We start from the raw sequence: 144,179 nt of genomic DNA on the forward strand, positions 1-144,179 counted from the left end.
AACTCATCTCCGGCTCACATTCTCCAAGTGATTTTAATCCTTGAAGGTTAGGTTTCTTTTCCTTTTTATTTTTATTGTTGATGCGTTCTTTTGGATGAATGCGTCAATATATGTTGTAGATACACACTTCTGATTATATGCATCTTCGCATGGCTAACATCTTTGTACTTTTAACTTTAAAAACCATCCTATTTTTTACATATAGACTTAAGTCACTTAATTGCAAATGTCCACACCACATAACTTTGTGCTTTCCTTTTCGGAGTAAATAGCAAATGCCCGAGTTTACCAGCAAATCATGTATAAATAACTTAACAAGTCGGACGGGTTGGATTGTGTTGTGTCAACCCGTTAATTTCACGTGTCATGTTCGGGTTGACATGTCTGACCCGTTTAATTAAACAGTTAGTGTCATGATGTGTCAACTCTAAGTTTATGATCGATGATACATGATTATGCCTTGTGGATTTACTAATAAAAGTCTCAGATCATGATTTCCATTTCCGCATGTCTTTTTATTCTGATAAGTGCAAGGGTAATTCCTCCAGTCAATTACAAGTTAATTGAACTGAGGGAATCGCCAATAACTCCCCAAGTTAAGTAAATATAATAACTTAATTTTGAGACCGTTACACATAAACTATAACAAGAAGTCGATCCTAACTTACATTGACCTTTCTCATTTTCTTAAAGAAATTTTATTCTTAAAAATAGGCATAGGCATGGAGCTTAACCCTAGGGTTTTTTTTTTATTATTATTTATTACTTTAGTTTGAAAATAGGGTTCTATTTTTTATAAATAACTTTACTTCAGTTTAATTTATTCCATCATAAACTTTCACGAATTTTTTTTAAAACAATGCAAGTAAAGTTGAACTTGAAATTTTACTTATGACTTAGCTTTCCTTTTTAAAAATCTAAAAGTATTTGTATGGGACTAAGGTTAGAAATAACTCATTTGGACCTCCTTCTAACCGTGTTTACCATCCAAGCCTCATAACTTACTAAATAGGCCAAAACTAGCTTGGTACACATAAGCAACTTAGGCTAGTATCCTTAGAAAATGTCTTGGACTCATCACTTAGTAAAATATGGATCAAATACATCTTTAACATGTTTTCTATAACAAGTTCCAGAATTGAAATGGTGCTTGTGTTTGATGCAACTTAATTGCATTAAATAACATGATTTTCAATACTAGGTTTAATTCCATTTAAAGGGCTATAGTTTAAACTAACTTTGGCAACTAGTTGGACCATCTAACATGAAGATTTAGGCCATGAAATTTTATGATATGACCTAAAATTTATGTGCACAATCAATTTTAAAAATCTTCACATCATTTAACAATCTATGAACTTTTGGTATAAAACCCTAAATCAATTTCATGAACAATCATCACTAAATGGACTATTATGATTTGGCTTGGGGGTGTTCCTCCCTTGGCCAAATCATACGTACATTCCATATCAATGATGCTCTTAAAGATTTTTTCTACAAAAACACATTATGCAAACTTAGGTCTACATGAAATTCTAATATATAAAACCATCACCTTATGAAATCAAGCATTCGACTACTATATGACATTATAATTTTTCATTAAAACATAGTGATGCTCATATACACATGCATTCAGCTACTTAACATAACACATAATCATGTAGGATAAAAATGGTCTAAGAAGATGATTCATATACTACATAGGTTTGGCTATCTCAACACATGTTTTCCTGCAATTGATTGGCACACGATCTCATGGATATGAAAATGAGTAGCACTATATGGTTTCAAATATTCAATGAAAGCAATATAATCACTCTTCCATTTGTTCAAAAGGGTTTTTCAATATTCAGGCAAGGCTATCATCAATCAGTTTAAGCAGAAACATAAAATCATAAGATTTGAAAGAGGAAGAATAGCTAGGCTATTTATACAATGGTGCGATTTTTAATCAAAATGAAGACTTGATGAAACTTTTCCCTTGCCAAACCGTGTGGTATAATATGGAAGAACGGAGTATCGAAGATGTTTTGGCTCTTATAAACTTGAGTGTATGAAAGGGTTGAGAGAGAGCATGAGAAGAGTTGATAAGAAGTGAGAAAATGGGAAAATTTGAGAATGGGAGGAGGGAGTGATCGGCCAAATGGTGGGGGTGTGTTTAGCTTTAGGTGTTTTGAATAAGTTTAAAAGTAAGAGAGAAAGGGTTGTCTCTATAGGATATAAAAGAAAAGTAGGAGTTTCAACTTTCGAGTATGTCTTGCAACCATGGGATAAAACAAATGAGAGAAATGAGTGTCATCATGTACTAAGGGTTAATATCATGTAACAAGAGTTAACTTCATCTACCAAGAGTTAAAGACATGTAACAAGGGTTAACCCAATTATACCAAAGGCTAAGGGAAAAATACAATTTAACCCCCCAAACTACCAAAGCTTGCACTCTGGCTGCCCAAACTACCAAAACCTTTAAAAAATGTCAATTTTGACTAAATATCCCATAATACCCCTGCCAAGTGTCATTTTTCGATTAAATTTTTTTATGAATGTTTAAATTTTTTTAAAAAAAAATTAAAAACTAAAATTTTATTTTAAAAACAATATTGCAAACGACAAGCAAGTCTATCATCGTTGTGGAAGACCTCGATCAATTTCTAACGGAGAAATCAACGACCGTGAGCTTGTTCGTTGATGTTTATATCCATTTTTCTCTCTGTGATTTTTTTGCATTCAAAACATTTGCCAATAGTTACCTGGGATACAAGGATAACAAGTTTTTCTCTCAGGTGGAAGATATTTTTCAGAGTGGGGCGAGCTTGAGCTCGGCCGAGATCAGCGAGTTGATTGCGAATCGAAACTCACCAATCCAGGCTATAAATCGGTCACCACGGCGTTGCAAACGGACGGTGACCGGAGGGGTGTCGGGAAGATCGGGTCGCAGTTGAAAAATAACGCCACCCCAAACACACATCTTTTTTTAAGAAATAAAAATAAAATAAAATTTTAGTTTTTTTTTAAAAAAAAATAATAATGATTTTTTTGATTTTTTTTTTTAATTGAAATGACACGTGGCATTGGTATGATGGGGATATTTCGTCAAAATTGACATTTTTCAAAGGTTTTGGTAGTTTGGGAATATAGAGTGCAAGCCTTGGTAGTTTAGGGGACCATCTGAAAAAATGGTGGTAATTTGAGAGGCCAAATTATACTTTTCCCAAAGGCTAATGTCATGGATCAAGGGTTAGCACAATGTACCAAAGGTTAATGAAACGTATCAAGGGTGGACTTCATTTACCAAGAGTCAATGCCATGAATTAAGGGTTTTCTTCATCCACCTAAGGTTAATGCCATGTATCAAAGGTTGACTTCCTTTACCAAGGATTAATGCCATGAGTGGACACGTGAAGACATTTTTAACGATTCTTGAAGATCTATAAATTCTTGTAAATAGAACAGCGATTTAACTTTTAAAGTCATCTCTCGTATTCTCTGTGAGAGAAGCCTAAGGTTGAGGTGTGCGTTTACTTGTGGGTAAGGCTAATTTCATGGTCGCATGACTGAGGAGAAGGGAAGCTTGATCGAGAGAGTCTAGGTGGTTGGCGGAGGAATTGACTAGAATGTGGGATAGTCTCTCCTTAACTGATAAAGAGAGGAAAAGGGTTTACAGTTCAAGAGGAAGATTTTGAGGCGGGGTGAACAAGGGAGACCTATGTCTTGTTGGCTGTATTATTGTAGAAACAGATCAACAAAGAGGCTTTCTGTTTGACTATGGTGAAGGTGTGGAGGCTGAGGAATTTGGTTATCTTTAATGTGGTTAGATTTCAAGATGAGCAAGACTCGTCCAAAGTTAGGGAAGGACGGCTATGGCTTTTTGACAGACATCATCTAACAAAACCATTAGCAAAAGGAAGGCTGTTGAATGTTAAAGGAAGACAGATATGGGTTTCTTTTCAATTATGAACGGTTTCCCAGACTATGTTTCTCTTGTGGAGTGACTAAGCATGGTAGTGGGGGCTATAGTATGGACTATGGAGTGTGGTTAAGGGTGACTTTGACGAAGCACAGTGATGGACAAGCCAGGGTGGTTCACGGCGGGAAGGAGATCTGAGGGAAATTGAAGTCCGGCCCAAGGAGGTGATGCAACGGGGCTCAGTGACGACTGGTAGCTCCAATCATGGTGAGAGATTTTTCGGAATCTCAAGGAGGGCTGAGGAGGAAGGAAATATGTATGAGGGGACCTCTAATCTTGTGTATATGGAGGAGAACGATATCTCCATAAATATGGAAAGGAGTGGACGATGGATGACTATGAAAATTTGTTGGCTTCAATAGATTTTGTTAAGGTTGGTCTAATGGGGAGTGATGCGCAAGGGGAGGAGATGTGCCCAGCAATGCCCAGCAATGGAAAGTCATGACTTAGTTGATTAAGTTAGCTTCTTCTTTTTTCAAGGGAAATTATCAAAGATCTAGCCAATGTTTTGACATGTTTTCAATTTCATTACTTAAAATGTTTTTGTGCAGGCAACAATCGAAAAAATGGTGGCATTGAGAGAAGGGTTAGGCGTCTTTGTGGGGCTAGAGATCGATGTAGAGGAGGAAGGTTCAGACGTGGTAGGGGGATGGAGGCGAGAGGCACAAAGGTGGCATTGAGGGGAGGAGTAACTAGGTTTCTCTACTGTTTGGGGAGAGGGTGATAGAAGAAAGAGGGAGAGACAAACTTCGGAAAAATGACTTATGCCTCCCTTTATGGAGGCAAATTTGCTATGGACTTGAGAATCATTTTTCATTGATCAGTATATTTTGTCTGCACCAACTTCCACTTTCAAAACTATCAGGAGCTCATTGTTGTGCTGCCTGTAAGGGTGGCTGGGTCACATAGAAGAAGCATGCGAGGCTTAGCAAGTATAGCAAAATGTAGGTTACCATGTTGAGAAATGCTACACGTACTCCCAACTGCACACTCTTTAAGTATTCACTCTCTGATAATTCAATAGTAATTTTCACAGCCACGCAAGGGAGTGAACACTTTAGACTATGTGTAGCATTCCTCAACCAAGTTCTATCCAAGTTTGCTGCCTCAAACATGTTTTCTCTTTTCCTTTTTTGTTTTTAAGAAAACAAATACAAAGATACTGGAAGAAACTTCTGCAACTTTATTAAGATTATCTAAACAATCCCAGTGGCATCAGTTCCAAAGAGTGGGAATAACAACTCAAGGCATTATTGCCAGTTTATTAAAAGGCATCAAACACCAAATGTCTCCAGCATTTTTTTCTCTCTTTTGGGACCAATGATGTGATAGAACAGACAACATGATCATAGAATACACATACAACAATAAAGGTAACCAGTTGCCCCCCTTCCCTTCCCTCCAGACACCAAAAGTGACTGAGAACTACAAAATCAAAGTTTTGACCAAAAAGAATACAAAATAAAGTGGACATAAGAAATCCTAAAGCCTGCTGCAATATATGAGCCTACAGTTCTGGAATGTGAATATAATTACAATGTTGCCAGGCATGCCTCGTTTTTGATGTCATTAGGTTATTCTGTTCAATGGGATCCTCTCATTCTGTCGAGAAACCCTTTCCAAAGGAGAAATAGTTTGCGGCATTGTCATACCCCCAGAAACAATGATCTCTGTAGTATTGCCCAAAAATGTAAGGAAAAAACAGATAAAGGTCTAGATTGAAAGCTTAAGAGCTAAAAGAAAATATTCATGTATCCCCTTTTGTCACCATTTACATTATTGATGATTAAGCAAGGTCAACTTTTAACTGAGCCACCTCCATTAGATTTGAACGCCCCATCTGTTAGTTCTGGGCTGACAACCTACTTAACCACTCTCTGAACAGAATTTCAGAAGGACAGGTAGAGTGGTAATATAACTAAAAGGGTTTCTTATATGTTTAATAAATGCTAATGATTACAGACATGCCCAAATTGGTGGTTTGCGCAAAAGATTGAAGCAGATACTACTATAAGCAAGACTTAAAGTTAAACCAAACAGTTTAACCACTCATGACCCACAAGCACAAAAACGGGGAAAGAAAAATCTTGCCAAATATAATAAAATCCAGTGTGGGATTTGTTCCAGAAAATTAATTTGTTTTCTTCTTCTTTTTTTATTTTTTTTATTTTCCAACAAGTGAGTGGACACAAGGGGAGGGCAGAGAAAGAGTAAAACAAGTGACATCGGCTTCTTGAGGCGTGCCTCCAGCCAGGTGTGCTATCCCTTGGACTTCTAGAATATTGATTTGCACCCAACCCAACCACAAGTACTTATAAAATTTTATATAGTTATATATGTAATAAAATGTGATTAATATAAAAATCATCCTTCAAGAATAAAGAGGAAAAGGACCAAGACATACTATCACAAATTAGAAGCTGTAAAAAGTACATTGATTCCTTAAAATATACAGTGATTAAAGCAAAAAAGTAGACATAGCTATAGTAAAAATAGAAGGCGTACCTATGCCTTCTCGGATAGAAAGATTTGGTCTAATGATCTCTGTGGAGTTAACTAGAAGTATATCGCCAATGTATAGATGGTTTGTTGGGACAAAAACACTACATAACTCTTCATCTTCGTTCTCTCTCTGGGGTAAAACAAACCAACGAAAGAAAAGATATGTAATTTGTAAAATACAATAAGCAGGCTAATACCACAAAAATCCCATGTCAATCAATTACCTTCACATATAGAAAAAGAGACGAACATTAGAAACCTTAGATCAGAATCTATTTCCATTCAAAATGAGAAAAATCTTAAATCAGAGTGACCTGTCATGTAGACTTCTTCAACTATATTTTTCAGTCTGGTCAAATAAACTTTATGGAAAACAGCTTACAAGATAATAATAGTAAACAAAGAACAAAAACTTCTCTGAAAGTGACTCGAGCATTAAGGTTCAACACTTTCTAGAAAATTTTGATTTCCTGGACAAGTTTTGCTAGATAAAAAGGAACAGAACAAGGAGTACCTGAAGAGTGACAGTCGATGTGATAAAACCAAAGGCATATTCACCAACACGTGGGTGACGGATAATTGCTACCTCTTTAAATGCCGTGGTATTTTGGTCTGCAGAGAAGGTAATGGCATCATGCCAGGTTAAAGCATGTTTTATAGAGTTGCCATAATCTGGCTAATAAAATTGATCAAAATATCAAAATTTAGGGCCAAAATAAAACTAGCTTCCATACTACCATTCAAGTACCAGGTGAAAGGTAACACACATTATGCATTTACATCACCAGCCATACTATTAAGAGGAAAGTAATTTCAGGCATGACATATTAGCAAAAAATTTATGCAAGATTCAATCACATCATCGAAGAAGTTTAAGAAACATATATCCTTTCAACATCTGAAATTTTCTTTAGGTTAGTAAATGTCAAGGATAGGAATGATACGAATCCAAATCACAACCAACTGCAGCCTCAAGCTTCAACAAATGATACGATAAAGGAGCTAGAAGAAAGTATTCAAGATAACAACCAGCAACAAGAATTATCAACAGATAAGATAGGAATAGCTAGAGTTAAATCTAGAAGATAATTCTGTTTTCCATTGCATATCAAATGTACAATCTGTGTCAATGTTTATCTGTACAATCTGCAGCTTCTCGGCTGTAAGAAACTGTTTCATAGACAGAAAAGCCTGCAATTTATGAAGGTAAGGCAACACATTATTCAAAATATTTGAAAGTTCTCACATGGTATCAGAGCCATAGTGACAAACGTCATACACAGATGGCCAGCTATTCCTCTGCCTCAACCAACACCTCAGGTTCAACCAACCCTCTTACCCTCACCACTCTCCACCATCTTTTAACCATTAAGCTCACAAGAGACAACTATCTCTTATGGAAAGCTCAGGTGGTCCCTTACTTGAAGGGCCTTCCCCTCTATGGCTATATGGATGGTTCCATAACATCCCCACCACAAGTCATCACCAACAATCCAATGATGGTTAAATTACTGTTGTCTCCAATCCTAAGTTTATGTCATGGCATCTACAGGATCAATTGATTCTTAGTGTCATCATCTCCTCCCTCTCAGAAACTATCCTCACCCATGTCATAAAATTCCCTGCATCAAGGGATGTTTTGTTAGCCCTGGAACGTATGTAAGTATGTTCACCTCTCAATCAAGAGCTCGAACCATGCAAATCAACTATCAGCTTACTACTTTGAAAAGGGGGAACTCTTTCATTGCTGATTACTTCCATAAATTTACTAGTCTTGCTAACACCCTAGCAGCCATAGACCAACCCTTAGGCCTCGTTTGGTTCGCGGAATAAACCCCTGTAATGGAATGACTATTCATTGGAATAGTTATTTGGTAGGGGTCAATTTCTTCGAATAGTTATTCCCATTGGAATAACTATTCCCTAATAAAAAGGAATACATATTCCTTTGAAAAAAAAATGAATAGCTATTTCTAAAGGAATAGACTACATTTTTCAAAAAAACCACACATTATTTTATATTTTCTCTCAAACTTAAAACTTCAAAAAAAAAATAATAATAAAATAAAAAAGCATAATACCCATCGGTGGTCGGCCAGCCACCAGTTTCACGTTTTATTTTTTCTTTTCTTTTCTTTTTAATGAGCTTTTAAAAAATAAAAATAAATAAAATAAATAATGTGGGGTTTTTTTTTTAATAATTTTGATTCAATTCCAATTAAAGTTTGTGTTGTTACCAAACTAAATAGTAGGAATAACTATTCCATTCCTCTCTTTCATTTCCAATAATAACCATTCCCTTTTCCAATGGAGTACTCATTCCACAAACCATACGAGGCCTTAAATGATTTCGAATAAACCTCGTCCCTCTTGGTTGGTCTTGGATCTGAGTATGACTCCTTTGTGACCTCAGTCAAAATGAGAGTAGATCCTCTTTCTATTAAAGACTTACATGGGCACTTAAGACTTGAGCAAAATCAACCATATATTGATTTGTCTCCTGCCATAGCCAATCTAGCTGCTAAATGAAGCTCCAATCGTGGTGGACGCAGTGGTCATCCCCAAACTTTCTCCTCCTCAGGTAGAGGCAACTCATCAAACACCAACATTAGCAAAAACTCATGAGGAAGGGGGCGTGGCCGTGGCTCCTCATCCTTCAACAACACTCCTTGTCCTGTCTATTAGGTACGCAATAAGACTGGACAAAATGCTCTTGATTGCTATCATAGGTTTGATAATTCCTATCAGCAAGACAACACCAACAACATGCAAGCATTCTTTGCCACTCCTCAAGCCCAAGCAGATTAGACCTAGTATCCCAACTTAGGTACTACTCATCACCTCACCTTTGAACTTGCCAACCTAAATGTTTCGGCTAAGGAATACAATGCTCAAATCAGATTCACATGGGTAACGATACTGGTTTAACCGTCAAACACATCGGCACAACCAAACTCACAACACATGCATCTTCTTTTCTATTAAATAATGTTTTGCCAATTCCATTCTTTTTTGATAAGTAAATCAATTTCATTAAAAGTGCAGAGGGGAGCAATCCTGGAACAAAATAAATATAAAAGAAAAACCCTTAATCATAAGAAAAAGTTCAAACAAAATTCAAAACCAGAAAACAACAAGCTCTAGTGTGCGGATATCCATGTATATAAAGTGTTGAACATAATCATTCACAGCCGACCACACAATAAAGCCACCCTCAAAGGAGTCTTAACTCGCCATTTACTATAACACCAACCCCCTCCCCCCCTCTCCCCGAATTTAATTAACTGGTAGCTAACTTGGTGCACCTCTCCGAACCTAAGGGATACCTCTACTCCTCAAAATCAGAATACTAAGCAGCGGAAATACATGACTTTTCTTTTATTCTATCACATTAATCATTACAACCATAGCATTTACTAAGAATCATCATATTAACTTAAATCATTACACCATACACATCATAGCGATAAAGAATATCCATGCTAAACCTTAATACACAAACGCATCTCAAAACACTAAGTCTACTACGTTACCCAAAAGTACTAATTACCATAAGCAGCCTGCGAAATCCTGCAATGAGCCCTCAAGCAATAACCAAAATCAATATCATTACGTCAAACAACCGCATCTTCCTTAAGGTCTTTCTTACCCAAAACCTAGTTGGTTGCCCTTGAAAACATAGATGTTTTACAGGAGGAAAATGTAAAGCGTAAGTCCATGACTTAGTAAGCAAGCTGGTGCTAATGCGTAACTGTGAACATTTCATTATGCAGATAAAAGTATTTTTAATGCAATGTTCTTTTCTAAAATTAACTTTTAGAATTATTTCTCTTAAAACGTTTTACTGAAGACATTACCAGTATCATAGAGTATCCATACAAATATCACTAACTCTGCATCACCCCCAGAGCAAAGGTGTGCTTGTCTTGCATATTACTTTTCGGCAAGTACTAGTCCATCAACCGCTCTCGGCAAATACCCCATCAGCCTAGCCCCCTTAACTTAGAGCTAACGGCCAGTGAGGCCACACCACAACAAATGGTGTGTTGCACTGCCCCCTTTACTTAAAACATTTCATGCATAATTTGAGACAACATTTTTAAAAGTAATCCAAGTCACACATTTCATGCATACAATATTTTCATAATTTTCATAATGCTTAAAAGGTAACCCATGCTTTTCTTTGAAAACTTTGCATAACATTGAACATAAAATCCACCATGTCAATATTTATAAAAATACTAGCACAAGAGTAGCTTGCTTACCTCGGTCGCTTAAACTCCCCTTTCGGTTCTCACCGTTGCATATCGTCCTATTATTGCGATCGATCCCTTGGAAATCCTCTTGAAGTCTTCACACAAAACCCTACAATTGTGTCACATAATTTCCTTAATTAGAAATGTCCCATCTAAAAACCCTATCTTAGTGCCTAAACCCCAAAAACTGCACTCTGCCCTACCACCGTTCGATCACTAGTGGGACCGATCGATCGTTCTGACCGTTCAATTGTTCACTAGGTAGAAACTCTAACACTCCAAAAGATCCTACCTTTAACCCATCGAACATGTTCTAAGGCCTAAAGATGCTTTCTTACACTATTCTAAGCACAAATCAGTTCTCAAAGTAGCATTCAAACATCAAAGTCCACATCTTTTTACCAAAGGTCCAACCTTTCTTTCAAAAGACAAGGCTTTCCTTTACCACACTTTAAAGATACAATAGATCTACACATTAACACCTTAAAAAGTAGTAGATGTACTCTCGAACAATGTGGAAAACGAAATAGCTCAAGGCATCGATAAAACTCCAACTCTCTAACCCTTAAAATCATCATTAATCCACAATAAATCACATACACACTCTAATCTCGTTTTCCATCCCCCTACAACCCATCCTTACTCCCAAACTCTCAACTTGGGTCTTTTCATGGAGGAGACATTTTCCTCTAACCAAATACCTACAGACACCATATAAATCTCGAAATAGTAGATACATGTATCATAAATCATTTGAAATTTCAAGAAACTTAAAAGAGAAGAGTGCTATGATCTTACCCTTGAAGCTTGCTCTATGTCTTCTTGCTCCAAGCACACTCCCTTCTATTCTTCCCTCTCAAATCTCTCAACTTCCCTTCCATTTCTCTCTTTCTCTCTCTATTTTTTCTCTCCTAGGGTTGCTGGGTCATGTTCAAAGTTTGGGGAGCACATAATGGAACCCTAGCCCCAAAAGTCAAAACCCCCTTTTATAGCTCAAAAAGTGACATTTCAGCGTTCCAAGTCACATCAATCGATCGTTGCTTCTGACCGTTAGATCGTTTTCCCCGACAACATTGTGCAGTGTTTAGTAAAACGGGCATAAGTTTTGCTACGGGTCTCATAATTGCGCCGTGTGACCCCATTCTGGAAAGATCTTTTAGATACGCACGTCGTGGTCACATTTCCAAGCTTGGTGAGTCACTAAGTGTTGTCTTAGGATTCAAAAATACAAAATTTCCCTCACAAGACAATTTCCAATGCTTTCCTGCCTTTTAGAAAACCTACCTTAAATTTCGCACCATAATTGCTCCCATAATCTTTATCCTAATCATTCTCTTTTAGTTACCATGTATTTCTATCAGGTTTATTAACATTACACTTGGTTTTTCATTTTAATCTATGATTTTGAAGCGGGGTGTTACATATACTCTTCCACGGAAAAAGGGATTCATTAGTACCAGTTAGCAATTGATAATACTTCACTTCAAACCTGCTCCTTTGGGAAGTACTCCAACATATTTTATCAACATCTCCATGTTTTACTCTGAATGAATACAACATCTCAAAAAACAAGAAGACCGCATCCCTCCCAATCTTGTACTGGTCTAGTAAAAATAACATTCCAACGAATATTCCCCTCTTGTACTTGCATATTATTCGCCAGCCACGCATCCTTGCTACATGTAATATTGAACAAATCCGGATAAGATATCCTCAAAAGTACATCCACACACCACACATCATGCCAAAAAACTCACATTTGACCCATCACCCACCTCATATTTAACAAATTTCGAAAATGTTTCCCACTCCCTTCTTATAACTTTCCAAACTCCCACTCCAAATGTCCCAATTAACTCCTTAGAGCACCAACCTCCCCGTAGGCTCCTGTACTTAGTCTCTATCACCAATCTCCATAAAGCATCTCTTTCCGTAGGATACTGCCACAACCATTTTTCCATAAGAGCTCAATTAAATTGAACCAGATTTCTAACCCCAAACCACCTGATTTCATTGGTGTACAAATTGTCGACCAGTTCACTAAATGAAATTTAAACTCATCCACAATTTACACAACACTCTAGTTGCAAAAAGTGGGAAAAAAAAATTGAATCTTCTGGAAATGGCAGAAGCAGGAATGAGAAACTCAATGACGCTGCTCCACCGGTGAGGCCAGGCCAAGCAGACGTACGCAGAGGCTCTGGTGGGGAAAGGGTATGACACGGAAATAGTAATTTTGGGTAGGGATAGTATGGGTAATGAGGAGAATCGAACGTTGAGGAAGGTTGATGATTTTGGGAAGACAGATACGCTGATGTTACCTGAAAATCAAGCTGGCGAGGAGGCTGGAACATTTCCTTCGATCGACAAGGAAATTTTTCTGAATTTCAGCAGCGTAAAGGAGATGTTGCTTTATATAAAAAGAAAAGAAAAAAAAAAAAAGAAGTGGACAGGTGTCTAAGTGAATCAAGTTGGGCCTGAGAACGAAGCGGTAAAGTCACATGATATGCATCCTGTTGGAGGGGGCAAAAGGAGGTGGACCCGGGCGTGGTAAGTAAAGACAAGGGCTGCAACCTTAAGAAGTCATTTGGGGTGGAAGGTAAAATAATCAAGGGAAAGGAGTTCTTAATATTGGGGTGATCAAAGACTTGGTTAGTGCAGAAGCCACGAACCCGTCAAAGCATAGTGAAGGACTGGCGAAGAAGGAGACTGTTTATCAAAGGCAGGTCAAACAAACAGAAAATGCTCTTTGGAAAGTGAATGAGAACAGGGCAGTTTTGGGTGTTGGGTCAAGCAAGTCTGGGTCAGGTAAATTTATAAACTAAAATCAAGTTCTTTTGCATGTTCCATTCATTCAAAAGAACTTGATTTTAGTTCAGAAATTTACCCAGGACACCAATACTTGGCATTGAATTTCACCCTTCCTATTTCTTTGTGAGGATTTTGCCCAAGTAATCATGGGTTATACTTCTTTCCTTCCTCCTTGCCTTGCCGTCTTCCTCTATTGCATAAGAGCCATCGTCCTCTGTTGAATAAGAGTCATGCTGCCTCTGCTCTACTTGGCGAAAGAACCACTCTTGCACAATGGCATTCTCGCTTAAGGCACCCAGCATTTTGTGTTGCTCCTAGAGTCGTGTCTAAGTTTGGTCTCCCAGTGTGGGCAAATAAAACAGCACTGTCATGCCAAACGTATCTTATAGCTCTAAGAGTAAACAATTAGCATTTTCTTTGTCTTCCACATGTGTAACAACTCCTTTAGAGTTAATTTACCCAGATGCTTGGGGTCCTTCCCCTATTTGCTCTCTAACTGGTCATAAATATTATGCGTCATTTTTTTATGCTTTTAGCAAATACACATGACTATTTCCTATGACTTGCAAAAGTGATGTTTCTACCATTTTTCTTCAGTTCCAAAAGTATGTTGACATATTTTAATCACAAAATTAAAACTAAGCAAGCCTGTTGGGGTGGGGAGTACTACTCTCTTCACAAAATTCTTCAATCCATTGGCATTTCCCATCGTCTTTCATGCCCCCATACTCACTAATAAAATGGTTCCATTGAATGCAAGCACCGCCACATCGTAGAAACGGGTCTTACCTTATTTTCCCATGCCAATGTTCCACTTCGGTTTTGGGACGAAGCTTTCCAAACCGCTTGCTACCTTATCAATCGCCTTACCACACCATTACTTAAAAATTCCTCTCCATATGAAAAGCTTTTTCACACCACCCCTGATTATTCACTTTTGAGTCTTTGGGTGTGCTTGTTGGCCAAACTTACGAGCTTAAACTCCCACAAACTCCAACCTCACTCTCTTCGGTGTGTCTTTCTTGGCAATAGCCCTTCACAAGGGTTACAAGTGTTTCACATTTCCTCTGGTTGAACTTTCATTTCCCGTGATGTTGTCTTTGAGGAATCCAGTTTTCATTTTAAATCAAAGCCCACAACTGACTCTTCTCAGTCTGTCTTGTTTGTCCCTTCTATTCGTTCAGCCCAAGGTGTCATTGTATGGGCCCCGCGCAACAGACCCTCCTCAAGCCCACTCACTTGCATCTCCTAACCCAATATCACTTGCGATCCATACCCTCTCCTTCTTCCCCCAATTCTTGGACCAACCCTATGCTTGATGCTTCCCCCATTTTGGCTTCAGAATCACAGTAGCAGAACAATCTGTCCTTGCTTCCCAATGCCCCCAACACCAAATGGTTACCCGTTCACAAAACATCTCCAAATCCAAACTTTCTCAGACAGTAACATCCATTACCCAATCCCTCGTGAGTCATGCCCTGTTAGCTAAAGGAGAAGCATTTACATCTGACCCCACATGTTATACGTCGGCTATCAAATTCCCCGAATGGTTTGAAGCAATGAACAAGGAATTTGATGCCTTACTCAAAAATAAAGCATGGATCCCTGTTAGGATTGATAGTTTTTGACACGACCCACGAACACAACACGAAGTTATAAGGTTTGAGTTTACGTTAAACGAGTTTGGGTCATATTTATGACACGTTTATAAAGGGTCAAACGAGTCAACCCGCAACTCAACCCGTTTATGACCCTTATAAACATGTCGTATTCGGGTTTCGTATCTCAACCATCCCGTTTAGCTAATCGTGTTTGGTTTGAGTTGGCTAGTCGACCCGAACCCGACACGGTAACCCATTTTGCCAACCCTAGTCCTTGTTCATCCGACTTCTACTCAAAACATTATTTGTTGCAAATGGGTGTTTCGTATCAAATGGAAGGTTGATGGCTCAATTGAAAGTTACAAAGCAAGGTTAGTAGCAAAAGGCTTCCATCAACAACTTGGTGTGGATTATAGTGAAACATTCAACCCAAAAATCAAACCCACTGGAATACGTATTGTTCTCTCCATTGCCATCTCCTCAAGCTGACCAATTAGACAAATTAACATACAAAATGCATTCCTGGATAGGACCTTATCTGAGGAAGTATTTATGACCCAGCCACCGGGAAATACTCATCTCCCCAATTCCCACACCATATCTGTAAGCTCCAGAAAGCAATTTATGGCTTAAAACAAGCTCCAAGAACTTATTTCTCACGCTTAAGTTCCAAACTGCTAGACATTGGATTCCATGGTTCTCGTTCTGATTCCTCTCTCTCTTCATTTACAAGAATGAACTCCATACAAGTGTACATAATGATTTATGTGGATGACATTAATCACATGCTCAAAACCATCGGCAATTGATGAATTACTCTACCTACTACATTCTGATTTTGCCATTAAAGATTTGGGTAGTCTCAACTTTTATTTTTATTTTTTCCTGGGCATTGAAGTTGTTCCCAACAATCACGGTGTTGTATTGTCTCCTCAAACGAACAAATGTTGGAGGCTAAACCTGTCAGCTCTCTAATGGCTACATCAACTAGCCTTTCTGCCTTTGAGGGCAAATTATTTGAAGACCAAGCTTTGTTCAGAAGCACCATTGGGGGGGCCTCCAGTATTTATATATCATGGCTAGATATAGCCTTTGCAGAAAACAAATTGTCTCAATTCATGCATGAGCCTACTCTCCTTCACTAGCAATTTGCTAAGTGTCTCATACGCTATCTCAAACACACTACACACTTTGGTCTTCAACTACAACGATCCAGTCACACTTTGCTTCAAGCTTACTCAAATGTGGAATGGGCAAGTTGTCAAGATGACATGAGATTGCCAGGTTCAGCACTGAGGCTGAATACAAAGCCCTGGCAAACACTGCTGCAGAAATTCCATGGCTTAAATCCCTGCTGCATGAACTTGGCATTCATCTCTCCAAACCCACTATTCTTTGGTGTGACAACATAGGGGCAACTTATCTCTCTTCCAATCTCCTTTTTCATCCACGCACCAAGCACGTGGAAACTGATTTCCACTTTGTGCGTGATATGGTGGCAAACAAGTCTCTTGACATTCATTTTCTATCAAGTCATGATCAAGTGGTTGATGTCTTCACCAAGCCACTTTCATCTTCAAGATTTGCTTCTCTTCGGTCCAAACTCAAAGTTGTTCCACTTCCTTTTGAGCTTGAGGGGACATGTTAAGGATAAGAATGGTACTAATCCAAATCACAACCAACTGCAGCCTCAAGCATCAACAAATGATAAGATAAAGGAGCTAGAAGAAAGCATTCAAGATAACAACCAGCAACAAGAATTGTCAACAGATAAGATAGGAATAGCTAGAGTCAAATCTAGAAGATAATTCTGTTTTCCATTGCTTATCAAATGTACAATCTGTGTCAATGTTTATCTGTACAATCTGCAGTTTATCGGATGTATACAATCTCTGTAAGAAAATGTTTTATAAATACAAGAGCCTTCACCTTATGAAGGTCAGGCAGCACATCATTCAAAATATTTGTAAGTTCTCACAGTAAAAAACTGATTACCAGAATTTTTTTTTATTTTTTTCTTATTTCTAATATTTTTCTTTTTTTAAGAACTCCAAATATTTCAGCAATTCAGAATTTAACCAATTCATCCTAATTAAAAATAAAATAAATAAAAAAATAAAAAAAGAATTTAACCAATTTAGGTTTTATAATCATATGCAAACAGTCATAGCAAAAGCTGAATAAACTCCTAGATACTGTGAAATGTGAATCTAATGTTTACATATTAAGTGTAATAGTTCCTGTAGTATGATCACCTAACCAAGTTACACATTGTGATTGCATGCCAATGTATAACAAAGAAAGTAATCTATTTTTTTATAACAAATCATCAACAACAAATTAATACAATGGCCTGATCTGACATCCCTAGCCAAAGCATGAGTGTTCCAGTGACTCTCCCAAAGAATTATGTCTGAGCATTTCAATTCCCCTTATCCAAATAGATATATTTAGTAAGCGAGCAAATAAGAATACAAATAAAATTATGTATTACCTGGAGAAATTGCAGCACTAATTTGTTTGGAGGCTGAGTAAATATGTCTAATAAATGGCATTCGCTTTATAAACCATTCTCCGAGTGAGAAAAGAGTGCCACCAATCCATGAAGAAACAAAAACACCAACAAAGAATACAAAAAGTAAAGATGTGATAAAGCCAAGTCCTGCATCACAAACCAAGTGTCTTGAGACACATAATCAAAGATGTTGAATACAAAGGCAGTTTGAAGAATAATCGCCAATAGATGATAACAAGTAGTTAAATAAAAACCGGGTGAAGCAGAAAAATGCCATCATATGATGCAGCAGATTTTTACATCTACAAGACAAAAATGACTTCATAGTAAATACGCTATCATAAGAGTAAATATCTTTTGAGACATGGTCAAGGAATTATAGTCCAGTCAAGCCATGCTAAGCAACCAGCAAAATGGGGATCAATGGAACCCACATCATTATTAAATTCACTAATGTTCACAGCTACCAAGGTTCCTTAACAACTTCGAATTCCAACCAAACCTTTGTCACATTCTAGACAAGTTCAAGTTGCCACCACACTGAACACCTGGTTTTCATAATCCAAAAGGTTGCTCATAAAACTGGGAGACCAAAACTACAAAGGTAAGGGAAATTCAAAACTTCCTTGTGCGACAGATAAACAAATGTTGAGTAACCTAGATTTCTTCCTTACATTTTCTAAACCAATTTTGAATTATTTTCAGCTGAGCTTCCACAATCATGTACAAACAGAATATCCCTAATTTAGCATACATTTACAAAGTCAACATTTATTTAAATAATGCTGAAGTTTAGCAATATATGTTCCCATACTTCTTAAAAGGCAGCATTCATCAGTTCACTAATTGTGCATCCAAAACTTACCAAATATGTCAATGCCAAGCTGGGCATATATTGGACTGAAGAAACCATCAACAAATTGAATAAACCACCATGTAACGAAAAATGTAAATGCAACCGGGAACAGAACTACACTGCAATGTCACAGTTCAAAGCAACATTAGGCTCGGAGATAAGAAATTGATAACCAATAAGAGCATCAAGAGCAAACAACTGCTGAGCTTCTTACCATCCAGTCATAAACTTCTTTGAGACCCAACTCTGAAGAACAAAACAGCAAGCCTGAACAAGTGAATGGAACAAGCAATCAGAAGTGAAAACATGGTATGTCCATTTTTTACATCAACAAAACAAAAAAATATCCAAATATGACAACATAAATTCAAAAAAATTCCTGCACAAACAGCGCCAATATGCTTAAGGAAGACAACAAGGGACATGTTTTACATGCAAATATCCTAATTGATACACGACTAGATTTGATCTAGGTTATTTTTTACTCAATAGTGGAAATAGGGTGATCCAGGTAATATTCTTAAACCATACTGCAGAACTCTGAGTTTGAGATAGATTTTGAGGCTAACTGGGGGGAGAGACAAACAAATGTCAAAGGCATCCTTAAGCAATAGCTTTTTTTTTTCCAGTTATTGGAATACGCATTTGATCCCTCATTTGTAGTTGCCACTTGCTATTATTGAGTGGAAGGAATCGATCCTTGCATGCTGCTGCATGATGATACATACTTTACATAATCACTCTAGAAGATCAAGAGAACATCCAAAATTCTATATAACCAAGTGGGATTCACTTAGATAGTGGCTTTGCAACAAGAGAAGAGGATACCATTTTATGTGAAATAATAATCCATGAGGACCCAAAAGCCAGAAGATCATTAAGAATTTGGAAGAAGGTCCCCTGCTCATTCATATGTGATATGCATGTGTTGTTGGTGAAAACCTTTCTTGTCTAAATTATGTGATGTCCTCTAGTTCTTTAGTATATTTCTCTATCAACACCACCTATTGAAAAGCTATAAATGGTGTTCCTATCTTAAGGAGTCCATTAAAAACCTATTTGATGTTTCAACCGTGATGAGTTCATATGTTAGTGGTCAGATGAAACCTGTTTTCCTTAAATTACGTGATGTCCTCTAGTTCCACCTAGTGTATCTTTTTATTAACAGCAGCTCTTAAAAAACTTGAGATTACACTCCTATCTAGAGGAGTCATTACCACGGATCAATGTACTGCTCACAATTATACTTGCAAGCTGGCGAAACAATTGACAATCATAATTCATAGATCTACCACATAGTCATATCGCCTTCAGTTGGTCTGCCACTTAATACAGTAACTCTTACAAAAAATGGGAGAAAAGAAAAAGACTCCATAATAGCAACAACAATAATATTTACAATGACAGAAAAAAAGACCCTTCAATTGAAACTTCTCTCTTTGAAATTCTCCTCCACTTGTGGATACCATCCATCTACTAAATATTTCTTTCAAATTTAAAGTTTTATAACTTTAACCACTCTAAGACACCTCACTTTCCCCCTTCTTTATCTGTTTCTACTTGATGTATCATACTTCTCGAATATTTAAAGCTACAATATGTAGAATGGCAACAGGTTAGCTGCTTTAGAATGGCAGGCCTAAATTATGAGTGACATGTGTTCTTTCCATGATCTTTTGAATGATTAAGAAAGGATGAATTGGAGGGCATGGACATTAGTGCCAACACTATGCCTTACCTGGTAGCATGCTTTGTATTTATTCACAGGATTTTATTTTTTTCAAAATCCACGGCAGTAATTGTTTTTGCAAGCCTCTCAAGTTGTCTTTTTATTTTTATTTTTTTCGTGCTCTTTCTATACCTTTTTTTATTGATTTTTTGGGAAGGTAAACTAAATGCACAAATACAATATCAGTCTTTCTACTTGGCAATGCTTCATTGACATTCCAAACCCTATATCACTCTTTATACCTGGTAATGCTTCATTGACATTCCAAAGTCCAGCATATCAAGTACACAACGGTTTAGGAGTGCAAATCTTATTTATTACTTAAAGAAAACCTCTTCTAAAATTTATGAACATATGTGGCATCTAGATGGATCCCAAAAGATTACCCTGTTTGGTTGCATTTAAGCAAAGGGAATCCAGCTGCTCGTGGGTATCTCGATTCACCACCCCCCTCCCCCCAAATTGCCTTTTGCTGGGAATGTGGATTCCCTCCTAGTACACTAAACATCCTCAAGAGGTGGGAATCCACATTCCCTTCGCCTTGGGAATGTTTATTTTCATCTAAAGGACAAATATGCCCAATGCTCTTTTATTAGTAAGGCACGTTAAACATCCCCGTGCACACTAGATATCCTCACTTTTTCAAGACCCAAACCTTAACAAAACTCTCCCTAGGCAGGCTAAAGAACAATCTCTCAAATCTGTAGGAGCGTCCGTTTGGTTCTTCGCAAATTCGTAAGTTTCCTTTTTCCTTTTTTCTTTGTTTTTGTTCCCACTATTTTCTCTCTATGGTTACTATTATTTCCCTTTCTTTCTTTTTTTCTATTGGATATTGTTATGGTTATACAAGAGTTAGACTATGTGAGAATTTTGTTATGGTGTTTTTTTTTTCTAATGCTACTTTTTTGGTTTGATTGTCACTATTTGTATATAAAAGTGAAGAACCATTTTATTTCACAAAAAACGGAAATGATCAGGTTTTATTATAAATGAAATATAAGGAAAATAAATCAAATAGTATATACAGTTTATAAATTGGGAAATGAAAGAAAAACCATGGTTTATATATAGTTTATCTTCCTCGTCATTTTTTTATTTAATTTCCAATTAGTTTTGTATCTAACAGCCTTATGCACTTCAAGAGAGAAACATAAGGATATTTTGAAAAGCATAAATAATTCCTACGAAATGCCTAGGAATAAACCAAACATGAGAATCTCATATTCTTGGGAACCCTTTTAGATTCCTAATCATTCCCAAAAGCGAGTTTAGTCACATTCTTGAGAATCTAGATTCCTAGACATCACATTCCTAGAAATGTGGATCTTGGGGGAATGTTATACTCGCAGAACCAAACACCACGGCATAATATTCTTTTGAGTATTTTCTGAAGATAATAATACGTAATACAAAGACATCTTCTAAACAGTATGGCTATAACAAATGTGGATTTTCTTTCTCCCAATAATTTTGATCAGAACCTCCATAAAGAAAAAGCCTCGATTCTTTTATTGGCATGCAACTCTTACTACATGTGCTCCAGAAAAATAGTAATTTGCATTAAAAATGTTAAACAGTATGCTTTTCTGCGCCAAGCAAAGGCCAACCAAATTTCAAAAAAGAGGAACAACGATAAAATGACTGTAAACACAATTCTGCAGCATTCTCCCAACGGCCAACACTCCATGAAAATTCGGTTTCTCTCACTAACAACCTTAATTCAACCCTTGTATAATTTATATAACTTTGTTGCAAGAAGTACCCCCCTCTTCCATACTTTAGTTTTTATAGCAATCATACCAATTCTACCCGTATTCTTGAACAACCCTCAAAATTACTATATTTGCCTCAGCCATTTTGTCGTGTATACAAAAACCCATATCTGTTCTAAGCTGCTCATCAAAGAAAAAACCACTAGTCCTTCAATAACTCATCATTAACACCCAATCTCCTAAATACCATGTTTAAACAGTAACCTTAAACTTTAGTCTATTTTCTTTCTTTCTTTTTTGTTTACTGTGAATCCAATCTTTACGAAGTTACAAAGTAAGTAAAAATTGTTTAGAGAGGCAGGATCCAGTAGATCCGTGTAAAGCTGGAAGCGAAACAAAGTATTTGGACGGTGGAGATTGAAGAAAAGGCGGACCTTACGAGTGGAGGAGTTGGGGGAGACAGGTGGAGATTTGGCTGGATCTTCGCCTCCATTTTCAGCTTGACTCAGCGGTATCGACGTCGATTCCTTCTCTTCCGCCATTTGAGGGACTCGTTGACCTCACCTGCTTCTTCGCTGATATTTCGACCTTTATGAGTGAGTGTGTGTGGAAGACTGAAAATGATAATACATCATCTAATGCTAATGCATGCTTGGACAATAAGCAAGAAACTTTTATTTGATGATGGTTTGGTTGCAACGGTAAATTGCACCGTAAGCAATGCCATGTGGAATGTGGAGTTTGGTATCGACTCTTTCTCACATTATCATCTTCTCTAAGTTATTTGTATGAATTTTTTCAAATTTGAAAAAATTCAAGTAAATAATTATGAGAAATTACTTATGAGATTCATCTGCAAGTAGATAATCATGAAAAATTACTTATGAGATTCATCTGATCAAATAAAAATAGTTTGTCCAACCACTTATCTTATCAGGTAAATCTTATAAGTGATCTCTCACAATTAACTGCTCAAATTCAAACAAATAATTTGAGAGGATATTAATCTTTCTTTCTCTCAATAGTTTTCGAATAGTGTTGAAATTATGTTGTATGATGAATAATTTTCATTTTCACAAGTACCACACACACTAGTGGTTGAGCCCACTATGGCTGAGGCATGGACGACTCTACAAGCATTGATATTTTGCCAGGATCTGGGCTTCTTTGACATTTGCTTCAAGGGAGATGCCTTGCAAATTGTTAGAGACTGTGTGACAAATGTGTCCAACATGAGCAGATATGGACATCTAGTGAAGGGCATAAAGTATGGCATAAGGTATTTTCGGACAGCAAGTATAGTCCACGTTAAGCGGAAGGCTAATTCGGCTGCTCACGGTCTTGCACATGAGGCTGTCACCCATATTATAGACAAAATCTAGATGGAATAAATTCCCCACAAATCTATGATATTGTAATAAGGAGTTTGTTGTTTCTATGTTTGGATCCAAGCTATTGCTATAGTTTTATTAATATGAATGGAATTAAAAAAAAAATTAAAAAAAAAAAAAGGCAATTTGCAATGCTTTTCAAAATATCAATTGAAATAATTTTTTTCTGAAATTATCAAAAAATTGTAATGTATCCCCTCTATTATTAAAATATCAAAAATATTTTTCATAAAAAATAAAATTGGTGACACATGGCGCAGAAGTGGATTGCTTTTTCTTTTTTCTTTATCAATTTATAAGGGTATGTTTGTTTTTTGAAAAATATTTATGGGCATTTTTATCTTTTTTGCGAGACAAAATGGTACATTGCAATTTCCTGATAATTTGGAAGAGATATTGCTTCAATTGAAAGTTTGAAAGCATTACAAATTATACGATAGTTGATGGGGTTTGTATACTTTTCCCATTACCATTAGTTTGTTACTCAATAAAGTATAGTATAAGAAATTGAAGGTAAGATACACCACACCATTCATTTTGCCATGTTGTAAATTTTTTGTTTCATTGCATCTTTTTTTTTTTTTTTTTTTGAAGGACAAATCATTGATCATTCATTAGGAACCTTACTCGGCAAGTACAAAAGGGCAAACTACTGAAGGGTAATCCTCTAACCAAACATGATCCATAGAAGACGAAATTGCCAACTTAGTCAAATTGTGAGCCACTAAGTTAGCTTCTCAATAGATATGGTGGACCTCATCAAAATGCAATCCAGAAAGTCGGGTGCGGATATCATCAAGCAGGTGACCAAAGGGGCTCAAACAAGGAGAAGCCTGCCGTAAAGCCTGCACCACCCTCAAGGAGTCGACTTCGAAGATAACCTGTTGATAACCCAACTCGAGACACAAGTTGACTCCATGCCATAACACAGTAGCCTCCGCTCTAGTCGGATAAAAAATGTGAGGGATGATCTGGGCCATGGTAGCCCGAACACTCCCAGTGACATCCTGATAACCACCCCCACTCCCATGTTCTTGGAGGTCTTGCAAATTGCCGCATCCCAATTTAGCTTTATGACCCTTTTTGTTGGACGACTCCATGGCACCCCTGGTCCCCTGAGTTGGAACTCACCTGTCAGGCAGGCTACAACCTCTCTTGAAATTCTCCATGTCCATGCTACAAACTCTATTGCATCTAATGGCATGCTTTATATCACGTATTTAAAAATTTTAAATAATGTAATAATACATTATTATGTGTATATGTTATTAAATCTCATAAAATTTAATTTAGATCATAAAATAATTTTTCTCCTTACTTAAAATGAAAAGGATCATGATCCATTGATTTTGATAAGATTCGATATTTAATTCACACAAAATGGTGACAACTAAACCTCTGCAAACAATGTGAGAAATATATACCCTTGTTAATTGATTGAGGTCTTAGGTGATTATTGAAGGAATTTACTAACTTCTTTTTCTTTGTAAGTTTATGATGTAAAGTTTTACCTTCGTTCTATTTTGTCTTATTACTTAACCATATCATTGGCCTAAGTGGAGAACTTTGATTGGTGGTTTACCTACGTGCTATTTGTCTTATTACATAAAATATTTTAGGTGCTCGATAAGGGAGAAGTTTATTTTCTTTTCTTTTCTTTCTATATTTCTTTCTTTCTTTTTTTTTTAATTTATTTAAAGTAAAAGGGAGAGGTTTGATGGATGGTTTTCAAGCAATAAACAACTTTTAGGGTTAGCGCCCCCCCCCCCCCCCCCCCCAAAAAAAAAAACAAAACAAAAACAACAACCATTGGTCTCCTATTCTCTCATCCCATATGGAATTCTCTGATAATTTATCTTTAAGGACAATGTACAACCCCGCTTCCGATGTCCATAATCCAAGATGTGGTGCGCTTGTCCAACAATTCACATTAATCGGTATGAATTGAGATCGTATGCAATATTTAAGGTATTGCATGTGGGCAATTATTTAAATTTAGGTGGTTCATTTTCGTATGGATTGAGATCCTGTGCAACGTTTAGAATATTGCACGAGATGCAATAAATTTAATATGGACCGTTCATTTTAAATGAATAGCCCATAACACGAAAACACATAAAAGAGAGAATGAGTGGCCAAACCACCCCCCTTTTGCCACTGCAATGGTTATGCCACATTAGGTTTTTTATTAGGCTATTTGATGTTCAAAACAAGTTCCTTTATATTTTCATGGGTTAGATAGATTTGTGCATAAGATTTGGGTTAAATAATGCTCAAGAATATCAAGCACAAAAGGCTTTGTTTGTAAGCTCGTATGCGGATGTCCAAACAAAATGCTTAGACAATGAATTTCATCTACTAGGTCATCTGCTGATGTCTGAACAGTTCCCAGACAGATAATTTCGTCTACTGGCCCGTTCGCTCATGTCCGAACAACTTGAAGAAACATAGAGTTTCATTCATTGGAACATTTGCATGGTCCAGGTAGATTTGAGAAACAAAAACTCTTGTCCGATGATGTCTGGACAAGATGTTGTTATGAGGCGTGAAACCTTAATAGATGTCCAGACTTGGACGCCGCCACCAAAAACCTAAATCGACTTTAAGTTTTAAGCTTGATTTTGTAACTCCCTGCCACAGAAAAGGTGTAAATGATGATATCTGATCAACCACGTGACATTATTACATCAGAAACAATAAAAAATCGTAGTGATTTTTTTATTATTATTCTTTAAAGCAATAGGTAACCCTCACATAACACTTCAGAGCTACTGTATAAACCTCAATTAAATAAATATAAACAATGTGTTCTTACATAATAAAACCACACTAGAGCATTAATTACACGTAAGTGCCACAAGCGACACAATAGCAAATACAAATAAAGCGTTCACACACAATATAACAAACAAATATCTAATAAGAAAATGTAGATACATAGAAAAGGACAAACTAGATATAGTAGTCTTTCATAATATATATATATATATATATATATATATCCTTATCCACAAATATCAAGGTTAGCATATGAATCCTGGCCAACCTGATCTTCCTCCTTCATAGCTGCACGTCCATCTATGCGATTGTGGTCATTACCATAATACCATATGTATTTAAGTGAGTCAATTGTTTCAATAATATTAGGGTTACTAATTTCATTATGTATCTTGTTAAGAAAATATCATCTTCATGTAATTATAATGTCAGTTAAAGAGATTTCCAATCGCAAACCATTAACACAATTGTTAAAATAAATATATGAAGAGTTATTAAATAATATAACTTTAGCCATACACGTATATATGAATTCCATAACCCATAACAATGAAACACATACATGCATACATGTCTTAAGCAACAAAACAATAATGAGATAAAATGACATTTTTTGAATGCAAAGTCTTATTATTTTCTTTCATCACTCACTCGTATTATGACCATTAAATCCCTATTCGTCTTAACGGCTATTTATTGGAGCCACAACCCCCACAACATGTTTTATTAGCATTTCAATACTTGTAATGACCAACTTCAACGATAAAATATTGTTCATTTTTTACTAATTCGAACTAGAATTTTCAGGAGATCACCCATCATAGTACTACTATCGCATAAGCACGCTTAACTGCGCGAAGTTCTAATAAATTCATAGCCATTACAGCTTTAAAGCGCGTTGTGTCAAAAATAGTGCAAATATAAATATAAGCACATCATCATTCTCATACCCAAGTAATGTGGAACATCACAGTACTCGTAGCCACAACTTACCTAGTACATTGACAACAACAACTTATCAACTCTTACTTATTATTGTTTTTGGCACAGGCATCAACAACTTACCCAGTCCAATGCCAATAACAACTTACCAAATTTTACTTATTATTGTTTTTGGCACAGCTATATGCATCATTCATACATAGGCATTTAAAGAAGTGGATAAAAAAATCTGCAATCATTATACTATAGAAATCAAAATCATTTCTCAATAAGTAATTTATACTTATTCTTCTCAGCTTTCAGAGAATATCCACACAAGTGATTACTGCAACATAGTTTTGTACATGTGATAGTGAATTAGTATAAAATCGCTAAAAAGATTATTTTATCAATTACCATAGCTTCCTAATGTCATTTAGACATTATCGTGGTATATAAAAATTAGTAGTAACATTACCACATATTTTCATATGAGCAATACTACGACATTTATATAGTCTATGCCTACATTACTTTTAAAGTAAAATGGACATATAACAATATTTGTATGCTAAAAGCTTAATACTTTTGTATGAAGACAGACATAGTAACCCCATTGGTATAGATAATAGGTACAATACTTAAAAAAACATATGGATGGCATAATGACATAGATATGAATAATTCATATTATACCCTTTATAAAATTCGGCAGAACAATGACGCTTTTATAACTAATTCTTAAAAACCTTTTAAAACCTCAGACAATGTAATGACACGTTTATGGAATACTTATTCAAATTTGGGCATCATAAGGATGTTTAGGTAAATGAGTGAGCAACTTTTAAAACACTTTTAAAGCATATAATGCAAGGCGATGGGTTTACGTAATATTGTTGTTGAACTTGACTCATCCCTGATTGTGACTTGGTTCGAGAAAGGTAGTTGTCGGGTTTGGTACTTGGAGGATTTTTGGGAGGAAATTTTCCTTCTCATCAGTGGCCTGAATATTCGGTTTAACCGTGTTTTTAGAGAGGGTAATCAAACTGCGGACTAGCTTAGTAAACGTGGTAGTGCGGGGATTACGTATGAATATAATTCAAATAATATTCCTAAGGAACTCAAAGGGATATTACGGGTAGATAACTGTGGTTTACCTTGTTTAAGAATGAAGTAAGTTGTGGTCTGTCTTTCATGGGATGGTGGTTCTTTGTAAATCCTGTGAATTTTGAATGTCATCATGGTATTCCTCCGCCAAAAGTGAGGCTTTTATCTAATAAATTTAGGCCGGGATCACTATTGGACATGTGATCTCGACTTTTCTAAAAAAAAAAAAAAGAAAAAAGAAGAAGAAGTAAGTAATCAAGCTAAAAGCAACCTAAACAACTTCTAAAACACAAAAATCATGAAATGAATCATTGGAAACCCACTAAGACACTTCCAAATGATGTGGAACTACTTGGAAAGGACTCCAAACACATCAAACCAGGTCTGGCTATGGGGTAGGGAGAGAGTTTGAGTGAGACTTTTATTGATAATGAAGTGAAAATGGCTTAACCTTGCCTTCTAATTATAAAGCTAATGGATGGTCAAGATTCAAGATTCAAGCTTCAACTTTGTAATCCGAGGGTGGAGAAGAGATCTAATGGCTGACCATACAACGGGAGAGGAACCTAATGATTACTTAACATATATCTTATCCATTTGAACTTGAGTTTCATCGGCATTTGAGTTCTAACTTGAATTTCATTTGTATTTGCATTTGCATTATGATTAAATGAATAAATATATGTTTAATTAACTCCTAATATATGTATATTAATGTCCTAATCATTTTTTAATATGGGGAATAACGTGGCAACAGTGTACATATTGGCATTTGTTTTGACTACAACGGAGTTCGTTTGTCTTAGTTTTGACCTGCTCAAAGTTTTAGGTATTTTAAAATTATTTAATCAAATTGACTATCTAAACGTGATCTAATTGATTCCAAATTTTTATCACATGTTCCCTACACATGAAAGATCATATGGTCATATTATTATAGCAAATCGCCTCCGAGTAGTCTTCAATTTCTGAGTCACACCCTTATTATGTATAATGAGTAATAAAATAGATAATATTCTATATTATTCTTTTATTCATGTTTTAATATTCATTTAATTCAATAAATATTCATATAGTCCTTATATTCTTTCTGAATTTACTATTTTATTATTATTTGGTCTTAAAATTCTAATTTAAGACTACCATATTCTAGGATTTAAAATATGGGCTCCTATAGATTTTCAAAAGTCTATAAAAATACTTTGAAGGAACAATTTGTAGTTGGCTAAGCAATGATATTCACTATTGATATTGAGTTATCCCATACACAAAGAATTTAGCTATTCATTGTATGCCAAGAGATACCATTGGTATGAGCTTATAAGTCTCAATCTCTTGGAATGATCAAACCAAAGTTGGTTTTACATCAACAAACTGTTTTGAAGTCTACTGGTGGATCGGTAAGGAGATCAAGAAAGAAGATTAGCTAGTGAAGAGCTGGAGTTGTTGTAAGGCTCGGCCCTAGATTACAAGGGCGAAAGTGAAAATAATTAAATTTTCACGTGACGCTATTATTAAAACCTTGAAAAAACACAACGGAACTCATTTTTATTTTTAAAATAACATTAAAAACCATCAATAAAATAAACCAGAACTTCTATGACAAAATAAAACTTTACCGTTGAACATAATAGTATACTACATGCGGCATAAAAATAAAACTGACAAGACTGACTTGCCCCAAGTCAGCACTCCATAAATTAACTTTGTGTGACGTTCCCATTTTGACTGCCATCCAACGGGGAAGGTAGTAGCTTCACGTTACATTTTCGTCTTGATGTGCCATCCAACGGGACCTCCAAAGAACACTTAAAACATACTCATTACTTGCCCATCTTAACGAAACATCCAACGGGACTTCATTTTTCCCATTTCACCTGCAATAAAACACCAAGACATGTGGAAACTAAAACCAAAACACATAAAATATTTTGTACATTGAATAAGGCCAAAATAAAACCTAACAATATGCATGTGAAAGCCTAACGGTTATGGGAAATTGTACGCCTAATACCTCAATGTTAGGAAGGGGAAATAAAGTTGCCTAACAACATGGCAGTTAAGTGGAATTATACACTTGGCATCTCAAAACTATAAGAGATATAAATTTTAGTAATCCAACAGTTAAGTGGGGGTATCCACTTAGCAAACTGTAGCAATCAAGTAGGAGTATCAAAGTATGGATACACTTATCTATGTGAAAAGGAAAAGGATTTGAAAGCATGAGAAAGTGAAAGATGATGCTTGACCATTGTTAGATTATGTTAAATTATATTATATTATGCATACGTATGTATTGTCCCACATGGGTTATTGATGTGTATCTCTGTGATTACTAGCCTATATATATAGGCCCCTTTTGTACAGCATTATGTGTGATTCAATATTCAACTTTTTTCTTAACATGGTATTAGAGCATAGGTTCTGAATCACTTTTATTTTTTTATTTATTTTTTGGCCTCTTCCCAGCAATTTGTTGTCTCCGCCTTTGCTTCCGCCATACCTCATCGCTCTATATTCCTCAGTTCTTATTTTTTCAGTCCTTGTTTTGAGCTAGTGCATATACCCCTCGAAACCTTGGGAGACGACCGTGCCAGAGCCGCCGAGAACAGCCTGATTGGAGTCTTCACGCTTCGCCACGCGCCGTTTGAAGATTCTGTCGCCTAACTCTTCTGCCGTCCCACTGCCAGCCATTACAGTCGGGCGATCACTCCGATTGCCACCTAGATTGATAGATCAGCTGCATACCTGCTCAAAGCCACCAAGAACGTCCCAATCCGACAGCGGATGCCCCTTCACGTGCCTTCACGTGCCCGTAGCAGCTTTCTGCCTCTTGGTTCACCCGCCCACGCGTTTCCTCCATCCTCGCGTGTATCACACGCGCCAGTCTCCTTCAGCTGTGCCACATTAGCCCTAGTGACGTCAACCCTAGCATCACGTCAGCACACATTGATCGTTGATTTTGACCACTACATCAGTTGACCAAGTGTTTCCTACTTATGTTTTTCATTCTAATTTCATTTTCTTGGTCTATTAATGCATTTGACGTCTCTAGATGGCACAAAACGAGATTCTTACTTATATTCATGCTACATTGGATGGCACCAACTGCACTGTTTGGTCCAAATCCATGCGGAGTTTTCTCAAAGGCCGCAAGCTCTGGCTATTTGTGATTAGGGATATCCCCAAGCCAACTAAAGTCACTGTCGAAACTGATGATGCTTTCCGCACTTGTCTTATTGATTGGGACAGCAAACATCATCAGATTCTTACGTGGTTTCGTAACACCACCATTCCTTCTATTGCGGCATTATTTGGTATTTTTTATGATGCTCAGGGTGCTTGGGATATGCTTGCTTCTCGCTACTCTTCTGTCAATGGTTCTCGGGAGTACCAGCTTATTCTTGATCTCTATCGTCTAAAGCAAGAACCTGATTAGACTATTATCGACTTTCTTGCTCACATGCAATTCTTGTGGGACCAGTTGGCTCTTTTTGATCCTCCTTGAAAGGATCCTATCGATGCTCAGATGTATGTTGAACGCAGGGATCAACATCGTCTCTATCAGTTTCTAATGGCTCTAATTGATGATTTTGAGCCTATTTGTGGGCAAATTTTGCATCGTGCTCCTCTTCCCACTTTGGACCAAGCTGTCTGTGAGCTTGTTCGAGAGGAGACTAGATTGTATACTTTGCACTCTCAGCACACTCTGCATACTCATCCAGTATTAATTGCTTGCTTCCCTGGTGCTTCATCTTCTCAGACCAAGCACTTTGATAGGTTTGGTCGTGGACCTCCTTCTAAGAATCGTAACAACATTTATTGTCGCTATTATCGCCGTCGTGAGCATACTATTGACAAATGTTGGCACAAGGCCAAATCTTTTGCATCTGCTGCAGCTGTTACCATTACTGAGAGTGCTCCTTCTCCAACTGCTCCCTCTGGCGATTCTCTAGGATTTGCTCTCACCTTATCTCCAGTTGACTTTGATGTAATTATCAACCAGGTCCTCGCTCAATCTGGTAATGCATCTTCCTCTGTCCTCTTTGTTTTGCCAGGTAAATCTTTCTCTTGGCTTTTTGATTACGTCTGCTGCAATCACATGACACCTTATGCCTCCTCATTTACTACTTCTGCCCCTCCACCACATACCTCCTTAATTCACACAGTTGATGGCTCTTTTATGACTGTTCAAATCATAGGCACTGTCCATACACCTTCCCTTTCTGACCCTGATGTTTTTCATGTGCCTAAATTGTCCTTTAACCTTCTATTTGTTGGACAACTGTGTGAATTGGGTTATAGACTTGTTTTTTACTTTTCTGGTGTGTGTGTGTGTGTGAAAGATCCTCGGACAGGCTAGACATTTGGGGCCGGGCGTAGAGTTGGGCGATTGTTAGAGCTTTCATCCTTACACCTTCCCATCTCTGGTGTCTATGCTGCTGCCGCTTCATCGCCACCATCTCTTGCTCTTTGGCATTTGTGTCTTGGTCATGCATCTGTGTCTCGGGTACAAGTTTTAACATCTAAGATTTTATTAGGTTCAATGTCCAATGGTTCTTTTGATTGTATTTCCTGTCAACTTAGGAAACAACCAGCTTTGCCTTTTAATAATAGAGAGTCTATTGCATCTGCTTCTTTTGATTTAATTCATTCTGATATTTGGGGGCCTTCCCCTATTCCTAGTATGAGTGGTTCACGTTATTTTATGATTTTTGTTGATGATTTTTCATGTTACGCGTGGGTGTTTTTAATGAATCACATTATGAATTATTGGATATTTATCGCAATTTTGCAAAAATGGTTGAGACCCAGTTTTCAAAACGTATTAAAGCATTTCATTCTGATAATGCCTTAGAATATACTCAACATGCTTTTCAAAACATCTTAAAACACTATGACATTTCTCCTCACTTGTTTTGTTCGGGTACCTCTTAGCAAAACAGGAAAGCTGAACGTAAACTTAGGCACATTCTAGACACTGTTCGTGCTCTTCTCCTTTCCTTTTTTGTTCCTACTCATTTTTTGTGTGAAGCTACTCTCACAGTTGTCTACACTATCAACAGGTTCCCTACACCTGTTCTTGCAAATTGCACCCCTCACAAGCGGTTGTTTGGCTCTTCTCCCACTTACCATCAACTTCGTGTATTTGGTTCTGCCTGTTCTGTTTTACTCCAACCTCATGAACGCACCAAACTCGAGCCTTGTTCTCAGTTATGTTGCTTTCTTGGGTATGGGATGGAACAAAAGGGTTATCGGTGTTATGATCATGTGTCACACCGCCTTTGCATCTCCCGTCATGTGGTCTTCTAGGAGCATAAGTTATTTCACGAAGTAAGGAATTTTGCATGCCTTCTTTCCCTCCCTTTACCACACTTCTAGAGACGCCTCTCTCTCTTTCTACCATTGGTGATATTTTTTCAGAGTCTTTCTCCCTTGAGCCGTAATCATTAGATGCTCATGACGCCGCTCGACTCGAGTCCCCAGATTTTGTTCAATTCGAAGCTCCTGCTCATACTTCCCCACCTGAACTTTGCCAATCCACTCAGGTAAAGTCTCTTCTATCCAATCTCTAGGACTTTCATTGCCTTCATGCCTTAGCTGCTTTACATGAACCTCACTCTTATCGTGAGGCTTCCACTAACCCTCTTTGGCAGGACGCAATGAAAGAGGAACTTGATGCTTTACACAAGAATCATACATGGGATATGGTTAACTTGACTCCAGGGAAGTCTATTGTTAGGTGTAAGTAGGTCTACAAAATTAAGACTTGTTCTGATGCTACTGTTGACAGATGCAAGGTTCGACTTGTGGCCAGAGGTTTTACTCAAGAATATGGTGTGGATTATGATGAGACTTTTGCTCCTATTGCTCGCCTATCTTCTGTGCGTGCTTTATTGGCAGTTGCAGCCTCTTGACATTGGTCACTTTCTCAAATGGATGTAAAAAATGTCTTCCTTAATGGCAATCTCAGTGAGGAAGTCTATATGAAGCCACCTCCTGGCCTTTCTTCTCCTCCGAACAAGGTCTGTCGCCTCTGTCGGGCTCTTTATGGCCTAAAGCAAGCTCCTTGAGCATGGTTTACTAAATTTAGTGACATTGTCTCTAGTCTTGGCTATTCTATCAGCTCCTATGACTCTGCCTTGTTATTCGTCACATAGATCCAGGCATCATTTGTATGTTGATGACATTATTATCACTAGCAATGATTCAATTGGTATTCTGGTGCTCAAGTAGTTTCTCAGTTAACATTTTGACATGAAGGATCTTGGCACTCTCAGCTATTTTCTTGGTCTTGAGATTTCTTCTTCTTCTGATGGTTACTATTTGACACATGCCAATTATATCTCTGATATGCTTTCACAGGCCAATCTCACAAACTGTAAGACCATCGACATGCCGACTGAGCTCAATGTTCGTCTTAATCTACATGATGCCGAGCCTCTTCGTGATTTCACTCTCTATCGATATTTGGTTGGCAGCCTTGTCTATCTTACTGTTACTAGGCCTGATATCTCATATGTTGTCCATCAGGTGAGTCAGTTTATAGCTGCTCCCTGCTCTACTCACTTTTCTGCCATTCTTCTCATCCTTCGTTATCTCAAGGGGACATTATTTCAATGGCTCCACTTCTCCTCTCAGTCCCCTCTTCAATTACATGCTTATACTGATGCGGATTGGGCAGGTGATCCTACAGACCGTCGCTCCACCACTGGTTATTGTTTCCTACTTGGCACCTCTCTTATTTCTTGGCACAGTAAGAAACAGTTTGTTGCTGCTCTCTCTAACACCGATGCAGAATATCGTACTTTAGCTGACACCTCCTCGGAGCTCCTTTGGTTGCGATGGCTTCTACAAGATATAGGTGTCTCTTTCTCCTCAGCTACTCCTATCTACTATGACAACATAAGTGCTATTCAGATTGCCTATAATGATGTTTATCATGAACGGACCAAACATATTGAGATTGATTGTCACTTTGTCTGTCATCATCTCCTTCAAGGCTCTCTACAACTTCATTCTATTATGTCTCATGATCAATTCGCGGACCTCTTCACAAAGTCTCATCCTCCAGGGCGATTCCGCAATCTTGTGTCCAACCTCAAGATGGTCTTTCGCACTCCACCTTGAGTTTGAGAGGGGATGTTAGATTATGTTAGCATTATGTGTGATTCAATATACAACTTTTCTCTCAACAAACATGTTAATGTATGTAATATGTAAAGCATGAGATTGGATATGTAATCTATAAAACTATTGTTTTCATTATCATGTTATGAATTGTTTTGATACTCCATATTATGTGATGAGGTCACATGGAGTAATATGTCTGAATTAAAGATAATGTAAATGAAAATATCAGGCTTTATTTAATATAAGTGGTTATATTAATAGCTATAACATTTTGGTGATAAACTTTGTTTTGAATACTTTTGAACTAGCAGTTATTAAAAACACTAATTAGATATATTTTAACTAGAGGGCTTAAACTTGTTGAGCTACAAAATACACATCCCCCTACAAAATTGTGATAATTGTACAGATGCTGCAAAAGAAGATGAGGATGAGGACCCGTACATTTATTGGGTTTTGGGCTTAAGGCTGACTAGAAGCCTTGGTATTTTGAGAAGGGCTGACTTATATTAGTTAGTTTATTATATTTTTTTATGTGTCTCATGTGACACCTTTTGATAAAAATTATTAAATATGTATATTAATGTTTGTAAAACAATGTTAATATTTATATAAAGTTGAATTTTATCTAGAAGCTTTGATATATTTAATTTGAAATAACTTTGTGGTGTCAAAAGAAAGAAAATAAGTTTATTCATAATTATTTTTCACTGCCATAATTTTGATGTTATATCATGTAGTAGTGTCACGTGAATAATCAATATATTTTTTACTTGTGAAAAATAAAGACTCCTAAATAATCAACCGTAAAACATACAACCAAAATATAAAGCGTAAAAGTAAAAAACACATATATTTTGGTTACGAAGTGGAAACTGTTTGTACCAAAGAGAAAAACCATTACGGGATAGCCAAACCCAGGCAATCCACTATTCAGAAAAAAAAAGTTAGTTACAAGATAGTCTTATTCACATAACTCAATGCAGTAGTCGTACATTTAACTCTGACACGTACCTATACGTGAACGCATCTCAACTAGACCTCATGTCTGAAGAGTTATTCAATATATTCCTTTAACTTGGAGCTCCTCTCTAAGTTAGACTTCAAATGATAAAACAAAACAATAAAATAAAACTCGAAGAGAGTTAGCATATCTAGTGGCGGAGCCAGGATTTTGGGTGAGGGGGGTCAATAATTTTTTTTTTCAATGAATAAAAAAAAAAAGTTGAACAAAAATTAATTAAAAATTTTAACTAACGCAATAAATAATTAATTGATCAAAATTAAACTAATTTTTAAAACATATAAATGTAACTTACAATTTAATTGAGTTGTCCTCGACGAGTCTTCATTCATTGAAATCGCTGCATGATTTTTTCATTGCTAATAGTCTTGAATATATCATTCTCAATGTACGTGACCAAACAATCATTCATCCACTGATATCTCATTCTATTACGTAAACGATTTTTAACAATATTCATTGCTGAAAATGTTCTTTCAACAGTTGCTGTCACAATTGGCAGAATCAATGACAATGTCACCAATGAATAAACCAATGATTAGGTGATATCTTTTTTCATCTTCACCATCTTCTCAGCAAGTTGTCCAATCCCTCTAAGTGTTGCAAATTCTTCATTAGAATGCATGTCAATGATATATGTTTCAAGTTAGTTGTCTAAGGTCATAAGTTGAACTGCTAAAAAATCATTTGGATAAAACTGAGCAAGACGAAGTGTATTATCCTTATTAAAAGCATCAAACAAGTCATCTGGACTCAAGCACGCAACACAAAGTAAAAATTCAGAATTCGCCTTAATAAAGCAACTGTTAAGTTCAAGGAGTTGCATGTCTATAACAGTATAATAAAGCTCCACACGGTAATGATGCAAATTTGTCATGCTTTGAGCTTTTCTCCGTGATCGAGGTTGATACATATCATCCATATTGGGCACAACAATATTTTTTTTGGCACAAAACACAGAAACTTCTTCAAATAAAGAGTTCTGCCCTTCTTCTCCTAGCCTGTAAACGCTGTTTTGAAACTTCAACCAACTTCATTGCATTCAGAATATTTTGATCTTTTCATTGTAATGCTTAAGATAACTCATTTGTAATCCCCAAAACACTTTTCATTAAATGTAAATTGAAAGCAAATTCAAAAGTCTGTAGCAATCGAATCAATATATTTGCTTCTGCTCTCTGTTCAGAATATAAACCATCTTCCACAATATCTTCAACAGCCTCGATGATAGAAGAAAACATGTGAATAAGATTAATAATTGCACCATAATGAGAACTCCAACGTGTATCTCCAAGTCTCTTTATATTCATTTCTTGATTCAAGCCATGACCAGTAGGAATTTCATTATTTTGTAGTGCTTCCACAACTTCAGCAATTTGTTTTTCACGAAGTGTGTCACGACGTTTGCATGATGCTCCAACAACATTAGAAACACTATTAACCAAGCTAAAAAAAAGTTGCAATTTGGATGTGATTTTTAGCAACAACAACTAAAGTCAGTTGAAGCTGGTGTGCAAAGCTATGACCATAATAGGTAGATGAGTTTTCATTCAAAATAAGTGTTTTAAGTCCATTCAACTCACATCGCATTTTGCTAGCTCCATCGTATCCTTGCCCTCGCAATCTGCTAATATTTAAATGATGCTTGTTAAGTATTGACTCAATTGTCCTCTTCAATACTGCAGTTGTGGTATTGCTAACATGTGTAATGACTAAAAAATGTTCAATCACATTGCCCCGCTTATCTACATATCGCAAAATAATTGTCAATTGTTCTTTAACAGATATATCACGAGATTCATCAACTAGGATTGCAAATTACGAGTCTGCAAGATCTTTAAGAATAGCATCTAGAGTTTCACTTGTTGCAGTATTTGCTATATCTTTTTGAATGTCCGGTGCAGTCATTTGATGATTTTTAGGAGCATTTTCCAAGACTACTTTGTTAATTTCTTCACTATGTTTTGCAAGAAATTGCAACAATTCACAAAAATTTCCCTGATTACTTGTGCTTTTAGATTCATTATGGCCACAGAATGCTAATCCTTGTTGTTGTAAAAAGCGAATACAATCAATTGATGCATTCAAACAAGTTCTATAGTCCATTTTTTGCTGATCTGATTGCTTGTCAAAAAATGTTATGATGCTTTGTTTATGATTTAACAAAGCTTCACATTTTCATCGAGCTTGATTATGTGCACTATTGTGAGCCACCACACGACTCTGTAACTTATCTTTCTTTTTCCAATTTTTAAACCCTTTAGTAACAAATGAGTCTCATCCTGCTTGATTTCCAGTGTCCGGTCTGAAGAGATAACAAAATAAGCAATACACATCATCTTTTAAAATGTTGTATTCCAACCAGACAGAATATTCTTTAAACCATGCTGGATTAAAACGACGCCATGTTTTTCCAAATTGTGTTTATGGAAAATTATACACAAATGGTTGACAAGGTTTTTTTTTTTTGTAAATATGCTCTTCGAATTTTGTCTCTATCACTAGGATGGTAACCATAAATTTTTTTCCTTAAGCAAGGATCGGCTGTCAGATTTTCTAAATCTGCTTCAATACCAGCTCGTTTAGAATTTGATTGTAGTTCAATTGAATCATTGTTCTCCATAATTTCAAACAAATGCAATTATATATTTTATACAATTAATATATGAAACAAAAATTATATATATTCCTAAACCATTAAAAATAAAAACAATTATAAAAAAAGCAATCTATATATAAAAATAAATAAATAAATTGAAAATAACAATTAAAAAATAAAAACTTAAAATATGAAAGTTATTACATACCTGAAACTGAAATGTTGGATTTTGTTTATAAATTACTTTGAATGGTTGAATTTTGAATGAGAAAGGTATAGAAAAAGTGAAAACACAGAAAATAAGACTTGCTTGAAGTTTAACCCAGCACAGAAAATAACACCACACATGGCTGACGGTTGTACAACTCTAAATAACAATAGAGTTTTTTTTGTTCCAAGCAATCTTATCCGTTATTTTTTAAAAAATAAGAAATAAAAAAATCTGAACCGTCCAAATTTTGTTGATCTCTTCTGAGTTCTAAAGCCAGATGCTGCGCACACGGTCACACAACTCACAAATACTCCCACCGACTCACACTACCACACGCACTGATTAGTGATTTTTTTTTTTAAAAAAAAAAATGAGACTTTTTACTGTGACAAGTTAGTTGTAGCTGTAGCTAGAGTTGTAGACTTTTTATTGTATTGTTTTACAGTTGTAGTCTTGTAGGTGTGATCTTTTTTATTTTTTTAAAAAATGAAAAGAAACTGATGTCATACGAAAGTAGGTGTAGACGCGTAGTCTCAACTCTTAAGTACTTTGCAGGCTTATCATGACTCTTGACTTTTTTAGCCTTCAAACAATTAAACAGTTCGTTTTTGAGAAAATTTAAAAAAGTTGCTCAGCTTGTCATTGTCTTCAACCTTTGTCCCTGCCGCAGTTCCACCATTTCTGTAAAGAGATACAGAGTTGAGTTATCTCAGTTATGGGGGAAAAAAAAAAATCTCACGGCAAGTGGTGGGCAAGTTTGCCCATTGATGAAATCCTAGGGGGGGCATTCCAAAGGACCAGGGCATGGTTTTTTTTTTTTTAGGAGGTGGGGGGGGGGGGGGGGGGGGGGGGCATTTGACCTCTCTCAACCCCCCCTCTCTCCGCCCTTGAGCACATCTAACAATTTTTGCCTAAACACCATATCTTAACATAATGAGAATTCAGCTAAGGACTTCTTAAAGATACACAACCTATAAGCCTCTTTGTATACGCATTACAAATCCTATTTCTACTCAAACTTGGATTTCATAGGCGACGTCCGAACCTGGCCTCTGACGTTTGGATCTGCAACTAAAACTTCAGGCAAAAACTGAAGCGTGTCCGGACCTGCAACCCTAGTGTACGGACAGTTGCACAAAGTACTTCCACTGTTCGCAGTCATCGCATTTGCGTTCGGACCTTCATGCAGACATGTGCTCTCTGTGGCTCACGTCTGCTAGGCCGTCTAGGTCTTCTTGCAACTTGTGTTTGCTGCGCTGTTCGGACCTTCATAGGACTCTGAGATTTTGAGCTGGGCATTCAAACTCTGATATTTGGGCGTCCTGACAGGCTGTAGGGAAAATCAACTTTTTGAGCTGTAAAGACTCCATAATATTTCCTTCAACATTAACTTGCCTTCTTAAGAGATATTATGTACAGATACTTGTCATGATCAGTCATTTCTATAAAGGAATATATATTATGCAATATTCTTCTAGAAGACTCTAAAAATACGGTGTCCTTGTTATAAAAGTCCCTGATATAGAAGCTTTTTTGTCAATCAGAATGTAGCCAATTAAAATAAACCAACAACTTGCAACTTGTTAGTAAGTTAGGACGTTACAACCTCTATAGCCAAAGACCCACAACTAGCTTGGTCGTGGGTCTCCATGGCCATAAAAGGCTTTTTCTAAACGTTTTGTTTTATTTTATTTTATTTTTCTAAGGGGCATAATTATATATATTTTTTTATAAGTAATTGCAATTTACAAAAATAAGCACAAAGGGGCGCAACCCTTATACACAGAAAGTATACAAGAGAACCTCTAAAAGGGACGAACATAGAATAATTAGGGGCATAATTATATTTTCATATATGATAGGGTGTAATGGATAATTTAAGTTACGTGTGAGTCATGTGACTTATTTTCTATCCAAACTAACAGAAAATGATAACGCGTGCGCCATGGGGGCTTGAAAGTTTTAAGTAGTTCGAGGGAGTCAATTATCACTTTTAAAAGTTTGATATGATGATTGCAACTCGGATGTCAAGAGGGAGAAAAAATAAGAAAATTTGTTAAAATGGTCATTGTAGTTTGATCATGTGACAAATAAATCTATGGCGTTTCAAAATGAACAAATAACTTTATGCAATATGCCGATGTAACAAATAAGTCATTTCGAACAAATTTCGGTAATTTTTTCCAACAATATCATTTTATGAAAGTACAAATTCACCCATTAAAGAAAACATTATAAAAAAAGAAAAAAAAATGGTTTGGGTATTGTTGGGGTGGCCGACTACCCTTACAATTACCTAGCAGGGGATGAGAAGGTGAGCCGAATCATCGAGCAACTCATATAAAACCTCGTACGTACTAATTCATCTCGTTCCACTCACACTGTACAGAAGAAACTGATGTGGTCTTTTGTTTACCAAAATATATCAATAATAAATAACCACTCGCAACAGAATGAATCCTTGTAGGATAAGGCTATAGAGAGAGTGTCGAACCTCAAGGACTGCAGGGGTATTACTATCAAGTTTTTCGAGATTAAATATAACTTAATTAAAAAGATGTTTGATTTGGTTTTTGTTTTATAAAAAGAAATACATAAAAGTAAAGATAGTAGGGATGAGATAAAGAATAGGGGATTGATTTTACCACTCACAGCATAACAATGGTCAATCATAAATTAACAAGGGAAATTCATACTATGCATGATATAGGGCTCGTCTCACTTGAGTAGTCAAGAAATTACCTCTAAAGAATAAGTATAATCCATCTTCGGTTGGCACAGACCGTCCACTTAACCACTAAGATGCGGTACGACCCGTCTTTTCTAGGCATGGACTAGCTACGTCTTTAATAGGATATACACACAATCAATGGAATAGTATAACCCATTTTCGGTTGGCACGAACTGTCTACCTAAATTACACTAAACTAGGGCGTAGTACAATCTGTCTTCCCTAGGCATGGTCTATCTAATTCTCTTGATCATATATCAATTAAAACCGTTGTATAACAATCATTCACATAATCACAGAAAATATGAAGGATTGAGTTCAATCAATATAAAAGACTTTCTAAGACAAGATAAGAAATTCACAATGATTGAATATAAACATTAAAATTAATTCTCACAGTTATACCACCATCATGCATAAAGAAAATCTCAAACTAAAATACAATTAAACCATTGTTACTTGGAAAAGGGCTACATCAACACCCTATTAGGAATTTAACCACTCATCGTAGTGTTGGGATGACCTCCTGCCATGTTCTTCTCCTCTTCAACTTGTCAGGCCTCCAAGAAGAATTTTCTGTCTAAATCTAAGCACAAGCCCAAGCACCAAGCACACCTTCTCTTGAAACTTAGGGATCTATTTATAGGGAGCACACAAGTCTTAGAAGCCCTTGGAATTCCAGAAAAATCGCTCTTGAGTCTTATTGTCCAAGTAGGAGATTGAAACTTCAATCCAAGTAGGAAAATGATTCCAAATTCGGCCAGAATTACGGTCTTTTATTACGGGGCGATTTTAACATAGTAAACTTTCGAATTAGAGAAAAGCTATTTCTGACATATTTGTTAAATATTTTATTAGCTTTCCAACGCCATCAATTTCATTGCAATCCGATATCTGACGCAAATGTTATGATTCAAACACTGAGACATATGCAGAATCCAAATTTGAATCCAATCCGATTTTGACTCTTAGTGGAGAAATTCCGATTTAATCATTCACTTGATTTGATTAAACTTAACCACATCATATAGGTATTCTATTATGAGTGGTTAAGTTTAAACATATCTTCTAGGTCTTCTCAAAGTGTGCTTTAAGCCCAAAATTAATGGAATTGATTGCATCTTTATTTAAAACCTGAAAATATTAAAACAACATAAAATCAAACAAATAACAATGCTAAGGAATTAACATATGCAAGTTAAGGGGCTTGAATGTGCAACATTCAGCGCTTATCAGAAACAAACACAACGAGCAACTAGGAGGGATAGTCCCAACCTTTTGCCTAAAAAGCCCTAACCCTAATTCTCGAAATCACCCATCGCACCTGACATGAAACTCAGGGACGAGATGCACACATGCAGTGTCATGGGAGACAAGGATGCAAATTATAGTTTGAGTAATAGGCTTATCATAAATAGTGGCACACAATGATAATATGCCTCCTTTCACTATGAATTGTTGTAAGGGCCACTTGGCGATGTGCCTAGAGGCTCTATGAAGGGGTGGCTAAACCACTCTATATCCATGGGGTGGTCGGCCACCCTAGCGGTGCCCAAACATTTTTTTGTTCTCTTTATTTTTTTTTTCTTAGAGTATAAGTTGTATTTTCATAATACTGTACCAAAAAAATGACTAAATTTTGAATGGAATGACTTATTTATTACATAGACATACCATATTGAATTATTTGAAATCTCAAACATTTATTTACGGCAAGATCAAATAATTTGGATCAATTTCATATATATATATATATATATATATATTTTGAAGTCTTGCGATCAACTGCCAAAAAAATTGGCGCGCCAATTTGCATTTTGCATTGCCCCCCTTCCTCTCTATTTGGGGGTGTACATGTGAATGCAGGTGCGAGTGTGATTGATTATTTGCAATATACGCAATCGTATCCGTAAAATGTGGATATTATTTTTAGATATTTGCAGCTACATCCGCGTCATTTTTTTTACTAACCGCATCTACGTGGTCGTTATTTGCTATATGCATATTAGGTAATGAGCATTTTGGGCATTCTTTGGGTCTCTATTATGGCTTATTTTAAACGATTTGAAAATACTTTATACCGATTTTTAATGTTTTGGGCTTTTTTTGTTTGTTTGTTTGTTTTGTTTTGAAAAGTTATAATCTTTTGAGAAAATATTAATTTCACATTATTTTTGTCTTTTTATCCAAGTAACACAGTCAACCAACTAATAAAAACATAACATATACCTAATAAAAAACGAAGTCATTTATATATTAAACACCAAAACGATGTGTGTGTGTTTATTTTTTTATTTTATTTTTGTGAATTTGTTAAATATAATATATAAGATATATATTTTATATAAAGGGTATGAGGATGCGGTAATAACTGCATCGGCATATCATAAAAGGATAGCGGATGCGAGCAGTTAATATCCGCCCGCGTATACTCTTCTACTCTCTATTCAAGCACAATTCAAACAATTAAAATTAAGGCCCCGTTTGGCAACCTCCTCCCCTCCCCTTTTTTTTTTTTTTTTTACTTCTTAAAAAAAAAAATCAACTTCAAAGCTGTAACGACCCACCCCCAATGACACAATATTGTCCGCTTTTGGCTCCCCATACCAAACTTCCCAAGAGGTCACCCATCCTGAGATTGTTCTCGCAGCGGCTCGCTTAACTACGGAGTTCTAATAGGTTCATTGCCATCACGGCTTTAAAACGCGTTGTGTCATATATGGTGCATTTATACATATAAGCATATCCTCATTCCCAGGCGATGTGGGACGTCACAAAAGCATTCTAACTTTTTTTTTTTTTTTTTTTTTTCAACTTTTTACATCACATTAACAATTTTTTTTATTATTATTTAGATCAAAAAATTCAATGTAATACAAAATTTTTGTTACTTTATAAATTATTTATACTTTATATCATATCAATCACTAAAACAAAAAAATTCTCTTATATTTGAGGAGAATGAGTTGCCAAACGGGGTCTAAATTACTTTTTCGTTTCGTTTTCAATGCTTTATTGAAGAGTAGAAATGTTACACTTATTTAGCTTTTTTTTTTATTTTTTTTTATTTTATTTTTTTTAAAGTTAATTGTGAAATGATGTGTCAATAAAGAGACGGTGACACGTTACATGTAATTTTTTTTTGAAAAGTAGATATTTCTCTCATTAAAGAGTGTTACGAACGGAGTGGTCCCCACTGCACACGCCAACACATTGCCAGCTACACCACGCCTCACGATTACCCGCCAGTTTACACAAACACACACAGTCAACCACACTCACACCCCTAAAAGCTAAAGCATTAACGCTCCCCCAAATTCTGGCGCGAAAAGTTCAAATCCCCAAAACTCCCTCTAAGAGGGAAACCACGAAAACCAGTCTAAACCCTAATCTCTATTTTCAAACGCGGCCGACCTTTATATAACTACCCAACGTTCTCTCATTTTCTCTGTGCAGCAGACTTGTTTGACGAAATTCCTCACAGAGAGAGTGAGAGAGAGAGCGCGAGAATTGTTAGAAAATGTATGTGGTGAAGAGGGATGGGCGGCAGGAAGCGGTGCATTTTGACAAGATCACGGCGCGGCTGAAGAAGCTGAGCTATGGGTTGACCATGGAGCACTGCGACCCGGTGCTGGTGTCCCAGAAGGTCTGCGCCGGGGTCTACAAGGGAGTCACCACCAGCCAGCTCGATGAGTTGGCGGCCGAGACTGCCGCCGCCATGACCGCCAACCACCCCGACTATGCCTCCGTGAGTTTGGCCACCATCTCTTTGTTGATTTTTTTTTTTTGGCCCTGGGTTTTGTTTCTTTGATATATTTTGTGATGGGTTTGGTCTGGTTATAAAAATAATTTTGGCGGCTTTTGTCTCTGGGTCTGGTTTGATTTCTCAATTTCCGTTGATTTTTTTATGTGGGTTTTGTTCGTTGACTAAGAATGGTAAAAGAATTTACTGTTTTTGGTAGGTTTTTTTAAATGATTTTCGGTTCTGGGTTTAGTATATTTCTAAAACTCGTGTTTTGCTCTGGATTTTTTAGTTAATGCTTTGGGATGATTGTGTGTTCTGATCTGTTCTTTTTTGTGATATTGTATGATGCAGTTGGCTGCAAGAATTGTTGTTTCAAATCTGCACAAGAACACAAAAAAGTCATTCTCGGAGACGTAAGAATCACCAAAATTCAATTATATTTTTCTTTATTTTCAACTAGCATATGTGGTTGAAAAATTTAGAGAAAAAAAGAGACTACATTTTGATATTGGTGATTGTTCAATGCAGGATCAAAGACATGTACTACCATTTTAATGAGAGATCTGGGCAGAAGGCTCCTCTGATTGCTGATGATGTTTATGAAATAATCATGAAGGTAATTATACTGCCGTTCTTACTGAGTAATAGGCAGGGTTGTGGACTCTGCATTTTAAAGTTTTGCTTCTACTATGTGTTCGCTTCTGCTATCATTATTGCCATTCTTTTTTTCACGTTTAGTGTATTGATTAATCATTGAAATTAAATGTTGATATAGTTTTATACTTAGATATTTTTCTAGTGTTTAGGAAATTAGGCATAGAAGAGTAGTAGTGGACTAAGTGGAGCATGTGCATGATGCTTATAGAGCTATTACAATTGACTCATAAATGTCAATTGCTTATACAATGATATGGCTAAACTATTGTCATTACTGGGACCCTTAAGATATTTTATATATATATATATATATATATATATATATATATATATATATATATATATATGACCTTGGCACTTCAGATCTAGATGCACTAGATCTTGCAACTTCTTCTATGAGAAGATTTGACTTAGGGGTCGACTGTGAACCTCGGTCGAAACTTATCTTAACAGTACCATCCAAGTACTGCTGGATATAATCTAGATCTCCTAGATTATGCCTTACGAGATCAGGCTTAAAACTCTCATTGGTCAAACTCCATTCTTTGGGCGACAACTTTATCCACATAGGATTAGTTCAGGTCGCCATTATATATATATATATATATATATATTTTCTCCCTGAAGAAATTTTATCTTGATTTTTCCCACTCTTGTGATTGCTTGGCCTCTGAAGCTTGTACTGTTAAGTTTGGTTTGAATCAAAGAGATTTTCCGGCAATGGGTTGGCCATCTTGGGTTCTCTTTTTCTTTTGGAGTTCAACCATCTGATTCTGAAGGTGTATTCCAAGTATTGGTTTGAGTACTCAATTGGTGCTTCCTCCCCTGGTAAAGAATAAGGTGGAGGGTGAGCTTGTGGATTTAAAATTCGTTAATTGCTTGTGTAACTTACTAATAAAGGAAAAAAGTTCTGCAATATCTTTTGTGATATGGTGTTTTAGATTTTCTCAACTCAAACATCTCTAGACAGCTTGTCATCTGAAAAATTAAGAAAAGTAATGAAAGTGAAAGAAAAGGAGAAGAAAAGAAAGCCAGGGCCTGGCTTTCTGTTAGCAACTATAAAGGAAAAGTAAAAGCATATTATCTGAAAGTCTTTGCAAAGATATGTGGCGTTTATTGATTCGATTTTGCAATTTTTTGTTTTGTCTTGTTTCAGAATGCTGCTCGTTTGGACAGTGAGATCATCTATGATCGAGACTTTGACTATGATTACTTTGGTTTCAAAACCCTTGAGAGGTCTTACCTATTGAAGGTCCAAGGAAAGGTTGTAGAAAGGCCTCAACACATGTTGATGAGGGTTTCTGTTGGAATTCACAAGGATGATGTTGATTCTGCTATCAAAACATACCATATGATGTCTCAACGGTGGTTCACTCATGCTTCTCCTACTCTTTTTAATGCTGGAACTCCCAGGCCTCAAGTATGTTTGTGTATATGCTTGTGATTTTTTTTTTTTTAAAATAAAAAATAAAATTCCCTTGCTTCCAATTTTGATGTGAAGCAGTGTTATCGCTATTGAGACTATGTTTGGTTTAAAGGAGTGATTTGGTTAGTGAGACTGCTTGCTTTGGTTGATGTAACTTGGCAGTTGAGTAGCTGCTTCCTTGTGTGCATGAAAGATGATAGCATTGAAGGCATATATGACACCTTGAAGGAGTGTGCTGTTATCAGCAAATCAGCTGGAGGAATAGGTGTCTCCATTCACAACATTCGTGCCACTGGCAGTTATATTCGTGGAACAAATGGGACATCCAATGGCATTGTTCCAATGCTACGTGTATTTAATGATACTGCACGTTATGTTGATCAAGGGGGAGGCAAGAGAAAGGGTATGTTTGTGGTGTTTTCTTGTGTATACTGTTTGAAGAGTATCTTGTTCTAATTTGGTATGTATCCTGCTTATAGGTGCATTTTCTGTGTACTTGGAGCCATGGCACGCTGACATATTTGAGTTTCTAGATTTAAGAAAGAATCATGGGAAGGTATGGTCAACTGGGGTTGTTTTTAACTAGCCATGAAGGAATAGTGTTTCTCCATTACCTGCAAAGTTATCCGTATTTATCCCATTTGTATGATATTATGTTTTCTTTTAATTTGAGTTGTATTAGCTGTTATTTTCAGTGTGTAAAGTAATTGTACTGCTTAATGATAACTTTTTAAACATTTATTCTTGTAGGAGGAGCATCGTGCACGGGATCTATTTTATGCTCTTTGGGTGCCTGATCTCTTCATGGAAAGAGTCCAAAGTAATGGAGAATGGTCATTGTTTTGTCCTAGTGAGTCTCCAGGTTTGGCAGATTGTTGGGGTGAAGAGTTTGAGAAATTGTACGCTCGATATGAAAGAGAGGTATGTACAATTTTTTCCTGGCTTTATTTTGGCTTTGTTAAATGTGTTTTGTGGTTTACTGCTTGTTATTTTCTGATCATCCCCTATTGTTCTTTATAGGGCAAGGCAAAGAAGGTTGTCCAAGCGCAGAGCCTCTGGTTTGAAATATTGAAATCTCAGATAGAAACAGGAACCCCTTATATGCTTTTCAAGGTCATCCATTGAAATAAATCTGACTGTTCTTTTTTTTTTTTTTGTGTTTAATTTCTTAATTTGTGCAATATTTATTCAAATTCTTTTTCTGTATTGTTCTTTCCAGGATACTTGCAACAGGAAAAGCAACCAGCAGAATCTTGGTACCATCAAATCTTCAAACTTGTGTACAGAGATAATTGAGTATACAAGTCCAACAGAGACTGCTGTATGCAATCTGGCATCAATTGCTCTTCCACGATATGTTAGAGAGAAGGTGGGGTGTATCTGGCAAACATGTTAAGAATGTTCCCTATTTGTTGGTTTTAGAATTATTGGTTATTGATTTGACATTTGTTATTTTGCTTTTTTACTAGGGTGTTCCTATGGAGTCACATCCATCTAAGCTTGTTGGTAGCAGAGGCTCTAAGAATCGATTTTTTGACTTTGACAAACTAGCAGAGGTTTGAGTTCTTGTTACCAAATTGGTTAGCATATTAGCATCTTGTTATAAATATCTCTCTTTTTCTTGCCCCCTCTGCAGAATGTCAATTATTAAAAAATTTCTCTTAAATTTACTCTCCTTGTGCTTTTGGGACAGGTTTCTGCATTGGTTACTTATAACCTCAACAAAATAATTGATGTTAACTACTACCCTGTTGAAAATGCAAGAAGGTCAAATTTCCGACATAGACCTATTGGTATTGGAGTTCAGGGTCTTGCTGATACTTTCATCTTGCTTGGCATGTCATTTGATTCACCTGAGGTAACACTTATTTCTGGCTTTTGGTACTCATAATCTTAACTTGAATAATTTAGGTTAATAGTGATTTGACTATGCACTGCAGGCTCAACAGCTGAACAAAGACATATTTGAGACCATATACTATCATGCTCTTAAAACTTCCTCGGAGTTAGCTGCAAAAGAAGGGCCCTATGAAACATATAATGGGAGTCCTGTGAGCAAGGTATTTACTTGTGGAACTGCTTGTGTACGGCATGGGAGTGCTTTAATCCTGCAGTTTGATTGCTTTACTCTTGGTAAAAAAAATGTCCCTTTTTTTTTTCTTCCTTATAGTGGCTTCACTGGCTTATGTCAATTGTGATTCATTTTGAGACAACTGACCCTTGATAGTCCCCCCCCCCCCCCCCCCCCCCCCCCCCCCAATGTAGAGAACCTTCTTTTTTTTTTTTTTTTGAATCACATTTAATGGAATTTCTTTGAGAATTACTTCAATGTTACATCCATAATGATAAAGGTTCCATTCAAAACAATTTGATGCATGCCATTTCTTGATCTGGCATTTTAACAGTTCCATTGAATCTCTTAGCCTAAAAGATGGCATCTTTGCACATGCAAAACACACAATGTTATTTATAGCCACTTAGATGGTCGTTGTATTGTGCAGGGAATTCTTCAGCCAGACATGTGGGGTGTAATACCTTCAAATCGGTGGGACTGGAATGGTCTTAGGGAGATGATATCCAAGAATGGTGTTAGAAATTCACTTCTTGTAGCCCCTATGCCAACTGCTTCCACCAGTCAGATTCTTGGAAACAATGAGTGTTTTGAACCATATACCTCCAATATATACAGTCGCAGAGTTCTAAGGTTTGATTTGCCATCGTACACATCCTTAACTCGCTTTTTTTTTTTTTTTTTTTTTTTTTTTTGTTTTTTTTTTTTCTTTTTTTTTTGATAAAAAAAAAAACAGTTTAGCTATTTTAGTACTAAATATCCGTTGTTGCCTTATAATCTAATCTCTCCGTCTCTACAGTGGTGAATTTGTTGTGGTGAACAAACATCTTCTTCATGACTTAACTGAGATGGGTGTGTGGTCTCCTGCAATTAAGAACCAGATAATTTATGAGGATGGCTCTGTTCAGAAGATAGCAGAAATCCCTGATGACCTGAAAGACATTTACAAGTATGAATTGCATTTAGTCATTTACTTGGGTGTTTCCCCTATTTTAGTTTGGTTGTTAGCTTGGATTTGTGCTAAGACAATTTGCTGCAATCAGAACTGTTTGGGAGATCAAGCAAAAGACTTTGGTTGATATGGCTGTTGATCGTGGATGCTACATAGATCAGAGTCAGAGCCTCAATATTCATATGGACCAACCCAATTTTGGGAAACTTACCTCCTTGCACTTCTATGCGTGGTCCAAGGTATTAACTTTAATTCTGCATAAACATCTGAGGTTGGGAATTATATGAAAAAAATCCAGCCTCTTTGTTAGGATTCAGAAGATGCTATATGTGCTCCAGTTGTGATGAATGGTTTCATAATGTGGCAGTATATCATTCGCCATAGGATGCATTATGGTTGGTTTTAGCTTTTTTAGAGGATTGAACCTTGTTGGATAGTAAATTATTGCCATTCAATGACAAGAAATGAATGTATTGTGCAATTGGTCAATGATTTTCCCTTATGTGATGAGGTTGAAGGTTGTTCCTAGTTTTGACAATTTAGGAAGCAGATGTTTATTTTTTCTTGTGCATAAGTTGATTTTATAAGGTTACATATTCTTCTGTGCATTTGAAAACTTGTTAGTGTTGTTTCAACTGCTGCATCCTTGAGTATGATAGAGGCTTTTTTGAAAGATGTACCTTATGTAATTTCAAATTTCTTTTAATATCAGTAAGAGGGGGTTAACACAACTTGTAACGATTTCTTTTCTTTCCTTGTTCCTGGGTATGTGAAGGGTCTGAAGACAGGGATGTATTATCTGCGATCACGAGCGGCAGCTGATGCCATCAAGTTCACTGTTGATACTTCTATTCTCAAAGTAATGATCAATGTTGATTGCTATTGATTTCACAGGTTCAGATTTTTTTTTTTCTTTCCGCATATAATTATGTAAACTTTCTTTGATAATTTAGGAAAAACCCAAGGTGGTGGATGATGATGTTGATGCCAAGATTGCACAGATGGTATGCTCTCTAACAAACCGTGAAGAGTGCATGGCTTGTGGAAGTTAAAGGGTTCTCTATATATGGAGTGGCAAAAGATGTTCTTCTGGTTGAGATTCTTTCTCTTCATGCTCAGAGCACAGAAATTTGGCTTTGGCTTGCGGGCTCTTATGCTCTTATTAAGATGATATTTTTGAAGGTTTTAGGGGCATGGGTTTAGAAGTCTACTAATCAAACACTATAATATCAAATTTTCAAAGACTTCGAAATCTCTGTATAGCTCTAATATTGGTACTGGTTTGTTACATATGTATTTTGTATTGAGTTCATGCTCATGCATATCACAAGTTAAAGGACTGTAGCTGGGTTTGTAAATAAAGGGAAATTGGCCTTATTCCAAATGATTTATTAGATTGGAGATTTTACAAATTTAATGGATCTGTATTCTCAAGTGATTGCACAATAGGGTTTTCCTTTCCTAAAAGCCATGGATACTGGCTTGTACTAGTTTACTTTTTTCTCCTTTCCTAAAGCCCATTACAAGTTACATTTTATTGGCTTTTGGGTCTACAATTCCTCAATTGATGGTCAATATGGTGCTTAGTTTGTAAATTACTGTTAATGGGACATAAATTGGCTAGGCCTGGTTGTGTTGCTGAGTAGTATATCTACATTCTATGTTAAAGTTAATTTTTGACAAGATTTATGCATTCAACACAAATTAGTGGATTGGATTAGGGTTAAATAAGTTGGGTTAGAATTGATTTATATAATTTTATATCTATGCTTTGACACGATTGCGACATTAGAATTGACAATTTTTTACACAAATTTAACATGAATCAAACATTAAATTAGTGGATTAGGATTTTGACTTGTTTAATTAAATTGATCGAATTAAAATTGATTTATAGTCTTATATCTATATTTCAAACCGTTAAACAAACATAAATTTTCACCCTTAATCTATGCCCGAACTTTCAGCTATTCAAGAATAAAAGGATTACGAGGTTTACAAATATGCAATTTCATTTCTTTATGCACTTTTTTAGTGCAATAACCGCATTGTTAATCTATATAATCTTAACAATATATATATAAGTTTTTGGACACTCATCTTACTGGTTAGTTTTTATATGCAAGTTCTACATGAAATTTGTATTATTTAATATCAGAACTAGCCGCTATGGTATTCATAGGTTCAAGTCACGGGAATGACAACTTAAGAGATAGAGTGGATTGTTGTAAACTTTTGATTAAAAAACGTTGTGGTATGTTATAATCTTAAATGTCTTACCTGCTTAAGGCAATATTAACCGGATATATATATAAGCGCTATTAGATAAACGGGATGAATTTTGTATCATTTGAACTTAGCCAATCACATCAGATATAGCGATCCTACTCAAGTAAGGTGAATGATTAATTGATTATGCATTAAAGATTTCTTTTTTTTGACTGATTCAAATTGTCATTTCAAGGAAGAAAAATGGTGGGCAAGTGGCTAGTTTTTGTGCCGTTACAAGCAGCCTAAGAGTGGAGAGTGATGGATCGGAAAAATGTCAAAAACAGAGACTTTTAGAAAGAAGCAAAAGTTGAGCATTTGTTACAAGCTTCCTCATATTAGTATTTACATGTTTCCGGGTCAAAATCTGCCTTTCTATATCATTATACTTTGTAATGGGTGTTTAGGGAGCTGCAGATATTATTTTTTATTTTTATTTTTAATAATCATTGTACTTAGGAAAAAACAGAGAGGAGGGCAATAGTTTTCTAAGAACATTTTCGGCACGTCATAAAGCATTTTCAACTCATTTGTAGAGTACTAGCAACAGCTAGACCAGCCTGAACTATTCCACCTTTGACTGGCGATACCGCAGCGATCGGAATAGCGATGTTGGTAGCGACAACGATGCTAGGTAGTAGCAATTGATTGTATGCGTTCATCTGTCTCTTTCTCAGTGTCTCTCTCTCTCTCTCTCTACAACGTATTTGTTTTGAATTTTGAGAGAAAAATAGCAGAGAATTTGTAGAGTACTAGCAACAGCTGGACCAGCCTGAATTGTTTCACCTTTGACTGGCGGTACCGCAGCGACCGGAATAGCGATGTTGGTGGCGACAATGATGTTAGGTAGCAGCAATTGATTGTATGCGTTCATCTGTCTCTCTCTCTCTCGACAACGTATTTGTTTTGAATTTTGAGAGAAAAATAGTAGAGAGAGAGAGATTGAGATGTTATTTACTATTTCACCAAATGCATTTTATCTAGCCTCTAACTAACCTATTCAGGTGAAAAATTGATAACATTAACTAAATTTAGCTAATATGAGATTTTTATTTAATCTGTTGAAGGTGCTCTAGGGGAGCAAAACCAATTCCAATGGAGTTGCATATGTCATAGAACTATCACACGAGCCCTTGATTGAAAAAAAAAAGAAAAAAAAAAAAAAAAGAAGCACCATTCACATAAGCCTAGTAGCAGTGGGATTGGGGTAGGACAAATAGCACAATATTCATTTAATTAATTAATGAGAAATGCCGGAATATTTAGTTGAAATGTGGGAATGACGTAGATAAGATTCGAACTCAAAAAATTTGCTACGAAGCTTATAATATTATATTAAATTATCACTTATTTAAAAAATTTAAACTAATAAAAAATATAAATTTAATTATTTAATTAATATTCTTATACGGAAACCATCAACCAAATGAAAATTCTTTTCAACAAAAGAGAATTATTTTATTCCCAAAAGTCTGATTAATTCCTTAACTTCTTCCTTCTAGAAGCCTTTGAAACTGACTTTCAAACCCTTTGAACTGTAATTCTGGACAAATTGTTTGAATTGATTTGATCTTCATTCTTGCAAAGGTTTTTGAAACCTTTAAGGCTTTTGTCTGTGTCAAACAAAGAGACACGTACCTGCCCTACTCTCTTTTTTCTGTCTGGGCATGTGTTTCAAATATGCACTTCTTATGTGCTTGCACATATTAGGATTTGAATTGACCAAATTATTTGTTTTATTTATTTATTTATAAATTTTTTTAGGTGAGTCAACAATTTGGAAAGCCTTCTAGCATTTAGTGGAATTATTTATTGGATTTGAGAGTATTGTGCCTCAAGATTTGGATTAGCGTCGATTAACCGTGTAAAATGCACCGACAAAAACTTTCTACGAGATGTTATGTAGTAGACTGTTATATAGTTGAAGTAACGTGACCGTAAATATATATTTTTTTCCTTGTGTTTATGAGTGAACCCATTGTTTTCATTGTCAACCAGACTATCATATGTTTATTGGCGTAGAAAAAAGGGAAGTGGGTGATAAAGAAAGTCAAATATTCAAAATCTCATAATAATAATAATGTAGGGAATTCGGCGGGGGGATGTATTTAATGTCAAGGTCCTCATAAATCTTTATTGTCCAACACTCCTTTTTCCACTATTAATCATTCCTTATGTCTTTTGAAGTATTCCATTCTTTTTATGCATGTTTTTGCCTGTTTAACCTTTGAACTCTGTTTTATCTTATTTATTTTTTTGTGGGCTACAAGTGTTTACCTTTGAATTTTGACTTTTGACTTTCCTATACATTTTCTGCTCATAAGCTATTTCATACATATAGCGTGGCTTGGAGCCACTGTTTATTTTATTTTATTTTATTTTATTTTATTTTATTTTATTTTTAATCCTAAAGTGGAATAAATGCTTTCTACTAACATTCCACTAAAAAGAAAAATATTCAGTTAAAAAACATGCTTTCCACATTTTCGATGATTGTAAAAGTTCATAGGCTCAATTTACTTTCAAAAGACGTCTTTAGAGAGGAGGGGGCACAATGACTTATAAACAGCCCTAGTGTAGTAAACCTTGGCGATGTGAGATACTTTAACACATATTACGATGAATTTAACACAGAAAGCGTGCAAAGAGTTTAGAAGGAAAGGCTAATTTTATTTAATTATTTTGAGAAAGAAAGGCTGATTTTCTTAAGCAAATAACAAAGAGTTGAAAATATAAAATAGGAACTAAAATTACATACCCTCTTTGCTACTAACTTTTGGAGGGTAGGTGGGTGGGAATGGAACCAAAAACGTTTTGCTAAGCAGAAAGGCCCAATTTGACAAAATTATGCACTGACAGGTTTGTGATTTTGTAAACCTTTTCGGCGTTCCAAAGTTTGTAATGTTACACACACTCATACTTCTTCACACCTATTTCTACACTTTCTTACTTGGCTTTTAAAACTATAATTGGATTTAGAATGAATCTTTACATGATTTTAATTCAATGGAGGTTTTAGAAACCACCTAAAGAAGTGTAAAAATGAGTGTGGAGAAGTGAGAGTGCGTGTACCATTACTCATTTTAGACGGTATTTGAGAGTCTCTTTCTAAGGTGCAAAAGATGATTTTTTGACGACTAGACTGGTTGATGAGTCACCTGCAAGATAAGAAATTAATCAACGAAGTGGAGCCGACCGGGATCAAAGGATCGAGCGATAATCCTATGCGCCACACCTTTGATTATCTTGTGAATGGTTGGAGGGCTGACGCACATTCCTTACAGGGCTAGTAGTTATGGGCCTCGATCTTTGATTCGATGGGCCTCCGTTCTAATGGTAAACCAACAGGTGTTGGAGGAGGGGAGGAATCTGATAGGAAGGACACAAGTTTAAAACTTAAAAATTCTAGCATTCTTTTTAGGTTGCAATACAAATAATAAAAAGCAATAAAATTCTCATAATATATGGATATGTAAAAGATCCACTGCTGAATGTGTTGTTTAAATATATTCTTGCACTTGTCTTTATAAGAGTCAGTGATCAATTCATTGCAAAAAGAGACGATCACTAACGGAGTCAGTGAGGATGGTTAGGCCCTAGTAAGATAAGGTTTGACTTTGGCCCATCAAACAATAAATTTTTTCTTATTTAGAAAATTCAATTGTTTTAAACTTTATCAGTGAACACACTGCCTTACTGAGAAAGCTTTCACACACTACACATATAGCATAAGTTGAGTAAACTATTTAAAATTTCTATCTGCAGGAAAATTTGTGCTCATAAATTACTTAACTCTTAATTATATGTTTGCATATTTTTTATCTGTTATTTGACTATGTTATCAGTTTTAGACACATGCGTATTTTGAAGCTAACATTGGATAATTTTTTTACTTTGCTCTTTTTCCTAAATTTTTATTTTTTATATTTTATTTTTTTATTTTTTTAATTTTTTTCTGGATGGTTGTCTAGTTTGTTCGTTTTCCCCTTTTTCCCTTCCTTGGCTTGTTTTTATTCAATAAACAGTTTTTGTTATTGAACTTTTTTTTTCTCGCCATTTGTCCTTGCGCAACAAAAAGGAGGAGAAATTTTATTTTTTGGCCGTAATCATTTTTGTCCCAAAATAGCCAAAGGGAGAGTTTCTTGAATACTGGTTCTTGGTTTGCAATATTTAAGTTTGCATATCATGCGTTCTACTTTTATGGTATTGTATTTCATGCATTGGTCATTGATTTAATTGTTTTTATTACTAGGTTTGATCTTCCTTTGTCATTTTGTGACAAAAAAGGGGGGGAGGGGGAGGGGGATGTGTGAATTACTTTGATAGGGAGAGCAATTGCCTTGATTGATCCACAGAGTGGTAATGTGTTCAATGATCCATCTTTATGGTAATTTGAGGTTTGTTACTTCAAATCTCTATGCGTTTAATTGTTTGTTCATGTTTCAGAAAACATGTTAGACACAGAGATTGCCGGTTTATGTTGGGCCTTGGAATTTAATTGTTCTTAACTTGAGCTTCTTGTTATAATTAATTTTTTCACTGAACTGCCAAATGGGAAGTTTATTGGGTTTTTAATATTGGCAAATTTGGTGTCAAAATTTATTTGGTTAATTCAAGAAAGGAAAGAGCCAAGTAAAAAAGAATATTGCAGAGTATTCTTCAATAAAAGGAAAGAGCTAAGAAAGAAAGAATATTGTAGAATATTCTTCAAGATAAGGAAAGAGCTGAGTGGTGAAAATATTGCAGAATATTAATCAAGAATTGAAATATATGTGATGTGGAAAATATTTTGTATAATTAATTATTCCTAATTGGTTCTTATTCCGTTGACAAAAATATTCCTTATCATGACACTGCTTAATCAGGGACACCGTAATTCAGAAGACTTAGATTATTGCAAAATTAATATTCTAGCAAGGAAAGGATCGAATAAGACAAGATCTGCATTATATTGTTCAATAAAGGAAGGTTTTTGAGACAAGGAAAGTTCTGACGAATTTACAGCTCAACAAATATGGTTTTCCCTAGTGACCGTTCGGACGACCAGAGGAAGCGTCCGGACGCCCTCCAGTGTTCGATGAAGTATCCGAACGGCTCAGCAAATGCCAACCACAGAAAGTTCCTGTTTGCATAGATGTCCGGACGGTCGAGCGGATGAGACCCACAGAGAGCACTTGTTCAATGATGTGTCCGAACAACAATGTGATGGCTGCAAACAGTGGAAGGAAATTATGCAATCGTCTGGACGCTAGGCCAAGCCATTTAGACGCGCTTCAGCAAACTTATGAAGAATGCTGCTTACAGTCCAGATGCCGCCTATGAAAATCCGATTTCTTATAGAATTAGGCTTTCCAGAGCCTATTTAAAAGGGCTCATGGGCTGTGTTTTGTAAGAGTTCCATGGTAGAATTCTAAATATGCTAAGAGATGGTGTTTAGGCAGAGATTGTAATATTTGCTAGCTTTCTTAGAGTTATTGTGTGTGATTTGATTAACCGTTGAAGTCTAATTTATAGAAAAACTCTAAGTTAAATGAGTCCATTGAAGAATCCTTCAGACATGAGGTCTAGTTGAGAGGCGTTCACGTATAGGTACGTATTAGAGTTAAATATACGACTACTGCATAAGGATATGTGCGTACGACTGCTTTGTAACTAGCTATTTCTTCTTAATAATGGATTTTCTGTGTTTGGCTGCCCCAGAGTGGTTTTTCTCTTTGGTACAAAGAGTTTCCAATTTGTCACCAAAATATTTGTGTTTTTATTTTCCACGCACTTTATATTTTGGTTGCATGTTCGGTTGTGATTGCATACACACACACACACACATTAAAAGTCATATTTATTTTTCAGAACCCTTCTTTATGAGCTATTACGATGGATAGATGTTATTATCCGTCTAACAACTTATTCGAATGAGATTTAGTTAAGTGGGACCCATAATGAGATTTTATCCTAACAAAGTGCGAACTTTCACAAATATGATCCGAATTTCAAAGAATAATAATAATATTAATCTCTTTCATACTCTAATGATTGAACTTAAAATGTGTACTCAACCATCTTGATTGGGTCACTTATTTTTGTTTTTGTCAGTTAGAAGTCCATTATTTCTTTTTCGTCCTAACGTAAGACACCTAGTGTACGTAGTAATTGAGACGGTGACATGATTTGGGCCATATCAAAATCAAAATGCACTGTATTTGAATCTTTGAACTATAAATATCTATTTATATATTGAAACAATTTTTTTTTTAAATAAAAAATAAAAAATAAAAGAAGATTTGCAGATTAGATGGTTGGATTAATGGTGCATGTTCACATTTGTACGTGTAAGAAACGTTAACAGAACCCATCATTCTAATAAAATATCAATTTTATATTAGTAATGGATAAGGCTTATATGTCTTTTTTTTTTTATTGTTTCAACTCGATTCGTCGAGCCGTTAAGCACACTCTCAGCAGCTTTCTTAAAGTTTTTTTTTTCTTTAAATATATAAAGTAAAAATTCAACCTTTTTTAAAAGGTCACGTGCGGCAAACATTTTATACTTTTCTTAAACATTGAGTTTGCTTTAGTTTCGATAGCATTTTAGTTTCTATATCTATTATTTTAGGGAAAAAGTATATCTAATCCTTAAGTTTTTATATGATTTGAATTTAGTCTTTTTAACTTTTTAATTTCAATAATACAGTCCTTAAGTTTTGCTTAAATTTAAAATAAATCATTCGATCCGCCACTTTATCGTTAAAATTAATGTGTCACATCTGTCTCATTTGACACGCTAACATCCATGTTAACCCCGAATGCAATGCCATGCTAGCAAGTGCCAAATCATTCATAAAATAAAAAAATAAAAAAAATGTTATTATGCGTTGCTCTTTAGGTTTTCACATTTTGTGTTTTTAAAAGTTTCACGGTTACATTGATTAGTTTTTGTGGGGTTTTTATTTTTATAAATGACTTGATACTTGGTGATGATGTGGCATTACATTAGGGTGTTGACGTATGAACAAACCGTTAACTTTGACTGTAAAGTGATAGAGAGACCTATTTCAAACTTGAAAAAACCCTAAGGATCATATTCTTGAAATTGTAAAGTCAATGACTAAATCTAAATCAATTAAAAATTTAAGGACTAAATATAATTTTTTTCCACTATTTTAACACAAAATATTTCTTTCCTCTCTCCCTTTTTTTTTTTTTTTGCCTTTTATTGGAGACTCTAAAAATTTAATTTGTAAAAAATACGAGTGTAAATGGAAAACTTGCATTTCGTAATATATAATAAGAAAAGTTTCGTTGTCTAATTTTTGGTGAGAGTGAATATAATAAAAGTCAAATCGTTGTTGAAGTGTAGACGCATGTCCATAAAAAGGAACACTAGGGAACTAACTTCAATCCCCATCATGTTTTTATTGAAAACAGAAAGAAAGATCAGAATTCATTTACTCGGTTTCCCACCGACTGCCATGGGGATATTTGTTGCGTCGACATCTAAATTTGTTAAAACAAAGATCGGGCCCATGTGTACAGAGCGGATAAGAATTCTCTTAAATTATTTATTCGAATTTAAAAAAATTTGAATTTGAATATATAATTATGCGATATTATTTATAAAATTTATTTAACCGGATATAAAATTGAATAATTTAATTTAATTTAATCAAATTATTCTATAAATAGCCTTTCACAATCTAACAAATAGTCATCAAGGAGTAGTTGAATCGGATGGAAACGGAGGTCACTAGTTCTAATCTTTTCTTTCCTTTTTTCTTGTGTGTGAACATGTCCAAAAAAAAAAAAAAAAAAAAAAAAAAAAAGGGACTACAAATAAATAAATAATTGAAGACGATATGATCGGCCCAGTTGAGTCGAGTCTGGGCACATCTCTATTAACGCGTAATGTGCAATCCAGTGCTTTGACTCAAGTCAGCGCTGGAAACAAATTAGTCAACTTTGAATTTAAACAATTCACCGTCGTCCCGTGAACCAATCGGGCTGCTCCACATCACCGTCCCGCTTGGATACGGATATACTTGGCTCAAGAAGAAGAAGAAAAAACAAGTTGAAAAGCTTGCAGGCGAAGCTATCACTTAAAGCACTACTTTTACCATCCCATTTGCCAACTTGCCAAACCATTTCAATCCTCTTATATTATATATAATAATAATAATAAAAGGGAATGAACGGCTCCCATTGATTTCAAAAAGAAAACGATTCTGATCTTTAAAATTGTCGTGGGCATGTAATTTATGGGATTACTTATAATTATCGTATCATCAACGTGTAATTCGTGTTCGTGTGTCAGGTATGGTTTATGTTGAAGCATAAGTATAAAATTATATAGGTTAATCATAACTAACCCGACTTATTTAATTAAACAGATTAAACCTCTTAATCCTAATCCTTCTAATTTCGTGTTGTGTTCATGTCTAGTTCGCAGGCCGTATAAAAAATTATTAACCCTAACTGTCACGTGTCAGGTTTGGGTCATGTCAAGACATGAGTATAAGACTATATAAGTCAACTATAACCCCGACCCATTTAATTAAACGGATCCCACATCTCAATCCTACCAGTTAATTTCGTATTAGATTTGTGTCGAATTTGTGGGTCATGGAAAAAAGACAAAAAATTGGCCGCTTTAATTTCTATCCTATCCTAATTAATAAAATAGGATTTCAAACTTTGAAACATGACATACTTTTTTTTTTTTTTCCCTGTGACAGAAGTAATACCAAGCCGTTATCTCAACATTTAGGTCATTCACACGCCACAACCAACAAAAAAAAAGGCCTTGAGTTGAACTCTTGCTTCATAAAGCAATCTTCACACGTGGTTAATGTCTTCACCCACTCCAATTGTCAAAACTATGGAGGATCATTTCAACAATAATTAATAAAACAGTACCATCCCCTAACAAACAAATTTGATTATAACTTGCCCACATATTAAATGAGTAAATTTAAAGGTCGGCAATTTGTGTTTGAATTATGTCGAGGCATGTGTATAAGATTATATCTGTTAACTCTAATCAGACTCTTCAATCTTAATCCATTAAATATTTTATGTTGGGTTTATTTCAAGTTCATAAGTCATATAAAAAATTATTAAACTCTTCAATTTTAACGTATTAATTTGATGTTGAGTTTTTGAGTAGGATAAAAAATTGTTGGATCTAATGAAAGTCAGCTGTCAACCAAGTTCAGTTAAAAGCCATAAAACCCAGTTCTCAACTCTCAACTCTCTTTTTGGCCTGTTGTCGGCTACTCTTAATATCTCTTTCTCAACACCGACTTGCAGCTGAAAAGAGCCAAGCTCCAATCCAAAGCCCCCAACCTTTGACGTTCACAATACGCTTTGACCGGAGCAACATGCGGCTCGCGGCCCCAATTGGCAACTTGTGGGAATGTGGATAGTATCAATTTTAGTATTTCACGTATTCTACGTATTATAATTTTGACTGATCATATACTTATTATTTTTAATTTAAAATCAACCATACTAATTAAAGATAGTGCCGGCAATTTTTAACCACGACCTGCTGGCGAATTTGACACAAAATTAAAGAGTTAGAGTTGACCTATGTAATCTTATACATATATTTCGATACGATCCAAACCCGACACGCGATATAATGTCTAACAATTTTTGACATAATGACATAAAATTGCCGGTCGTTAAATGGGTTGAGAAGTTTAACACACTTAATTAAATAGGCCGAAATAATATTTACCTATATAATTTTATACCCTTACTTAAAACCCTGGGAATACAAATCACTCTCTTAATTAGAAGTCGACATTAAATATCTCAAAATGAGTCGGTTTTATATTAAAATACTATGACGGCAAGCGACCGACTTCAAAACATGGCGGTGATGGACGTTGATCACCACGATTGATTGCTTATATTAATGGTGTCTATTGGAAAACAGAGGAGGAGTAGCTTTTTGTTGTCAATTAGATTGGTCTGTATCTCTGACTCTGAGAATTGTCGCAACGTAGAATTACAATCTTGCAAGGCAAGGGAGCTTTACATGTGTATGTCAAAGGTGGCGAATCCGAGAGACGAGGGGGAGCGGACAACGAGGAGGGTTGAAGGTGATGAGATAAGGGAGGTCGATGAATGGCTCTTTTATCGGCCTTACCAGACGACACAAAGTGGAAGTAGTAGTTCAAGTGCGGCGCCGGCAATGCTCTCGGTGCTTAACAGAGAGAGGGAGATGTCAGCGATGGTGTCGGCTTTGAGACATGTCGTGTCTGGGGAGGTGGCTGATGTGTCGGATTTGACACCACCGAGCGTGCCTTCTCCTCCTTCTGGGACTTCTTATTCTTCCGGTTCGCCATTTGTTGAAGTTGGGCGGAAGAGAGAACGGGAAGATGTGGGTGGCGGTGGAGAGCTGCGTGAACCGGTTACAACGCTTTGTACAGCTTTCGGTGACTTCACACATGGAGGCTCTGGCTCATCATCTGGTGTGAGAGGTTAGCTGCTATACTTCTAAATTAACCAAAATCATCTCTCTCTCTCTCTCTCGAAGTTTCTTTTTCTTTTTCTTTTTTCTATTTTCTGGGATAAACCCCATCCACCAAAAACAGGGGAATTTTTATTTATTTATTTATTTAATTGCTGTGTTATCTGTCTATAGATACAATTTTTTTTTAAAAAAAATTCTCTGCTACTCTTTCATGTCATCATGTGCTAGTTTATTTGCAGAATTTTGTCTTCAAATTAAGTTCAAAGCATATTTTTCTCCAAAGATGGTCACTATTACGTTCTGCCTATATATATATATATATATATATATATATATATATACCTGCAACCTTCTAGGTTCTACCTAACTCTAGTGAGGAACTTGTATAAAAACACTTTTTTTTTTTTTAAACATTTTCCTTTTATTTAAGTTTTGATATTTGCATGCATGAGGGTGTTGTTAATCTTATAGAATCTAGTAGCATTATAAAAAGAAAAAGAATGTTTTTATGCTTTCATTACCACCTCCAATTCTATTCCTTCCGTAAACCACCATCCTACAACTACTTCTCTTAATATTTTAATCGATCTCCCTGCATTTTTGTATCAAATTGAGGAGTTCAAAAATATATATACTGATCCTCTATCATGCATATCTACAGCGACAGAAGGCACAAGCACAAGGACAAGCACGGCAACACCAACACAAACAACATTGTCTCCAACGTACGAATACAGCAGAGAAATCCCTACCGCAGAACCAAGAAGAAGATACAGGGGAGTGAGACAGAGACCATGGGGAAAATGGGCAGCCGAGATAAGAGACCCATTCAAAGCTGCCAGAGTCTGGTTAGGCACATTCGAAACAGCTGAAGCCGCCGCCCTAGCCTACGACGAAGCCGCCCTCCGGTTCAAAGGCAACAAGGCAAAACTCAACTTCCCCGAAAATGTCACACTCCGGCAGCCATCCGCAAGTTCTCCGATGACCCAGTTGGCCACTTCGGATTCTCGAAGTACCCTTTTTGCCATTCCAACATCCACCGCGCCGATCGTTCACTCTCAGGCACTTGACCATTTGCATGGCGCTCAGGCTTATTCAAGAAACGTCTTTGACTATTCCAATCAGTTGGTTGATTTTCAGAGGCAGCCCGTGAGCCTTTACGATCATATGTTTTTGACATCCTCAATGGCTTCTCATTTTCAGTCTTCTCCTTCATCAATATCGTCTTCCTCGCTTGCTTCTTCTGTTTCTTCATCTTCTCCTCCGCCACCCCCATCACTTCCTCTGTTTCACCCGGTTCCCCATGGGCCGGGTCCTGCCCCAGATTTTCCAGCCCTTGACTGGCCCGGTCCTGGTCACCATACTCCTCCCACTGGATAATTTTCTTCTGAAAAAAAAAAATTTAATAAATAAATAAATTCGTTCGTGTATTCTTAGTTTGATTATTATTAGTCATGGACTTTTGGCTTAGTATTGTATTGGTACGAATTTTACTTATCCAAACAAAGATCAGAGACAAGTCAAGAAAATTTGAGTTGACTACCTTTTACTCATATATATGCATTAATAAGGATTTGTTACTTACACATTAGGAGTACAACAGGGGCACAACAGCCCCTCACATGGGGCTGTTGTACTCATGATGTGTAAATAACATTTTTCGCATTAATATATCATGCTGGTCTCATTACAAAATTCACCCAAAGCCAATTCTTAATTTGTTTTGACATTTAATTATTGACTAAACTACATCGGCTTGAATAAGTCATTGAAGAACCTTAAATTAACTTAGGATAAATGGAATGAAAAAGAAAAAGAAAAGAGAGAATAGTAAAAGAAGAGAATAGGGAAGGTTATTATAAATTAAAATTTGGACCAATTAATTTCCAATCAAAACTCTAATGGAGACCACTCCGTACTTTCCGCAGAAATTGAGAAAAAGTCGTTGCTTTTCACAAATTTTAAGGAATTGGAATTGGACGCTGTTTGGCCATATCTTCTCATACAAAATTTATAATATAATTTATGATGACGTATTGTAGTTGGATTGAAATGTGCACCGGAGACAAAAAAAAAAAAAAAAAAAAAAAAAAAAAAAAAAAAAAAAAAAAAAAAAAACAGAAAGAAATGTGAACTGAAATTGGAAGAGCCGTTGTGAAGCGGTTATTCGCTTGCGTCTGAGCAAAGAGGTTGCTTTTGTGTCATGACTCATGAGGAATGGCCGGGGAGCTTCCTTCAGATTGAGGCTTCCTTTGCCTTTGCCTTTCACGTCACTGAAGACGTGGAGGAACCACACGCGATCGCTTCAGCTTTCAGTTTACGTGTTCCATTTCCAATCTCTTCCTTCTTCATTCAATAAGGGTAAAATTGTCTTTAAAAAATTAAAATGACAATTTTACCCCTCCTCCTCCTCTTCAGAAAGCGAGAAAGGTGTCTATTCCATTCCATTCCATTAAATGCATCTGTTTGCATCGCCAGCCCTCATAAATGTTATTTCTTGACTATGAAATTGATAATTTAAATTCAGTACGGACAATATCCATTTCCAATGAATAGTATTTGTTTCATTCGACATTATGAAGATTCTATTCCCACCTTAACATAAATTGTTTAACAACCAGTTTGTAGAAAATTTGTCCATTTTTTTAGGGACAAAAATTTCATACAAACTAATTTGTAAGAAATTTATACAACCCACATATAAAAATGACATCTGTCCTTTAAAAATGCGAGAAACACTTTTTTTTTTTTTAATTAATGCTATTAAAAAAGAGCATGTGAGAAACACATGCTATTAAAACATGTATTTACCACATATAAAGGGACACGTGTCAATCTTATATGTAGATTGTATAAAATTTCCTACAAACCCTTGTAGGAAATTTTTTTCCTTTTTTTTAATTTCATGTACTTCTCAAAATATTTTGTTTGTAGGAAATTTTGTACAATCCATATATAAGATTGATATGCGTCCATTCACATGTAAGAAACACATATTTTTTTAATAACATGCGCTTCTCACATGCTTTTTTAATAGTATTAATAAAAAAATATGTGTTTCTCACGTATTTAAAAGACGCATGTCACTTTTATATGTGGGTTGTATGAAATTTCATACAAACTAGATTGTAAAAAATTTGCCCATTTTTAATAGCTTAAAAGACAGTTGCTTTTAAAAGTTAGTAGGGATGAAATTTCTGTCAATTCCAACTCTACCTTCATTTATGGATCGTGGAAGAAAAATGTTTGGTATACCAAATGTTTTACTACAATTTACAATTTGTGTGAAAAAAAATAAAAAATGGATTATAGCATTTAAGGGTATATATAGTACTACACCATTTAATTATTTTAAATTTTAAATAATATACAGCAATAAAGATTAAATGATTTAATCTCATACTATATAAATCCTCTTCATTTGACTTAAAACGAAGTTAATCTGATTCCATTTTGGGTCCGTGACCACTCACTCGTCATAGATTGTGCAAACATAAAACAAATAAAGAAATAATTTCACTCCTCCCATTGTTTATTTTTTATTATAATATTTGGATTATGTTCCAAAGAATGTGACGTATTTTAGAAGTAAAAAGATTTATTTCTTAAATTACACAAAATTCGTTGGCCTTTTGAACCCAAAATCACCCTTCATCCTATTCTTTATGAGAATGAACCTAAAGTATTGACAGGCTGAAACGAGACCGTATGAAGCTAAGCCTCAAAACTAGCAGTACATTTTCTTCTTCAATATTCGAGAAGAATTTATTATGCAAATGTGTTTGATATCATTCTCTTATACATTTGTTTTACAAATTCACCATTAAATATGTAAAATCCACATGTGATTCCATAAATTCAATGATAGATTGCACATCTTGTATACAGAAATAAACAATAGAAGTGCAAAAGAATAAAACCAAACATTTCTCTTATTCAAATTTGGCGTTCTTTATACCTTTGGTTTGGCTCCCCACGTCTGTATTGCATATGAGAAATAGACACGTTTTAAATCACAGCCATATCAATGCAAAGAATCGAAACATCCAAACACACAAATGAATCAAGTACGGAAATGATGTGGAAGATGTCCAAATCTCTAAAATGGCAAAAGAATACAAGCACTCAATTTCTTTCCACCGCTATAAACAAAAGCCCATTTCAGGGACCTGCCATTAGTCAGCGGCAAGGTATTGTGCCGGTAGTATACAACAATCTTACTATCAGAGTTCCAGGAAGCATATTCAATTTCCCTATTTCTGATCTGACCGACAAAAACAAATAAGTAACGGATAAAACACCTGATAAATGCAGCCTTACCAACCCAGTCAGCAAATGTGATAATCAATATGATCTAAAGCACTTCAGTCACAGCTTAATTTGAGGCAACCTGCATTACAAGGATGAAGTAGGATTGTCATCCGAAATAAATGTTTATTTCTTTTTCTTTTTGCATTGCTACGGCGGGATAGAGGGAGAGAGAGAGAGAGATAATACCAGCGATTTGGGCGAATGTATCATTTTCAAACTTTCAGAGCAGCCTTGTGAACCATGGTTTCTTTGTGTATTTGGTGGCAACTCTTCTCAACAAGATCAAGCAGCTTTTCCAAGTTCAGCGACCACGAGTTAAGAATGTCATTGCTATCCTTTGCTGTTTGGAAACAGACTACTCCCATTGGCCTGTCTATTTTTGCCACTAGTGCCTTGGACACAACCATGTCTGAAAGATGCTTCTCAGCTTCCTAAATTGAAAAAGGACAGAAATATGTAGTTAAATTGGATTGGAAGAAATGCAAATCTTGAATTGATAAACATCAGACTGCCACGCCAACCAATCAGTAGAGAGAGGCAAAAGCCCAGAATCAGCATGGGAAATAACGTTAGCAGTCAGTATACGCAAATTTAAAACAATGTGGTTAAAGTACCTAAACTTGAGAAAGTAAATTTAAAATGGCATTTGCGAACCTGGATACTGAGGCACAACAGCTCTGCAAGTCTCTTCAAGGTGATCCTTGAATAGTACTTTGAAACAACAAGAATATTCTGAAATGGCATCAAGAAAGTTGCAAATGAACTGAATAATTTCCAACTATATTAAGGGAAATAGAAGGCACCTAACTAACTGTCTTTGCCGCTAAAGCAAAACTCACATGTTCAATTATTCTCTGTCTAAGGTCTTCTGCTGCTTTGTCACCCAAAGAGCCTCCAAGCATGCCCTTTTCATTCTCAAACTCATCCTTGTATGTATTCCAAAGAGATGTCCATTGGACGACCTCCATTGTGACCACTTGTTTCAACAGCAACCTACATCACAACACCAAAGGCAATGCCTTAGGTATCAACCAAGACTAACAGCAGATACTGACCAAGTAAACTAAAGGAAGACATGCGAACAACATACCTGAAATTTGGAATCTCAGAAAGATTCTTATCCTCCAAGGTTGAATTGAGAAGGCTCGACTGCATTGGGTCATGTGGTGCGAGAACCAAGTACCAACAGATTTTCCTCAGGACCTATATGGAGAACAATGTCAGAGGAAGTTCAAAAGTATCAAGGAAGAGATGAAATGTTAAAGATCTTTACCGGCATCCACTGTGCTGGGTTTTCTTTGACAGACGGAATGTCGTAAATTGACTTATAGCAGCGACAAATTTCAAGATAATCGTTGTTATGGGTAAAATACCTACAAAGATGATGAAACAACAGCATAAGCTATATCTGTTTACTTTTGCAATAAAGGCAAATATGTAATCGTTACGTGGAGCATCATGAATAAAGACAGTCGACAAGAACAGATTCTCGAAAAAGTGGAGTAAAATGTTTTCATCTGAATGTCTTCCCAGAATATCAGTATTGACATGGTTTCCATTAGATAAATACTTCTCTGATCAGGTAGGCCATTTAAATGAAATTGCCACATTTACTTTATAGTTGGTCCTACAACTCAAGGGAAAGTGGTGACGGCGGAGATGGTGGTCATAGGTGATGTATAAGCAACATGCTAAATCTTCACATAAAAATAGTACTGCCGACTATAAAAATTTAACCATAAGAATTCAATTATATTATTCCTCCAACCAATCCACAGGATTGCAACCAAGAAACAAATGGGATTTATGGAGCTCATATAAAAGTTCACTAGTTCATGTCCTAAATCAATCTAGCACTAATAAAAAATTATCCCCTCTCAAAGTAGCCACATAAAATAATACTCACAATGTTCACTACATCAGATGATATAAAGTAAATTAGAAACTAAGTCATGGTAGTCAATGTAGGAAGGTAGTACATAGTTCAACTAGATGCCAGGAAAAATAAGTCCAACTAATCGATCTGATATTGTGGTAGAAAAAAGGTATCAGATGTTCCAAATGAAGAAAAATTGCGGTAACAATTAGACCGTTAATTACTTAATTCCAAATAAAAGAGGAAGTACAATTGCTGGCATGTTGTACAACTAGTTACCAGAATAACAATCGGTATTTTCCATTGATCATGTCAAAGTCAAACATCTAATTGATTCTCTGGAAAGCAGTAACGAATCCCTGGGCCCTGTAATTAGTTACAATCAAACTTCCCCCAAGACATCTTTTATAAAAATATATGATTGGGTACTTGGGTATAAATTTCACAAAAATTTTGGAAAGGCTTCTCTATGTAAAACATTTTACAGTGCAAAATCCTTCCACCAAAACCAACATAGTAATATTTTTGATAAGTAATAAATTGGTCTTATTAAAAGCATAAGTCGCCCCTAAGTACACCGGAAGTATACAAGAGAAAGCACCTAACTAGAAAGCAAAAAACGAACAAGAAAATCGCCAAAACTAAGCGACAAATGGGACACAAAAGTCACCGTCCAAAGATACAAAGTATAAAAAAACGAAGCTAAAATATCTTCTTTTTGATAAGTAACGAAGCTAAAATATCTTCCAAAAACCTAAAGTAGTAATATTAAATAGAGCAACCAACGATTATGGTACACAACGAAGTAAGAATCTGATTGACCATATGCGAACCTTCAAGAAAACTTGGCGAGAATCAAAATCTGATCATGAATATGACAACTACAGCAATCATAAAACAGAATTACAAGGAAGGAAAGAGGGTAGGAACCAATGTACCTTATCATTAATTCATAGTAGATCCGCTTCAACTCCAACAAAGATGGTATATCAGCAGGAGGTTCTTCAATCATGTTGTCACCTTCTTTAGGCTTTTTCTTTTCTTTCGAAGTATCAGCATCAAAAACCCTTGGACTAATCTTCCTCGACAATATTTGAGCACGTACAAAATCCTGGCGATCTAAGCACAAACGTACCTTCACCAACCAAGTAACATGCAATTAGGATCAGTCTTATAGCCAACAAAGAAAAAAAGAAAAAGTGTTCTTTTATTAATCAACAAGTACTGAGAGTAACAAAAACAACAACAAAAAGAGGCACGTACTTGTTCAAGAATGAATGCAATTTTCTCAGTTTTTGCCATGGCACCAAAAGTTTCCACCTGCAAAGCATGATAATCAAAATGATGGTACTAGAAAAAAGGACGCAGATCCAATAACTCCAACTATATATTGATTTCTTATATCAGACTAGGACATCTAAGAATGCTACCAGCAAATGAGGCAACCCAAACTTACTGCAACTTCTTGCATCAAATCTGCAGCTTCAGCTATAAGCCCCTGTTCTTCCTTAATCTTTGCAAGTTTCTTGATCAACCGGGCTCTTTCGATCTCAACATATATCTACGAATCAGAGGATCTTATTAGACAAAGTACAAGAAGACATATGGTGTTAGACTAGATGCTTGGTAACAGAACATGAAACGTATCAGCATATATTTACCTTCCCGGCAGATACACTATTTAATGTTTTAATGAGCTCTATACGAGTTTCAACATCTGGTGTCTCATCTATATATTGCATTGCTTGCTGGACCATCGCAGTTACAGCCTGTGAAAAAAAGAAATCCCCATGAACAAAAGAAAAGAAAGAAGGAAGAAAGAAAAAGGAAAAAGCCAAAGAACTTTTAGATATTATGTAAATAAGATTGGCAAGGGGTTCACAACTCAAGTATCATTAGACTCAACATTTAAAATGATGCATAAACTATTGAAAACCTAAGAGAAACCATGATAAAATTAATGTAGTCCAAAGCAGTCCATACCAAGCACATACAAATTCTCTTGGACTAATGTCCATTCATAAGCACAAAATCCACACAAATGCATATGAGATAATATGAGTGCATACAAAAGGATGCCTAGATATACTACAATTTCTTAATTCGTTCCCCAATTCCAACAAATAAATCTAATAATTCCAACGAACAGCCTGCATGTTCATATCACTTTTTTATGACCCATTGAAACACGGTATATAGATATTCAAAACTAAGTCATTAATGGTCAAGCGGTTTATTTATTATTGTTTGCTTGAGTTAATTTATACAGACATGCCAACACTAAGTCATTAAACTATCCAAACCAAAGTGTGTCAAAAACAAATATGTTTATCCTAACCACATAGTAAGAACTCCAAAATTTATCCACAAAATATAGAATGCTACACAATTTCAAATAACGAACAGCAAAATCTAACATGAATCACTAAGTGGGATCAATCAAGCACCCAGCTCTAGTACCCATTTCAAAACTCAAGCACCATATTTCTTCACCAAAGATACAAATTTCAAACAACTCCCACTAAAGGGAAACTAAAAGACTGTCAAAACGCCCAAAATCAAACATGCAAGATTCAACCAAACTACAGCTTATGCAACCAAATCAAGAAAAACCCCACTACACGAACAATCCAAATAAACACAAATTCAAAACCGAACAACAAAAAAAATCCACGAATCCAAGACCTCGCAAATTTCTGAGGTACCTGTTTAAGCTGACCCCGGCGCTTGGACAACAGAATAATCTGATCATTGAGGGTCTTCCAGGCTCGCGCTTCGAAGCAGAGCTGAAGAATGTCAGTGGCGGCTTTTTTGGTGCCGGCCACCTCGCCGGCCAGCCTCATCTGCTTCTCCACATTCAGCAATTGCTCTATCGACGCCTCTAGATTGCCTCCGCCTTCCTGAGAATTTTCAAGGAATCGTAGAGAAAAACAAAAGCTTCAGAATCAACTACGAGAGGTTTAGCAAGATTGAAATTCAGATCTTGAGAAAAGAAATTACCATTGAATTCGTTCTGAAATTTGATCGAAACCCTAGCGCAGAGAGAGAGTAACAGAGAGAGCTTGTACGAGTTGTGAAAACTGAAAAAGCAAATCGAGATGGTTTAAAGAGCAAGAAAGACGCTTTGGTTTTTAAGGGAGTTTTGCAATGATGTCCTTGAGGTTCAAGATATTTGCTTTGGTCACGCATCTTTGATCCTTTCTCTACCCGATTGAACATTTTCTAGTAATTTTAATAAGGTCCGTTTTTTAGTAATTTTAATAAGGTCCGTTTGAGTTTGCGATTTCAAAAAGTGCGATTTAAAATCACGATTTTAAAATATACGATTTGAAAAAAGTGATTTTTAAAAACGCAGTTAAGCATTTGGTAAAATCGTAATTTAGCATTTAAAATCGCAAATTAGCCTTTAAAATTCTACGTTTTCAAAAAAACATCATCTTACCTACGATTTGAAAAAGTAGATTTTCTGCGTTTTCAAATCGCAATTTTTAAAAGCGCAGTTCCCAAACAATTTATGTTCTGCGATTTGGTTTAAAATCGCACTTATTGTCTACGAAATCGCAATCCCAAACGCACCCTAATACATTAAGTGTCCATAAAAAAATGAAGCGACTTTTAAAATTATCATTTGATTAAAATCATCATTTGATCAATTACATACACAATGATAATTTTAAATGCCACTTCATAATTTGATAAACATTTAATGTACATATAGAATTACTTAATATTTTCAGTTCAAACCGAACATGTGGTAGAAGAGTAATTCTAAATATACATTAACTGTTCATCAAGTGTCCATAAAAAAATGAGGTGGCTTTTAAAATCACAATTTGATTAAAATGATCAATAGTAATTTTAAAAGCCAAATCATTTTTTAATGAACAATTAACGTACATTTAGAATTACTCGGGATAGAAATATTCCAATTTTTAATGTCAAACATAATTCCATTGAAATTTAGTTCTTTATTATTATTTTTTTCCCCAATTGGATTCTGAAAACAGAAAAGACTGATTTATGTGAAGGCACAAATTTTTTTTTTAACTTTTCAAAATTGGTTGATGGATTTTTTTCAACGTTTTGCTTGGCAAACATCTTGAATTATTTTTTTTTTTAGAGAAAGTTGAAAGTTAATTCATAATTTTTTGCATGATTTCAATTTACTCTCTTGAGTTTAAAATATTGACAATTCAGTCCTTAGATAATTCACACTTCAAATTAATATTTTTCATTGAAAACTAGTTAGATGGTATTGACGGGATTAATACCATGTTCTCAGATTGTCACATATCACTATCACATGCGCTGAGGCGTCATATAAGTTACACATTGTTAAAAAATTAATTTTATATGTTTTTAAGAAAATACCCAAAAAAAAAAAAAAGGGTCTTTCGGGTAGGGTTGCTACCAAAAAACATGAGGGGTAATCGTACCACCCTCACTTTGGAGGAGGAATATGATCAGTTTTATTTTCATTTCAAATGAAATAAAATGATATTCTTTTCATAATTAAGATTTTAAGTTAGTACATCTAATGATGTATATAAAGTTAATGTTAGTAAGGTTTTTAAAAATTTTAGATAATGTAGAATTACGTACACCATTCAATTCACAAACTTTAAATCTTAATAATAAAATAAATAATATCAATTTCATTTGGAATTAAGATAATCATTGTCTCATTGAAGGGATTTGACCACCCCTTAATGGAGTTTAAGGGCTCAGGGACATGATTGGCTCACAATCCCTTTGCACAATTCCTTCACAACCCCACTCACAATGGTGTGAGGCCCACACACATGGGCCCCACACCATTGTGAGTGGGGGTTGTGAGGGAGTTGTGATGGGGTTGTAGTTTTATCATTTTCCAAGGGGTTATTTGGCAAATAACTTGCCTCTATCTTTACTTTTTTTTAAAAAAATCAACTCCAAAATATTATAATTTTTTTCACTTTTTATATCACACAAATTACCTTTTTTTATTATTATTATTCAAACAAAAATACGCACTACAAAATAAATATATATTTTTTTTAATATTTTTCATATAAATTATTTCAACTTAATATTATATCAATCACTTTTTATTATTATTCAAAAACAAAACACATCTTAAATTACTCCTTAATAGGATTTTGGAGTGGTCGAATTATTATCTGATGGAATGATCAGGATTCCGGAGGAAACATGACCAGCCTCCTAAAGTCCTCAAGAGATAGGTTCACCCTTATTCTTTTTCTTTTTTCATTTTTTTTATATTTAATAAAACATTATTATTATTATTATTTTAATATGTGACACTTACACGATATTGCGACTTTACAAACTCATTATATGGCACTATAAATACCAAGGAATCAAATTTTAAGAAAAATCTTTTAAAAAATGTGACTTCCTTAAAGGCTTGTTTGAATGTACAATTTTTTTGTATTGTATTCTTTTATTTTTTACTATATTCAAAATTACGAATACCGAAAAATTTTGTTTTTTAAAATTATATTTGAATGGTTCAGAGAACCTGAGACAAAATTAAAAAAAGTTGAATAAAACTTAAATAGAATTTGGATTTAAAAATCAATCCAAACATATTCTTCAAAAATAATAAAATATAATAAAAAAACATGAGTTACCCAAACATATCCTTAAGAAGTGAGTTGTTATTTTTGAAATTTATACTGTAAATTGAAATTTCATGAAAATAGAAGGATTTGGCCGAAATTTTTCATCTATATAATCTTTTTTTTTTTTTTTTGTGAGCCATTGGGTTGGGCCAGCCTAAGTCTAGCCCATCCGAGACAAGAAGAATCAATCAAGCCACAGCAAACGACCCAACCCAAATCCAAATCCAGAATGTTCCATCTCCAAATCCAGCAGAACAAATCTTGGCCGTCTATTTCACGAAACCCTAAACCCCAACTCTTTCAGCTATAAAGTCCCCCTCTACTCTAGCCTCCACGCCATGAATTAAAGCCTTCTCTTTCTCTCTGTAGCTGCTAAACAGGTTTTTTAATTTGGTTTTTAGTTTTTTCAATTTTGCTTCATTCGTTGAATGACTTCTGATGTTCTTTCTAATAAGAAGTATATATATATATAATTCGTGAAATGTTTAGTAATTGAATTTGAAGCATTTAGGGCTTTGTTATGGGAAATTGTGATAATTTTGGGGATTTTCAGTTACCCCTTTAGCAATGTTCTGAGTGCTTTAGGGATGAACAAGCCCCTCAAATCCATCCATCCTACTCACTTTGTCAGCTTTCTCTTCTCTAGTCTTGCTGATCATTAATGGGTGGTACATACACGCCTTCAATTTTATAGCTTAGTGGAGTAAAATTCTGATGTCATTACAAAATCTTTTAGGATAATTGATTTTGGTTTCTGGGTTTGAATTTTGTACATTAAATTTGGCTGAAGAGCGCATTGTTTGAAGAAAGAATGATTTTTTTAAAACCTGTTGGGCAATAAAAAGCAATTCTTTTTGAGTCCCATGAATGGTGTCTGTGAAATTTGGACACTGTTTTTGTGTTTCTTGCCAAATGTTGATGATGATAAATCCAAAGGCTTGTTTCTCAAAACATTCGCAGTGGCCGCCTAAGAGCTTTCGCCTTTGCCGGGCTTGAGAGCTTGTGCTGTTCAATCCTTCCTTGGATGTCTGAAACTTATTTTCCCTCTCACCTCCACACACAGCAACCTTTGGTGATCAGATGTTTTGAGCAAATTTCTTATTTATTCAGGACTTTTGCTTTGTTATATATGAAATTCACAATGCTATGTTTATTTTCTTTTGAAAATTCTATTCATAAATGGCTGAATCTCATTCTTCCTTCATATTTATTCTGGGTATTCAATATCTATGCGTTTTGTTTCATAATTTGTCCAATGATGACAAATCCAAAGGCTTGTTTCTCAAAACATTCGCAGTGGCCGCCTAAGAGCTTTCGCCTTCGCCAGGCTTGAGAGCTTGTGCTGCTTCAATCCTTCCTTGGATGTCTGAGGTCTTATTCTTCACACGATGCTGCATGCCATTGTCTTTTTAGTTTGGTTTTCTTTTTGTTGCTTCCAAGTTTAGGGTTTAGGTTATTGCATGTGACATGCATTATCATTTTTTTTTAAAAAAAATTATTGCATATTACAAATGATTAAGCTTTGGAGTTGATAATTTGAATCATTTGATTTGAAAATAATGGTGGCAAAAAGTAGGAAAGTAGTGTTTTGCTAACTTCCTTACAAATTTGGAGGTCATTACTTCAAGCTTTTTCCTAAAATTTTAATACAACTTACAAAATTCACCGTTTAACAAACATTTTGAGAATGGATGCATTATTTGTAGTACGGTATCTACAAACCAGAGAAATTGTGGCAAAAAGTATTTGCTTGTGCAGTTGCGTTGCTCATTCATGTATGGACAATAAAATAATAAGTTCTGATAGAATAAGCAGACATAGTGTATTGGTGTCGGTAAGCCATATCGGTGGCTGAATACCATGTCGGTTATTTTATCAGGAATTTTTCATTTGATTGTGAAGTTCTATTAACTTCTCTGATGGGGTTGATCTTGAGATCACTATGGAAGACATCGCTTTGGCTGTAGAGTGCCCCCACCGGTGCCCGCTAGACTTGGTCAAGCGAAATGACACTTCCCGCCATGGCATCTTCCCTATTGGCTTCACGGCAAGAAATTGTGGATTATATGTGTGGAAGTGATACATGAATGAACAAGTCAATGCATGATTATATATATTTTTTTTAATAAAAGATTTTTGGACGACATTATTGAGTGTTTGACAGATACACGTGAGTTATATTTTTCATGTATGTGAAATTTTCATGTTAAATTCAATTTACTATTATTTTGAAGTTAGCAGTAAAATCAATTCTTTATATCCTTTTTAAACTAATCTTACTTTTACTCTTAACGTTTTTATTGAGTTTCAATTACAAATCAAAAATCAAACATCTTTTTTGAATTAGATTTGAGTTAATCTTACTAACTTAACAATTAAACTTGGTTTGACATCTTCACATAGACTTATTTGATAAAGATTCGTCTTGTTATGAGTGGTTATTTTATTATTATTACACTTTCATAACAATTATTGCGAGCTCTTTGTAATGCTCTCTAAAGTTCTAAAGTGAAAGTTAAAAGACTTTTTAAGGGAAAATTATACTTTATTTTCCTAATTTATCCATTCATTAGTAATTTGACGCTCAATGTTTAATTTTTAGTGGATAATTCTCTTGATGTTGTATACTTGTTCCATGTTGGACCTTCTGTCTACTCACCCGTCATTTTGAATAGAAAAAATGTCACGTGCAATTCACATGACCTTTTAAACAAAAAATAATACTATTTTACCCTTTCATTTACCCTGATTCCAACATGGACTTTAAATGCTTTCTTCTCTCTCTATATCATCCTTTCTCGTCTTCCTCTCTCTCCAACTTGAACACTACCACAACACCACATCTTTCAAACTCTTTCTCTCTCACTCTCCCTCTAAACTAAGCTTTCTCGCTAGCGTAATTATGAGGTAGCAAAAGTTAGAAGCTCAAGGGGAATGTTTTGAGCTATAGCCTTGGTGGGATGGGCTGCAATGCTGGAATTATATCCATTGACCTGGCCAAATGCTTGTTACAGTCTGATGGTTTGCTTCACCATGAAGCTTTTTACGTTTGTTATCGGTGTAGACTAGCGTGACTAAGATTCCAGGAACTCGTGGTAGTGGTATGTGCATAGCCATAGCCATTTGCGGCAAAGTTGAAGAAGGAAGGTAGAAGACAACACAAAATACACCGTTTAACTTAAAAGTTTACAAAACACTAAAGAGGACGTGTACACGTGTAGAAAACTAGGCTCATGCAGAACGTGTAGCCTATGTACATGTCATTTCTCTCCACAAAGCACGTCATGCACCTTCTATCCACTTTGAAGAGGTTGTTCGAATACTTCATGTCCTTGAGCCAAAAGCTGGCCGTGGCCAGCATCCTCGACTAGAGCTCCATCCACAACCTACCGCTTATAGCCGTTTCCCTGTCACGAAGCCACAAACCCCTTAACACAAACTCCACCACAAACACCAAAGTGAAGCAAGCCATCATCAAACGCCCCCACAAAACCTTCACCCACTACCACCAACCCATCCGGTTCCCTCCCTCATTGTTTCTCCGACTTCCAGGAGACCCTATCCTGGGCAATGCTTTTGCAGCACGCAAAGAGCATCGACATCAACGAGACCCCATCTTCCAATGCGTGGTGTGGTGTGTGCGGAAGATTGCGCACTTGTGGGCCAGCAAGAGGTGGATCTCCCACAATGGCTTGTCGTAGCTGAGCCCTGAGGTGGTCGACAAGTTGGCCAAGTACTAGTTCACCGTGGACTTGACGTCGTTCTGAACTTCTGGGTCGACACGGGATGGCCCAGGACGATGATTATGGCTGTTCAAGAAATCTCCAGAAGGTGGTCTTGAAGCTCCCGCAGCTCAAGTTCCTGGATATGAGATTCAATGAGTTCGAAGGGACTGTGCCAAAAGAGCTCTTCAACGAGCCATTGGACGCCATCTTCATCAACCACAACCGGTTCAAGTTCGATCTTCTCGACAACTTCAGCAACTCAATGTCCGTCATCGTGCTAGCCAACAAGAAGTTCCAAGGTTGCCTCCCTTCCAGCCTCAGCAACATGTCCAACCTCAACGAGATTATCATGATGAACAATGGGTTCAGATCCAACGAGATTATCATGGTGAGCCATTGGTATAACTTCCTCGTGTATCTAGTATTGGTGCAAATTGGAAAGAGACCCCCACGACGCATGTGATATCGCTAGACGTCCACGTTGCCAATTTTGGAGAGCAACGTGCATGGTGCTTCCAGATCTCACTTCCATCTTACACTTGTCATCATCTTCCTCATATATTGTTTTCTATGATCGCCAACAGCGCATGATAAACCCAACATCGTTGATCTTACTGGCGCTGCCGTGTTGGCCGTGAAAGCAAATTGGGACCATCCATTCTCCACTGCTCGTCCAATTCCTTCTCCGATAAACCTTTGCTCCCTTGATTCTTCTAGAAGTTCTTCAAGTTCTAGAAACTGCACTGTGAGTGTTGTCTCGGGTTCGAGAAACGGGTATTCGCTGGTTGTGATGGAAGCCTCCAACGGTTTTAAGCGGAAGGTCGTGACTGGTTTGGCCAGTTATGTTCTCGAAGACGTTCCTCATTCGTCTGATTATGTTCTTGATCTCCCTGCACGTCATCGTTTCTTAGAATACATAATTCATCGTTGATTAGCGATGGATGATCAGCCCAACTAAACAAAGGTTTCCCTAAAACCCCACGAGGAAAAACATGCTGATTCCCTATTCTTTTTCCGTCTGAATAGTCATGTTGATGATGAACACTTGCAGCTTGGTGGACTCTGTTCATCTTCTACACGTTCCTCACTGGAAGATTCGGGAAAATTTGCAATGGCATATCCTCCAACTTCACGTTCGCCATTGTTCATCTTGGTTTCATCTTGAATATTTTGAACTGAACATTGGCCAATAGACCGTCTCTACCCATTTCGTCAATGAAGACCACCTTGAGCCTGGGTAGAAGAACCTACAAGAGCTGCGAAAAGTATGGACTTGGTTCGATGTACTCCTTGAGCCAGCTCCTTCCGGTTGGCTTGGCCTGATTGGGCCGTGGACTCTACCGAAGAAGAAGCCAAGGTGGGGATGTGAAGGCGTGACGAATTTGTCTAAACTCACCGTTTTGAATAGGGACAATTTTGGAAAGTTTGGCTTTAAGAGGTCACGTGCAACGTCTCCTTGGACGGACTAAGTGGACGGAAGGTCCAACGTGGAACAAGTAGACAACATCAGGGGGGTCATCTACCAAAAATTAAACATTGGACGTCAGATTGCTAATGGGTGGATACATTAGGGGAATAAAGTGTAATTTTTCTATTTTTTTAGTGTTCTTTTTCTTTCATACTTTTTCATCTTTCCTGTCAATTAAAATAAATTTTGAATGCAAAGAGTTTTTGGTTTCATCAATAAAATAGAATATTTAGTTAAAGTACATAAATATTTAAAAAGTGATGTTTAATGGTTTTGAAAAATGGCTAGCTAAGTCGACTAAAGTAAATTTTTAGAATTAAATTTCAAGAGATTTTAAAGAGTTCAATATGAATGTTCTTACCCATTGTGCAAGTTCATGTTAACAATTAAAATTTTGGAAAAATACAAAATAACAATATTTGCAATAAGCTCTTGAAGGTTTAAAAAATTACATGTTAATTTTAAGTGGGAAAGGAAAGTTGTAAATGTACTAATAATATGATATTTGTTTTGTTTAATAAAAGTGTAAATGTCTAATAAATTCTTGAGTCAATGCTCGATTTGAAATCAGTCTCTTACTGTTTAAAAATCAATTTTTGCACCTTAAGTTTGTTGTGGATTTGAAATTAGTCATTTCGTGAGTTTTCTGTCCAATTTTTTGACTCTGTTAGTGCTACATCAGTTTTTTTGCCACATCATCTTAAAATATTATTTTTTTTAACGGTGAGCCACCCTTAGCCTATGGTGGCCGCGCAACCACCTCCATGGGCCAGGGGTTGCTTGCGGCTGGGGGTGGCCTGTAGGCTATTCTAGATGTGCCAAGGGTGGTGCGCGGCCACCACTGGCCCATGGGGGATGGCTCATGGGGGTGGCGGCGAGTCTCCCCCATGCGCCCCCTAGGGCTTTAAACGAGCCGGTCCGAGTAGAGTTTTGGCATTCTTGGAGCGGCTAGTTTTAAGAAGATTTTAAACGAGTCGATCCCAAGCTTGAGCCAGGCTTAAAGATCCTTGTTCTGTATAGACTCGTTGGAGTAATACCCTAACTCCGGATCAAGGTTAGGACTATTAAGTCAGTCTTTTCGAGTCGATCCGAGTACTTGGCTCGCTCGAGCTTGGATGAAACCTATAAATTAATGGGATGCACAAGCTTCGGATTCAGGGCTCGGCTTGTCGATCCCTAATTGGGCAGCTCGAAGCAATTATGGCTCGTTTAATTCATTAATAAATGGTAAAAAAAAAAAAACTAATGAAATGAAAAATGAACTATAAACAGACTGTAGTCACTGTATACATTACATATTTACAATTTACAAACTACATACATGAATAAACGATTCATGATTCATCTAAAGCTATGAATCAAAAAACGAAACAGGTGAAACTTAAATTACGAGTTTACAAATTATAACATACAAACTATAAAGAGATCAGATTTACACTGAGTATGAAAGAAATCAAATTTTACTCGAATACAAAGAGATCAGATTTACAAAGAGATCAAAATTAAAAAGAGGACTACAACTCTACAAGTCTACAAGACAACTGAAATTACAGCACAACTGCAGCTTGCAAAATGGAGTCACTGGACCACAATGAATTAAGACAAACTATTTTTACTCCCTTGCATATTTAATCAAAGTTTTGTTTACCTTGATAAACATGTCAAGAGAGATTTATCATTTAAGATTTGTCTAAATAGACTATACATATCAAGACAACTTAAATTAGGACATATATACAATTTGAAAATGAAAAGTTAAAAACAATCTGAGTTGCCACTTGCCAAATGCCATAAAACCACGCTGCACTAAGACAAAAAGAATTGTAAACAATTTTTACTTCCTTGCATATTTAATCAGAGTTATTTTAACCTTGATAACATGTCAATGAAGATTTATCATTTAAGATTTGTCTAGACAGACTATACATATGAATTAAGAGTTAGGAGTCAAGACATACCTCATGACTCATGACATGAGTCATACCAAATTCTCCAACAAAAAGGGACAAAGGGTATATTAGCTCAGATTAAACAGATTGTCCAGTAGGCAGCAATTCAAGTTTCCAACAGTTCAAGTTTAAAGATATTGTCCAGCAGTTCATATTACAATGATTACATATTTAACAAAAAATAAACATATAAAGTTAATAATGTCCGAATATCTGAATTAAATTCAGGGAGATGATGGCAATTCAACTTCAATAAGTTTTTACAAAAAGAAGTACAAAGTCAGTTAATAAAGTTAGTTTATACCTAAACAATAATCAGTGATAAACACATGTAATTGCATGCAAATTATGTGCTTAAAATGCCACTTACTATTTCAGAGGTTTTTTTTCTTGAGACCATGGAATGCTCTCACCCAATCGAAGCCACACAATATCATTTGAACAGTTTTAGTTGATAAGGATGCTCGGTGTGGATCAATGACCCTACCACCTGTACTGAATGAAGATTAGAAGCAGCTGTGGTGATGGGTATAGCTAGAATGTCCTTTGCCATCTTAGACAAGATGCGGTACTTTAAGGCATTGAACTTTCACCATGCCAAAGCCGCGAATTCGGTATCAATATCTTCGCCACAGCCATCCTTCTCGCCTATGTACACATCCTCTTCAAGATAGATATCAAAATTTGATTTAAGGGGCCGAATGACATCAGTGTTTCTAACATGATCCCGATACCTTGATCGAGCTGTGGAAACTCTATTGACATGTGGTGTAGAAACACTTTGTGAAACTACTGCAGCCTGCTCACTAGCACTTTCTTTCAAAACAGAAGAATTATGGGCAGTGACATACACTTTAAACAACTCATGCAGAACGACAAGCACATTCTCTATGTTCTGTGGATACTCAAAATCAGGGTAAATAAGAGGAAAACAGAAAGTGATCAACTTCATCTTGTACCTCGGATCCAAAACAGCAGCTAGGGACATCAACAAATTGCATTTCCCCCAATATTTATCAAATTTCTGAGCCATTTTACTTGCCATTGATCTCATGTAGTCACGCCTATCAACCTCAGGTTGGAACAGATTTGAGGTAGGATAATCACTTCGTGATATCATGTTTGTAACTTCATTAAAAACCGATAGAACCTGATTTACATTCTAAACCTTCTCCCACTATTCCGAACTCACAACCCACTGAAATGCTTGATCAACTTGGTGATATCTTGGGAACACTTCTTTCAACCCTACTGCAGTGGCCAACATCAAGTAGGTGTTGTTCCAACGTGTGGGGACATCTAAAACCAGTTTCTTATATGGCAAATGCAAACATTAAGCTATTTAACTAAACTCTTTCAATCTTCCCTCTGAAGCAACCACACATTTTATTCCCTGCCTAATAGAATCAACAATGTCTCTAATTTCAACCAGCCTTGCTTACAACAACAAATTTGTCACATGCACACAACATCGCACATGGAATAACTGAACCCCAACAGCCAATTCATTTCTCAATTCAAAATCATCTTTAATGATTCTAATGGCAGAATCATTTGCTCTTACATTATCAACTGTTATTGTTAATAGTAATACCTTATCCTTAATGCCCCATTCTATGAAACACTTCCTAAGGGCATCAGCAATAACAACACCACTATGAGGAGGAAGTACATTTAAAAAGTTCAAAATTCTCTTTTGAAGGAACCAATCCAAATCTACAAATGGATGACAATCATATATGACACCCTCTGCGAAGATGTCCACATATCAGTTGTTATGTTTACCTTCTCAAGCCCACCAAGCATTGCTTTAATCTTCTTCTTCTCACTAAAGTTTGTAGCCATGCAACCACGTTTCATAGTTGCACAACTAATCTTTTTCCAATGGGGTGTGCATGCCTTCATAAACTTGTTAAAAAGTTCAAGTTCCATCATGTTAAAAGGGTACTCGTGGAAAAGCACCATGTGGGATACAAGTTCCCTAACTTTCTTCTCACTATAAGAAAAATTTGTCAACATAGCCCCCCCCACTTAGCTGACTATGATTATAGGTCAAATCTTTTGCTTCTTATTGTTGGACTCCACGTACTTCACACAAGCTACCAAATGCCTACCAAGTGTTGAAGTAGAACTATATTTGGAAATAGCAAACAACCTTTTACACCAATTACACTGAGATTTTTTTACACCTAAAACTTCAATTTGGGAGAAGTCATCCCAAACTTTAGAAGCCTTTTGCCTCTGTTTCTTCTCATATGTAATAGTACCAGAACTAACATCACCAGAAGTAGGAGTGCTACCCAAAGTGTGAGAATCAGTAGGACCAGGAGTACATATGGTTTGTGGATCCAAAGGAGGAGTATCAACAGTTACTGGTTGGTCTGATGCAGTTCCACTGCCACTAACTCCAGTGGTAATGGAATGAGTAGTTGTATCATCACCTAAGTCTATTTCATTACCTAATACAACTTCATTGACTTCCATAGGCTGACTTCTGTCCTCCATGTGCTGTTTTAAGTTGAAAACAACTATTAAACTTTTATCTTTATAAATTATAACAAAATTAGGGCTATTAACTAAAGATTATGTCAGATTTCTAACATAGATTACAGATTTAGGGCTTTAGAGTTTTAGGGATTTAGGGTTTTAGGGATTATGGATTTAGGGTTTTAGAGTTTTAGGGATTAGAGATTTAGGGTTTCACACATTTCAGTCTTATCATTAGTGCTTAGCTTAGTACTCGAGTACTTGGTAATGGAACTTGCATGTAAGAAATTCTCATTTGCGTACTATGCTTTTGAGCTTTAGTCTTGTCAAGCAAAGTGTGTTATCTATATAACACACTTTAGCTGGCAAGGCCAAAGTTCAAAGGCATAGGTGGCAAATGAGAATCTCTTAAAATACAAGTCCCATTACTAAAGGTCTAAGTTAGGCACAAATGACAGATTGAAATGTGAGAGTTTTAAGGTTTAAGTATTTAGGTTTTTAAGGTTATAGTATAAGCTAGGGCTGGCAAAATGGGTTTGCGGGTCGACCCGTTTACGATTCGTGGAGACCTGCGACCCATTTAAGCTAGACCCAAACATGACCCGTGTATGTTAATGGGTCGGGGCTCCATACACGATACGACACGACACGACAATTTCACTGGTCACTCGACACGACCCGTTTAGCTTAAAAGTGATTTTTTGTTTTCTTTGTTTTTTGTTTTTTTTTTGGTATTTAAATGAAATAATAAAATATTATATTGGCCACTCTAACTAAAGGTAAAGGTGCACATTAGGGAAATAATTGAAGCTTAACAAGCTATACTACTGGAATAGTTTCAGTAGCAGTTGTGAATTCATAAAAAAATGTATTGAGCCAAGCACAAACCTCTTAAGGCTCAGGTCGAGTTTGAGCCTTTAGTATGTATCAATTCAAACTTAAGCAGTTAATGTTTGACTCAGTTTGGTACATAGTACCCCTAGTTGTTTCAACACTGTAAAGCGGTTGTTTAGTATACGTTGCCTCTAAGGATTATGTTCAATTGATAGTTATACTTTATACATTTGGATGCCAACCGGAAGTGCTATTATTAGTATATTGAAAGTCTTTCTTTACATTTTATCTTGCCTTTTCTTTTTCAATCAAAATTTTAAATCTAAAAGATAAAGATGCATTTGTATTAACTCTTAAAGTATAATTTCAAAGCACTTGATAACTCATTTCATGAAAATCATTGTTTCTGTCACTTTTTATTTTATTTTGTTCTGTTATTTTCAAAACTATTGGTGACCATAGATGGTTTTGTATGGATGAAGTTGAGATTCTTTCTAGACTGTAGTCTCTTGTTGGTAGGGAGTTATGTCTGGTAACGTTGATGACTATGTTTCTAGCACCAAATCACTTAATATACTTAATTGTCTAATCAAATAACCAAAAAAAAAAAAAACTACATCTTCATTTCAAATTTACAAATACAAATACAAAAAACTACATCATCATTACATCATAATTGTCCACTCTTGATTCCTTGAATGGCCCACAAATATGCTCATTGTCTATCAGATTGGGTCTAACGCAGGTTAGTTTGACATGCCCATCTTTGTCATTCAGCTCCAATACCTAAAGGAAAAAAATAGAGTAATTACATTGGGAGGTGAAAAAGTTCTGAAGATTTTCTCTATGGCTAAAAAACAGAGGATGATAATCAGATATGGAGAATTTCTATCAAGTGTTTGTTTTTCCAGCATAGTTCATGCAAAAATATGTGATCCTGAAGTACAATCCTCAAGCTATTTTATGAAGACAATGCTAAAACACAAACAATAACATAAGAACAAAAGAAAGAATAGGGGATCTCACAAGAACTGCTATTATCCAATGTCAAAATATCATCTTCTTCGTTATCCACCTTCATTAAAGTTTATTCTATATCAAAAGATAAAAGAAATTAATGTCGTTAAAGTAAGATAAAAAATATACAAGTAAATAATGAATTCAATATGCAAATAACTAATTTTACCTTGCTCTCCATATAACCAATCTCTAGTTCAAACCAATGCCTCAACAATATCAGGCTTGAGTGAACGCCTATACTGATCAATCACACGTCCACCAATACTAAAATTGGATTTTGAAGCAACAGTAGAAATATGAATACTCAAAATATCACGAGTCATGGCAGGTACTTTAAGATAACGAAATTCATTTCCTTTCCAAAATGAAAGGATGTCAAATGTCGTATTCTTCTCTAAATACTTGGGTTCATTCAAATAAAGTTCTAATTAAGTCTTTTGTGCATTAGGATCAACTCCATCAAATGCTAGAAAATCCTACATGAAAATAGATAATATAAACATAAAATTAGTAAGTGGTTATGAGTATATATACTAAGTTACTAACAAGCTAAGAACCTTGTGATATTATTCACCTTTTTCCAATCTGAGTCTTCTTGGTTAACGTTTTCGTCACATTCTCATACTCTTGAGATTTAGCTCCACAAATCTTGTGACCAATATTTCTTAAATTTAAAGATCATTTGACTTGTCGTTAATCTCCTATACCCATTTTCACTCAAAAGTTCATACTTAAAGTTCACAAAAATGAATGCAACTACGGGAAATTATAGATTGGCTGTGGGATATTTGGTACCAGAAAAAGCACATGTAGCATGATAAAAGCAACCCAAGAAACTACTGATATCATTCATCTTTTCCCACTCAAGTGTATTAGGACAAAACGTATAGTTTTTATTAGTCATCTCCAAATAAACAAAAGCACGCCTATAATGAATTGCACTTTCAAGCATAAGATATGTCGAATTCCATCTAGTTGGCACATCTTGTTTTAACCCTTTGTTATTGTCCAATGACATTTGACTGACAACTTGAAGAAAACTTTGTTTTCTCATTTGTAATCCTTTAAAATACTTAACACTATCTCGAAATTTTGGATAGTACCAGTGATCTCTTTCAATCCATCTTACACTATCAAATTAAGAATATGGGCACAACAACGCATATGAAACAATTCACCTTCACAAGGAAGGACTTTCTTCATGTTTAATTTTGGTTTGAGATTCACAACACACAAATCATTCACAGAAGCATTATCTAATGTTATAGAGAAAACTTTTTTATCAATCCCCCACTCTTCTAGCAAATTATATATCTTTTCAGCCAAAGATGCACTATTATGTGGTGGAGGCATGAATGAAAAGCTTAACACCCTTTTAGATAATACCCAACGGCGCCAAAAACTTGATGTACAAATTTTAATATTCGCAAGCGCACGAATCGTTTGCAATATAGTGTATGTGCAAGTGCGAGATCGTATCCACATGAAATTGTGTTGCGAAAATTAATTTCTATTTTAAACTAATTCTATTTTAACCTAGTTTCGAATTTTGGGGATTGTGAATAAAAGAAAAATAAAATAAAACAAAAGAAAATGTATTAAGGTTTTAGAATCCACACCCACCAAACCACAGCAACACATTCTCATGTTCGTTAATACATATCCGAAGTTCTCACCGTACAAATCCTATGTATGTTCTACTATGCTTTAAAAATTAATTAAATCATTCAATGAATCCGTTCTTTGCACAAATCACAAAAGATATCCGGTTTAAACCCAATCATCAAATGCATCCGTAGAACGAAACACAATTAATATCCAATGTTTTGATAAATAAAAAATCCAAGCAATCAATTAAATAAGACTATCTCAAATCATTCCATGTATCCGGAAATCACAATAAATATCCAAGAAATCATCTCAATAATTGAAAAGTTGTAAAACATTGAAAATATTAAAACAAATAAAATCGGATAGTATAAACTCTCATAAAAATATTGTTGCTCTTCAAAGGTGAGGTTTCATCCTCAACCTTAGTTGAAAAAAATTAGCTACTCATCATTAAGAAGAAAATACTAAATTTTATTAAGAACATAAAAATAAAAACTTATAAGGAATAGAAGCCAAAGAACCTAGTTGCTGTTATGTACAATGGGTATTTATAGCAGAAGATTAGGTTAAACCTAACTTTTACAAAATGGTACCTCTACCCTTCTAAACCCTAATAGGAGAAAAGAACGCTAGGGTTTAGGGCCATATTTTCAAAATGGCACCTCCACCCCTCAAAAATCCTAATAAGATAAAAGGATGTTAGGGTTTGCAGCAGTCAGGAACAAGGAAATTCGTGTTCTTATATTGCAGAATACTTATGACATATCAGACATTCGTATTAGGAAAATTTTATTTCACAATGATTTGTATAATTTTTAATTAGCTTTCCAAGGCCGCTAATTTCACTTTAATCCGATACTTGAGCTGAAAGTTATGATCAAAATACTATGACTTGTGCAGAACCTGAAATTTAATCCAATCTGATTTTGACTTCCAAACTTTGCATTTTTCACTTTAAAACTACCATTTTCTCTCCATGATCTGCAAAATACCAAAAATACAAAAACTAACCAAAAACATTAAAAAATAACAAAGCTAAAGGTTTAACAAATGTGAATTAAGGGGTCCAAATATACAATATTTGGTACTCATCACACTATCAAATTAAGAATATGGGTACAACAACGCATATGAAACAATTCACCTTCACAAAGAAGGGCTTTCTTCATGTTTAATTTTGGTTTGAGATTCACAACACACAAATCATTCGCAGAAGCATTATCTAATGTTATAGAAAAAACCTTTTTATCAATCCCCCATTCTTCTAGCAAACTATATATCTTTTCAGCCAAAGATGCACCATTATGTGGTGGGGACATGAATGAAAAGCTTAACACCCTTTTAGATAATACACAATTCTTGTCAATAAAATGTGCAGTGAGGCAAATATACCCATCGGTTGTCAAAGAAGTCCACAAATTAGATGTCAAACTAATTCTCCCAAGACAAACATTTAACAAAGACTTAACCTTTTGTTTCTCCCACATATGCATCTTAATCAAATCAGCCTTAACAGTATTTATACTAATTAATGGTACATCACTACGCAAGTATCTATACATTTGTCTTACACCATCGTATTCAACATATGAAAAAGGCAAGTCATGCTTAATAATCGTACCAACCAACAATTCTCTATATCTTTTAGGGCAAAATTTTGAGGCACTTACTGACAGAGTTCCTTGATATCTAGATAGGAGCATTTGCTGAATATCATGATCAGTTTTCCCCCCACAAACCTTCATATGCTTCTATAGATTTCCAGTTCTATGTGAATTGTTAGCTATATATTTATGATCTCAAAACTTGCATTTTGCCCATATCCTTGTGTCATTTGGATCTGTAGAAGGAAGTTCATCAAAATGGGTCCAAAATGTTTAGGTCTTCCTACGCTTCTTTTGAACCTTTTCTGTCGCCATTTGATTCGTATGAATAGAAGGATCTTTCATTGTATCTATTTCAACCACATCGTCATCGAATACAACCGAATCTTCGTTAATCACCTACACACATAATCGTTAGTAAGTTAGAATGAAGAAGTAAACGAAATTAAGATTATTAACAATCAACCTAATTTATAGAGATAATTATCAACAATCAACCTGCAAAAGTTCATTCAAGATTAATACAATTGTTCACAAGTTATAATCTCCCAAACATACACAACCAATATCTGACTGACTTTTCTTCTTGTGCTTTTGCCTTTGACAAGTCTTAGGCATCCCCACCTTGCATATAGAAGCTTCATGCAAACTCTACAAAAAGGAAATTCTATGCTAGAATGGTTGGGCAAGAAATGCAAATAATAAGGTAATGGGAGCATCCTACCCCTTATTTCCACCAATGGTTACACGCCCTGCAACTTAACCCATTTGATGATACTTACAATATATTAGAAAGTGATCCTTTTGAAAGAAATTTTCATAAGTCATCACCCATTTGTGCATAAAAAATATGTAAGCAAAAATGATTTACCTTCACTAAGATCTAATCTATTCTACTTTGTATAGCCAATACAAGACTAACCACATAGCATTGCAAATTTAAGATTATGACATTCTGTTTCAAGCAAAATTCATTTTACCGAAACTACATCAAAGGGGAAAAATGGGCACCGCCTTTATCAAATCTTATGAAAAAGGATTTAGTACAAACAATTCATTAATACAAACTAAAATGCTACATAATTAATTGCTTAGTTTATTTAGGCTCCTCATTTTTCACAAACATTATGAGCTATCCAATATAATCTCATAGATGTAGTGTTGTAGCTAGTTATCAATAACTATTTTTTATGTGGATTCTGTATCCATATCCATCCGCACATAGGTACAAAAACATACCAACGGAAGTTACAGCAAAAGTGAACAACAAAATTCTGTGGTGGTGCTGATCAATGCAATATTTATGACATCTTTTCTTCAAATATGCTCGTGCAGCATGATGAGAAGGTATGACAATGCCATTACAGAGATGAAGAAATGACAATGTTTTCTTCCCCCAAAAGTTAATAGATATAATAAAGTCATCTCCACCAAATATAATTGTAGCTACATGAGAAAGAAAAAATAGGTGCATGTTTTGATTATATATTAGCATCTCAGCTTATTTGAACCTTTTATGTTTGCACTTTTCCTCTTGTTCTTCGTTATTCAATTTGAGCAACCAATATGTATAGAATTGTCTTAACTTTCCTACCAGTAGAATTCAACATATGAACTTCTATATGCTTATTTTTGCTTTTGTGGGAACAAAGCTACTGTCTTGGCGAACATGACGATGTGGGTATAGCATTTATGCTTTGTTCTTGTCCACGTTGGTCCCTTGGCCTCACACTCTAATGGGGAATTTCAAAAATAGAAAAACTAGAGCAATACGACTAGGTAATCGAAGATAAATTCTTGAAGTTGCCATGATATGAGATATCCTTTCTCATATCAGCAACAAAACAGCACAAAGAAAACCAAAGATTAACAAATAAAATAATAAACAAAGATTAACATACTGGCGGTACCAGATGCGACATCGGCGGAAGAGAGAGAGAGAGAGAGCGTCGAGCGGGAGGAAGAAGAAGAAAATGGAAGAAGAAGAGGGGGTGACGCCGGCGCTGAAGGAGAAAGAAAAGAAGTTAGGGTTTTTTTTTTGTGTGTTTTCGGCTAATCCTAATACCTTGTTTCCTTCTTTTTTTTTTAATAAAAAAAAAAAATCTGGTCTGGTGGGTCACCCACGGGTGACCCGTGACACGACCCACCAGACCGAACTAAACAGGTCGACTCGTTTATGACCCAAACCCATTTAAGGTAAACCCAAACCTGCTAATTTCATGTTGTGTTTGTGTCAAGTTGTGTCAAAATTGCCAGCCTTAAGTATAACACACTTTGCCTGGCAAGACTAAAGCTCAAAAGCATAGGACGCAAATGAGAATTTCTTGAAATACAAGTCCAATTACCAAAGGTCTAAGTTAGGCTGGAATGACAGACTGAAATGTAAGAGTTCTAAGGTTTAAGTATTTAGGTTTCTAAGGTTATAGGATTTTAGAGTTTTTTAGGGATTAGGGTTTTAGAGTTATAGGGCTTCGGGATTTAGGGTTTTAAGGTTTAGAGTTTTAGAGTCTTTTAGGGATTTAGGGTTTTAGAGTTAAAGGGATTAGGGATTTAGGGTTTTAGAGTTATAGGGTTTCGGGATTTAGGGTTTTAGATTTTTTTAGGGATTAAGGTTTTGGGGTTTTAGAGTTATAGGGCTTCGGGATTTAGGGTTTTAAGCTTTAGGGTTTTAGAGTTTTTTAGGGATTTGTGTTTTAGGGTTTAGGGAAAATGGGAATCTCTTAGGGTTTAGGGCTTAAGGTTATAGAATGTGGACTATCAAAGAGAATTGCAGATTTCTAACAAAGCAAAGCATAATAGATTGTGGCAGGATATATACTTAAACAACATGGCAGCATAATTTTTTATACAACTTAGTTACTCAAACAAAGGCCAGCAAAATAGATTACAGATTATAGAATGTGGACTATCAAAGAGAATTGCAGATTTCTAACAAAGCAAAGCATAATAGATTGTGGCAGGATATATACTCAAACAACATGGCAGCATAATTTTTTATACAACTCAGTTACTCAAACAAAGGCCAGCATAATAGATTACAGATTATAGAATGTGGACTATCAAAGAGAATTGCAGATTCTAGGGCTGTTAACTAAGTAGTATAAGCTCAAACAATAGGGAAGATTATATAATACAACAAAGCAAAGCATAATAGATTAAAGAAAGAACATGGCAGATTATATTTCGTTAACTAACAACTAAACATGGCACGGCTATAACAAGCCTACAAAAACAAACCCTAACACGGCTACAAAACACAACAATAAACAAGCCAAAGCAAACAGCATTAACTAATGTGAAATGTGAAATGTGAAACAAAGCAGAGCATATTTCAAACAAACCTCTGACTGGATATTGTTCTAATTTCTAATAGGGTTTGTATTTTGTAGATTTGAAAACTAATTTGTGATTCTGTCACCTGAAATGTGAAACAAATCCAAACATTAACTAATGTTTTGATAAATAAATAAAACTAAAAAATAAAATGTAAAAAAGAAACTCCATTGAGACCAGGATTACATGTCCAATAGGGCCAAGATCTATACTTGTAGATGTAGATGTAGTCGGCTTCAGCCTTCAAGTACTCGAAACTCAAAACACAAACTCAGGGTGCAAGAATGAACAACCAAATGAAAACACAAAAATTAGATATATCAAATGGGTGGATTAGAGAAAGAAAAAACAACAAAAAAATAATATAAAACAGACAAAGGTAGAGAGTCTAGTAGTCGTAACACATCCATCATATCAATTAGGGATTCTGGTTGCGAGAGGTGAGGCTTGGTAGCCTTTGGAGTGATCGAGATCGAGTAGATGGGATGGGATAGTAGATGGATCATCGCCTTGTACCCTTTTCTGGTTTGAACTCGATGAGATTGAAGAACAAAAATGAAATGGAACGAAATGGAAAACTAGAACAACATATTTGCCATTGGATTTTCTCCTTGATCGTTCATCAACGACGAACGGAGAAAGTTGTGGAATGGGTTGTTGAGAAAATTGAATGAGAGCATTCAATTTTCGCTTGATCTGCCATTAATGATCATCGACTGAATTGAGTGACGGTAGGGTTTTTTGATACGCATTTAAGAGCATTTTCTCCTTTCTCACCGTTCGATTGCTTATTTGATAAAATCAACGGCCTAGATCAAGCTTTGGTGATGGTGAATGAATAGTAAAAATTTATGGGCTGTTAGTGTGAGACTTTCTTTTCGAGAAAATGCGTAGGTTAAAAAAAAAATGATCCCCTACGTGCGTGATGATGCGTCTTTGGCTGAAACCGGTGCCATCTCTGTAGAAGAAATGATCATGACAGTTTATTAGGATTACTATTTTTTTAAACTCAAATCTGGTCATTTAAGTGTTGAGCTCATGTAGACATGCGCAATACTGGATTAAGACCACTTTAGTCATGCGTTATAGCTATCATCCATATTCAATTCCAATGGTCCGAATTTATTCCACTTTTAATCGGACGGCTACGGGCATTGCATTTTGAAATTTTGGGAATCGTGTTGGCTACTTCGAATTTTGGGGGAAAATTTTTTCCCTATTTCGGACTTTTTTTTTTAGGGTTTATTATTTTATTTATTTTATATATGAAAAAAAAAAGACTTTTTTTGAGAAAAAAAAATAAAAAACAGAGACTAGTCTAATTTCAGTAATTTGTCTAAATGTTACTTAAAACAAAATTGTATAAATGTTTAATAATTATTTATTATTAGATTTAATAAAAGAAAAAAAAAAAACAACTTAACAAAGGCTAGTCTAATGAATTAATAATATTATGTAGTTTGTATATATGAATCTAAATTATCTAATAAATCTATGATGTAGTGTTTTTTTTTTTTAAAGAACATGAACATGAACATGATATAGTTATTACTTATTAGTTAAAGACTAAAGTATAAATGATTAGGGTTTTAATGTAGATTTAGTTATTACCTATTAGGCTATTACCTAATGTTAGTAACTTAGTATAATAGTATTAATGTATTAGTATATAAGTTAATTTAATTATAAATCTATGATATTATTTAATTTGTAATTATAAACAAACACATTACACATTGTTAATAATAATACTATTAAGTCTATTATACATTTGTACTATTAACTTAAATTGGAATTACATAAATCACATTGTTATGTATCTAGTAATAATGTGTATATAATTATATTAGTATTATAGAATTTATAGTATATGATACGTTGGTAATGATTTGAATATATGATATGATCATCTCTCCTATCCGAAGTTCTAGTGTTAAGGATAATCAACTTAGAAGTTGTAAGGAAGAGTTTAAGGAGATTAAAAGGCAGGATGTCAAATATCGAAAAGATTTGAAGCACATGAAGCAAAATATCAAGAAACTTGATGATAAGCTTGAAAAGGTGAGGAAGATATTATTGTAATTGAACTGAAAAACATTTCTTTTTCAACTTCTTGCTTTACATTTCAGGTCATCAAAGATCATTGAGTTAGAAAAGGAGTGCGAGCACTCCACAGACCTGGTTCCAAAACTTGAGGAAAATATTTCAAAACTGTAAAAGTTCTTGCTGGATAAGGAGAAAGTCTTAGAGGAAATTAAAGATGATTGATTTAAAGATAATCAACTCATAAGTTGTAAGGAAGAGTATAAGGAGATTGAAAGGCATGATGTCAAATATCGGAAAGATTTGAAGCACATGAAGCAAAAGATCAAGAAACTTGATGATGAACTTGAAAAGGTGATGAAGATATTTGTCTAATTGAACCAAACACACATTTCTGATTCAACTTTGCGGTTTCCATTGCAATTTGCAGGATTCATCAAAGATCATTGAGCTAGAAAAGGAGTGCGAAAACTCCATAGACCTGATTCCAAAAATTGAGGAAAATATTCCAAAACTGTAAGAGTTACTTAAAAATTCATAAAGCATTAATAAGTTATAAATTAGTCAATAGTCATTAGTGTATATATAATGTACTAACTAATAGTTAGTGTTAAACTATATAGTTTGAATATAATGTCACACGACTCACACTTAGGGTTGAGCATGGGGCGGGGATGGGTTTTTTTGACCCCGTCCCGCAGAGGTGCAGGTTCCCCAAAAGGAACCAGCAACCTGTGAAAAATTTATTGAAACCGTGCGGGGCGGGGATAAACGGGGCGGGGATCCCCGCGGGTTAATACATGTTTTTTTTTGAAAAAAGAATAATACAGATTTTTTTAGGTAAAATTGTTGCCTTGTAGGCTCATGCAGATGTGTACTTCTCATGGACCTTAAACAGAGCCTATAAAGCCTAATGATTATAAAGATATCTTTCCTCCTATATACTGTTAAAGAAATCAAACAAGCAGTTTCCATACTCTTCAGCTAATGTAAGCAGAAGACATAAGAAGGCAAAGGTTCTGAAGCTTCAAAGAGTCAATCAAAATGAAAATAGAGGCATTGGAAAAATAAAAATCTTGTTCTTAAGGATCTAGTCAATCATTTCCACGTTCAACTGCTAGAACAACATAAATTAATTGCATCATGGAACAATTAATTTGGGTTAGAAATATAGCCATGTGATGAAATTAAATGCAGTAAATAACGGTGTAAGAGTACCTGCATGTTCCCAATCAAATGGGCAAACAAAACTAGCCGGTTAGGTTAGAACTGAAGGACTGAAGGAAATGAGAGTAAAAAAAGAATTAAGAAAGTGAAGTTGCTCGACCAAAATGTGTCTTTTTTTCGTTTTTTTTTTTTTTTTTTTTCAAATTTTGCGGGGTGGGGTGGGGACCCGTGAAATTTTAAGGGCTCCCCCCACAACTCGCCTCGCACTATGCGGGGGGCCCAAATAAGGCCCCGTGGCCCGCACCATGGGTGCGGGTTTTAGTCTTTGCGGGGAGGGGCGGTGCGGGGATTGCGGAGATTTGCTCACTCCTACTCACACTCACACATTGACAAGTAACTTAGTTACATATTAACTAATTCTCTTATAATTACTTATATTATTATGTTTTCTAATCTAGTATATATTTAGTAAGTTAACTAATAGTTAATGTTAAACTATATAGTTTGAATATAATGTCACACGACTCACACTCACACTCACACACACACACAAACAAGTAACAAGTAACATAGTTACATATTAACTAATTCTCTTATAATTACTTATATTATTATGTTTTCTAATCTAGTATATATTTAGTAAGTTATTAACTTACTAAATTTTATATTATAATATATGAACTGAGTGATTATGTAATACTAAGTTAGTTACATTATAATATAACTAATGTAACTAATGTTACATAACTTAAATCCCAACATATTTGATCACTTAAGAGTTATGATAATATCAAATTTGTGAATTGTGATTTTAAATAAACACGTTGTTGATTATAATACTATTGTGCTAACAACACAATTTAATAAATTTATGATTACATGAATCACATTGTTACGTATGTAGGTTATGTAACTTATGTACTTATAGTTGTATTCATATGATAATGATAAACTGATATGATCTATATATGATATATCATATAATAATAAATTATTATATCCAAATTGTTGATTCGAATTTTTGAAATTTCGAGTCCTAAATGAGTCGGGCGGGCGGGTCGGGTCGGGTCGGATCAATAGTTATTCGAGTCGGAAATTTCAAGCCATAAACGAGTTGGGCGAGAGAGTTGGGTCAGTCGAGCCTTAAACGAGCCAGGTTCCCGAGGCCTCAAACGAGCCGGGCCTTTAACGGGTCGAGCTCGTGAGCCCCCGTAGAGTTATGTTTGGTGAGTCGGGTATGTATTACTAACTAATCGAGCGGGTTTCAACAGTGCCGAACTCTAGTTCGGATTGGGCTAAACTAGGCCGGTATCGAGAGGGATCTCGAGCCCGGTTGGCTCGCTTACAGCCCTAGCAACCCCTCAAACTCCCCCCTAAGGCACAAAAGATGGGTAAAAAAAAACCAAAGGAAACCCCAATATTTTGGAGGATTTTCACACTTAGTTTGCCAAAATGGAGGAAACAGGCTTCTTCTTGGTTTAGAATGGGGCCCTAACCTAGGCTTTCGCAGGACTTTTCATCTTTGTCGTTTGGTGCCAGAGATGCAAAAATGGAGTCGTATGATGCTTTTGGAGATTTTTTTTTAAAAGATTTTGTCACAACAATCACCTCCATCACTGACGTTGCAAAAAAGCCATGATAGAATTTTGCAAACTAGCGTTTGATTTCTTTCTTATTTTTTCCTGACGTGGAAGTGTCACCTCATTGCCACATCAGGGTGTATTAAAATGGGAGGGGTAGTGGGCTAGCATTTCTCAAAAAAGTTTGCAATGTTACCATTTTGTTAGAATTTTTTTTTTGTAAATCTTAATGGAAGATATTGAAATATCTAAAATGCCTTTTTTTTTGAACTTTTTTTTTTAAATAAAATAATAAAATTATAAGTTAAGCGTTTTTTTGTTACCCACCCCGTGGGTCACCACTTGGCTCGCCCCACAACTTTTTTAAATTAAGGTAATTTTATAATTTTATAGGTATATAAGGGATATTTTATTTATCAACCATTTTATTTAACTATAAATTTTAATGGTACAGTTAACATTGCAACTTTTAAAAAATAATGAAAAATTGGGCGTAAATGAAGTTTTTTTTTTTTTTTTTTTTTTTTTTTTTTTTTTTTTTTTTTTTTTTTTCAAAAAAAAGCATTCCACACAATTATTTAATTAGGTTTCAATTGTAAGGGTTATGAGGAATTCCTAATAATGTGATAAAAATAAGACAGGAAGGTAAAAAAAGATATTGAGAAGGTTAAAAGTAGAATCAAGATTCCCTATAATTTCAAAAAATAAAAATAAAAATTATAGATTTTTAAATTATGTAATTTTGGCCCTTTTTAGGCATCAAAGCGCTTGAAAAATGCCACCTACTAAAATTTTGGCATGTTATCAAGGTAGCTAGAAATAATTTCTTTTCCAAATGCTTCATTTTCACTTTTTAAGAGACATTTATTCTTCATAAAATCAAAATACAATTTTTTACTCAAATTTTTTATAACATAGAGAGTAAGAACCTGATGAAAATATACTCAATTCTCAATTGCAATACGTCACATTTTTAATTGAGTATTCTCTTATCATCTAAATGTGATGTGACTTTTAAAATCACCATTAAATTTGTGATAGATTATTATTAGATTTTGATCAATTAATAATTTTATATCTTATTTGGAGAATAAAAAGGGATTAGAGTCTTCTATATAACATTAATCTTTTTAATAGATGTCATTTTTCAAGCATTTCAATGCTTAAAAATGACCAACATTACATAATTTGAGAATCTATGATTCATTTGAAATTTTGTAAGGGAGGGTCCTAATTCTTAAAAGTTTGAAAGAAAGTAAGTTCCGGCATAGAAAATTTTAGTGTGATTAGACTCCTACTGAAAACTTTATGACTCTTTTCTCGAGAAAACCCGAATCCTTAATACACACATTTGTTGTACTAGGATTCTTTGTTAAATTATTTATCTAAATAATTTATTACCTCAGGTTTTTTACTTAATAATTTATTCTAATCCTCTTAGAATTTATGTGGCCTTAAATCATAATCCTAGTAAAACTCTATTTTAATTTTTTGGTTTAAAATATTTTGTTTGTCAAATTACTAAAATACCCTTGGATTTGATAGTTTTTTGAAATAAAGAAACCATTCATTATAATATGAGACCTAAATGGCTAGTGACAGTGATTAGGGGTACAAAGACTCCTTACTAACAAAGTTAGAGATTGGGTATTGACTTGGGAGTAGCTGCCTAAGGAGATGGACAATAGTAAAAGCCTCTCTTTACACATGAGTTCCACTAGAGGAGATAAGAGAGTGCATATTTTGATCTAAAAATAGCAATTACAGTCCAGTTTATATCTAAAGTCTACCGGGACAAGCTGTAAAGGATAACAACAGAACAAAACTTAAAAAATAGAACAAAAACAAAGAAACACTGGCCGGCTGAGATGAGCATAGGGAGTCATCGGTGACGGCGTGTGTAGACCATGCACCTTCACCAGAAGACCTCTCACCATCAGAGAAACCGTCGGGAACTGCCAACAGCGAACTGGAAGAGACGGTGGGGCCATCATGCACCAGCGAGTGAGGAGCACTCACTGGAGCATGCACACCATGCTCCGGTGCGCGGACGACCGGGGAGAGCGCACTTGGTGGCGACAGAGGCGAAGGACGACGGCAAACACCATGGAGAGGCGCGTGTCATGTAGAGACTGGTGGGGAAGCATAGATCTAGCTTCAAAGATGTGGCTTGAAAACCGAGCCAAAAATATCGAGAGACACGTTTTCTTCCACTGGGTGGCTGCTGGCGCCTTACCCATACAACCCAAACAGTAGATTGAACACCTCAAACTCCCAATCTTCAGAAGGATTAAAGAATAAGACTTTCACCTCTTGACGTAGCGGAAGACTAAGGTAACTAATCAAAGAGCAGCGTCTTTGATTCTACAAGGAGAAGCGTCTTCGTCTTTTACCCAAAAAGATAAAACACAAGCCCGCAGGCTAAAAGAAATATAAAATTCCGTAGAGTATTTGAGAGAAATTCTCTGATTTTATAAGAATTTAATTGAATCTAAGTTTTACATAATAAGCAAGCCTATTTATAGAAGAGAAATACTTGTAGAAAAAGTAAATCTATCCCTTGTAGCAATAGTAAACCTTATTCTAGTAGTAAGAGTAAACCTTTCTTAATAACAATAGTAAACCTTATTCTAGTAGTAAAAGTAAAACTTATTCTAAAAGGAAAAGAAATAAATAAAGCAAATTTAATCCTAATAAGTAAAGGAAATAAAGTCTTAATTCTAATAAGGAAATAAAATAAAATAAACTCTTGGTTTGACGATTAAGTCTTTCCTTTTGTACTTCCATTGTCTGCAAACAGGTAAACTTCTAATCAAACGGTGCTGCTTCAGTATTATTTTGAACATCTTTTCTATTTTCGTTTTCATCAAAAATATTAAGAAATTCCGTCCTACATCACCTCTTGGTTTTACAAAATGACACCGAGAGAGAAGAAAAGATCGCAACCCAAGGCTGGACGAGAAACAGGGACGAAAACAAACAGGTGGTCGGGGGGAATAGTTACTCAATCTATGACAACAATGTGAGGGTTAGGTCGAGATGTCTCATTAAAAAAAGAGGATAACAGTGTCTAGCTAGTTCTTTGGGAAAGTGAGAAATCCTATGAGAAAACTAGCGAGTGGTTATCTGTGAAATAGGATTTAGGGTTCGGGAATTTTAACCACTACTAATTGTACCATAAATTGTAGGCATGAGACACAGTTGGAAGCTTAACAAGTGTTCAAGAATCTTAGGATTAAAACTAGTCCATCTGATGTAGTGTACGGGATAACTGGAGTGAGAGATGAATCTCGAAAAGAGCAGACAAACATATGGCAATGGTGGTTCTAGACGTTTGGGTGCCTTTAATTTTTGGGTCTTTGTTGGTTGTGATGGTAGTGGGATTAATATTGTTAGTAACTTAGTGGATATATATAGTGAGGGCATGGGGCTATATATTCTTCTGCATCCAACCCTTCCTTTGAGATAAGACTGTCCAAACTAACACACGTTTTAATCCTAAGAGAATAAAGAATAATGAAGAAATGTAAGGATGATTTTGTAATTTAAAGAAGGGTTAAATACATTTTCCCTCATAAACTGACATGTTTTCAAATTTCACGTTGCCCAGATGAACCGACATCGGTCACATTCAATCACACTGAATTACCATTTTATTTCCTTCAAAAAAAAAAAAAAAAAATTACCATTTTATTACAAAACCTCCCCTGTTAATCAAAATTGATAAAAAAAAAAAAAATGTAAAATGTCGAAAATACCATAAGTTTAGAAACTAAATTTAAATAAATACCCTTTCAAAATGAATTTTTTAAAAAAGGTATCGACAATATTCAATGTAGCAAGTGTGACAAATATCAATTCACGGGACAACTTGAAAACACCAGTGTGTTTGGCAAGCATTTTTCTCATCTTTTTTCAATTTCTCTTAAAAAAAAAAAAAAGGTTTAACTCCTTTCTTTCGCATTAAGAAACAACTTTCTTTATTTTTATTTCAAAAAAAATTCAAAACTCATTTCACTTTTATTCACTACCAATCAATTTTTATTACTATTAAAAATTAAAAAAGAAAAAAAGAAAAAAAGAAAAAAGAAGAAGAGAGAAGTTTGCTAAACATAGGGTTAAAGGTGTTTAACCTTTTTTTTTTTTTAATCGCTAAGGAGAATTGACTTCGTACATTACTCGTGAAATTTCCTGCTGTTTTTCATTTCGTAAATCCCAAGTCGTTTTTTCTTTTTCCTTTTTGTTGCCCTCTGGTTCATTGCGCTTATACGTTCTATCACACACTCAAAGACAAATAAACTGACAATATTGGTTCAAATAGAATGAAAATCGAAGGAGGCGTAAGCCTAAAGAAAATACTAAGAAATCTCAGACATGGGTTTAGGACTTTGTCTTGTATGAACTGGGTTTCAGGTTCTGGGTTTCACGCGGCTGGTCTTTTGGGTGCTGTTGGTTTGATTTTGGCTATAAGAGACGGTAAAGTGGGCGATTTGAGTAGCTTGCGTTGGTTTTCGGAGAGAGCGAGTCGTTCGGAGAAGCTGTGGTTGGTACCCGGGTTGCAAAATCTTGGTAATAATTGTTTTCTCAATGTAATTTTGCAGGTATGGTTACTTCGAGTGTATGGGTTTCTCTTATTTTGCTTAAATTTAGTTTGGTGGCTGAGAAAAATTGGAAAGAACAAGAGAGACAGATATTTTAGTTGATGGGACTTTCCATTTGGTCTCCGAGAATGGAAAATTGAAGAGATTGAACGTTTTGTTTCTTTTCCTTTCTAAAATTTTCGTAGTCTCAAACTGCTTGTAATTGTAGCTTTATCTAGTAGAGGACCTAAAGTGGCAATATCTTCTTCTTGTTCCTTTCTTAAATCCGGAAATTTTCTCAGGCGCTGGCTAGCTGTTCCTACTTTCAACATTTTCTTCAAAAGGTTATAGAGGAATGTCAACTATCGGTGGATGGGGAACAGGTTGCAAGTTTGCCGCTTGCAGCTGCTTTGGCTACTTTATTAGAAGGTAAAATTAACACTGAATTATTTCCATAGTGTTTAAGTGTTCGGAGGTAAATATTGGCGTGCACTATAGTCTTTTTTGTACTGATTTGTTTCATGAACGTTCAGCAATTTAGTTGTTGAGAATTGCATTGAATTGAATTGCATTTATAGTTGGAATCTGCAATTCATGCATCATTTAACTCTAAATTCTTTAAAAAAAAAAAAAAAATTTAACTCTGAACTCTTAAAACTCTTCGGCTTTCTAATTAAGTGTACCCAACTTTACCCCTGAATTTTTTTTTTTTGCTATATTTCTGGAAAATCTTCAATACGCTAAACTACTTCATTCTGAAATTGTTATTGGAAAGTTGTACAGTTGCATGAACAAAATTGACTTAGTCAGTGTAACCGAACTAGTGATCCTTATCTGCAGAATTGTGTGAAGTTGGTGGAGGAAGAGTTGTTTTGAGTCCAAGAAATGTGATGCTAGCTATGGCTCATTATATTCCAAGTTTTAATCTGACAGCCCAGCAGGTGCAATGGTTCCTTTTGAATGCTTTAATAACTTGAGCAAATTATGATCCGGAGCCTAATTTTTGACTTCATGTTCTTGTAGGATGCAGCAGAAGCATTCCTTCATCTTTTGTCCTCTTTAAGAGAGGAGTTTTCAGATTGTTATTTTCCAAATCAATGTTCTTTAGTTGATGTTTGTGCTTCCAGTTGTAGGATTCTCAATCCAAAGAGGAGGGAGGATCTAACTGAGCAGGAAAGATGGCAGCAGCAGTTCCTCGGACCATTTGATGGAATTCTTGGTAGCATATTGACTTGTCAAAGCTGTTCATCTCAGGTTCATGTCGCTTTCATAAATAACAACTCTATTGAAATGCTTTAAATGTCATAGGCTTATTTGATTCAGAGTTAAGTCTCAGTTTTGCATGCATGGAGCAAAAAATGCAATGTTGGTATGCGTGAAACTTATATAACTCTGTTTATTACTTTGTGTGTTCATGAAGTAGCTTTGTAATAAACTACCATTATTCCATCCGTTTGATTTTATTTAATTTGTTCAAGTGAAAGTCTATATTTAACGTATTAGGTTTGTCTTTGGTTTGTGAGAATTATTAGGTGCAACTTTTTTTTGGAAAAACATTCATGTCTTGCTCATGAACTTTATAGGCTACTATTGTAATCTCCTATACCCCCTTTCTCCTTTTTCTCCGTCCTGATTTTCCAATTTATCACTTTATATACATTTTATTTTCTCTGTTGATTTTGCAGATCTCACTGAGTTTTGAATCTTTTCGTAGCTTGCCTCTGTCACCTGTGCTCAATAACGGGGCCACCATTGTATGTTCACTGAAGATTTTACTATTTAAGATTATGTATGTTTAAGCCTGTCACTTGGATTTTCTGTCCCCGTTTTATTTTTAAATTTTATAACTGAGGTGTTATTTTTTGTACCATTCTTTTTAATTTTCTTATTCTTATACAACACTAGATGGTTGGGTGTACTTTGGAGGATTGCCTAAACGAGTTCATCATTGCTGAACATGTTGAGAATTACCACTGCAGCCACTGTTGGCATATTGCTGGAATAAAGTATTTGTCCTCTTTTGGGGGGAATGAGGTATTTCTCTGATTTATTTATTCACCAATCAAAAGTTTAGCCTTCTGGCCTGATTTACCTCATGGAAACAATGAAGTGAGCATGGTGCTTTTTGCTACTCCATTATCCTGTTTGTTCATCATCATTTTGCTTATTGAGTGGCTTTAATTACTTTTATGTTGGTCTGGTTCTGGCTCTTGAGTTTTTCTAACCTTTTTACTTGAAGCAATTGACTACTGTTTATCTTTTGCGCTGTGGTTCTTGTGCATTCGTTTCTCAGACGGAGATTGAAAAACTTAGGAGATGTAGTGAGCAAGAAGACTGTGACTGCCAAAGACTTCTTCATCTAGACACGCTACCATGGTCAAATAACTTTTCATATACACTAAAGCAACTAAGCATTGCTCGATGTCCAAAGGTGCACATACTGGATCCTCTTTTGTAGTAATGATACCTGAGGTACTTGCCAGCTGTCAAATTAACATTGAAAGATCTCCTATAGGTGGAACCAGAAATGGGATTGGCTTATTGTTTAGGTCGTTGCTATAAAGCTTTAGGATCAGTCTGGCAGGAAGTCATCAAACCTGCCGAGGACTGGGTTTTCATCAAGTTTTCAGATGAAATCCTTGCTCCACACAGATGGAGCAATGTGTCTATGTTCTAACATATGCATGGATAGTCTACATTGCATGATCTTTGAGGGAGGGAGAGGGGGGAGGACGAACTTTGGAGGCTTAGGAGTTAGGACACCAGAGTGATGATGGACTGCTTTTTGGACTACGAAAAAAAGCAGCTGGAACCACTTATGAGAATTGAAAAAAAAAAGGAGAGGAAGAAATAAAAGATGCTGTTGGAACCAATTATCTATTAAATATTGCAATAAACTTAATTGAAAAGCTAAATTCAAATGCCAAACTTTTGTTTTGCAACAAGCTGTGATGAAAGGCCAAAACTCTATCCCAAACATTTATTTTGCTTTTCAAACTTGTGCACTTCACCCTGGTTTTTGTTTACAAAGATTGTTTTTTGCTTTTGGTATTTGAATTGAAGTTTTCCTGACATTTCCCTTTCTCTTTCTGAATTCCTGATTATGTAGTTAATCCCCAAGCACAACCATCAATCTAATCATGTACTTGCAGATTCTATGCATTCATCTAAAACGTGTGTCGATAAATATGTTTGGAGAACCAGTCAAACTTCAGGTACTTTGAATTTCTATTATATTTGTTACCTTAAGTTTCTTATTATTTATTTGTACTATGGTTTTGAATACTTAAAATACTTTTCCGGCCTTTTTTTTTTGTGGTTTTACTTTTACAATAAATGTCTATCTATATGCTCTTTTATTACTTATTTGTTTCTCCCGTTCTTGAATATGTTGTCCTTCATACTTGGTGAAATTGCATGAAATGTTCCTTGCTGAAATTGGCGTTAGGAAATTCTAACTTCTGTACTGATGATTGTAGGGCCATATTTCTTTTCCATTGATCTTGGACCTGTTCCCATTCATGACAAGTGGGGTGGGACTACAGAGTTTGGGGGAAAATTTGCGAAGAAAGCAAGTGATGCGACAATACGAAAAACCAAAACCTCTTGCCAATCATTTGAGTATGCAATTTGATACTACGAAGCTAAATTACATTTATGGAGTAACGAGAGAAAATGTACACTCAAAAGAACTCGATCCAGATGAATCTCAATGTAGTGGAAATGTACAAGCTGTTCAAGGAGAAATAAATTTGGCCCAAACTGAAGGATGCCCAAAATCCATGCCTACAATCACGCATATGCAATCTGATTACAAGGTAAGTTGAGGTTTCCTGATATTGGTTTGTATGGACATAATGTAGAATCTTGAGAGTTATCGACTTGTGCTTTCCTTCATCAATGATAAATTGCTTTGCATTCCAAAGCCTGTTAGATTAATGGTAGACACTTGGCACATTTATGTTTGGGTTGATGAATTTCAACCCTTCAAGGTAAGTACTGGCAAAAAAAAAAAAAAGAAAAAAAAAAAAGGAAAGAAGAAAAACAGAACACCCTTCAAGGTCAGGTCTTACTTATGTGTATTGGTGCAGGTAACTGTGCCTCCAGAAACTCAATTGTATCGACTTGTTTCTGTTGTGGAGCACTTTGGAAGAGCTGCTAGTGGCCATTATACTGTTTACAGAATTGTGAGAGCCGATTCAAATAAGGAAGTCCCTGATGATCAATTTGAGCCAGCCTCCGAGCATTGGTTTTGTATTTCAGATTTTGAAGTGCATAGTGTCTCAGAAAAAGATGTTCTTGATGCAGAAGCTAGCTTGCTCTTCTATGAGAAAATTGTCTAAGGCTGAAAAATGCACATAGTATATCAATTTGTTGTGAAACTTTCATTTTTATACCAGGAAGGCCAAACACTCCATGGAAGGCCCTTCAAGTTACCAAAGACGTACCAAGAGGCATTTGTAACTTGGAGAGACCCTGAAAAGTTGAAGGTGAATAGAAGATTGCTAACAGGAAGAACGATAGAAAGCCTTTTTTTTATATTGTTGCTTCTGCTACATACTTTCAATGAGTATAAAGCAATGCCCTAAATGTTTTGTTCATTAATTTTTATATATTGCTTCTGGTACAGCCCTTGTTTTCATCTGATTTTCTTAGGCTAAATTCTGCTATTATTTATCTAATATTTTGAACTAGAAGTAAACAATTGGGAGCATTGGGGATCCAATTGTGTTCGGGGTTGTAATCGAGTTGTTTCAAGCTTGAGCTTATCACTGAGCTAGATTATCTATTCAAGTTTTGTTCATTTATTTTTTGAACAAACTCAAACTTGTTCATGAATTATTTAATAAACTTATTCATTCTTCACGTATTGTAAATATCGTCATGTTATACATTTTCATAATCCGTATTAATTCTAGTTTATGAATTATTGTGAAGATTATACCGTTCTAGGTAATTACGTAACCTAATTTTCACTCGTGAACTTATAAAAATTAATTTCGCCAATCTTGTAGTTGTAAAAATTCATAAATATGATTTTATTACAGATTGTACTATTTATATTTTATATTTTATGATATGTTTTACAAACTTAAACTGCTAAAATATTGATTCTATATAAAAGTAAATTATATACTTTGTATATATAAATGCACATTGCACATGCATATTAGGACTCATGATTTTAAGGATTTGAGTTATACATATTAGATGAAGAAGAATATTTTTTTTTCTCATATTTTCATATGCTTAAAATGTTTTCACCACGAAGTTAAAAATATATTATAAAAAATAAAAAAATAGTATTGTAGGAGTTAGTAAGAGATGGATACTAACACTTCAAAATAAAAAATAAAAAATAAAAAAAAAAAGAAAGAAGAAGATGATGTGGGGTTTATTTATTGGAAATAATTAAAATAATTAATAAAAAGAAATGTTATGGATACTAATAAATAAGCTTCATATCATCTTAATATTTATCTCTTAATAAAAAAATTAATACCTCTAGCATTACTCGGTCGAAGCAATCAATTTCTTACTAGTCAAGAAATTTCAACATCTAGGGTTTCAACTAACATCCAATCCATATTGAAATAGCATGTCGAGAACACTTGAATTCCAATTCGTGTTACACTCTCTAATTAAACCCGATCTGAACAACTGTTTGGGGCATATTTATCTTTATCCAAACTTGTTCCAACTTCACACGTGCATAAAATCAAACAAAATTAACCATGTTAATATATATAATTTGATAATCAATTATCTAATGTAATGTTTAAAGTGAGATTATCATATATATATTATATATAAAAGCTGAGTTCCAACTTGGAATTGGCATAGAATTATGATACTTGACGTGAACCCATAATTTTTAAACACTGAATCAGTTTCTTCAGTAAAAAAGACTTTAAATTTTAAAGGTTGAACTGGTTTTGTTATGATTTTAAGAAATTTATTGTGCTTTAATGAGTCATTATAGCCGAATTAAGTGGTTGAGATTTTTTTTAAAAAAAATTTAAAATTAAAAACATACTACATTTACTATCCATCATATATATATATATATATATATATATATATATATATATATATATATATATATATATATATATAGCCAAGTTCTAACTTGGAATTGGTATAGAATTATGACTCGTGGCGTGAACCCATAATTTTTAAACACTGAACCGGTTTAAGTAAAAAAAAAATAATTTTTAAAGGTTGAACCGGTTTTGTCATGATTTTAATAAATTTATTGTGCTTTAATAAGTCATTATAACCACATTAAGTGGTGAGATTTTTTTAAAAAAAATTAAAATAAAAAACATACTACATTCACTACTCATCATATATATATATATATATATAAGCCGAGTTCCAACTTGAAATTGACATAGAATTATGACACATGGCGTGAACCTATAATTTTTAAATATTGAACCGGTCTTTTAAGTAAAAAAAAACCGGTGAATTTTAAAGGTTGAACTGGTTTTGTCATGATTTTAATAAATTTATTGTGCTTTAATGAGTCATTATAGCCGCATAAAGTGGTGAGATTTTTTTTTCAAAAAAAATTTAAAATTAAAAACATAATAGATTCACTACCCATCATATCATAATATTTGGAATTTATACTTTCTTCTTACTATTTTATTTTATTATTATTATTTTTTTATACTTCTTTTCGTTATAACAATACCTATGTGAAAAAATATTTTAAAAAGTTTTACTTTTTATGTGAACAAATATACCTATACTTTTATACGCATTTTTTAATATATAATAAAAAGTACGATGAAGATGTGTTTAAATTCTGAAATTAAATTATAATAAAGAATCACGCGCATAGCGCGAGTTATGAGCTAGTATATATAATTTCACACATAATTAATAAGTATTAGATGTAACATCTCATCCCTAACGACACAATATTATTCGCTTTTGGCTCTACTGAACCAGACTTTTCAGGAGGTCACAAATCCTGGTATTACTCTTACATAAGCACGCTTAATTGTGGAGTTCTGATAGGTTCATGACCATTACGACTTTAAAACGCGTTGTGTCAAGAAGGGTGTGAATATAAATATAAGTACATCCACATTCCCATACCCAGGCAATGTGGGATGTCGCAATCACCCCCTCTTGAGACCAAGCATCCTTGTTGGTGACCCTCATGGGATCACCCTATTCTTAGCGTTTCAGTGGGTGCCCACTAGCGACCCTTATGGGCTTATGCACGTTCCCCCATCTTAGGCTGAGTAATAGCTCTAATACCATTTGTAATGACACACCCCCAACAACACAATATTGTTCGTTTTTGGCTATTCTGAACTAGACTTCTCAAAAGGTCACTCATTCTGGTACTACTCTCACATTAGCACTCTTAACTGTAAAGTTCTGATAGGTTCATGACTATCATGGCTTTAAAGCGCGTTGTGTTAAGAAGGGTGAGAATATACATATAAACACATCTCCATTCCTATACCCAGGTGATGTGAGATGTCACAATAACTTGGCTTTGACACCATTTGTAATGATCCACCCTCAACAACACAATATTGTTCACTTTTGGTTCTCCTGAACTAGAATTTCCAAGAGGTTACCCATCGTGGTACCAATTTCTCATAAGCACGCTTAACTGTAAAATTCTGATAGGTTCATAGCAATCATGACTTTAAAATACGTTGTGTCAAGAAAGGAGTGAATAAACATATAAGTACATCCTCAATCCCATACCCATGCAATGCGTGATGTCACATAATAAACCTGAATAAGCTAGACCCAATCATGGTCATCAATAAACCTATTTCATTAGAGATCGTCCGATCGAGTGAGCCTAGCATATCAAATAAAAGAAAGACTAAAGAATCTTATTGTGAAACCAATTTTCCACAACTCATATATGATCATAGTTATATATTTAGACATATCAAATACAATAAGATAGAATTTGTTTTCATTTGTAACAATATAATTACAATAGATTTCAAATTTATCTTGTACATAACAAGTAGAATCGTGTAACAATACATCTAAGTATGTTTATTAATAGAACAACAAGGCTCTCAATAGAATAGAGAAGCTAACACTATTTCTCTAAAATTTCTTGTTCGTTCATGGAATTAGAGCATTAAGACATTTGCCGATTGTCATCCATGGCCACCACAAACTCATCCTCTTCATCCACCACATCACACACAACCCATTCTCAACCCTTCCCATCTCTTGTCAACCTTCACTATTTGATTATCTTGAAACTCACAAGAGACAATTATCTCTTGTGGAAGGCACAATTATTGCCTTATCTTTATGGGTAGAATTTATTTGGTCACCTTGATGGAATCATCCAACTTGCTGCTCAAACTATTGCTTCACCAGATTATGCTTCTCAAACTGTAGGCAATCATGCCTTCTTACACTGGCTTCAACAAGATCAAATGATCCTCAATACCGTTATATTATTTCTGTAAAAAAGTATTATCTCTCAAGTTGTAATACCCCGAACATTAATAAGGGTTAAGTACACTCTAATTATAAATGCTAGGTTGGTTCTCAGTTGGTAAAGTGTGAAATCTTGGATTTTTTTAAGAAATTTCTAAATGGGAGAATGTTTGATGTTGGATTCAAATGATGATCGGTGGAAAAGTTCAAATTTGGATTTGAATGATCGGTGAATAACGTTCGAAGTTGGATTCAAACAATCAAAGGGGAACGTTCGAGATTGGATTCAAATGTTCGATGTTTACTAGGCAGTTTTTCTTTCAAAATTTTGGACACCTCAACCCCACTACTCGCCTTAGTCACCTATAAATAGAACCCTACGACTTTAAGCCTACATTTTTGTTTTCCATCAGTTCAGAAAACCCTAGAGAGAGAGAGAGAGAGAGAGAAAGAGAGTTGGAGAGAGAATGTGCTTATTCTTCAAAGAAGGTAACTTTCTTAGTGTAATCTTATTTTTTCTAGTAATGTTGTTAGACTATCATCTTATTGTTTATTTGGTGTTTAGATTCATTTTTCATAGCATAGCCTCTAAGTTTGTGATTTTGAATCTCTAGGTTGATTATGATAGTTTGGTTATTGGTTATTTCAAGGGAAGTTTACATTTATGGTTCAGACCATATTATCTTGTTGGATTTAGTATGATTAACCCCCTGTTTAAGAGCTAACAAAGACCAATGGATTGTGTTGAGCTTTTAAGACAAGATTAGCGATGGGTTAGCCATTTAATGATGTTGGAAGTACTTTTATGTGCATGAAGGTGTGCTTATGGTTGAGGACATTTTTAAGTATGAAAAAATGACCTTAGAAGGTCTTAGATTATAAAAAATTAGGACTTTTATTAGAAATGGAGCTTCTGCTAGTTTGCCGAACATTCAGTAGGGTTGTCAAACGATTGAAGCCAGATGATTGATACGATAAACGAACATTTGATGGTTAGAAATAATGACCATTTTGCCCCTAGTATAGGTTTTAGGGTCTTTTTGTTTAGATTAGGAGCTAATTTTATATCGTTTCACAAATTTGGATGTTATTGACTGTCCAAAAATTATCTAGTAGAAACCATGATTAAGGTGAATAAAACTCACACGGATACTTGTTGAAACGTAGACCAGACAGGTCCATGGATCGATATAGGCCTCGCCTAGAGGCCAAGGGCCCTCGTCAGCAACCCAGAGTTGACTATGTTGAAACTTATAGCTTAGTGATCAAGCCCACTATGATACATGTTCTCTCTCTTATGGTTATGCAAAACTGACCCATTCGCCAGTTAGACGTTCATAATGCTTCTCTACATGGGGACTTATACAAAAATGTGTTTATGAAGCAACCATTGGGATTCGTCGATTCGTCTTTTTCACTCCATGTTTGTCATCTTCAAAAGGCTTTTTAATTATGGCTTAAAATAAGCCCCACGAGCTTGGATTTTCAGAATCAACTCTAAGTTATTTGAGCTGGGCTTTATCAACTTAAAACCCTTCTTTGTTTATTATTCATTTTGACATGGACATTGTTTTTCTTCTAATCTATGTTGATGAAATAGTAGTTACTGGGCCAATCTCTACCTTGATTTTGGGCCTCATTTCATGTCTTCAATCTATAACTTGTCACACTAATTTCTTATGCGTTCTAATTCCCAGGGAAGCAACTAGATTTACAAATAATATATAATAAAAAGAAGAAGAAGAAGAAGAAGAAGAAGAAGAGATAATTCTATGTTATAATAGACTACTAGAAAACTTTTTCTAGCAAGCTGTCATGATTAGGGTTATGCTATTTGGCTTGATCAGTCCAATGCCTAAAGGAAGCATCTGTGCGATTAGTTGTGTTTTAAGTTTATAATAAAACTTAATTGGTAATTATTTGTCAATAAATACCTTCAATATATTACAGGTTACAATAGAGTTTATGATAGGTTGAGGTGTTTGAGTCTCTTGCTTTTAGGGTTTAATTTGTATATGCTTTGTTGTTTGTTAAATAGAATATCAATTACAAAAAAAGAAAAAAAGAACATTATACATTCAATATTTATTGATAACGCTTATACAAACTAACACACATTTGTGTAGTATGGTACAATCAACTTTCTTCATGAACCTTTTCCATAATCATAGTTTATAGAAAGATCCAGATAGACCACAATAACATATGTGTTCCGATCCTGTTTACATTAATTTTTACGTACCATTTTCCATTTCTCCAGCTGAAGATCAACCTGTATATTTGTTCGCTCAAACCATATTATGATTAATAAGTAAATACACCAATACTTAATAATTTAACAAAATTTGCATTAGTTATGTATTGGAGGCTTACTTCTTGCCGAAGTATAATCTATAGCCACTAAATCATCACTGTCTAGCATTCTATCTTCTTTTGGAGAAAATAGATCATCATGGCGCATTTGAGATTCATTATTAACCCCTTGTAAACTGCGCCCTGCTACCAAAAAAAGGAAATAAAACCCCACAATATATAATCAAGAACCATATATTTTAGTTAAAAAGATGTTGAAATATAGGTTAGGGTAAAAAAAACTACCTCTAGCTTCAATAGAGAAAATGCAAAGCATGAGGAAAGTCACAAGAAAAAGGCGTTTGCATGGTAATGTAGCCATCTTAGACTCTTTAAAATAATTCACTCTCTTTTCTGTGTAGAGCCTCTTCATCTTACTCGTTTATATAGACATAATTAAACTAGTGTACACATTACGTACCTAGATACTTGGATGGTCGAGTTGCATATTGGAATCGTACGTGTCTAATATAGTCTAAAAGAGTTCACATCGATGTCTCCTGCTGTCTAGCATGAAATAACATGAAAATGATAGGATGGTGCTCAAAGAACACGGTATAATCAAAGACGAGAAACGCAAGAGCATATGACTTTGTCTCCCCTTGAAAGGTGCATAATTTGTTTTTTGTTTCTTGTATTAGTAGATAGTCGGAGCTAAAAAGTACTCAAAATTAATTCCAATGTCATTTAGCTAGGGTGAGGTGGGGTTCAATGTTTGATCATGTTTCTTCCATCAAATACCTTGACATTAATTAATATGAACATGTTTTCATTCTCTGTGGTGCACAATAAGTTGTGATTATCAGTAAGGCCTAATTAAACCATCTTCAAATTTGAATTATTAGAGCAACAATCAACTAAAGAGATAGTGACGGAGTTTGAAGTTTGACTCAAATCGGACAAAGTTATATGTAGGATTTAATCTGGCCTTGACATGTTCCTTTGCTAGCTAGGAGTTTTAATAGTACTCAAAATGTTTGATTGTTATCTACGACAAAAATAAATTATAATTTGGCCTTAGAATGTTGCTATACACATTTCATGTTTTTACTAATTGCATCTGCATCAGATTTTTACTAACCGTATTTGTGCGGTTATTGCGTTTATTATCCGCTATCCGCTATCCGCATATTAGGTAGTTGGTATTTTGAGTCTTTTGGGCATTCTTTGGGTCTTTATTAATGCCTATTTTAAACAATTTTGAATAATTTAGGCTGATTTTTAGTGTTTTTTTAAGCCCTAATGTTTAGAAAATATATTGATTTCACATTATTTATTTATTTATTTTTCTAATTTTTTTTTTCTTTTCCAAGTGTTACACAAGAAAGTAACACAACCAGCCAAACCAATGTAAACATAACCTATACTTAATCTAAAACAATGTCATTTTAATATTAAATACCAAAAAGACATCGTTTTGATGAATTTATTATATATAAAAGGATGCGGATGCGGTTAACCGCATCCGCATCCCTTAAAACTGCTATGCGCATCCACATATACGGATAATTGCTTTTACTATCCGCATCCGTGAATAGCGGAGAGTGAATAACAAATACAAGTGGATATTATCCTCCGCATGTACACTCCCATTGTGCATCTCATTTAACAACTTTTTGTCCATGATTTTAACCAAAAGTGGATAGAAGTAAATGATTAAAATCGGATGCAAATAATGAATAGCGAATACAAGTAGATATTATCCTCCGCATGTACACTCTCATTGTGCATCTCATTTAACAATTTTTTGTCTTTGATTTTAACAAAAAGTGGATATAAGTAAATGATTAAAACAATTTTCATATTAGAAGGCACATGTAATTAGAAAAATTAGAAATTCATAGAATGTCCATAGAATTGCGTCAAACTACAAATGGTGTATATGTATGTTACCCTTGACTAAATCATAAAACCATGGTAATTAGTCGTCACATTTTTTGGGCAATCATTATATAATCAATTTTTTTTTTTATTTGATTTTTATAAGTGATTATATAATCATTTGATTATGAGACCTTGACCATATTTAGCCTACTTCAGCACAAGGAAACCATGCATTTACCACAAGTTTAGTGTTCTCAACAATACAATATAGGCAAGATAGTAAAATATTAAAGAAAAATAAAAATCTCAACTTGATAGTTAATACAGGAAATCGTTTATTATTATTATTATTAGTATTATTATTACTACTACTACTACTACTAAGCACTTCAAATGTTCACAGGGAAGGGCCCGAGGGAAGACAAAGTGCATGATGCTTTTTAATCTCATTAAATTAATTAGATTAATTAGTTGCAGATAGTACTGTTACTAATATTTTAAGTGAAATGAAAAGTAAAGGAATATTGTACTATGTTAAATCACTATTTATTCTAAAAGTTTAAACGGGTAAAAATTTTTTTTTTAATTAATATTCTAATATCACATTCCATACTTCAAACACCAGAAAAAGAACTAGTGTTTCACCAAAAAATAAGAACTTAAACATCCATTGTTCGTTTTGAAAGCAATTTTATTTTTTCTTTGGTTGAAGGAATTATGTATGCAATCACATGCATTCCTATGGTAGCAATTAAAATTCAGTTGGAAAAAAAGAAGAAGATTATTATTATTATATATATATTTGAGAACTAAATAGAGATAGACCATCACATCTCTGGGGAACTAACCATAACCCTAACTTGAACACCTATTGAACCTAACTAGTAATTAACTGACAATTTGTTTCTGGCTTATATATATATATATATATATATATATATATATATATATATATATATATATATATATATATTTTCCAAAATTCTCGCATCCCTCCTCAACAAACATATATACTCCCAAAACTAAAGCAGCAATGAGATCGATCGACAAGCTAAACTGGTACTTGATCATATTAGTTATGGATGGGAGGATTCTTTTTTGTTGGAGTGTAATCCATAGACACTAATTCATCAGTGTCCAGCACCTCATGATGATCTTGGTTTGGTTTAAACCGATGGACATATCCTTCTGGAGCTTCATTTCTAGCCGTTGGCAAATTCCTTGCTGCAAGAAAACCCAAAAGCTGCAAAAGATCAGACTTGCATGCACTTTGGAATGCTGGCTAGTAAGGAATTGACTGTAAATGGAAAAAAAGAAAAAAGAAAAATTTACCTGTAGCTGTGATTGAGATGAAGCAAAGCAACAGAAAAGCCACAAGAAGAAGGCGCTTGCATATAGCCATCTTAGAGACTTAGATCAGTACTTTTCGGCATAGCATCTTCATGTAGTTACTCTCTTATATAGATGGGAAAGAATAGTATTAAGAAATGTGATGTTTGCTAGGTGATTGTGATGTGAATTTGTTGGTGTGATTTTCACTCGAAAAGAATGGTTTATAGGGTCAACATGTTGGCATTCTAAATAGCATCAATGTCTTCTACTGTTTTGCATGACAATATATGTATTCTTTATCATCTTATGAAATCCTACATTTTTCTTCTCATCATGTTTTTGGCATGCATTAACCTAAAGCATACGATTTATCTATGGGGCGCTGTTGGTAGAATCATTAGGCCGTTTGCTGCAAAATGGTGATGATGAGTATATATCTCAAAAAGAAGCTAATGAAAATTGCGTATTTCTTGTTTGTACAAAGATAAAACCTGGTATCGATGAGCCAAGCTAAAGCACATGGGAAGTATTCCCTCCTAAAATCAAATCGCTCATATTCACTCATTGGAAGTGGCTATATATATACCAAAAATTCCCTAAAAATTAAGTATCCAATTTTCTGGTATGATCACAGTATACTTCACCAGGACATATACTGGCCTCTTTACCTATTTATATCATTCTTGTTTGATTAATCATGGAAGAAACAATGCATTAATGAATGGAATGAGATAATACTGGTGGGGGCTACAATCCCTTTCAGATATTGTGAGCAAGATGATCTATACAAAAATCACATGGGACGTAGTGGTGAATATCTAATCAGTGGCCCTGCCTTGTCCCAATTTGCACATACATTAAACATGATTGAACTAGCCAATTAAAGCCTAAGATAAAGACACTAATGCTGAGAATGAGTAAAACTAATTACTAAGAAGCTTGATTTGGAAAATGTTTGCCAGGAATTAAGAATAACCCCCTTAGAATTATATATATGGCTATTTTCTTTTGAAAATTTTAAACTGTCAAATTTTGTTCCAATTAAGCTTTTAAAGTATAATCTTTTTTATGTTTCCTCCATGCACCCTTTTACTTTGGAATAAGAAGTTTTTGTGGACCTCCAAAGCCATGCATCCTAAACTTTTGAGTTCTCCACTCTTATAGTGATTGGAATCTAAAGGCACATATCATGTTACAATCCTTCTTTTTGGACAGCCACATTGTCGAGCTAATGTTTTTGATTCATGAACCAGATATGGTGACTTATTAAAGTTAGGGAAACAAGTGTATCATGTCAGGCTATTGTCTCGGACAAATTCTTCCCTTGTTTTTTGTCCTCATCTCAGACTTATTTCTACAATTTTGTATTACATGCTGCTCATAATTAGACAATACCAAATCCTACTCCTAACTTTAAAATATTAGTTAAATGATTAAATTCATAATTTTTTATCAGTTTAAGCTTTTGAATCAACTAGCTAGTGATTTAACATGGTATCGGAGCAAATGTATTGAATTTGAACATTGTCTCTATTATTCATTTATAATTTTAATTAAATATTCTACGTGTTGAAAAAGAGTTTGAGGTTACACATGAGAGAGATTGTTAGAATATTAAATGATTAAATTCATTATTTCTTATCAACTTAAGCTTTTAGTATAAATGATGATTTAACATGATATTAAAGTAGATGTCAGTAGTTCGAACAGTCTTATTAAAACCTAAGAAAATTTTGGCTTTGAAGTCCTCTAGGAAAAAAGTTGTAGTGTCATCATCTTCAGACACTAAGGAATGAGGTTAGAGGCAGAGAGCCATTACAACTATTAACTGATCGAGAATCACCCATCTCTTTTTTTTCTTTTTCTTTTTTGATAAAATGATAATATAAACAAAGAAAAAGGAAAAATGATATACTAACTAAGAATCACCCATTGGCATAACAACATCAACAAAGAAAAAGGAAAAGAAAAGGAACCTGCTTGGCTGCTTGTGCTTGCTAAGTGAGACGGTGAGAGTGAGTCAGTGAGAGTTGGACTGTAGTGCTGGAGTTCACAGAGAGACCGAGAGAGAGAGAGAGGGAGAGGAGATCGGTGCAACAAGATAAACTTAGGGTTTAGTTTCTACGAATTAGTAATTTTCGTCTTTATTTTTACGTTTTACCATATGTTTATGACTTGAACCCGTTTAGATTAAACCTAAGCCTATAATTTCGTACTGTGTTTGTGTCGAATTCGCGGGTCGTATTAAAAATTGTCAGCCCTAATATATATATAACAAGGGTGGGTAGATACCCGCAAAGCCCGACCCTTATAGATCAGTGCCTCCTTCCAAAATGACCCGGCCCCAATTCCTCAATGGCATTTGAAGCACCATTTATGGTTCATCCCATATGGAGTAGGATGGATTTTAAGGTCAAAATTTCGTTTTCTTGTATCTTTTAGACTAAAAATAAAACTATAAAAATCTCATTTCATGTTTTTATGAATCTCAGTGCTCAAAGCAAGAGAAAATTTGGACAAAAACACAGACTGTGGATCTCCTTTATTTTCTTCAATCTAAGCCAGGTACATATCCATGGGTCCTAGCTAGTTGAGTTCGACAAAAGATGTTGAGAAATAAGCTTTATAGCATCCCTATCCAAACTTTTATCCCCCCCCCCAACCCCAAGCACTAAAGGAGGGAAAGGTGTTTCTTCAATCGGCCCCCCGGGGCATATCACTAGTTAAGCCCTATTCATGAACCCCCACAATATGCATGGGGTCCGGTCCATAGCTTCGCTGAATGAGCCAGCTCAAGCCAGGAACAGCCCTCCAACCTTCCTTGAGCACTAAGCTACGGATTTGAACTAGAATTTAGGGGCCCCTGACTGCTGCAACTCAGCTACCGAATTTGAACCATCAATTTCCCTTGTGCAACTTTGCCCCACTTCGGGTGGACAAGTGGAGATATCTGACATCTCATCTGTAAAGCATGCAAGACTCCTACTGTACAATTTGACATTTTCATCATGCATGCTTAACGAGGGAAGAGAGAAAAGTATTATTAAAAGAAAGATTTAGTTTATAATTAAGCATTTTTAAGCACCTATATTTTATTCTATACATATATAAAGCCTGATTGAACCGACATGATCGAATGGAACACAATCACTTGGAATCTGGTTGGGACTGTGTTGAAAATTAATATATATAAAAAAAAAAAAAAAAAAAAGCTTTATTTTTAAGCTTTCACCGAAACACGGTTTTTTTTTTTTTTAAAGAAAAAAGAAAGAAAGATTTTTAAGTTTTACACCAATCGTGCAGATTCATTTTTGCTTGACATAGCTTTTTATGTACCAAAAGTACTTTTTAAACTCCTTAATGTAAACCCAAACAGAATCTTAGAATAAACTTAAAAAAGTCATATGAAAAGGTGGTGGTCCAACTATGTCATGGCCTGGCATGGACAGGATTTTGGAGCCCATATATGGTCCATAGACTGCAAGACTTGATGGCTTGCTCGTCGTTGGTTAATTCATATGGTTTATGGATGTCATTTGTACAGGGGTTTATGGAAGGTTGTGGCTGTTTTTTGACAACGGGGTGGTACAAATCACAATAATGTGGTGGTGTCTACTGTACGTCTAGTCTTTGGATTTTTTAAATTTTCATGTCAGTTTCTGTTTTCAAGTAATCATGAGTAAGTTTGGAGGTCAGTACTCAGTAGTCAACTTTGTGCAATGGGCAAGGAGAGGGCATGAGGGCACAAGCTCACGTGAATGTGTTGGTCAAGTTGCGATAGCCTAAACCATATGCACTCTTCTCCATCACACATCGACCCACAAGCTACCTTTCTCACCACATGCTTGATGACCTATATCCCATATATATTTTCATACTCGTTAGAAAAGTATAATTACCAAAGCATGTGATATATACGTACATTTAAAACATTTTTAATTATCTGCATGTTTCAGAAAAAAAAAACAAAAAAACAAGTGTTTGAAATGAATATATGCTTGATATACAACTTCCACAACTAAATCCTTATTCTTACAATAGAAAACCTCTTATCTTGTATAACATATATAATATTTCCTTATACTTGGCCTATTATCTGCTTTGAAAACCACCTAGCTACTTGAGTACTCTAATGTCACTCAACCACTACTTATGAGACTTCGAAAATTTTTACGTACTGCTTTTCATTTTTTCAGCTGAAGATCGGCCTATACATTTGTTCGCTCAAACCACATTAGGATTATTAATAAGTAAATAAACCAATACTTATTTAACAAAATTTGCATTAATTTTAGTTATGTATCGGAGGCTTCTTTCTTGCTGGAGTGTAATCCACATCCACTAAATCATTATTGTCCGGCATCCTATCTTCTTTTGGAGAAAACAGATCATTATGGCGGATCTGGGATTCATTATTCACCTCTCGTAAACTGCGTGTTGCTACAAAAAAAAAAAAGGAGAAAAGAACCCACAATATATAATCAAGAACCATATATATATTTTAGTTGAAAAGCTTTTGAAATATAGGGTTAGGGTAAAGAAACTACCTCTGGCTTCGATAGAGAAAAAGCAAAGCATGAAGAAAGCCACAAGAAAAAGGCGTTTGCATGGTACTGCAGCCATCTTAGACTCTTTTGAATAATTCACTCTGTTTTTATGTGTAGAGCCTCTTCATCTTACTCATTTATATAGACATAATTAAACCAGTGTACACATTACCTAGAGACTTGGATGGTCGAGTTGCGTATTGGAATTTGTACGTGTCTAATATTGTCTAACAGAGTTCACATCGATGTCTCTTGTTGTCTAGCATGAAAATGATAGGATGGTTCTTAGATAACAGGGTCTAATCAAAGATGAGAAATGCAAGAGCTATATATGCATATAATGAGTAAGAGAGATCTAACTTTGTCTCCCCTTGAAAGGTACATAATTTGTTTTTTGTTTCTTTTTTTCTTGTATTTGAAGATAGTCGGAGCTAAAAAGTACTCAAAATTATTTCCAAGGTCGTTTAGCTAGGGTGAGGTGGGGTTCAAGGTTTGATCATGTTTCTTCCACCAGATACCTTGCCATTAATTAATATAAAAATGTTTTTATTTTTTGTGGTGCACAGTAGGTTGTGATTATAAGTGAGGCCTAATTAAACCAAACTTCAAATTTGAATTAATAGAGCAAGAATCAACTAACGAGATAGTGGCGGAGTTAGGAGTTTGATTCAAATGGAGCAAAATTATATGTAGGATTTAATCTGGCCTTGGCATGGTCCTTTACAAGCTAGGAGTTTTATAATCTGGACTTGTCATGTTGCTATGCACGTTTCAGGCCTGATAAAAACTATATAAAACTCAAGTGAACTGCTGGACAAATTTTAGCCGTCCAAGCAACCTATTCACAAGCTAGAAACAAATCAAACCTGTAAATCACTAACAATAAGGGCCACTATATGTAATAATTTGGTAGGTCATGGGGTCGTATGCCCCTTCTGGACACCCTGTGGCTCTGCCGATCGATTTGAAGAGAGATGGATCCAACTCAGGTTTATGTCATGAAAATGTTTGTGACCTCTATAGATCTTCATGTCTCTCCTTAGGTTTTTAGATGATCTGTATTGAGGAATAGGGACCTGGGAAATGGGAACAACTTGGATATGTGGGCCTTAATTAATTCATACCCATTCTGTGGCTTGACAAGATCGAGCAGCATGCATTCATGATCCAGTACTCAGACAAACACATGCATCATGCATGGCACAATTCACCTTATTACAAACATAAGGTGGCATATGTTTATGTAGAGAAGATTTTCAATGTTGTGCAGCCACAATTTACTTGGTGGTGAGTGAATGATCTCGATCTTCATCGATCTCTTGTTACAGAGTTTAATCATGCTGGATCAGTCAATCATCTAATAAACCATGCATTAATGAACGGAGGGAGAAAAACCCGGCAGCACTGGTGGAGCTAAAAATCACGTGGGATGCGCTATATGTAGGATCATCTGCGCATGGGCCTGCTTTGTCCCTAATATGCATACACGCTAAACATGATTTGTCTTGCTAATTAAAGTTTAAAGATACAGACAAAGAATTAGAGAAAGCAACAATCGAATTATGAAAATTACTCCTAGCTAGGGTTTGATGTGGGAAATGTTTCCCATAGAGAAACTTGTTATCAATTTTGTTCTAAGCTCAAAACATATGTTTAATATTTATTTCTTTATTTTTATATCTATTATTCACATATATTCTTTTTATCTTATGCACTTAGTTCCGTTGTTCCATATTAGAAAAAGGTATATGTGAATAAAAGAGATCCAAAGTAATTTCTTAATTTAATGTGTAGATTTTTCAGTAAGTACAAACCATTTTGGAAGAACGACGACATTTTAATGAAGACTTTTTTCCTGACTTATAAACAAGATGTAATAATTAAAATTAGGGGGATCTTATATTGTATTTATTAGCTGAGTTATTCATGCTACACTACAAAAATTCATGGAATTTGCCACGTTCATTTCGGCACGTGTACGGACACTGTACAAGTGTCGAACAGGTTGCCACGTACATTTTGCCACGCGTGCGACTCGTATCAGATGTGAAAGTCACTAATTGCACATTGTAGCATTTGTATTTAATAAAAAAATTATATTATAATTATATATATATATATATATTTATATAATTTAACCACGTAAACAAAAATATAAACCCATGCAACCCTAAGTGTATGTACTGTACATATAGCTAAACCCTAAGCTCTAAAACTAAACCGTAAACTATAAATTAAAACTAAACCCTAACCTTAAAATTAAACCCTAACACTAAGTATATATACTATATTAAACCCTAAATTAAAACTAAAACCTAACCATAAAATTAAACCCTAACCCTAAGTGCATATACTATATATAGCTATAAACCATAATCCTAAGCATTCGTACTATATATAGCCATAAATCCTAACCCTAACCCTAAAAGTATATACTATATATATATAGCTATAAACCATAACCTTAAATGTATGTACTATATATATAGCTATAAACCGTAACCCTAAGTATATGTACTATATATAGCCATAAACCCTAACCTTAAGTGTATATGGCTATATATATCATTTTTATTCCCTTTTTTTTTTTGGAAATGTAATATTGTATTTTATAAAACCCACATATAGTACATAAATTCAATGATCGATTTACACATCTCTTGTACAAACATGGATGAAAGATGTGTAAGAGAATGAAATTAAACATTTCTCTTTAAAGAATGAAAAAAATCAACATTTAGCTTTTTAATTTTTAATTTTGTAATTGTTTGATGAGATTCTCTTTTTAACTTGATTGAATAAAATTCGATTTAAACGCCGTAAAAAAACTATAAGATATACGCTATAGTTTTTTTCATTTTTCCAACTGTTTAGATTTAATATCACAATCTTTCTCATACAAATTTAGGGTAAATATACTGTAGTTTTTTGTAACAGCACATAAGCCAAATTCATTCGAATTTATATAATATCGGAACAATCTAATTATAATCAATTTAGGATTTAATGTTATATTTAAAAGTGTACAATAATGACACGTGAAAATTATATTGACATTATTATTCATAAAATGTAAAATCAATTAAATTATAACCCATAACCCTAAGTGTATATATTATATATACCTATAAACCCTAAAACCCCTAACCATAAGTGTATATACTATATATAGCGATAAACCCTAACCATAAGTATGTATATTATATATAGCTATAAACTCTAACCCTAAGTGTATATACTATATATATCGATAAACCCTAACCCTAAGTATATATACTATATAGCTATATAGCTATAAATCCTAACCCTAAGTATATATCATATATATAGCCATAAACCCTAACCCTAAGTGTATGTACTATATATAGCCATTGATCTAATTAAGTGTATATACTCTATATAGCTATAAACCCTAAGTATAAATATTATATATAGCTATAAACCCTAGCCCTAAGTGTATATACTATATATAGCTATAAACCCTAACCCTAAGTGTATGTACTATATGTAGCCATAAACCCTAAGTGTATGTACTATATAAGGGACTAAACCATAAGTATTTAATTTATTATGTAGCACGGAACCCTCAAAATAATTGCATTTACTATATATAGCCATAAATAACAAGGTTAGGGTATATATATACAAGTCATTATAAATGTATATAGTTTCTAAACCGTTTACATCAATGCATATATATATATATATATAATATTAATTATAGGTTTTTTTAACTTTGTTATGTTTTAATTTTTTTATTTTTTTTATTTATTTTTATTTTTTTTGTTTCTAAAATGTAGATGGTGTACAAAACTAAACCCTAATTTGAACTATTTGGTTTAATTATATATATATAGCACCAAATTTGGTTTAATTATGCATATAGTACAATATGTAAATTAGGTTAGGGTTTACGTACTTATCAGTATACCATATATATATATATATAAATAAGGAACCTAAAAAACATAAACTCCAAGTATAGAATTTACATATAGCATATAGCTTTAAAACCTAACCTTATGTGTATATGCTATGTACACCGTAATTTCACAGATTTATATAGTTAATAAGATAAGGAGTTTTTTTTTTTTTTTTTTTAAATGAACACAAAACGTTTTTTTTTTTAATATATATTTGGAAAAAAATATCAGTTGGCCACGTGTATTAAATATACGCGTCCAATTGGGGTGTTGATACAACTAGCCACGCTATCAAAAAGACACGTGGCTAATTGGACGCGTGTCTACAATAACCGGTACTGTAGACACGCGTCCAATTGTAGGGTTTTTTGTAGTGCTAGTTTATAACCCACGTATGCGCAGAGTCTTTTGGAGGAAACATCTGGAAAAATATAGTAAAAATATAAATAATAAAAAAGTAGTAAGGAATAGAAAAGTGTTAATATATATATTAGAGTACGCATCTCTAGCAGAATAGATAGAATATAATTTTTTCTTCTAGCTAGTGTAAATAGTAAATAGGCAGAAGAGCCTATTCACTATTTACATTACAAACAGTTTTTTATTGTTTTCTCTCTATTCCTTTATTTCTTCCACAAAAAATAATATTTAAATAAAATAAAAATATAATAGAGGCCTACTATCACTTTGTCCACAAATCAAATGCCTGAATATGCAAGGGAAAGCTGATTTCGATAAACTTGCAAGACTTAATTTTTCCACAACTTTCAAGTGCGTGGGAGTATCCTTCGACTCGTTCTTCTCCAACGCTCTCTTATCTAAAACTAAAAAATATCATAGCCGTCTTGCGGAGGAGGGAAGAGCCTCCATTCTTCTCTCGTTTGCCCTCCGATCCCCACCTTATGGTGTTTTTTTTCTACCAGTCTCAAAAGATTGGTTTATCCTTTAATTTTTTGCCTTTTCCTTTATTGCTATTTGATTTTCCTTTTTCTATCTAGAGTCTTCTCTAGAGCCTTCCGCCTCTTGTGAGGCCTTATCCATTGCCTTAGACTATTTATCTGATGTGATTCATCCCTATTCTTTTTAAGTGATTTCTTCATGTTCTTCTTCATTCTTCTACCTCCTAGCTTCGTTTTTGCAGCTCTGCCTACAACAAACCCAGCATTACAACAATCTCTCTCCTTTCCCACCTTCGATATCCGCTTTAAACCCCCATACAGTTCCCCTTCGGTGGTTTTCTCTCTTGTAAGTTAATTTTGAAGTTCAAGGTTTGGTATTTCAATGCTAGACCTATATTCTTTGTCTAACTACTCTTCACACGCGCCGCGCCATTGTCTTTGTCGATTGCTCCTTGCCTCTGCGTGCCTCTCACGCCTGACCTGTATCCACACGCGCCTCGCGCTCCACTGCTCAGACGCTCATCTCAGCCAACACCTTTTTTTTTTTATTTTTTTTTTTATTTTTTGGCTTTGAAGTGTTGCTTTTAGTTTTTGTGGGTTTCTTGTTGTATCTTTGTTTTTGTTTTTATGCTTTTTCCTTTGTTTGTTTTTGTGGTCGTTACCCAACAAATATTTGGGTATGGTTGAAAGGTATCTTGAAGGTCATGATCCTATTTATGTCACTTGCACTGAGGATTCGGAAAGAGTTAAAGGGTCTCGCGATGGTCATGCATGCCTTTGCCCACGCCTTGTTTTACCATCTTAATTGGTGGCAAGATTTCTTGGTATTCTTGCCAAAATCTATAGGACTGCGCCATTTATTTGATATATTCCCTTTTAATATATTTAATGTTGTGCAAATTTATTTAACTTACAAGTGCACGAATCGTTTGAAATATAACGTTTTGTAAGTGCGAGGTCGATCCCACAGAGAATTGTATTGCGAAAAATCAATCTCTATTCAAACTAATCCTATTTTAACCTAATTCCAAATTTAGGGTTTTTAAACAAAATAAAACCTAGACTTAACAAATCAAAAGATAGTGTTCTAAGGTTTTGGAATCCACACCCACCAAATCATAACTACATATTCTCATGCTCATCAACACATATTTGAAGTTCTTACATACAAATCTTAGGTATGCTCTACTTTGCTTAAAAAATCGTTTAAGTCATTCAATGAATCCGTTCTTTACACAAATCACAAAAGATGCTCAATGTTCCCCAAATTATCCATTGTACCCATTCAAAGAACAAATTACAATAGATACCCGATTTTTCACCAAATCATCAAATGTACCCGTTGAATGAAACACAATGAATACCCAATGTTTTGAAAAATAAAACCCAAGCAATCAATTAAGTGAGACAACCTCAAATCATCACTTGTATCTGGAAATCACAAGAGATACCCAAAAATCATTTAAAAAATCGAATAGGAGCTGAACAATTAGAAATCAAAAGCCCATAAACTCAAATAGCAATATAGCATAAACAAGCATGAAAACATAGTTGCTCTTCAAGGGTGATGTCTCATCCTCAACCTTAGTTGAGATTTAGCTATACATGACTAAGGAAAGCATAAATAAACAAAAATAATCCATTAAAAATCAAATGAACTTACAAAATATGGAAGTTCTAGATGAAAATCACCCAAGAACCCTAAAAGCTACTGAAAATGGCACCTAAGGCGCTTTCCAAGCGGCCTCCCCCGTCAAAAAAATGGGAAAAGAATGGTATTTATAGAGTTAGTTGGGGTTTCTGTGAATCCAAGTCATCACAAAACCAATCAATCGATTTTAGATGCGATCGATCGACATCGGGCAAAATGCACTCGATCGACTTGAGATGCGATCGATCGACGTCCCAGCGATTTCGGATTTCCCAGCTTTTTATGTATTTTCACTTGAAATTTGCCATTTTCTCTTAATGTCCTGCAAAAACGCAAAAACACTAAAACTAGCCAAAACATCAGAAAATAACAAAGTTAAAGGTCTAATTAGTGTAAATTAAGGGGTTCAAATATACAACATTTGACACTCATCAAATACCCCCAAACTTACATTTTGCTAGTCCCTTAGCAAAACAAAATGAAAAACAAAAGTCAAAGCATGAAACATAAGTCCTCTTTCGTGGGAGAAACGATTGCATTTAGCATATGCAACAAACCTTTTAAACCTCTAGGACTCCCTAATGGACGAGTGAAGTCTCGTGAGGGTTTGCCAAAAATGATACCCACAAACATTTAAACACTATGATGTCAATAAGAAAGAATTTTTACGCAAACCATGTTTCATATGTCATTAGCATGCTTAAAAAGACAAACCCCATCATCAACATCACCAGGGGATCCAACATCAAATCACTCATAAATGGACAATTAAGACATCACATATTCTTCAAAAGTGTAAAGTGAAATTAACATATAATCATGAGGTTTCAATTTAATCTCAAGATAAATACTTCAAAAATCATTGGAATCCCTATCAAATGAAACAACCAAGGCATATAAATTTTGTTTCTTCTTTCTTTCTTTCTTTCTATCTTTTCTTTTCTTTTTTTTTCTTTTTTTTTTTTTTTTTTTTAAATTTTTAAAATTTTTATGTAGGCTGTGCACTGCTTGGCTCCCTTTAGCTTTCTAATTGACCCATGTAACGAGTGTTGGGGCAGTGACTCCAAAACCAGATGGTCTTAGGGCATTAGATGTAGAAACACCAATATAATTACTCAAGTAAAAAAGGCTACAAGGCCAAACTAGCCATATGATCAACCAAATTGAAATTCTCACCTTTTAACGCGAACACTAGATGCTTAGTGAGACAAGAGGCCCGGTTACTCAATGAAAAACTCAAAATGATCTTATTCTCTCTCTCTCTCTCTAATTGAAATTCTCACCTTTTAACGCGAACACTAGATGCTTAGTGAGACAAGAGGCCCGGTTACTCAATGAAAAACTCAAAATGATCTTATTCTCTCTCTCTCTCTCTCTCTCTCTCTCTCTCTATATATATATATATATATATATATATATATATATATATATCAAGCCAATGTTATTTATAAATAGATCATCCAACAATTTTCAAAATACACAATTAAGCACAAATTCATACTCCACGGATTACATGCTAATGCGCTCGTGATAATTCAACTCAAAATAAGTGAAGTCTTACTAGTCCAAAAATAAGTCAAAAGACTCAGATTCCTAATGACATGATGTGTTCAAAACTTTAAGCAAGCCAATAAAATGCAAACCACAGCTACGGCTTAACTCAAACTTGACAACAACAATATTTTTTTTTTCTTTCAAAAATTTCTAGACAAAAAGACGACTAAAAATAAACAAATAAACAGACAAAATGTTTTTCCATACCCCCAAACTTGAATTACACATTGTCCTCAATGTGTAGTATAGAAATACATTACCAGAAGTAATTAAGGAAATATCAAGGTGTGAAAAAGGCCAGGGAGTCCCCCCAAACTTAAACACCAAACACCTGTTAACAAAGTTAATAACAACATTTCTCATAGAAACAAACATCAAAAGGTTAATTGCTGTCAGAAATAAAAATAAAATGATAAGAAATCAAATGAAAAATGAAAGAAATCAAATGTACATAAAGTAAAAGGGAAAAAGAAAATTTACTATGCCTTCCTCGATCACGTGGATGTCCAACTAATCCCTTCCACCATTTCTTCTTTAAAATTTGATATCCCTCTGGTAGAATGAGTTGCCTTCTTTGGTAGCCAACTTGCTTGCTTCGAAGGATCTTTTTTAGATGACGATTCTTAGATTTTTGACCTTGTGTGCATGGATCCTTGACAGTTTTGGCACAAGAGGGCTCTTTGAGATATTAAAGAATTGAAGCTTGAGGCTCATGAAGTGTCTCAAGAGGGATTGTGATGAAGGAATGAGCTTTAGTACTCATTTCCTTATCATTGGACGAATTTGGATTTGACGGGGGCGCTGTGTGCTCCAGGTGCTCAACAGACGCCAAGTACTCTACTTTCTCTTCCTCCTCAGCCGTTGAAAAAGATGTGTTGGGGATTGATACCTCAGTGGTTTCCCTATTCTCATGTCGTATCTCAGGAGTGGAGTCCAATAAGGCCTCATCTTGCTCAGGTACCAAATCAAGGTTGAATTTGAATTGATCACAGCTCTCTCCAAAAGGACCTTTCAGACTTGGTTCATTGACAATTTCCTCAAAAACTACCTCACTCTCAAGTGTGCTGGTGGCTTGGACATCCTCATAATAAGGATTGTTGAAATTATCCTCATCAATCATGTAGTGCCCTTCAGCTATCAACTGACCCTGAAGCTCTTCTTCCTCCATTATGTTTAACTTAGCAACTAGATGTTCGAATTGTCCTTCTAACCTTTGAATCGCTGAAGTGTTGGCCATAGTGACATCTTTAATCACTTGAATATTGGATTGGCCAGTTTTCTCCATAAATTCTATCAACACATCTTCCAATGATGACTCTGGTTGTAGATCTTGAATGATGGATTGGCCAGTTATCTCCATAAATTCCTTCAGCGTATCTTCCAATGATGATTTTTGAGGAAAGAGATCATATGATGAAGGATGGAGGACTTGGTTTTCGAATTGCGGATATTCATGATGATGCAATTCTTGAAATTGTGGAACACAATTTTCCATGACTTGAGCTTGACACGAGAAATCAGAACGGCTGCTCCAGTTCGGGTTGTAAAAATTGGAATGGTAAAATAGTAACAAAATATTAACAACACAAACTAAAACAAACTGATTTTTTATTTTTATTTTTTTTAACTTAGCTGCTTCCGGTTTGCTGCTAGCTGCAGACTTTCGCTCGATCAAATGTAGGTACGATCGATCGATCTTACAGGGCTCAAAATCTGCAGCAGCTGCAGAAACAGAATCCGAAAAAAAGGCAATTTTTTTTTTGTTAGATCATAAAACATAAACAAAGCAGCAATTATATGAAACAAAAATCTACCTAAACTAGTAGAAAAATAAAATCAATCTCTACAAACAAAACAATTCCTCAGCAACAGCGCCAAAAACTTGTTGTGCAAATTTATTTAACTTGCAAGTGCACGAATTGTTTGCAATATAGCGTTTTGCAAGTATGAGGTTGATCCCACAGGGGATTATGTTGCGAAAAATCAATCTCTATTCAAACTAATCATATTTTAACTCAGTTCCAAATTTATGGTTTTTAAACAAAATAAAACCTAGACTTAACAAATCAAAAGATAATGTTCTAAGGTTTTGGAATCCACACTCACCAAATCATAACTACATATTCTCATTCTTACCAACACATGTTTGAAGTTTTCACATATAAATCTTAGGTATGCTCTACTTTGCTTCAAAAATCGTTTAAGTCATTCAATGAATCCGTTCTTTACACAAATCATAAAAGATACCCAGTGTTCCCCAAATCATCCATTGTATCCATTCAAAGAACAAATCACAATAGATACCCGATTTTTTGCCAAATCATCAAATGTACCTGTTAAACGAAACACAATGAATACCCAACGTTTTGATAAATAAAACCCAAGTAATCAATTAAGTGAGACAACCTCAAATCATCACTTGTATCCGGAAATCACAAGAGATACCCAAAAATCATCTTAAAAATCGAATAGAAGTAGAACAATTAGAAATCAAAAGCCCATAAACTCAAATAGCATAAACAAGCATGAAAACATAGTTGCTCTTCAAGGGTGAGGCTTCATTCTCAACCTTAGTTGAGATTTAGCTATACATAACTAAGAAAAGTATAAATAAACAACAATAATCTATTAAAAATCAAAGGAACTTACCAAATATGGAAGTTCTAGATGAAAATCATCCAAGAACCCTAAAAGCTATTGAAAACGGCGCTTAAGGAGCTCTTCAAGCGGCCTCCCCCGTCAAAAAAAAAGAGAAAAAAATGGTATTTATAGAGTTAGCTAGGGTTTCTGCGAATCCAGGTCAGCTTTCTATGTATCCAGGTCAACTCAAAATCAATTGATCGATTTTAGATGTGATCGATTGATATCGGGCAAAATGCGCTCTATCGACGTTCCAATAATTTCGGATTTCCCAGCTTTCTATGTATTTTCACTTGAAATTTGCCATTTTTCTCTTAATGTCCTACAAAAACGCAAAAACACTAAAATTAGCCAAAACATCAGAAAATAACAAAGCCAAAGTCTAACTAGTATAAATTAAGGGGTTTAAATATATAACATTTAACACTCATCATTTAACCTGGTTGTTCTAAAGTTTATTATTGAATTGCCCAGTTTTTTTAATTATTTTTTATTGTAGTTATCCCTTTAATCATTCAAAAAATAAAAAAATGCACCTGGATCGAGACCTCCTTTGATCCAGACATGATACTTTCACTCTCCTAACCAAACGCGACCTATCCTCGTTCCCAAACACACCGCTTTGCCCCAACCATCCCGCGCTTATTCGAAGAAGAAACAGAAAAAAAAAACCCACCACTGCCACCACCACTGAACTCCACTCTCTCCTCCTATTCGCTTCCTACAGTTCCTCCAGCTCCCCAAAATGCCCCAGCCAATCCTCCTCTCCGACGACGAAGAAGAAAATGGGCTCTCAACCCCAGTCCATATCTCTTCCAAGAAACAACGCCGATTCGAACCGGACAACCCTGCGGCTCTGGTCCTTCTCGACGACCCGACCCCGAAGAAACCGGGCCCCACCTCCACGCCCTCCTTCGTTCCCGAGACCCCTATGTCCGCCTCAAGTTCGGTCGCAATCGTCAAATGCACAACGGGCTCATCGCATCCCCAAATTAGGGTTTCAGATTCTCAGAACAAGTTCTCCGGTTAGTTCGATTATTTATGCGTTTCAGCATTGTATGAATTGGATAAAATTCTCTGTTTTTAGCTGATTCTTTCAAAAGTTTTCTTTTGACTGTTAGAGATTTGTGCATACTTTTGGGTTGATATCGTTTTTGGATTGGTTTTAGCTCTGTTTGCTTTATTCTCAGGAATTTGCGGATTGATATGCTTGGAGTCTGACAATGAGTCTGAAAGTGGTCCTGGAAGGGAAAAGTGGAAGGAGAATGAAACGATGGGCACCGATTTTGACGCGTCGAGGGACTCGGATTGGAGTTCTAGAATTAACGAGTCCACGAGTTCTCTCGGTATGCTAATGTCGAATATGTATTTACTTTGTTTATGGTTGTTTTATGCGGAGGAAATACATTAGCTATGGTCTTTTAAAATGCTAAAAAGTAAGCGAAAAGAATTTCTATCACATGGATTTTTTTTTTGAAAATTATTTTGTTGATGGAAGTTACGGCAAATGTTTGGCAGGGAATGATAATATAATGCGAATGTTCGGGGACAGCTCTTTGCATTCGAACTCATTGCGAGATGATGTTCATCAGGTACTTCTTCTTGATGCATGGTGTCATGACCTTTTTTGTGATTTTTTGGGGGTTTAATTTTTAGTTTGTTTAAGGTTAAAGAGTAAGATGTCTCTTTGTGTTGTGACAATAATAATTTTAAGGATCCCCAATGAAGCAGAAAATAGCAGAATAGAAAATAAACCAATCGCATAAGACACTAAGATTTAAGTGGTTCGGCTTAATAAGCTTACATCTACTGGCGGAGATGACCAAGAGGAAATTCACTATCAAAAGAATGGAGTACAAAGAGTAATACAAAGAAGACCACTCAAACTCAAAAGTCCTAATACACCTAAATCTTACTCTCACAAAAAGGAGATATAATGACAAAAGAGAAACTCTTCTCTAAATTCTCTAAGTGCCTTGCAACACCATAAACGTGAGAAATATTGGGACTGAGAAATCTCACAAACGCACGTTGTGCGTAACTCTCTGTTTTCGTTTCTTCTCTACTGCCACAAAGTTACTGCCTCTCCACTCAATGACCGAGCATGAGGCTTCAATATATATTGGCTAAGTCGGTCATTAAAACTTCGGCATGAAGTAAAGTAAAAAACTTCTCCATTTAGTAAAGCTACGGGTGAGACAAAAGTGACAAAAGAAAGAATTCAACGGGGCCCACCATGACTTGTGAAATGCAAGTCATCATTATACGACACTTTGGCTTCGTGACTTTCTTATGTGGAAGTCTCAAGTTTAGATTTTTACATGTAATTGTATGCATCCTTGTGCATATCTTTAAAATTGAAGCTTGATTTTTTTGTAATGAGCTTTCTGTTACATTTTTTAAAGCAAGTCGATGTTTTTGTGTTAAAAGATGCAACTACGGTGCATAGTGGATTGTATTAACTATTAAAAGCAATTCTCCTATTGTGTTTTTATGCCTCACTATGTACTTTTTCGATTTTGGTAACATGGTGGCTAAATTATTTGACATTGTATTTTGTTGTTTTGAAAAATGTTTTTGCATAATTTGGTCGTATGTTTTTTTGAGGAATAAATGTATCTTCACACCCATTTTATCACACTAGTTGACATGGCATGAGTTGAATGACCATTTAAAAAGCAAAACCTTTTCTACCTCCATTTAGCTCATACTACGTCACTAGTGTGAAGTGAGTGTGATAAAATGAGTTTTAAGTGTAGCATTACTCTTTTTTGAGATGTACAGGTATCTCATATTCTGTTGTGCATTTGTGTCAATGGCAATCAATTGAAAAATTTAAAAGCGGGGTAGGGTAGACATGTAAATTAATTTGCACTAATATGTTAATTTTTGACAAATTAATGCAACCGACCACCCCACCTGCCCATTAATTTGTTAATTTTTACACTAACTTGGACAGTGACGTGGAAATTGCAAATTATTCTCGAATAAGGATTTTCATTGTAGAATTTTTTAGTTTATGGGGACATTGCAAATGACTTGTATATTGGGTATATAGCTACAATTAATCCTATCACTTTGAATTTTCTAATTAAGGTGTTGTTGTACCACCAATTTTATGCATCTTTCACTTTACTTGGGACATTCAATGACTTGATGACCTATTAGCAGGTATATGATCATCTTGACAAAGATAATGTTAGTATGGAGCAGATCAATGACAATGTAAATCAGAAAAGGAGAACTAAAGTTGATGCTGAGAAGAAAAGTATGATGGACAGAGCTATGGGAAGGAAGAAGATGACGCAAGAGGAAAGGATTCACTTAATGGAAGAGAAGAAACTAAAGAAGGAAGTAAGTTTTAATGATGTGAATTACTGTTTTGTTTTAACATGTAAGTAGCTGACGGGAATACATTGTAAAGCAAGAGAAGTTGCAAAAAGCAGCCCAGAAGGCTGAAGCTGCAGAGATGAAAAAATTGCAGAAAGAAAAGCAAAAGTGGGAGAAAGGGAAGTTTGCTCTAAAATCCATTGTGGCTGAAATCGATGCTAAAGTAATTGAACTGGGGTCAGTTGGAGGTGAGTTTTTTTCCCCCTTTCCAATATTCTTCTTATTATTCCCAAGTAGGTGATTGAGTTAAACTGTTAAGATATCTCAGTTATCTTCAAATATCTTGTGCTGAGTTTTACCTCCTTACTTTAGGACATCTGCTTACAAGGTTCGCTGAAAAGGGGCTTACATACCGTATAACTTCGAATCCAATTGAAAGATCAATTGTGTGGACTATGACTGTTCCAGAACATATCTCACAGGTACGAATTATCTGGAAAGTCCCCAAAATCATAATGTTTGGAGAGAGAAGACAGTAGTTAGTTCTTAGCATAGTTCTTAACAAAAGAACAGGGCCTTTACTCTTATCCTCTGTTTAATCCTCTCTTCTAAATCTGACTCTGCAAAGCTGAGGACCATTCCGCCTCTTTGGGTTGAATTAACCACATCATAGGTTCACAGAAAGTTAAAATTGTGTTCAATAGGAAAAAAAGAGAAGTAGAAAAGAGTCCTCTCACCTAAATAATGTTTCAACCCCCATTATTTACTGCCAACATGGTTAATCAAGGTGCAGTGATGTGGATTGTCCTGGTTGAATCCACAGCCATGTTGATAGTAAAGTAAGAACCCCCCCTCCCGTTGGGGCAGTGCAAGTATGATTCAGTCCTGAGTCTGCTACATTGCCAAGAGACTTTATCAACTAGGCTAGTTGGCATCCACATCTATGATGATTTGAACAAGGGAAGTCCTCTGCTGTGTTTTATTTGATAGTTGTAAAGGGTCAATTGATTAGATCCCACAAAAGCTTTCTAACATAGAATGTTGTCTTCTTTTATTTTTTATTTTTTAAACTTATTTCCTATTGTCTTGTTGCTATGTCACTATTGGAGGTGAATGATGATGTTATCTCATTCTTCTGGGGCCTGTAATTGAGAAAGCTGGTTTTAGGATTAGTGAGACATATTCAATAGTTGATGGTGAGTGCACAGAAATTTTGCTTACCGATCAGCAATACTGTATCTGGAATCATCAACAAGGGACCATTACCAGAACTTAGGGAAGGATGGGGACATGTTGGTTGTTGAGATATTTAGATGTCTCGTAATGGTACAAGCAGTTCCATTTTCTTATCCGCATTATTTTTCTAGGTGAGTGGTGGCTTTAGAATTTACAGTAAAACATCAGTGAAGAAACAGTTAAGTGGAGTCTGATTATCATATTCTGATATATGTATTGACAACTGGCTGAAGATTACGTATGATTAAGGTGTTTGAGAAATTCTGCAATTGTTGCTTCTATACATATTATAAAGGGCTTTGTGGCTTCTGCTATGTGGAATGCTCTCTTTACTCAATTTGGTATGTCTTGGGTTATGCCTAGAAGAGTTATCGACTTGTTTGCTTGTTGGTGGAATTCTAGAAGATTGAGGAGTGCTGTGATTTGAAAGATGGTGTTAATCTGGATTTTTTTGGTGTGTTTGGAAGGAAAGAAATCATAGCTATTTTAAGGACTTGGAGAGTTTCATAGAGGATATTTTAGCTTTGTTTTTTCATACTCTGTATATTTGGACAGTGGCTTTTTTATCCCCATTGTCGCTTAGTTATGTCGATTTTCTTGTTCGTTTTTCTCTTTTTAGTTAGGTGATTCATTTTGTATGTTTCCGGTGTACATAGGGGCGCCTTACGCTTTCAATAAGACTTGATTTACTTATTAAAAAAATAAAGGGCTATGTGAGATTTTACCCTTCCTAGCATTGATCTGAGGTCATTTTTCTTTTAAACTGCTAGATCTCCTATAAGTGTGCATATCTTCTTATTTCTTACTCCTCTTCCTTTAATAATATGATCTTATCAGAGTAGTAATGGTTAATGGTCAAAAGCTAGCTTAGATGGGGATTCTGAACTCTGGAAGCTTATCAAGCATGTCAGCTTTTAGTTGCTATACTTTAGGAGTTTGATAGGTGTACAGAACACTTCATATACAAGCTTTTCTCTTCATGAAAATGTAGCTGGATTGAATTGTTTTATTTCTGAATGTTCTTTCGCTGCTCATTACTCGTCATTTGAAGATTGACTTCTGGAATTATCCCTGTTTCTATTATGGAGAACTGCATTTTGTTAGAGTTTTCTCTATATATTTCCTGCTGTTTACTGCTAGTGTTACAAGAGTTGGCAGTGATTTTTTTTTTATTTTTTTTTATTTTTTTTTTATTTTTTTTTTATGGTTATCTTGTTTATCTGTTTTCTTTCCAGATGGTTTTGAGTAGAGATGGAACATATATTATTTACTCTGCTAATCAGAGTTTTCTCTGTATTTATATTCGCCTGATACATACAGATAATGTTTGCAACAGTGCACCTATATCCCTGCACATAGTTGCTATGGCTATTTTTTGACATAAGTTAGCCTTGTTAATTATTACAGATTTCTTCTAATGGAATGGAGATTCCATACATATTGTTCGTATATGAAGCCGAAGAATTCTGCAATCTTGTCATCAATGAATCTCTTCTCGATCACGTTTCCAGTGTTCGAAGTCGTTACCCAAGTTACACAATTTGCTGCCTCACCAGTAGGTTAATGTCATATATTAATAAAAGGTGCGATTGAATTCTACTCTAGTGTAGCAGTTCATTCCTTTGTTCTTTTCACTTTAAGAATATTATATGTATTATATTGAAGGGATTTTGTGTCCTACTCGACCTATAATTATGATCAATGGTTTTAATAGATGAGGTAGTGAAGTATCTGCAATGCTTTTATATGAGCATGAGAAAGCCTCAAAGCCTCATGCTGCATTATGCATGACGCTTATTTTCTTTTCCTTTTTCTTTCTCTGACCTATATTACAGCGCTGTTTAAATCAAATTGATATATTTATGATGGGCAGAGGAAGAACACTGCAATAGTTGTATGACAAAATTAAATGCCACTATAAGTTATTTAGAGATGTAAAACTAGCCAGTTTTCTATTTTATTTTTATATTGGGTAAATTATATTTTCCCACCTAGACTACCACCCCCTTTAAAATCTTCCATCTAAACTTTTTATTTCTATAATCAACACCCTATTATATTGAAGAATTTGTTTCAATGTATCCCTTCATCAAAATCAGGTATTACGAAAAATGCAACATGTACACTACTTGTGCATAGTGTACATGTTGCATCCTTTCTACAAAATTAATGAAATTACCTGTGGTCAATTGGTACATCTGTTTTGTTCTCCCAAGGTGATGGAACAAAGAAAACCAAGAATTAAATAAAGGCACATTAAATCTGACATCCACAACAAAGAAAATTGAGAATTTTGAATATCATATTCAGGTTTGAAAGAAACATCACTTTTTGGGGATTAACATTTCTCTCACACCATAACTTCAGTTTCAACCACACTCTCCATGCTATCGTGTGCCGAGTCCATGGTTCCCATCCTCACCGCCTTGATGAGTAAGATGTCGTTCCAAGTCGATCTTGGACCTCATTAGAGCCATGAAGTAATTGGGGAAGGTGATCTCGAGGTCAACTTCACTCATGTAAAACATGCCTCTATTGTCTTTCATAAGGACATAGTCATGGTTTAGAATGAGGATGAACCCGACAGTGGTGGCATGGCCAGCGAAGACGGAGATGGTGGGAATTGTGAGGGAGAGAAGTGCATTGACGACCCGACTAAAGGACTCGACCATGTGACAGGGCTGCTTGCGAGCATTGGAGGTGGAGCCAGTGCCTTGGGCCTAGGCAATCTCCAAGCCGTAGGAGAAGAACTTGCTGTGGGCAGTGTTATAAGAGCCGAGCTGCAGCCGGCTTGGGAGGGAGCCAAGATGAAGGGAATTGATGGCAGTTGGGCTGAGCTGATCCTCGTTGTCTTCGGTCAGTGTTATGAAGAAGTGGTCACGTTTCTTTAATGTGCACGTGGTAGTGGTTAGGTGGTGATGATTGAGTCTTGAAAATTGTCTATAGTCAATTCCATGATCACAATGTGTAAGTTGTCTAGGAACTTGTTCTTGGTATATGAGGCCTCAACAATGAAGGTTCTGCTGAGTTTGAGATTGATGTTTTGTTAACTTGAGTTGGGTATGAATTTGTAGATATAATTGGAGGATAATTGTCTAACAACTTATTGTATGTGGTGTAGAACAGAATCATACAATTATGTGCAGAGGGTTAATTTTGTTATTTTATTTACCAAGGATGCACGTGTAGCACAGATGTTGTATTTTTCATCCAAATTTAATGTTGGATTTTGATGGACAGAAGACATTAAAACAAATACTTTGAAAATTGGGGGTTGCTTGTAAAAATTTAAAATTCAGAGGGGAGATCAGATTGCAAATGTGGTTGGAAATTATATATTTTCCTGTCTTTTCAGTTGTCAATAAGAGCTTGTTATCCTTAAAACCTATTTGGCTCATTTGTAACTATGTTGCGTTCTCTTGGGTGTAAGCTTTCAAATAAGGATATGCAACAATTCCTGAATTTCGATCGACTGGAGTTCTATAATCCTACTGCAGTGCATTCTTTATTTTTCGTTATAGTATCTTTTGCTTCTTTTTTTTTTTTTTTTTTTTTTTTTTTTTTTTTTTTTTTTTTTTTTTTTTTTTTTTTCCCCATGGGTTTGTGCTTGATAATGCTGTAATACTAATTTCGTATTACTAATTGAAACATTGGCCTTGGCACTACTTTAGGGAACAGGAAAAGTACAAGAATCCGTCAAATAATAATGGTTGGAGTCGTCCACCTGTTGAGGAGGTTGAGCTGCTACCCCAAGTTTAACATGATTATGATAAATATCTTTGCTTTTAGATTTTCATAGGTTTTTTTTTTAACCCTCAAGAGTTTTGATATTTGTTTATTTTTTGTTATCCAAAAATTTTCTTACAGGTGATGGCAAAATTAACCACTCATTTCAGTAAGGTTCATTCCAGGCAATGCATGGATGAAGCTGAACTAGCTGAACATGTTGTTGGTTTGACCTCCAGCCTGGCATCTTGCCAATATAGGTAGTAAGTTCCTGTGTGTTTTTTTGTGTTGCATTTGGAACGTTATTATGGTTTCGATTATTGATTGAAAATAATACAAGTGTTTAATACAATTTAATGCTGTGCCACCACATGGGATGTAAGCATAAATGTAAGATTATCTAAGTAACAATATAAACAGATGGATTAATAATTTTACATGGTTCTTTTATTAATAAGTAAGTTTCACTAGCTCTGTACTATAGTTTTCACCTTCTCTCTCAGGCTTATTAATATTTTGGCTGTTCAATATTCTGAATCTACCTTTTGCTTTAATAAACTGCAGAAAGAAGTTGACGCGCCTATCTGTAAATGCTAATGGGTCCGTGATTCCTAAGGATGCTGTTGACCGGAATCTAATTAAAAAGAACTTATGGTGAGCATTTTTTTTCTTCGAATTGTATTAATCATCAATTTATTCCAACAAAAAGCATGTTAACTATCAAATGTTGCGTATCATTGGTTTCATTCATATTGATATGTTATCATTTTCTTTTTTCAAATTTTACTTGTGGTTCAGTATTCAACTTCACTTGCCTTTTTGTTTTCATTTGTCCAACAGTTGGCACTAAGAAATTATAATGTGACTTCGTAACATGTGTTCAATTTCACTAAGTTAAGACTCCTCTCTTGTATTTGTTGTAGAAAGGTGAAACTTCTAACTTTATACTTCCTGTGTACTTAGGGGCTTTGTAGTTGGGCTATCTGAGTTTTCTGTGGGTTTTCTTGGGTTTTTTATGTGGGCTAGCTGAGTTGTCCCTGTGTATACTTCCTGTGTACTTAGGGGCGCCTTACGCTTTTTTAATGAAATTTTCTTACTTATAAAAAAAAAAAAAAAAAAAAGGTGAAACTTCTAACTTTAAATGTTAGTGGTGCAAAAGAGGGGACGGATGTCCAATGTGTAAAGCGTGCTAGGTTTTTGTGTAGGGGTTTCTTAGGAGTGGATAAAAGGCTATCTTAAGGTCTTTAACAAATGTAATATTCTTTTGTATATATGCGTGATGCTTGCGTCTTGTTTATAACGTGGTCTTTTGATACTCCATCTGAATCTGTAGATTGAAACTTACTGAGTGGCAAAACTATATATAGGGTGTTACTCAGTTTGTGTACTTAGCCAAGAATTTGAACTTGATTTTAAGACGTCAATGCTCTAGAAAGAGGATCATTATGTGGAGTTTAACCATTCCTCTATGCACTATTAATTTGTTTGCTAATCTATATATTTTGATGCCTTTATTTATTTATATGCAAAAATCAACCATATGTGTTTCTGACTTTGCTTTAAACATCCAGGTTGAAAGCTTTGATATCAATTCCAAAGGTTCAGCCACGATTTGCTACTGCTATTTGGAAGAAGTACCCCACCATGAAATCTCTTCTAAGTGTCTACATGGACCCTAGTAAATCAGTAAGTATTAGCAACTCCATTTTTTATCTTTGAGCCCTTTGATTGATGTGACACTACATTAGCAACTCCAACTACCTTAGTAGTTGGAGGGTTTTTGGCAACTCCAAAAAAATTTAAAATATGCACAAAACTATTATTTTTTATACCATGACCCTAACAATGATGACTTTTTCACCCCCTTAGATGGCTAGATGATTTAACTTTCTACGGTTGCATATGTCTATTGCAAACTAGAAAAATTTTGTTTTCGAAAGGGAAGTTATTTTTAAAGATTATTTTTTAGACATATAACTTTTGTATATAGTTATGACTTATGATTTAGTATGAAATTAAGTTTAAGTCTTGTCTGCTTTTATTTTACATAAACGTGCACACACACATAGAGGGAATATATATATATATATATATATATATATATATGTAAGTTCAGACCCCCCACGCAAAAAATCTTGGTTCTGCCCCTGTGTGTAGGCCTATTTTACACTGTTCAATATGGGTTTTTTGTACTTGGTTGTTAAAGTTACTCATACAATTCTTATTTATAAAAAAAAGGTACACAAATGGCATTAATTTTCTATAGGCTGTTTGCATAACTTTGATCAGTCTCCACAACATAGATTATTGGATTAGAACTGCGATCTGATGGAATGCAATAATATTACATTCCATGATAAAACTTTCGAAGGCAGCAGTACAATTTAATATCCATGGGACATCTGAAAGGAGCCCTTTTTTGTGCTTCTCTTAGATTTTATGTTCAAAATTATGTTTTTTTATTTTTATTCTTCTTTTTTTTTTTTAATTATTATTATTTTTTTTTATTTTTATAAGTAATCGAGATATTATTAAAAACATAAGGTGCTCCCAGGTACACTGGGTGGTATACACAAGAGAAAACACCTAACTAGTAGGAGCAAAATAAAACAAAAGCAACAGTCGAAAGATAAATGGCGTGGAAGAATAAAGACTTAGGAGGCGTTTGGTACGCAGAATAACTATTCTATTAGGAAAAAGAATAGTTATTTCTATGAATAGAAGGTGGAATGGAATAGCTATTGCCATTCTTCAGTTTGGTGGCAACACATATTCTCTTATTGGAATTAAATCAAAATTACTAAAGTACTCACATTTTTTTAAAAATAAAAAAATCCTTAGGTCCGTTTGTTTAAAGTGGAACTCCAGCAGTTGGCGGCGGATTCCGGCTAACTCTGGTGAACTTCGGCAGCCATGCGACAGATTTTGGCTAACTTTGACAACCAGCGGCGGATTATAGCGTATTAAAAAAAAACATTGTGGGTTTTTTAGAAAATATAGTCTATTCCTAAGAAATAGCTATTCCTCTAATTTTTTAGAGGAAATTTAAGGAATAGTCATTCCAATGAGAATGGCTATTCCAAGGCTAAAAATCTTACCAAACTATGGAATAGTTATTTCATTCTATGAGTTTAATCCTTGTACCAAATGTACCCCTAATCTCCTCCAGAGACTTAATATCCAAAATTATGTATGTCGCTCTTCTTGTATGATATAAGATATTAGAAGGGCTTGTTTTGTTACTGTCATATCTATAGACTTATTTGGAAAACCCTTGGTTTTTTTTTTTTTTTTCAAAAGGGAAATTTTATTTTGAGGGTTAAATTTGGCTGTCCCTTTCAAGGATTGTGTGGGAGTCAAGGACAGTCATTGCATTTGACTACTAGTTTGAGTTAAGAGAGGATATTACTTTTTTATTTTAAGAAATGAATTTACAGCTACAATTTTTCTGTTTACTGAACAAAATCTAGGTGATCTGAACCCACCTGGATAAATTATTGGATTCTTAAATTGCCTTGTGAATTTGTCTATGCAGATGACAATTCAAAATATCATGGTCACCACCAGGAAAAGTCAAGTTCACAAACCTGTAAAAATGTGTTGCCACATGCCTTCTGTAGCCAAGTGGTATTTCTCCCCCCTTCAGAGGGGAGAGGCCTTGAGTTCAACCAATGTTTCTTTTTTGGGGGGTGGGGAAGGGTGTGTTGATCTGAGGAGGGGAGAGCTCCCCTCTACATTGTGCAGTTTTTCCATACTAGAAATAGAAAAAACGAGGAAGAAAAAGCAAAAGAAAAAGAGGGCACGTCTATTTTTTACTGAAGTAATGAAATTTTACATGTTCTCAATAATAACATATAAAATAGAAAGAAATAGAATTACAATTTTGTCTGGGACTGATATATCTTTCCACATTTCCTAGACATCTCGCAAGCAGAGCATCTTATTTAGATTTGAATACTGATATGCTTCCATTAGGACTATGGATGCTTCCTACTTCATAATTTAACTTCTGTGTTCTGTTGGCAGCCAAGAAATGACCCTCAAATCCTAGTTTGTTTTCCTCCTGT

At 35.0% G+C, this 144,179-nt stretch overlaps 7 protein-coding genes, 1 long non-coding RNA gene, 3 other non-coding genes and 1 pseudogene across 14 annotated transcripts in view; 9 read left to right on the forward strand and 3 right to left on the reverse strand.

The window, feature by feature from the left end:
* Positions 1-5,133: 5,133 nt before the first annotated feature.
* Positions 5,134-22,616, reverse strand: LOC133857208 (protein LIKE COV 2-like). The gene is made up of 7 exons (XM_062292387.1): positions 22,387-22,616; positions 18,726-18,778; positions 18,521-18,630; positions 17,635-17,802; positions 6,987-7,084; positions 6,476-6,602; positions 5,134-5,640 (listed from the first exon to the last, which is right to left on the reverse strand). Exons 1-7 carry the CDS (start codon positions 22,492-22,494, stop codon positions 5,540-5,542), a joined length of 765 nt encoding a protein of 254 aa, XP_062148371.1. The 5' UTR covers positions 22,495-22,616; the 3' UTR covers positions 5,134-5,539.
* An 11,469-nt stretch (positions 22,617-34,085) lies between these two features.
* Positions 34,086-35,280, forward strand: LOC133856756 (uncharacterized mitochondrial protein AtMg00810-like). The gene is made up of 2 exons (XM_062291804.1): positions 34,086-34,175; positions 34,414-35,280. Exons 1-2 carry the CDS (start codon positions 34,086-34,088, stop codon positions 35,278-35,280), a joined length of 957 nt encoding a protein of 318 aa, XP_062147788.1.
* A 9,780-nt stretch (positions 35,281-45,060) lies between these two features.
* LOC133857768 (ribonucleoside-diphosphate reductase large subunit) lies at positions 45,061-52,111 on the forward strand. 2 transcript variants are annotated; one of them, XM_062293110.1, is made up of 17 exons: positions 45,061-45,596; positions 45,945-46,006; positions 46,122-46,209; positions 47,407-47,670; positions 47,839-48,079; positions 48,156-48,232; positions 48,427-48,597; positions 48,697-48,789; positions 48,896-49,045; positions 49,146-49,232; positions 49,370-49,534; positions 49,617-49,736; positions 50,178-50,380; positions 50,547-50,696; positions 50,791-50,938; positions 51,475-51,558; positions 51,653-52,111. In XM_062293110.1, exons 1-17 carry the CDS (start codon positions 45,369-45,371, stop codon positions 51,749-51,751), a joined length of 2,430 nt encoding a protein of 809 aa, XP_062149094.1. In that variant the 5' UTR covers positions 45,061-45,368; the 3' UTR covers positions 51,752-52,111. The 2 variants fall into 2 exon arrangements, with proteins under 2 accessions (XP_062149094.1, XP_062149095.1); XM_062293111.1 differs by lacking the exons at positions 45,061-45,596; positions 45,945-46,006; positions 46,122-46,209 and adding an exon at positions 47,073-47,090.
* A 10,675-nt stretch (positions 52,112-62,786) lies between these two features.
* On the forward strand, positions 62,787-64,914 carry LOC133857251 (ethylene-responsive transcription factor ABR1-like). Its single transcript, XM_062292446.1, has 2 exons — positions 62,787-63,451; positions 64,106-64,914. The coding sequence occupies exons 1-2, from the start codon at positions 62,884-62,886 to the stop codon at positions 64,822-64,824; spliced, it is 1,287 nt and encodes a 428-aa protein (XP_062148430.1). The 5' UTR covers positions 62,787-62,883; the 3' UTR covers positions 64,825-64,914.
* A 2,606-nt stretch (positions 64,915-67,520) lies between these two features.
* LOC133857623 (26S proteasome non-ATPase regulatory subunit 12 homolog A) lies at positions 67,521-72,778 on the reverse strand. Its single transcript, XM_062292894.1, has 12 exons — positions 72,632-72,778; positions 72,337-72,531; positions 71,293-71,400; positions 71,088-71,192; positions 70,895-70,951; positions 70,570-70,766; positions 69,029-69,128; positions 68,846-68,958; positions 68,595-68,748; positions 68,410-68,487; positions 67,942-68,186; positions 67,521-67,834 (listed from the first exon to the last, which is right to left on the reverse strand). The coding sequence occupies exons 1-11, from the start codon at positions 72,632-72,634 to the stop codon at positions 67,968-67,970; spliced, it is 1,329 nt and encodes a 442-aa protein (XP_062148878.1). The 5' UTR covers positions 72,635-72,778; the 3' UTR covers positions 67,521-67,834; positions 67,942-67,967.
* A 2,806-nt stretch (positions 72,779-75,584) lies between these two features.
* On the forward strand, positions 75,585-77,488 carry LOC133857833 (uncharacterized). 2 transcript variants are annotated; one of them, XR_009898384.1, is made up of 2 exons: positions 75,585-75,635; positions 77,135-77,488. It is a non-coding gene; the product is annotated as an uncharacterized LOC133857833 (long non-coding RNA). The 2 variants fall into 2 exon arrangements; XR_009898383.1 differs by lacking the exon at positions 75,585-75,635 and adding an exon at positions 75,642-76,626.
* On the forward strand, positions 75,832-75,931 carry LOC133858206 (small nucleolar RNA snoR99). The gene has a single exon (XR_009898484.1). It is a non-coding gene; the product is annotated as a small nucleolar RNA snoR99 (small nucleolar RNA).
* On the forward strand, positions 76,169-76,291 carry LOC133858211 (small nucleolar RNA SNORD14). The gene has a single exon (XR_009898488.1). It is a non-coding gene; the product is annotated as a small nucleolar RNA SNORD14 (small nucleolar RNA).
* LOC133858212 (small nucleolar RNA SNORD14) lies at positions 76,506-76,629 on the forward strand. Its single transcript, XR_009898489.1, has one exon. It is a non-coding gene; the product is annotated as a small nucleolar RNA SNORD14 (small nucleolar RNA).
* A 24,813-nt stretch (positions 77,489-102,301) lies between the features above and the next one.
* On the forward strand, positions 102,302-107,285 carry LOC133857980 (ubiquitin carboxyl-terminal hydrolase 27). 2 transcript variants are annotated; one of them, XM_062293378.1, is made up of 10 exons: positions 102,302-102,677; positions 102,959-103,085; positions 103,497-103,597; positions 103,680-103,910; positions 104,342-104,410; positions 104,562-104,690; positions 104,950-105,087; positions 105,809-105,871; positions 106,136-106,474; positions 106,748-107,285. In XM_062293378.1, the coding sequence occupies exons 1-10, from the start codon at positions 102,399-102,401 to the stop codon at positions 106,997-106,999; spliced, it is 1,728 nt and encodes a 575-aa protein (XP_062149362.1). In that variant the 5' UTR covers positions 102,302-102,398; the 3' UTR covers positions 107,000-107,285. The 2 variants fall into 2 exon arrangements, with proteins under 2 accessions (XP_062149362.1, XP_062149363.1); XM_062293379.1 differs by lacking the exon at positions 104,950-105,087.
* A 25,148-nt stretch (positions 107,286-132,433) lies between these two features.
* The window catches only part of LOC133857738 (crossover junction endonuclease EME1B-like), a 12,355-nt gene continuing 609 nt past the window's right edge, over positions 132,434-144,179 (forward strand). Inside the window, exons 1-11 of the mRNA XM_062293068.1 lie at positions 132,434-132,845; positions 133,011-133,166; positions 133,339-133,412; positions 134,992-135,174; positions 135,245-135,398; positions 135,523-135,632; positions 137,794-137,969; positions 140,058-140,121; positions 140,254-140,372; positions 140,677-140,766; positions 141,684-141,798. Of these exons, the coding sequence (XP_062149052.1) occupies positions 132,566-132,845; positions 133,011-133,166; positions 133,339-133,412; positions 134,992-135,174; positions 135,245-135,398; positions 135,523-135,632; positions 137,794-137,969; positions 140,058-140,121; positions 140,254-140,372; positions 140,677-140,766; positions 141,684-141,798 (1,521 nt within the window). The 5' untranslated portion in view covers positions 132,434-132,565. The remainder of the gene's footprint in view (positions 132,846-133,010; positions 133,167-133,338; positions 133,413-134,991; positions 135,175-135,244; positions 135,399-135,522; positions 135,633-137,793; positions 137,970-140,057; positions 140,122-140,253; positions 140,373-140,676; positions 140,767-141,683; positions 141,799-144,179) is intronic.
* Positions 138,737-139,518, reverse strand: LOC133857425 (enoyl-CoA delta isomerase 2, peroxisomal-like; annotated as a pseudogene).

The sequence above is a fragment of the Alnus glutinosa genome, chromosome 14 (genome assembly GCF_958979055.1).
Source record: "Alnus glutinosa chromosome 14, dhAlnGlut1.1, whole genome shotgun sequence".
Lineage (NCBI taxonomy): Eukaryota > Viridiplantae > Streptophyta > Magnoliopsida > Fagales > Betulaceae > Alnus > Alnus glutinosa.

Excerpts from the sequence above, each read along its gene's own strand:
- LOC133857208 (XM_062292387.1), bottom strand. The coding sequence starts at position 22,494 with ATGGCGGAAGAGAAGGAATCGACGTCGATACCGCTGAGTCAAGCTGAA. Across the intron at positions 18,631-18,725 it reads AAGAAGTTTATGACTGGATG|TGTAGTTCTGTTCCCGGTTG; the intron begins GTAAGAAGCTCA and ends GTGACATTGCAG. Across the intron at positions 6,603-6,986 it reads CATCGACTGTCACTCTTCAG|AGAGAGAACGAAGATGAAGA; the intron begins GTACTCCTTGTT and ends GTTTTACCCCAG.
- LOC133856756 (XM_062291804.1), top strand. The coding sequence starts at position 34,086 with ATGGATGTAAAAAATGTCTTCCTTAATGGCAATCTCAGTGAGGAAGTC. Across the intron at positions 34,176-34,413 it reads TTTCTTCTCCTCCGAACAAG|GATCTTGGCACTCTCAGCTA; the intron begins GTCTGTCGCCTC and ends TTTGACATGAAG.
- LOC133857768 (XM_062293110.1), top strand. The coding sequence starts at position 45,369 with ATGTATGTGGTGAAGAGGGATGGGCGGCAGGAAGCGGTGCATTTTGAC. Across the intron at positions 46,007-46,121 it reads AAAAAGTCATTCTCGGAGAC|GATCAAAGACATGTACTACC; the intron begins GTAAGAATCACC and ends TGTTCAATGCAG. Across the intron at positions 50,939-51,474 it reads ACTTCTATGCGTGGTCCAAG|GGTCTGAAGACAGGGATGTA; the intron begins GTATTAACTTTA and ends GGGTATGTGAAG.
- LOC133857251 (XM_062292446.1), top strand. The coding sequence starts at position 62,884 with ATGGTGTCTATTGGAAAACAGAGGAGGAGTAGCTTTTTGTTGTCAATT. Across the intron at positions 63,452-64,105 it reads CTCATCATCTGGTGTGAGAG|CGACAGAAGGCACAAGCACA; the intron begins GTTAGCTGCTAT and ends GCATATCTACAG.
- LOC133857623 (XM_062292894.1), bottom strand. Across the intron at positions 71,401-72,336 it reads GCCGGGGTCAGCTTAAACAG|GCTGTAACTGCGATGGTCCA; the intron begins GTACCTCAGAAA and ends TTTTTTTCACAG. Across the intron at positions 70,952-71,087 it reads ATTTGATGCAAGAAGTTGCA|GTGGAAACTTTTGGTGCCAT; the intron begins GTAAGTTTGGGT and ends CATGCTTTGCAG.
- LOC133857980 (XM_062293378.1), top strand. The coding sequence starts at position 102,399 with ATGAAAATCGAAGGAGGCGTAAGCCTAAAGAAAATACTAAGAAATCTC. Across the intron at positions 103,086-103,496 it reads TTTGGCTACTTTATTAGAAG|AATTGTGTGAAGTTGGTGGA; the intron begins GTAAAATTAACA and ends CCTTATCTGCAG. Across the intron at positions 104,411-104,561 it reads TCAATAACGGGGCCACCATT|ATGGTTGGGTGTACTTTGGA; the intron begins GTATGTTCACTG and ends ATACAACACTAG.